Raw genomic sequence first — 127,862 nt, 5'->3', positions numbered from 1 at the left:
AAATATATTTAAAAAATCTCTACTTGTGATGTTTCCATTTTTCACCATTTTTCTTTTTCTGGGAATTTTGTTGATGCAAGGGTATTTTTGTCTTTTTACTTTTCGCGTATCGGATACTGTGGGGTGTGCCGGGTGTGTCGGTGAGTTGTTTGGAGCATTCCATTGAGTTCAAGACTCGTGGAAATGCAAGGTTGGTCATTTTTGCATTTTTCTATTTTTTAGATCGGACAAACCCATGTGGAACCCGCTACCGGTATTGTTGTGTACAGGGATTTTATTTGGGTTCATTTGCATCTCATATATTTATTTTATGTGTTTCATGTCGTATTTTATATGGTTGTGTACATATTTATTTGTGTGGTGCATAAGAAAAGTCAAAATTTAACAATGTTGGTGGTGGGACCCACCACTCACATGTTTAGTGATTAAAGAGGCCACATTTGGTCTCTTATTCTCTCTCTCCTCGCTGGTTTCCTCTCTCCCTCACATTTCTTCATTTTTTTCTTTTTCTTCTCAACAAAAACTTCAAGTCTTGATTCCTCCTTCATTACTTGGAATTTTTGGAAGTCGTTTGCGGCAATTCGAAGAGCACGGCGAGATCTTCACTTCCATATAAGCAATTTCAGTTTTAGTGCACTCTAGGGATTCCGGTTTTGAGACCCATTTTGAGGGTTTTTCATCCTCCTTGAGATAGGGGTTTCAAATCCATGCATTTTTGTGCTTATGTGAGTTATATTCTTGTTATTTGTTATTTGATATGCTAGATTATGTCGATTTTGTTTTAAAATGGCTTAAATGTGTATATGAAGCATGTAATTATGTGTATTACTTTATTTGGATGGAAAACATGTTTAAGTGTTAATTTTCTATGCTCATTATGTTGTTAATTTGCTAGAAATGTTATGTGAGAGCATGTGAAATTTTCTTGTGTTGTTTAAGTTGAAATTGTTGAAGAATGATGAATACATATGTATGGCATGACACGTCCACGCATGAGCAATGGGAGGAAAATAGGAATGATTTGTTTGAAATAAAAAAAGGGGAATTTTGGGAAGAAGTTTTGATTAAAGTGTTTTTACGATAACCCGGTCACCGCAGAGTCACCAAAGGGTCGTGGTGTTAATATAACCTAGAAGAAACTAAGGAAATCACCCTAGCATGGTTGAGCTAACTAGGCCCTAAAAGACGCCGCCGGGGTACCAAGGGTCAAAGACAGTAGCCAATCCTTCTCTCGTGTCGCTGTGGAATCACTAAAGGACGTGTTATAATAACAGTTTGAAAAGTGATGGATTTGGATTTTGAAAATGGGGAGCGACATACATGGTATTGCATTTCATGGCACGGCAATGTTTACTTTGAATTTGGAATTGATGTTGTATTCCTTCCCGACATAGCATGACCCCTATCTTCTATTCCTATTCATTATTTGAATTCACGGGGTTACAAAAAGTGTGTCTTAGGCACCACCTACTGAGAAATTTGTTCACCCCTTTATATTTAACACTTTTCAAGTCATGGGAAGGAAGTGGTCGATGACAATCCACTGCAAGCTTGAGGGTTGCTTGAAGATCATTTTTGTTATCGTTTGTATCTTAGAGCCATTCTTTTGTAAAAGCATATTTTGGGATGTAAATAAACTTACTATCATGGTCTTGTAATTCAACTATGTGCCTTAGCACCATTTTGATGTAAATTGAACTACAACTGAAGAATAAGAATGAATTCTCATCTGAAAACATTTTAACGATGTTATACCTTGTTAGAATGTTGTTGATCATGACTATAATGGGTGGTTCTATCCTTAGACATGTTCTTATAGTAGTTTTAGAACAAATTCCAAGGTCCCTTTCCTCATTTTCTCATTTCAACATTTTTCAGTAGCTGGTGTGGCACGCAGAGCCATTTTAGTCAACCGAAATGCCTGTTTCGGTCGACCGTTTTGTCTAGAGGCCCCAGGAACTGTTCGAGCTACAATTGGCCGACCGAAATGCTTGTTTCGGTCAACCGGTACAGGGGGTTGTTTCGGTCAATCGAAATGCTCCAGTCCTGCCTACTTTGTTCCTTCTTTGAGTATGAACCATACTACGCCTTGGGGAGTTGTTTGAAAACCTCGTGAATTGTATTTATGACTTAAAAAGGTTGTTTTGACACTAGAAATGACAGCTTTGACATAGATGACTACGGGTTCGAGTAAGGACCCAGCTAACGGTTCGGACCTCCGGGTTCGGGTCGTTACACTACTTGAATGATATGGTACTGAAGTAATTTTCTCTCCCAACTCAAATTCCATCAATATTGCCTCCGAAATCAGCCATTGTTGGCAATCAACAATTATCAGCAACCATCGAAAACAACCAAGAACTTTCTAAAATCAGCCATTGAAGTCGATCAATCAACGACCAAGCACTGTCCCAAACCAGCCGTTAAAGGCGATTTGCACCCAAACACGTACTTTTCAAAAAATCAGTCATTGGCAGCGATTGGCGACGAAGCACTATTTTGAAGCTTTCTCTTCGACATTTAAAGGGCGATTGACAACCATTGAAGGCAAACAAGAATTATCCGAAATTAGCCATTAAAGTCGATCAACGACCAAGTATTATCCCAAATCAGCCATTGAATGCGATCTGCACCCAAGCACTTTCTGAAATCAGTCATTGAGGGCAATCGGCGATGAAGCTCTACTCTTCGACATTCAGGCTTGACTCTCTCTCTCTCTCTCTTTCCTCTGTCTTTCTCTCTCTAAATTGTTCGTTGCGGCTCTAATTGGAAGATTAATAGAACCCTTGACTTGGTAGTAAATTTTCAAGTTAAAGAGAGAGAGGTCCAAATCCAAATTTACATAGTATTTGGAAGATTGGGAAGAGAGAATGACCGGTCCTTTACAAGGGTCGCGATACCAAGTCAAGCTTGAAAAGTTGTGAATTTAGGAGGTGGCCAAATTTTACATTTATAGAAAGCCACTACTACCTTTCTCTATATAAAATATAGATAGGGCGAGTAGGGATCGTCCCAAGGGATTAGATGGTGTATCGAATTGTGAAACTATGGTAATTAGGGTTAGTAGGTCGAGTGATCACACAATTGATTAGTTGGTTGATTAAGCTAAATTGAATTCAACTAAATAAAATAATATGAAGTAAACAAGAGAGAGAGAGGTCTTGGGGTGTAGAGATCACCACCAAGCAATACTTTTCTATACTACTAACAAGTGATCAATTGAGGGTAATGGATGTGTTGCAATATGATAAGGGTGTGTGTGCATTAGGTTGATTCAATTGGCAAGGATGACAAATCAAGAAAGTATTGTCTAAACATCATGTGAAGAGCACAATATATCTAAACAATAGAGCATATATTGTCTAGACAACATGGAGATAGCACAATAGATCAAAACAAGTCATTAATCCTTCCTTAAGCTCACAATCCACATACAACACAATATTAGAGGAATATGCCATTTGGACTCACAAGCATGGAACATCAAACATCAAGAGTAGATTGTCCTCCCATCTAACATTACACTACCACTACACTAAATCTACACTACTAGCATGAAAATAAAGCTATCTAGATTAGGGGAGAATCACAAACCATCAAATGAACCAAAATAGCATTCATTAAGCATATCATCTTGATAATCTCTAGATCTATAACATCAATATACATAGACATGCATCAAAAACACTAAATCTAGGGATAAGCACATGAATATCCTATTCTAGCATACATAGATATATGGATAGAATAGAATAGTCAATTGGAAGCATTAAACCATACAAACCATGAAATAATCAAGATTTATATATACATGAATATCAAGATGTATCATACAACACTAATCCCTCAATAATATACAAGATTAGAGTATAGAAAGTATGCTTGGGGCTAACTCTAGCCCCAAGAGGATGTCTAGCCACTCATGGTAGTGATGATCCAACCTTCAAGGGCTAACTCCATGGCTGCTCCTTGTTGGTGAAGATCTCCTCCAATGGTGCTTTAGCTTCCCTCCTTCCTTCTCTCCAAGAATAGCCTCTAAGATCAATTTTCAATGTGTGACAAGAGACCCCCTCAAAAAGTGTATCATATTCCTTATATAGGTAGGTCAAATACACCCCATGATGAGATGTGGTCATGCAAGGCATATTCTCCAATCATTGGATGAAGGACGGAATAAATGAGCTGGAGTTTAACTTTTTCTCGCTGGAGGAAGTTCGATCGATCGAACCTTAACTTGGATCGATCGAAAATGGGTTCGATCGATCGAACTGCATCTTGGATCGATCAAAGTGGTCTGACTACTCCGGATAATGACAAGGCTGGGATATTTTCAAGATATTTATGGGGAAAAAGACAAAAGTGGTTGGTAGGCGTACAGCTGTGGATAAGATCAATCATTTGAATAGGACAAAATAGGGTTCGATCGATCGAAGGTGATGTTCGATCGATCGAACTTGGAATTTCAGCAAAGGCCAAGGTTGGATCTATTGAGAAGTACTGTGATCGATCATAGATGTTCGATCGATCGAACTCTAAGTTGGATCGATCGAACTTTTCAGCTGCACAACTTGATTCCTTTTTGCTCCTTTCTTTCTCCACTTTGCTCCTTCCTTTGGTTTATCTCAGGATTGCTTCAATTAAGCTCTTATTTGGCTGAGTTAGCTCAATTTTGGGATTAGTGCCTGAAAATATAAATAACACGTAATAAGTCTAAAATGGCAAAGTAAGATAGATAAAGGTACTAGAATGCTTAAGCTTAACGGGTTTAAATGCGCACTTTTTAGTGCTCATCAGAGAATAAGAGAAAGAAAATATAAGTATATATGTACTCTGTATTTGGTTGAATATTTTTTCCTTTTTAGCCCATTTAAACCAAACAAATGAATGGGAATGATCATTCTATTCTCATTCCATTCCCCCTCCATTCTCTAGTTTATTCCATTCACACCTTATTTCACTCTTCCGTAGCAAACTAGTCATAATAGTATACTGGTTTCTTGGACTAAAAGGCATTTACTCAAGGAAAAAATTATGTTTGATATCAAAATTACAAATAGTTGTCCATGGTTTTGGAGAACACTTCTTCAGTGCAAAGATATATATCTAGTCTAATGCTCTATCAAATGATCAAAATGGCATCAACACATCCATCATCTTTAACTCTTGTATATCGTGTGGCCTTCTTAATCGAATCATCGCAGTGGATTCTAGGCATGATTAGGGCATTAACATAAATGCTAAGGTATCTACTTTAATTACAAATGAACACTAGTCATATATGGTCAAGACAACTCATTTGTATGGTTTCTTGTGGTTTTTTTTTTATCTATTCCACCCTCTCACCTCGCGTATTGATCGACCAAGAAGACATCATTTCCTGAACTCCATCTTCCATGGAAAATTTTCTCGATCTGCACCACATATATAGTGATTAAATAGTCACCTCAACCCCAAATTGTTCACTATCAGTTTCTTGTCATGTTCTCTTAAGCCATCGATCCCCAAACACTCCTACATGTGGCTTGTAATCCAAAGCTAACTCCCTATAAAGTATAACCAATCCCTTAACTTTCTTATGCAGTCAAATGTTTGCATACTTTACCTCAACAATGCAAAAATTCATGAATACCTTTCCTACAAATGGCATACTCCATCTCTGTTTGGAGCTCAATTCAATTTGTGTCGTTTTTATATTAACCCTCCAAATTTGCTCTCCAACATAGTTTTTATTTAAAAACTTGCTCTTTAAAACTCTAGTTAATATATGTGTTGCACATTACCTTTTTAACAGCATAATTCCAATGTCCGATTGTCAAATAGGATAATTTGCAACTTTTGATAAATAGAGGGTGTTTGTTTCCAAAGTAAAAAATTGTAGAGAGGTATTTCGAACTTTTAAATAGTACAAGGGGATCGACTAGTGCAATTTGGCTTTTACCATTTGTTAATCTTTTTGTTGTCGGCTTTAATTATTGTGATGTTGCAAATTGCCTCCTTCCAAGGACATTGCTAGTGTTGATGCTAAAATCGGCTCCTAAGATCCAATTCGGAGTTAATGTGATACGGGCGTGCCAGAACCAATTATATGGTTCGAGTGTGAGTTGTCAACGTAAATCTCTTTGGGAAGGATGACTTTCAGACGATGTGAAACTGAAGAGAACAATAAAACTCCTCTTTTTAGTTCAGTATTGATTTAGTTAAAAGGACTTTGCAGTGAATAATTTATAGTAACAGTTAAGAGAATAGAAATGGGAAGAAATATATATAGAAAGAAATATAGGGAGAGAAAGATTTAGAGAGAGGGAGAGAGATAGAGCGAGATAGAGATAGAGATAGAGATAGAGAAAAGAAATAGCAAGAATGCTATTCTAGGAAAGGCTTAAGAAAGCAAACAAATAAATTAAATGATTCTAAGGGTGCTAGACCTCTAGTAAAGTATGCCTCTTTGTTTATTTATAGAATAAATCATAACCAAAATTCTATACATAAGCATTTTAATTACATCAAAACTCTATCAAACAACTATCGATAAGTTCAAAATAAACTAATCCTAGAGATAATCATCAACATTTAACTAAAATAAACTTATCGATATATACTAAAATATAAAACTAAACTTATCTAAAAGATAAATACTAGCTTTTGATCCTTATCCACTAGTCAATTCAAAGGCTTCCCAACCTTTGCATGCATTTTAATCCACGTAAACAACATAAACCCATTTTAGCCCAAATTATAGCCATGTCGTTGCCCAATAATTATGCCGAATGTTCCATTTCAAACCAATGCTTACTGCCATGTTAATGCCCATGTAATTACCAAAATGGGTGTCAACAATGCTCCCCAATTTTGGTAGCCATTTCAATTAGGCTTCCAAAATTCAAATTACACCCATTGTATCGAGTTGATATACACACCATAGAACCACCCACTATCATCCTTATTTCAGTTTTATAAATGACTTCTCACCCTCTATATTTGACCTATTAAAGGCTTTTTTTTCATCCATAAGTTCAAAAATAGTGGGTTGATACTTCTTCAAATACCTTCCATTTATTGGTCGTCCACGCACCTCACCAGCCAAATCCTTTAACTTGTATGCACCTCCATGTAACACTTGGTGAACCAAATATGGTCCATTCGATGTAGGGGACCATTTGCTATAAGTTTTATCTACCTTTCCAGGTGGAAGAATTGTTTGCCAAACCATATCACCCTCTGCAAATGATTTGAATTTCACCCTTTTGTTGTAAGCCTTCATTACCTTTGCTTTATGGACCATAAGGTGGTCTAAAATAAGTTTCTGAACTTCATCTAAGTCTTCCAACTTGGCAAGCATAGCTTCATTGTAATCAGCAGGTATCAGATTGTGTTGTAGAGCTACCCTTGCCGATTTTACATTTAACTCCATCGGCAACACAGCATAATGACCAAATGTTAGCCGATAAGGAGTTGTTCATGTACTTGTCCTTTTCGAATTTCTATAAGCCCATAAGGCTTCTGAAAGAGTTTCATGCCAACGTTTTGGCTTGTCCTTTATCATTTTCTCAATAATTTTAATTACAACTTTATTTGAAGCCTCGGCTTAACCATTCCCTTGAGCATAGTATGGTGTTGAAGTTAACATTTTTACCAGATATCACGGCTAAGTTGTAACACTTCTCCTGCTCGAAACACAAATCCATTATCGGCAACAATTGTTTCTGGTAAACCAAATCGGTGAAAAATGTGTCGCTCCAAAAATTGTATCATAGTATTTTGAGTTACTGAGACATATTCCTCGGCTTCTACCCATTTAGTAAAATAATCGGTAGCCAAAATAATCCAATGATGACCCTTTGATGAAGGAGGATTGATCTTGCCGATTGGGTCCATGGCCCAACCTCTAAAGGCCATGGTTTGATTAATAACTGCATCTCTATTGCTGGAACCCATTGCATTAGGCCATATTTTTGACAATCTTTGCATAGGTTATACAATCTTTTCTTATTCCAGGCCAATAATATCCATATCGACGTATCAAGCAGCTTATTTTTATGCCAGCTTGGTGAGCTCCACATATTCTGCCATAATCTTTAAACCTTCAAACTTCAAACTTACTAATACATTGAAATAGTAAACCATCATCAGCCGATCTTCTGTAAAGATCTCCATCTATAAGTACATAATCGATTACATTTCTTCTTCTTTTTTTGATTGGCTTCTGAAGTTAGATGTTGTAAGAACAAGATGTAAGGAATTTGTCAATCATCATCATCTAACCCAGCAACATCAGTGGCAAAAACTTCTTCCATAACTTGATTTCTTGTTTCAGTCGATGGAAGAGATCGGCGTGTGATTTTCATTATCCTTTCCTTCATACCACTTGGCACCCTGATTCCTGAGGCAGTCTATGCTAAGTCATTAGCTATTTTATTCATGACCCTTGGTCTATATTCCAAAGTCACATTGTGAAATTGGTTGACCAATTGGGTTGCCAATGAACGAAATGGCCTTAATTGCTAATGTAAACATCTAAAGTCTTCTGAGATTTGAGTAATCACCAAACTTAAATCTCTCACAATGTGGATATCCTTGACTGCCATCTCCAGTAGAATTTCTAAGCCGATAATTAATGCTTCATACTTAGCTTGATTATTTGAGCACCTGAAATCCAAAAAGAAGGAAAACGAAATTTGGTTCCCTGATAAGGATATTATGGCTATACCAGCTCCTGAGCCTTCACTGGTACTCAACCCATCGAACATTAAAGTCCAAGGAGTCATGAATATGGCTACCGAGTCAAGTTCATCAAACATTTGTGATTCCATTTCGGGTGAAGGATGATCGGCAAGAAAATCTGTCAATGCCCTCCCTTAATTACTTTTTACGGAACATATGCAAAGTTGAACTCCATTAGTGCTAGAGCCCATTTGCCAATCCGGCCTGTGATTAATGACCTTGATAGCATATATTTTATAAGATCTGTTTGACAAACAATATAAACCACAACATAACATATATACTCTTAATTTCATTGCTGCGAAATACAGAGCCAAACATAATTTCTCAATTGGCGTATATTTACACTCGACTGGGGTTAAAACTTTGCTGAGATAGTATATTATTTGTTCACTTCCTACTTCATTCTCTTGTGCCAGCATACTTCCAATGAATTCTTCAGCAACTAATAAATATAACTTCATCGACCATTTTTTTCTTAGCTGAAGCATGACAGGAGGACTCGACAAGTACTTCTTGATCTGCTCAAACGCTCTCTAGTGTGTGTCATCCCATTTTAATTCTTCCATCGACTTCAGCTTAAGTAAAGGGGAAAACACATGTAACTTACCAGCTGTATTGGTAATAAATCTTCTGAGATAATTCACTTGTCCAAGTAACCTCTGCAATTGTTTCTTGCTTCTTAGCACACTAGCATCAATAATTGCCTTAGCTTTATTTTTTTCAATCTCTATACCCCTTTGGTGTACCAGAAAATCCAAAAAAATTTCTGCCGATACTCCAAAGGCATACTTTATTGGATTCATCTTTAACTTATGAGCCCTCATTCTCTCAAAAGTTGCTTTGAGATGAACTAAGTGTTCTTTTTTTGTTGTTGATTTCACTACTACATCATCAATATATACTTCCATAAACTTGCCGAGCATATCATGAAAAATAGAATTCATAACTCGCTGATATGTAGTACCAGCATTCTTTAACCCAAAAGGCATTACTACCCACTCAAAAGTTCTCATCGATTCTGGACATCTGAAAACTGTCTTTGGGATATCCTCCTCGGCTATATAAATATGATTATAGCCTGAGTGTCCATGCATAAAAGATATGATTTCATGTTTGGTAGTCGCATCAATCAATTGATCGGCTATTGGCATTGGATACTCATCTTTTGGGGTTACCGAGTTTATTTTTCGAAAATCAACATATATTCGTAGTTTGCCATTCTTCTTAATAACAGGAACTATATTTGATAGCCATTCAACATACCTTGTAGTTCGAATGAAGCCAACATCCAACAATCGTTCGATTTCCACCTTGACTTTATCTACCACCTCTTAAGACATTCGGCGAGGTGGCTATTTATATGGCTTGTAGCCATTTTTGATGGGTAACCGATGTTCCAACAGATCTCTGGATAAACCCGACATTTCTTCATAATTCCAAGCAAAACAATCACTATATTCCGTTTAACATACCAATCACCTCGACTTGTAATTCTGGTTTTAACAGTGCACTAATGTAGGTTAGTCTAGGCTCTGCATCAGTACCTAAATTCACCTCCTTCAATGGATCTTAAGTTTCTGCTTTAAGATCATCAAGATTAGCTATTGCCAATTCCAAGTCTCTAGTTGAATAGCATCTAACTTTTCATTAATTTAATCAACTTCGGCAACATTAACCGATAGTCCTCACTCTATTTTTGCTTCATTTTCTAGCCGTTTTTCAGCTACGTATGCTTGTAACCTAATGCAAGCGGCCCTGTAGGCCTGCTGCTGAGCTGCATCTCTTTCAAATTTTGTCTCCATTAACAACCTTTTCTTCAATTATAGTAAGCTGAGGGAGTTCTACCTTCAGCCTAGGATTTTCCTGCTGTAATTCGCCGATTTCTTGATCGACAAGACTTCTTCGCATTGTTACCGATATAGGTCTTCTATCGGCTCCTGTTCCCACAAATCGAATAGGAACACACTTTTCGTGATACAAAATAGCATCTGCGGAGTACATTTTTGCCACAAATGGCTTATCATCGGCATTCACTATCTTTACCTTATCTCCATCCCAAAAGATCAGCATCTGGTGTAATGACGATAGGATGCACATATTTAGATGAATCCAGTCATGACCTAACAATAAATTAAATGAGGTCGTGGACTCAATAATAAAAAACGCCATGAATGATGTTCTTCCTCCAACTTCGACCTCCAAGGGAAGAATTCCTTTAGTACTAGAAAAACCTCCGTTAAACCCACAAATTGCTACATCGGTGGGAATAACATCTTCCATACTCTTACCGAGTTTCTTCAGAGTCTTAGCTGGAATAACATTCAAGACTAAGCCATTGTCAACTAAGACTCGGTTAATAGGTTGGCCTTCTACCCATACCTTGACATACAAAGGCCTTAGTTATTGAATCATCACTAACAAAGGTTTCTCAAAGACTACCTTTTCAGCCAATTCTGAAGAATGAATTGATAGATTTTGAATCGGCTGAGTTTCCTTCTCTTTATTTTCAATACTTGCATTCGATGCCGATGGGGCCTGAAACATTGCTGGTAATACAAATGCCATATTACATGACATTTCATCTGGGCAACTGCCAAACTGAATTCTGAACTCATTTTTGGGTCTGGGCCATGTCAGCTGATGCTCCTCTACCTTATCTGGTTGATCTTTATCTAGAATACCAACTTCCTCAGCCAACCCTTCTTTGCTTACCTCTTCAGCTTTCCTTTTTTCCTCGGCCTTTCTCCTTTATTCCCTGCGTTTCTGAGATTGAGTAAGGTCTCCACTCAGATATTATTGAACTTTAGGGAATTTTGGGTGATTGATTCAAGTCATCTATCCTCGGCTGAGTCTGTTCTTGGTTTTACAGTTCGTACTTTATGTGAATCGGCTCCTTTTTGCACCCAAATTTCTGATTGAATTGGTGAACGCCTTTTAAAACTGGGATGCCAATTTTGGGAATGGAATCGGCTGGATATATATTTTTGTCGATTCTATTTTTCTATCTTCACATGATTGCTGCTGGAATCATCTTACTGAGGCTTTTCACCAGGCTTAATTGGGAAGGTAAGCCTCTCAAGAATTCCTTTCTTTTCGGTTAAACCTCCACTGGCTCTTCTTCCTTAGGTTTCTGTTTTCCCTTGTAATTTGGGCAACAGCCATAGTCGATCAGGGCCAATTGAGCCTCTCTTAATTGTTTCTGCAATTCTGCCATCTTTTCTAGTGTCGTATTTGATGATAGAAACTCTCCTGATATCTTCTCAGCCTCCTGCCGATTTTCTCGATTGGCTAAGCTTATCACATTAGTAGATGTGATTGTAGGGAACGGATTGGTACCCACCTTCATAGTGTTTGAAGTTTTCTCTAAGAATTTTAAAGTATCTTCATCAATAGTTTTCTACAATACACCTCGCAGAACAGTACAATCGTTAGTAGTATGGTTTCAAGAATTATGACACTTACAAAACTCATTTCCTTTCAGGTCATTTGTCGATGGAATCTTATGCCCCTTTGGCAAAGATATCATTTTATCGGCTATTAAGTGATCAAAGATTTGATCTGTTTTTGATAAGTCAAAAGAGTAAATTTTTTCGGTATCAGCAACTCCTTTCCTTGCTGCCGATGTTGATATTGCATTGCCTCCTGTGGTCGACTTAGGTTTGACCAATGCCTCACAAGTATATGGCTTCTTGATATTGACCTCAGCAACATCAACTTCTAATTCATCTCCAACTTCTGCAGAGAACAGCCGATAATTAGGGTCTTTGTAATAAGTACCCTTAGAAGAATTCTTCCTTTCTCTCTCTTCTTTAAGTATTTCCTCATACCGAGTGGCTTTGTCTGCTAAATCGAAAAGATCTTGAAATTCAACCCCATCGAACCTTTTGCAATGTTCAATGTCTAAACCATTTAATGCCAATTTGATATATTCTGGTTCTGGCAGATTTACTCGACATTTGAGTTTAGCTTTTCTGAACCTGGCCACAAAAGTTTCAACCGATTCACTCGGCAACTAAGATAAACCAGATATGTCCGCTAACGTAGCTTCTGTCTCTGTTCAATAGAATTAAGTATGGAAGGCTTCTTCCATTTCATCCCACGTTCGAATAGAGTTGGCCGGTAGATTGCTTGTACCACTTAAATGCTGTCCCAGCGAGGGAACTAGAAAATAACCTCATCCTCAGCTAAGGATTAGGACCTGCTTCTCCACATTGTGCCGTGAACCTTGCAATATGTTGCACTGTAGAAAAGATTTCCTCACCACTGTACTTAGAAAAATCGAGATACCGATAATTTCTGGGTAACTCATGAGCATCGACATGATCAGGATAAGGCTTCCTTTATACTGGTCTAGGACGTTTGCGTCCCTGTGCCACCTCGGCTTGAATTAAGGCTAAAATCTGAGCTTTATCAATCCACGCATTTTGGCCTGGAAAGTCATTCGGATGAAGTGGAACAAATGGATTAACCCATTCTCGTTGTGGATGTGTATTGACCTGCACCCCGGCAGCCGCCGATGGTATTATTGGATTAAACCGGCCTTGGTTTTGGTTGCCCACTTCTTGCTGATCTCTTAAATCGGTTGCATCGGTGGACGTTGCACATTTTGATTCTATTGGTGATTTATTGGCGGTTGATACATCGGCATAGTAGTTATTACTGGCGGATCTGATAATATCGGTAGATTACCAATCGGCATGCCGAGGGTTTGGTTTGGCATATTGCAGATTGTGATGTCGAGTGTTGGATTTAGCATCATGCTGATTAGCATGCCGAGTGTTGGATTTAGTAGTATAACCCCTGTCATCGTTGTTCTTGGTTCTTCAGGATAATCAATTTTGATGATGAAATATGTTGAACAAATGACTCATGAACATTTGAAGCTTCGGCCTGATCAGATCGGCTTTGAACAACCGATAGTTGATTTGATACTGCATCCACCTTTAGACCGATCCCGTCTATGCGAGCTCCCAACCGGGCCTCCTGGCTTTCCATTCCCTACCAAATGGATTCAAGCATTTGCATGATTGGAACATCCGATGGGAAGGAAGCTCCTGCTTTATGAGATCCGGCTTGGCCAGTTGGCTGGACTTCCTAGTCCTCTTCCTCATTTGTATTCGTATTCTTTGAATTCCTCTTGGAATGGATCTTTGTTATAAATAAATTATTCACCTAGTGGAGTCCCACCAGGCGTGCCAAGAATGTTGACACGAAAATCGGCTCCTAAGATCCGATTCGGAGTTGATGTGATACGGGCATGCCAGAACCAATTATATGGTTCGAGTTTGAGTTGTCAACGTAAGTCTCTTTGGGAAGGTTGACTTTCAGATGATGCAAGGATGAAGAGAACAGTAAAACTCCTCTTTTGAGTTCAGTATTGCCTTAGTTAAAAGGACTTTGCAGTGAATAATTTATAGTAACAGTTAAGAGAATAGAAAGGGAAAGAAATAGATATAAAAAGAAATATAGGGAGAGAAAGATTGAGAGAGAGGGAGAGAGATAGAGCGAGATATTGAAAGAGATAGATAGAGATGGAGAAAAGAAATAGCAAGGATGTTATTCTAGGAAAGGCTTGAGAAAGCAAACAAATAAATTAAATGATTCTGAGGGTGCTGGACCTCTAGTACAGCATGCTTCTTTGTTTATTTATAGAATAAATCGTAACAAAAATCATATACATAAGCATTCTAATTATATCAAAACTCTATCAAACAACTATCGATAAATTCAAAATAAACTAATCCTAGAGATAATCATCAACATTTAACTAAAATAAACTAATCAATATATACTAAAATTATATAACTAAACTTATCTAAAAGATAAATACTAACTTTTGATCCTTATCCACTAATCAATTCAAAGGCTTCCCAACCTTTGCATGCATTTTAATCCACGTAAACAACATAAACCCATTTCAGCCCAAATTATAGCCACGTCATTGCCCAATAACTATGTCGAATGTTCCATTTCAAACCAATACTTATTGCCATGTTAATACCCATGTAATTACCAAAATGGGTGTCAACAGCTAGAGACTCCAATACACCCTACTCTTTCTATTTTATGTACCTTAAAGGGCAAACTCGTGATCTTTTTATGACCAATCCTCCCAAAACAAGTTGTTTTACCCTTCTCATGTCTGACCAATTCCCTAATTGAAAAATAACTTGTGTTTAAAATGATTATTCCAATGATCTTTGGTAGGTTTGGTGTTTCCCGCGCTTTGGGTGGTTTAAGTTCAATTTTCAATTATTGGATTACTTATCCTTTTTGTGAACTTTATTTATTTTATTTTTTTTGGCATTGTGCTTCTATCTATGTTTTTTGGCTTTTAGCATGTGGCTTTGGGGCCATTGGCCATTTTTGGTTGTTGGCCCCCTAGGGTATGCCCCATGTAAGTTTTTTAATTCTTTTATACATATTTATTTACTGTAGAAAAAAATAATAAAATAAAAAAACAACTATAACTTTTTATGGTGTTACTCCTATTTGAAGTACCTCGTGTAATGGTCACTATAAAACTTTAGCTTTCTTGTCTCTTCATTAGAAGTGCCCCTTTTGTGCCCTACATGGATGAAATTCAGGTTGCACTTCCAAATATTATAATAGTTAATACATGAGACGTTGTACTAAAAATTATTGCTTCGGTCGCCTGTAAAATATTTATAATTTTAAGGACAAGATTTTTGTCGCATCTAAAATAATATAGATCTCGTCTAATTGAATGAAAAGTGAAGAATCCGAGTCCTAAAAGAATCGAACAAATACACGTGAGATTTAACCAGAAAAACGAGACACCCTAAAATTAGTAAGGGTTCCTATTAAAGTTATTAGGAGCTGACTGGTCATGAGTGGGTTGAAGGCCATTGGATTAGCCTAACACAATTTATAAACTTGAAATGTCTTTTCACATTTTGAAATAAAAATTATGTCAAAAGATTCTGCTGATGCTTGAAAACGTGGGAGATTGTTTTCTACCAGAACAAGCATCCTAGATCACGGACATCTTGATGTGGATTTCCAAAGATGGAGATAACTTATATTTTATTTTATTTTTCGATTAAGGTAAATTAATTTCATTTATTTTGAACAATACAAAAGGAGAGAAACCCTTTCACCAAGCTACTGAAGCAGCTCGCATCTCGATGTTTGGGTTGATTAGCCACTCTTGGCCTGGCCCACCTCTCTAAATTTCTCTAAAGAAAAATTATTTATAGTCCGACTTGTCCCATTGTTACTTGTATCATAATTGAAGTAGTATATAATAAGTCCAATTGTCGAATTACTTATTATGAATGCTAAAATGCTCATAATTGAAGTAGTATAATAAGTCCAATTGTCGAATTACTTATAATGAATGCTAAAATGTTCAAAGAAAATAAAATAAAAACTCTGATTCAAGTAGCAAAACCAAAATAATGAAAATTATTAATACACAATCACATGCATACATGCTATTTAAGAGATTGAATAGATATTTCGTTATATATATCCCTCCCATATGAGGACGGCTAACCACAATCGAGCGACTATGACTGTGGTTAGCAGTCCTCAAAATACATACATAAACACTTATGTCGAAATATATGATTTCTTTTTATCCGGAGAAGAAAATGTCCAATGATATGAACAAATTTATATCTCAATCGATGTTTATTTGATAAAACGGAAATAATTTTCATAAATGTAAACAAATACATATATGTATATTCAATATGTCTCAAAAAAAAAAAAAAATAAATAAATAAATAAATTAGGAAAAGAAAAATGACAGAATTTTGAAAGAAATGAATTAAAATATGATTGAATAAGGAAAATTTGACTTTTTTAAAAAAGGAAATTAAAGAAATTTAAAGAGTAAATGAAGAAAAAAATGAAAAAAGTTAAGAGAATTTGTTTACGAACATACACAAACTATCCTATGTTTAAGAACATAAACGAGCAACAAGTCTGAGCCGAACCGGAGTTGTTCATTAACATTTTGGTTCATTTATAGCCCTGCCTCTCACTATATGTGCAATAAGAAATATTATTCGGTTCAAAAATTGAACTCAGCCGACTCAGGTCCGTCGTACCAATCTCCCTTAAGTAAGAATAAGATAAGAAACAAATCGCAACTCTGACATTCATGCATTGAATGAGATGAATTTCAGCTTAAAAATCACAAAATGTCACGATTACCGATCTAATAAGTATTCATGAACCAACAAATTGCATGATTGATCAAGACTGACACATGGCACACTTGTTGTAGAGACAGCTGGCTGATTCTATACATAATATGCTAGGTTGTTGAGAATGCGTATGCCTAAAGGTTGAGGCCACCCACAATTAAGTCCAAGTGACTCACACTACATGGACATGCACACGTACGTGCATAGAGACAAATTGTCGTGCATGCATGACTATTGTCACAAGAGCCACTGAGAATATACATATTATTATTATTATTATTATTATTATTATTATTATTTGCATTACATATTATTAATCATTATTATTCATGACCCACATTTTATCATGACATAAAACTATACCATACAGCTTGGACATTACGTGGATAGGGTTCCTCCATCCATTATTGCTTGCTAATCCGGACAACAAATCCCATTCAAAACCCTAACTTTTGCGGACCTGATTGATAGCTTAAGTACTTGCAATGAAAGCTCTGTCTGACCAAACCGTCTCTCTCTCTCTCTCTCTCTCTCTCCTTCTCCTTCAAACCCATCGTCTCTGATATTTTTTTCATTATTGGTTTTGAGTCAGTGAAACCTTCTCTATCATTTAGGAATTAATGAGAAATAAACTAACCAACTAAATCAAAAGAAAATGACCAGTACAAATGGATAAGAAGACATCACGTGGGGTTGTGGTCATTCCAACGAATGGATAAGAAGGGATCACGTGGTTGCGATGGTATCAACACAACTACACCAGATTCTATCAAAATTTTACAGTTTAATGTAGGGGTGCTCTGCGATCGTATCCACATAAATTCTAATTCAATCCGCTTTCAAATAATAGAAAAAATCTTAATTCATAGAATGACGGATTGGATCCACAGATTGGGATTTTTTCTTAAAGTATCATTTGTCCAATTTTATTTATTTTTTAACCATAGTGCAATACATAAAATTTCAATTTATCAACATTAATTCATATATTTAAATGATCTTTAACTAATACATTCTTAGATTTTTTTAAATGATTAATAACTAATTAAATTAACTAAAACATTCTTTGAATATATATATATATATATATATATATATATAAATCTCGCGGATCAGACCGGATCAGATTGGATTTTAACAGTCCAATTCGTGAGTTACAGATTCAATTTTTTTTAATTCGCCATCGATCCGTGGGTATAGCAATCTGATCCGATTCGATCCACACAATTTGGATCAAATTCAAGGATTATTTGTCCATCCCTAATTTAAGGTGCTTTGGCCGAGTGAAAGTAGGATGGGTGACCCTTTAGAAGTCCTCTTGCACTCCTTTTTTCTAATTTTTTATTTTTTAAATTATATAACAAGATGATACTCTGTGAGACTCATTCGTTAATATTTTTATTAGTAGTTAATCTTTTAATCAATTGTGATCCGAAAGTGACAAGTTCGAAATCGAAAATATAACTCTCCTCAAATCTTGTAATAGTGAGTGTCTCGTGCACTGTGCTAGCTCTATCTTTTGCATCTAGTAGCAATTGTGAGTTGCCAGGTGAAAAAGTAGATAGTTAATATAGTTAAATTTTATAAGACCTTGAAGATTCATCTTAATTACTTGAATATAACAAATTTTTTAATGTGAAAAACCTTAACGAGTAAAAATAATTAACTACGGAGATTAGTCGTCTCGGACAAAACAATCCACTGTCTTGAAGCAAGGTTACACAACTCTGTCTTAGTCTTCTCTTGGTACACTCTACCAAATCTAGTTGTTGAACATTCCAATTTGACTCTTGTGACTCCGTGTTCAGTTGTTGCTCAGTCTTACCCCTCAAACCTTAAAGATGTGTTTTATTTTTTCTGATAATTAACCTTAAAGATGTGTTGCTGGAAGAACGTACATGAATGCTTCCACTCGAGAACGCAAAGATGTAAGGAAGAAAATTAGCTATTACTTATCATTAATACAAGGTGAACTCTAAAGAAGAACATCACCCTTGTTTGAAATAAAAGAATGGAAAAATATTACAACGTATATTGTAATGAATTAATAAAAATTACATAAAAGTCTTATATATAGGAGAAAGTTTTGGAGTAGGTGAGTAACGAACAAATAACCTATATATAGTAAAATGATAAGTGTAATCATATATGCTAATTTGTAATATGCAAGAAACCTAGGTAATAGGTAAAAAGTTAAACTTGTAATATAACAGTTCCCCTCATGAAACTTAAGGTGAGTATGAACCCAACTTGAGATTGAAGACAAGATCATGAAAGCAGCCTAATGGAAATTTGGTAAAGGTGGGTTTTCACCTATAATGTAAATGGAGGCACGATTAACACTTGACAGTTGTCGTGCCACAACTGCTGGCACTGTTAGTGGCTGTGTCTGACATGACAGTTATCGTGGCTGGTGACGTGACAGTACTATTAGTACCGTTGCTGGTTGTGTCTGACATGGCAACTGTTGTGGCAGGTGACGCACTACTATTGAACCGTTGTTTGCTGTGTCTGAGGATGGAGCACTGATGAGGCGAAATTATGGCACTATTGCCGTGAAACTGTGATGATGTGTCATGGAGGCTGATTGGATAACCAAATAAGGCTTTTGTAAGTTGATTCTGAACTTGAGATTGAATGTTAGAATACGGAAATATAAGTTTGAAGGTTAATCGCCGTCGAGAATTGGGGCTGATGGTGCCACTCCTAGCATTGACTACGATAAACTGGTAAATTATTTACCATAGATCGAAAGATTCTGATACCATATTAGAAATAAAATAATAAAAAATATATTATATTGTATTGAATTAATAAAGTTTACATAAAGGTTCTAATCGTTCTTAATAATTCCATAAAAATTAGAGTCGAACCGTGAAACCAATAAAACAGAACCAAACTAAAAAAAAAAAAAAAACAGTTTAGTTCAATTCATTTCACATTTCTAAAGTTTTTTATAATTTAATCTAATATATATCTATATAATTAAACATTAAAAAATAAAAAATAAAAAAAATGAGGTTACCATCTACTGAGTGGTCTCTTCTGTGAAAACAAAACCCGTGATCAGCAGCCGCAATTTTGCAATAACAAATGTTAGATAAATGAATTTTGAGACATTGAGAATCTTTCTTTAGCTACACAAAAATAGATGACGTTCTGAAGAGGACAACCATACCTTTAATCATACATGTCGGGACACATACATATAATAACGTATGTATATATATATATACACACACTAACATATAGAATTGTTCCTACGAAATACGTTCTGTTAATGTTTGTTTAGTCGTAGACACATCATAACGTCAATCAAGTCTCTCTTTCTGTTGACGTGTGATTTTATGTCTTTTGTCAATGATTAATAATTTCACACAAATACCTTTCAAACAAAAATAATAATTTCACGGAATACAACATATTCAACAGAGGATTGCGAGACCGACACTCAAAAATAACTTTATGTGATTAAAATTGTTTATGTAATTAAAGATGTATGTCATGATAATGTCATTAAATATTTTTAATATAATGATAATGTATTATATCAAACGTTATTTACATAAAATAATTCTCCATTATTAATCTAATTAATAAGGGTTGTTATTAGATTAATTATTTAAATAATAATTTGATAATTTTTATTAATATAGGTTGTCAATTTGACTTGATTGTAATGCTCTCATTGGATTGTTTAATTTATTTTTTACATGGATTTATTATATATAAAGATTATTCGATCCAGAAACAGCCTCCCATGCAGAGGTAATGTTACATACTTAAAAATATCCGAAATCTAGCTAATAGTAATTGAATATAATGCTAATCTTGCGAGTTTTAGAACCCGGATCTATGTAAATATTAAGATTATGAATTTTAATAGAAGGTCAACACACACACATATATACAGGGGGAGGAAGGACTTGAACATGGGCAGGGTCGTGAAGGAATGTCTAATTACCAAAAAAAGAAAAAATAGTAATCCTAAGAAACTATGAGCAACCCAGACACACTTTCATCCGAACTTGAGACATCATAAACACATTTTTTTTTTTTTCCTAAATGAAGGAGTTTTGAAACATATAAACAATACTGTACAAAGAGATAAAGTAAGGGTATACCCTCACTTACAAACACAGAATTCGCTCAAACATGGGAATAAAAAACAAAAAAGAAAACACATAGAGAAAGTTACAAGATATCATGAAGACTAACCCCCATAACATCAAGAACTTCCCAAACAATACACTAAGCAATTTCCTTTGGCTCTCTACACTTGTCATTATGAAGTCTCTCATTTCTTTCCAACCAAACATCATAAACACATTCAAACAATTGTTTAGTCAAACAAATCTATGTAATATCTAACCTAAATAAAGTGGAAAATGAGAAGTTGAAAAAAAAGTGGAAAATGAGAAGGAAATAAAAAAAAAATGAAAAATCAAAGTCCGAAATTTAGCAAATAGCAATTGAATAAAATGCTAACCTAGTGAGTTTTAGAGTGTGGATCTATGTAAACATTAAGATTATGGATTTTAACATAAGTTTGTTTTTTTTTTTTTTTTTTTTTTTTTGGGAGAGGGAACATGAGCACATTCGCTCGGGAAACACTCTACTAACTAAGCTATCGAGTCTTTGGCTTCGTTAAAACAATATATAACATAATTCATAACAATATTGTCATCAATCATATCGTTACATAACACATGTTACAGGCTACCAACAAGGCCACTGAATCTCCGACTTTACATAACACGTCATAACATTTACATAATTCATAACAATATTGTCTATCAATCATAACGTTACATGACACATGTTACAGACACTGCAATGGCTATTACTTAAAAAGCTAGGTTTAATACTAGAAGCAACATCTGCACCTAAAGGGAAAGGAATTAGCAAAATCCAATCCAAACACAATTTTTAAAGTATTCTCATATTCCATCCATATGCCCAACCAATTTAAAAGTCTCCGTCTTTTGTTGATTTTAACAAATTCCAAGATCTACAGAATTTCCAAGCAATTAAAAAAAGTGGAATATCATTATTACAATCGTTGTCATACACAAAAAGACAAGATCTAATAAAACATCAAGTCACTGATATGGCAAATCCAATTCTCAAATAAACTAAGAATCTCTATTCTGAAATAACATCAAGCTTTCTTGTATGACAGTCTTTGCTATATTATTAAATCATGCCAAGATCCAGATTATAGCTAACTCCCAAAAAAAGATGGAGATTATAGCTAGGTTTACACGTGAGGACAGACACAAACACTAGCTATGGGTTCCCCCATTGAATGTGACATATCTCGAATCCTTTCTAGCATGTTCTATTCATAAGAATATACATATATGCATACGTGTGTGTATATGTATGTATATATATACACACACATTCACTTGTATTTATTCAAAAATGTAAAGAATAAGCCTATGCCTCTATTGCTAGGAATATAACATGAATCATAATGCTAATGATAGAACCCGATGACAAATTTAACAGATTGGTATCAGATCTGTATTAGATCTAAGGTCCGACTCCACTTGGGTGGAAACAATTCCTTGAAGGGAGGGAGAAAAAAAAAAATGACATGTGAACTACAAGGTTGTCAAGCCCTTAATAGGGCAAATTCCAAGTTCACTTTCTGGCTTAAATAAAAATAAGTAACCCTCCAATTCTAGAGAATATTTTCTTTATATTTTTTGACATTTGACCGTTATTCTCCTCATGCTTCTACTCTTGTAGGGTTGGCCCAGAAAATGTAGGTCATTTTCTTTATAGTCCTACATGTACATCTTAAATTCTTCAAATTTCTTAGAAGAGTAGAAATGGATGGGTAAGCAATATATTTTCAAGAGTTCTAATAAACAACATTTGAAATCCCAGTTGGTGCACACAACAGTCTAGTGGCAAAGCAAGTTTAGGAGAAAATCATTCAAACATTATGGAAGATACTCAAATTTCTCTACATGCAGAGGGGCAAAAACAAGTTCACGGGCTTAATTAGTCCAGCTCATTTATGGTCCAATTTCAGTAATCCAACATTAATTAGTTGTCTACAGTCATGCACCACTATATGTATTGATTTGAAAAGCCATAGATCAAACACTTCAAACACATTCTTCAGGCATGAGAGAAGGAAAACTCCACATACAAGGAACACTACTTCTGAGCAAGAACCTTGTCGAGTGCTCAATACTTTGGAGGTGGCTTTTGGGTTGGCAACAACCCAAACCGCTTCTTTAGAAGAACTCTCTGTCTTGAGTATTTGTCATCGGGGGAGAAGCGAGCTGCAGTCAGGGGTGGGGGTTAGAAAAATATGAGAACAGAAAAAATCAATTAAAGAGCTGCATAGAAATTTTGTTGCTCTATCGTGCTATAAAAAATAACAATAAACAAAAGGAGCAGAGCATCACTAAATAGTAGCATGGAAACATTTTTTGATGGAAAAGCTGTGCATTTGCCCCTACTTTTACCAAACGAATCATTCGGACAGTGGCCGACTTGGTCAAAATTTAGATGGAGAGGCTTCTGTCCTAACCAACTGACAATGTCAGGTGCCAAATCCAAAATAATGAAACAGACAACCCGACCCAAAACCATAGAACACCTCCTCTACCACTATAGCCGACCGCACACAACCATCTGAGAGGCAAATGTCATCCTTAGAAAAGGTAGAAGTCTTGGGGCTCATTTGGCATAGTTTTTGCTTCCGCTTTTACAAGGAAGAAAAAGAGAAATAAAAGTTATCACTTTCATTTGACTTATTTGTTAGTTTTTGAAAATTTGTATTTTAGAAGAGCTTTTAATGACAGAAGAGTTTTTTTGTCTACTTGGCAAAACATTTGCTGAAACTCTTCAACTATTAAAATAAGTATTTTGCCCTTAAATAGAGTGTTATTTTCAGCTATTTCTCAACATAAGAAAGTAAACCTGTTTTTTATACAATTATTTCTTAAATAACATACCACTAAACCATTTAATATAATCAAATTTAGTTCAAAATGTGTTTGGCTCGAATTTTTGAGCAAGTCATGGCAAACTATTCCTATAAAAACGTGACTAATCAAACGGTGATTAGGCAATGTAAAGAGAAGTAGGAATGACCCTACTCTATGGTTCAGATTGCCTCTAGAACAAGAACTTTAGCAAATTAATTCAGGAACAAAGTGAAGAAAGTGACAGAATGTAGAAAACACCCTGTGGTATTCACGTTTATTCCATACACAGTGATTCTTGTACAAGAAATACAAGAAGTAGAGTTTGATTACAACTAATCTATACTAAGGCTAGATTACTACAAAGGATAAAGGAGTGCATGAGAATTGAAATACATTGTGTGGTCATGGACCCTTCCAAAATCATCCTTCTATTTATACTTGGTCATGGCAGTTGCTTTAACTGTCCCATTCAAATTCAAAAACATGTATTCTTTGTGCTGATCCTTTCCTTTTATTCTCTCCCGTTGCCACGTGTCTTCAGAAATTTAACCTTCATTGAAACTTGCACGTGAAGGCCATCTTGCTTATTTTGAATCAACTTGAATACTTTCTTCAATCCCATGCCACGTGGCCAAATCAAGAGAGTCATGTTTTTGGTACAAACACTTAAACTTATCCACCCCTCCTTATTCTCATTACCTGTTACGTCTTCGTAAGCAAACCTGCACGTGCAAGCCAACAACTACTTTTGTAACCAATTTCTATTCTATTCAAATGAAGATTCGATGTTTTGATTGGTCACCACTCTTGCAATTGGTTTCTTTCACACTTTTTCAGCCCTTGCCATGTGGCAAAAATTAGAAAATTTAGATTATGGTGTAAATGTATATGTCCGTAAAGTGACAGATCATATCATGAAAAATGGCATTCATAGCCCTTTGATAAGTGGCCTCTGCATTCTTTAACCCAAAGAGCATTACAACCCACTCAAAGGTGTCAACTGACCCTGGACATCTAAAAGCGGTCTTGGCTACAACTTCTTCAGCAATGTAAATTTGGTTATAGCCATAATGACCGTCCATGAATGATATCATGTCATGCTTAGCTGCCGAATCAACCAATTCATCAATCGGCATTAGATACTCAATTTAGGAGTGGCTAAATTCAGATTACTATGAGAATCACATCCGAAGCCATTCTTCTTGGCGGTTGCTTGAATGGCTGAAATCCTTCTTTTATTGGGAGCCTATGTTCCACCAATTGTCGAGACAAACCAGGCATTTCATCATTACTCCATGATAAAGCTTGGCCGAATCTTGTCCTCGGTTCCAAGGTTGATTTCAACAAGCGGATCCTATACATCAACCTTTAAATCTTCTAACTTTGAGTCTTTTAACTAAATTGCACCTTTGGCCACTGCATCATTAACCTCCTGCTCTTCAGCAGTTAGGTCGTTCATATTAACCAATTTTTCTACCAGCAACATAACACATTTTCTGATGAAATAGGCTCGAAGACTGGCAAAACTCTTCAATAGGGCCAGCTCGCTTTCTTCTTGTTTAGTAAGTTGTTTTCTCATCACAGACTTCTGTCGAAACAGCCTTAGCATCTGACCATTGCACAAACACAATGGTAGGTTGCTCAAATTCTTTGCAAAGTTCTTCTATATCCCTAGGGGTAATTTTCTTCTTCCAAGTTGGCCCCCATGCGTTCCATGTATATCTCCAGCAATCAGCCTTATGGGGCCGACATCGTCCTCATAAAGTGGAGCATCAGCCATGTTTACACTTGCCACAAACAACTGATTATCTGCCATTCTGCCCATATAATTTCTACCTCATCTCCATTCCAAAAGATTGAGAATTGTTGAAGTGAAGATGGAATTCCACAATTTGGGTGAAGCCAATCATGGCCAAGTAGAGCACTATAAGCCACATCAGTCTCTATTACAAAGAATGCTACCATTGAGGTCTTATTTCCAACGGTCAAATCAAGAGAAAGAACCCCTTTTTGCTGGAGTTGGGGCTACGGTAAAACCATAACAATCAGTTGGCATAAATTTTTCGGTCTTGTTCGACAACTTGGCCACTTTCATTGACAAAACATTGACCATGGATCGATTATCAACTAACACTCTAGAAATGGGCATACCTTCTAACCAAATCTTGCTAAGTGTGGACATGTTATGTAAGTGGGTTTTACCAAATGACCCTCCTAGGACCCTCTCCTGGAAGGTCCATTTCTAATTGGTATTGGACCTTATTCCATAACTACTCGACTTCTTTTCTGGCTCGATAGGAATTACTTTTGAGTTAGAACTCAAAATCTCAGGGATGTCCATTATCAAATTCTTTCACATCTCCAACCAAAGTGGTTGGGGGATCAACCTTAGCCTCAAAAATTAATGAATGACAAAAGTCATGTTACAACTACAGTTCCCGAAATTGACCCAAATTGTATTTCATGTGATTTTTGCATTTCTTCATCATTATTTTCATCTAAATCATCTATTTCATCATCATCAATTTCAGGCAGAGACTTAGAGGAAGATGGCATACCTGGAGTTGTGGTTCTGGTCCGACTCTTTAGTCACCTATTTGTCAGTTAGTCTTTTGTTTTGGTCAATGCTTGTTGTTTGTGCTGTTTCAACCACCACTTTCCATGGAATTCATTATGCTGCTAGCCGCTTCATTCAACTCCATCTTCCGACGCCAAGCACGAATTCTTTGCCATCATTTTTTTTTTTGGATCTTAGTCATGGTTGGTTGAACTCATTCATCTATGTCCAAAAACTTGGAATGTTTCACCGTTGTCCATTTCTGATCTTCGGTGACTCGAGGCTTAAGCATCCTTGGTTTACACTCATGTCCAAGTATTTGACATATACCTTCTTACCCCTTGGTATCCCAAACAGTTAAAAACCCATGTAGGTCCTCTAGGGCCAAAACTGAATCCCCCCCCCCCCCCCCACCCCCCAACACCCCATGCCAAGTCAACATGTCAGATACAGGGTGTCCATATGGTTGTTCCTTACTTGATGGAGAAAGGGATCGAACCATACAAACGCTTTTCAACTTAGGAGTACGATTTGACCCCTCCTCCTGACCATACTTCTTATCTTCAGCCGCTGCTATCTTTTGATCCCGCTTATAACTGGGACAATAGCCTTGATTGATCAAGGCAATTTGTGCCTCACTTAATGGCTTCTCCATTTCTACAAGGCTCCAATTCTGTTCAGCTTCTACAATTGGTGGTTTGCCTTCTGACCATTCAACCCATTTCCCTTCATCGACAACAGTTTTTCTGACTTGTTGGATGCTGAAATGGTTATCATATTACTTATAACTGCCACTGGGAAATGGGTCATTCTTTCTTTTCGGAAAACTTGAGTTGGTCCTTCTCAATCAACCTCTATATTATATTACAGAAGAAAGTAGTATAGTGGTGCTAATAATTGTGGCACTTCCAATAATTCTTTCCTTTTAATTCATCTTGTGAAGGGATCTTCTGCCCTTTTGAAAGACCAATAACCATATCGGCCAACATGTGGTCAAGTATTTCATTTGCCTTAGTTATGTCAAAGGCATATGTTTACCAGCCTCTGCCAATATTCTTTTGGCCACTGAGGTCAAAGCCTGAACATTACCAACCGTTTTGGCCGGTTTAATTAAAAGCTTGACAAACATATGACTTTTTACTTATTATCGCAAATATTTCCAAGTTCCAGCCCAATGTCTGCTTCTATAGTTCTATAGTTTGGGTCCTTACAATAAGCATCTTTTGATGCCTCTATCATATGAATTTCATAGTTGGGGTCCCTATAATAATAGGTAAAACCCTTGAAGTGTTTCTTTTGTCTTGCTCCTCTTAAAGGACCTTTTCATATCTAGCCGCAGTTGAGGCCAATTGGAAAAGATCCCTAAACTCCATGCCTTCAAATTTCTTTCAAAGTTCAAAGTCCAGATCGTTTAATGACAAACTAATATACTCAGTCACAAGAATGGCCACTTGACATCTATGTTTGACCATTTTAAATCGTGCAATATACGTTTCAGCCGATTCACCATGCAATTGGGAAAGCCTAAAGAGAGGTCAGCCATTGACACCTCTGGTTTTGTCCTATAAAATTGGGCATGGAACATCTCTTCAAGTTGCCACCAAGTCATAACCGAATTCGGTGGCAAATTTATATACCAAGAAAAGGCTATTCCTGTAAGAGAATTTGCAAATAACTGCAATTTTAAAAAGTCACTGGTTCCAGCCTCACCACATTGGAGAGTAAAACGACCAATTTGTTTAACGATCGAAGTAGAGTCTTTACCCAAAAAGGTGTCAAACTCAAGGACTCGAAAGCCCCTAGGAAACTCAAAATGGTCAAAATAATCAGGATACAGTTTCCTATATACTGGCCTACTGTAATGGGTCAAGTGCTTCGCGATCCGACCCAAAAGCTTAAACTATTAGGCTATGTTACCTGGACTCGTCGGCGAAGGCCAAAGTGCCCGTGTCGACACGACATGACACGGACACGGGATATGCGTCCAACCCTCCATTCTTCAATCGGACACGGCTGACAACGAAAATACATAAAATGATGTGTAGTTTGATGCTTGAGAAGGATTAGGAATTTTTTTCATGTTTTTTTGTTAAATCTGTAGCCATACGAAGCTTTCTGTTTCAACAATGGCGTTCTGGTTCAAATCGGTGGTCTGAAGGTTGAAGACCACTTGCTGTTTGTTAATAACTTAACACCCAGCTTTTTAATGGTCAAGATCATAACACCTGTTTATTTGGATCTGAAAAGATAAGGGACATTAGGACACAGCTGTAAAGCATTACCTACTGTGGTGGGGTTACAGTTGTAACTTTGCTTTTATATTACTGTTATAAATACCGTGTATATTGAATGGGCTTCCTTTTTAATTGTGCTTTGGACTTGTACGGGCCCAAAACCCAAGCATCAATCCATGACTAAAATGCAGATACAGAGACATATTAGCCCATATTGAATTAGTCATTCTTTTTAATTGTGCTTTGACTTGTACAGGCCCAAATGCCAAGATGCACATACAGAGGCATATTAGCCCAAGCCCAAACCCGCCTTTGGGTATACAAAAGAAGCCCTACAACTCAGAATTTCTTATTTACAGGTTCCATAAAACAGCAGTAACAGGGGAATGCATAACCACGACATGCCACCAATCAAATGAGGCAAACAAATGCAGTAATAATTATAAAATTCCTATAAAAAAAATTACAATTGATATATATTTTTTTAGTTTTATGATTAATGTCTCAAACATTAAAAAAAAAAAACTTACAAATTTTTCTCTCTTTTCAAAGTGTCCAAGTACCCCTGTCCAATATTTGGACACTTTTAATCCGTGTCCCCGTATCTTGAAAATTGAAAGATTGACGAATCCGACCCCTAGACACGCCCCATTGTCCGACACCTATACCCGAGTCCGGGTAACATAGCTATTAGGTGGGGCAAACATCCAACCCATATATAACGATTTTACTTTCCATCCGGATCCGATGTGGGACACCGGTAACATTCTCCCCCACCCGAACTCACAACGCCTTCATTGAGGTTAGGCCACCCTGCCTACCTGGGGGGCACACCCGGACTCCTTCGAGCCGGATGCTTGGTGTGACACCAGATCAAGGGCTAAGTATGACTCTGATACCAACTGTAACGGATCAGGTGCTTCGTGATCCAACCCAAAAGCTTAAACAATTAGGTGGAGCTAACATCCAACCCATTTTACTTCCCATCCGGATCCGATGTGGGACACCGACAACCCCTACCACCCCTTCTTAGAGCAGGTCCATAGGTTTCTTGTATTAAATCAGAACGGACTCAATTATTACTTGAAACAATGGTAAGAAATCAGTAACAATAAAACCGAATGATGTGATCTTAAGAAGGCTGTTATAACAAGTGTAGATGACAAATCCAATGTAACAATTGCATCTCGACATTATAGTTTCACATAGCCTATTGCAGACCTTTAGTAATCAAATAAACTTAAATGAAATTACACAGTGAGATGGTGATGCGATATAAATGAACATGTCATAGAAACGTGGGCAACACTTCAACAGAATCTAGAATATTGGAAATGATCATAAGGATTGTAGGGACTTTCCAAAAATGGAGCATGTCAGGTCAACTGAAAGGCAGCTCTCTTTCCCCCTCAACGAGACCAACTTAACTAACTTAGAAATTACACAACCCCTGAAATTTTGGCATGACTTTTGATTGTCTTACTTTCAAGTGAACAAATCACACTACAAACCATGAAAGCTGGGTGCAGGTAGTCTGTTTTCTTAGCTTTTCAAAAAAAAAAGTTTAATTCAAGAAGGAAAAAAAAAAAAAAACCAAAGAAACCCTCCTCCCTAACCAATATTCCATTTGAATATTCAACGTCAAAACATTACCTGGATGAGCAGATTCTGTAGCCAATCCAAGCGGTGATTCTTTCTGCAAATAAAAGACAACTGAATGTAAATAATGAAAGCTGTATAAAGATGAAATAAAGCGAAATATTAAAAAGGTTAGAAACTGTAAGATGAATAAGTTCAATTACAAAACTTTTGGCAGAAATGTTTTACATAACAATAAGAGAAAAGTTAGAAAAAATAAACATAAGAGAAGATAGTGTAATCAAAGCATAAACCTCTAACCAAGATTTTTGTGGCACCATAAACTTGAAATTCAAATTTTGAATTATCTTATCTACATAAATTATTGAACAAATTAATCCATGTCCGTTATAAAAGCAGCTATGGTTGGTGGGCATGGATCTGGAATTTGTTTCTGCTTATGACCCTTTGGGCTGGTGGTTTTGCCCCTATTAATTGCATAAATTTCATTGCTGCTGTGTCACAAAGGGAAAAAGTAGAAAAGCTAGAATACCACATTGGGCCACTCTATGGGATTCAATCCAGTGAAGTAAAGGGCTCTAAAAATTATCAATTTAATAAAAATAAATGCCCCGTTAATCAGTATCATGACTCGAGTTACTGATTCTGCACAGCTTACTTCACAGCTCCTTAATGCAGAGTGGTTCTCAACTTACATTTTATTAACACTTCCTCTTCCTTTTCATCATCTTCCCCTCATTTTCATCAGTACTTGCTTTCCATCTCCAAAAGAACACCACAACGAGATCCACAGACCTCCACCACCGTAATCAATCTTAGAATACCACTGCCAAATCCCATCTTCAGACCTACACAATGCTGCCTTTTTCTCCACCTATGTCTTCTATTTCCTCTTTTCAGAGCACCATCGCCTACTGATGGCACCAAAACTGTCACACCCCCAAAATTTTAATACAAGAAACCCTTGTCACGTACTTAAAATCTGGCGCATGACTTACATTAAACGTCCTCAACCATCCACAATAACATTAAATAGAAATAAATCCCCATCTACCATTTTCATTAGTTCAACATAAGTCCATGACATCAAGACCAACTAAAGACGATCCACTAATTACCATACTACTTATTACGAATAATTATTGAACTAACAAAAAAATAAGCAATAAACAAGCTGGTCTACATCTCTATCACAAGCCTCCACCACATGTCTAATCGATAAAGGGGTGAGAGCTCAGTCACAAGCTAAGCAAGAAATGTCAAACACAATCATCTTTCGTCAAGTCAACCTTACCTTGCATTCCCAAATATAAACGCAACTCAGATAAAGTACATCAATCATGTATACTTATCTCAAGTTAATTAAATATCACCGTGATCCCAATTACGTGCCATAAATTAGTTAACTCTCAATTAACATTTACTAAAATCACTTATATCACATGAGCTCAAGGCTCCCCTCGAGCAGGTGGCTCACTCTCAAGCCACGAGTATAGGATCAACCACTCCCATACGCCAAAGGTGGTGCGAATCGCATAGTCTCGGACTATCAAAAACATACATGCGGCTGGGTTTGTACGGTTTTTTTTTTTTTTTTTTTTTGATAAGTAATAATAAAATAAAAAGGCATTCAAAAGGGGAACACGACCCTTAAACAATAGTGGAACCGGGGGTCTAAGGCCCCAAAGAATCCAAGAAAGTAATTAAATCATTAGAAGAGGAGCAAGAACTCCTCTTCACATAATTGAAGAGAAAATGAATAATAAAAAGTTTCAGCGTCACCATAGACGACTCCTTCCCTTTGAACATTTTGTTATTTCTCTCCTTCCATAAGCACCACCATAGGCAATGTGGAACAACTCTCCAGTAATTGCGTACATCTCTTCTCACACGACATCCTCTCCAAGCATGAATCAACTCCTTAGAAGAACGTGGCATTACCCAACACATGCCAAACAACCCAAGAATAAGATTCCAACAGTCGTGCGCCACAGAGCAATGCATGAGGATATGATCAATTGACTCACCATCTTGCTTGCATAGGCAGCATCAATTGACAAAACAATTCCCCCTTTTCCTCAAATTATCAATCGTCAGTATCTTACCCCAAAGTCCATACAAAAAATGCTACCCTAGTTGGAGCCATAGAACGCCAAATGGTCCTCCACGAAAAGTCAAGGCGATCAAAATTAGATAGACATAGGAATAAAGATCGCACTTCAAAGCGACCATGGGAAGAGGGAATCCATGTCAGATCGTCACTTCCTCTGCCAGCTCCTTCCTGCTGATACAACTGATCCAAGAAGACACAAACCTCATTCAATTCCCAATCCTGAAAGGGACGTCGAAAGTGCACATTGCACGTAATCCCACTGCTATCAAGTCGATAACAGTCAGTTACGTAGGCGTCCCTATCAACTGCAATACTATATAGTCTGGGAAATGTACGAGCTAATGGGTGATCACCACACCAAAGGTCTTCCCAAAAACCAACACATCTGTCATCACGAACTTTGAATCTAACATGAGAAGAGAAGACGTCCCATCCCTTTCGAATGGATTTTCACATGCCAGCTCCTCCCGCAGCACAGTTTGTTGGGCCCACACCCGGTCCAACCAAAATAAAATAGTATTTTTAATTAATTTTAAATTTTCCGCGATTTAAAACTCTAACTGTTCATTATGAATCTATTAGGATATAATACAAATTAAAAAATAATAAAATGTTGTATAGAAAAATTCACCAAATTAATATATATATATATATATATATATATTAGCTTATTTCTACAATATCTATGAAGACATAGTTTGAAAGGTAGAGAGAGTACGAGAGGAATAAAAGAGAAGAATTGAAATAAGGATGACTGGTCCAATGTCACCATTGTTATATCTCGATGGTGCATTTGATGCGCTTGGAGCACAATCCTGAGATTCATCAATGGTGGCCTTGTGGAAAAATGATCTGTATGGACCAATCTAATGTAAGGCCGGCATGATAGTGATGGTTGTTTAGCAAATAATGCCAGTAACAAAAGAGTTCCAATAAAGTTGAAAGAAGTGCAATAGAAATTTTTTCATTACTACCACCATTTGGACGGATGAAAGTTTTTGAACTGGTTTCTTGATGGGTGTTTGGAGGAGATTTTTGGTAAATGGTTATAGTATTTTAGGTGGGGCTTCAATTGTGGTGATTCTGGACGTTCAAATGTTTTGCAAATCACCTGTCAAAAATAAAAACTTCATGGAAGCACCAAACTTTTCATTATACAATCATTATTCACGTGTCTTTTTCTAATATTGAAAATCTTTTCAACGATCCAGACAAACATGAAGTAAAGAAGCCTTTCGAGCGTAAAGAAGTCTTGTGAGTTAATTGAGAAATATTAAGTTGTTACAAGCATTACTCTTGGGAAAGAGGATGCAGAAGAATGGATGAGATTGATATTGATATAAGAAACTAAAGACTGAACTTTGTGAGCTTTGGGGACTTGGAACCAGTCGTTCATATCCTTGTCAGAAAATTGTCATTAGAGAAACATAGTTAAGATCAGAGAAGCTTGTCGTCTATGTGGTTCATACTTATGGCTACAGGGTGCATAACCATCCAGAGAAACGAGAACGATATAAATTTAGCTAAATAAAGTACAATATTTGGTTCTGTTATACGAATGCAGAACAATGGGTTCATTCTCAAAGAACACATAGATCACCTTCTCTTTATCCAGTGGGTGGAAGAATAGTACATTAGTCAACATATGGTAAAGTTCTGTGACAGAACTGTGTAAATTTTTTTCATTTTGACACAAAGACAAGGAACTGCATAAACTATTTGTTAGCTAAGGTAAACCTCAGCAGAGGCACAATGCATAATTCAAATGTATTACATATTCTGGAGCAAGTTCAATTCCAAAGAATTACATTAGAGCAGCAGTCATCAATGCCTCATAATTTATATGAGCTTCAATTGCAGATAAAACCAACATGTCTAATCAAGAATGGTTTCACCAACGGACATAGTCTTCGCAAATTTGTGGTCGTTAACCATAACCATGAATATGTTGTCGCAGACTGTGGCCTACACAAAATTGTTGCTATACCATGTTGTAACGAAGACTTGCTAATATCCTGAAAAGTTTGGTGATTTGTTTAATGCTATCAGTTCACAGTGCAAGAAACTGGGACTATGTGAATATAGTGCTGATAAATTCAGTTTCAGCCAACAATTCGAATATCCTTATGGTGCGTGCCTCGCAAACAAGCCACCACCAAGGCGCAAATGTCAAGGTATTAGGGTGCAACTATATTCACCAAAAAGGCTACTTTTGGGCTTCGCTTCAAGAAGCTTCAAAGGCCTTTTCAACACTAGTTGGGATTACCAACACCAGTACACATCATCCCACATGAACTCTAAGAAAATCTCTGACAAGTGTTAAATCAACACACATCAAACCATAATTATGGTTTAAATAGAACTAAAATAAAATAAAATACTACATAAAGTTCCATCCCTTAAAAACCCATCAGGTAGTGTAAGTTCACAGATATATTACTTAATTCATCCATCAAACAATTTAATTTCACAATGCATCACTCTAAAAGCATTTATACTAAGTAACAGGCATAACATCGGATTAAATCCGTCTACCATGCTAAACCAACAAATATACAAGAAATTAATAGACTAAAGCATAGCCTGAAAATCCACATAGAGCGACCTTTGTTCAAAAAAACTCCAACATTAATTGGTACATCATCTGATAAAATGAAAAGGAGTGAATCAGCATGACGATGACATACCTTGGTGGTGTACACTTTGTCCCCATTCTCATTTATGTAAAACTGGAGATACATCTTATCAAGTTGTTCAGCTGCTGAAAGAAAATTTCCATGAAATGTACCGAACAGAATATTCATGAATTAAAAATCCAGAGACTTATCTTCTGAAACCAACACAATACATAGACCAATTTGTTCATCCAAAATAAAACAAAAGCATATATATACATGTGTGTGTGTGTGTGTGTGTGTGTGTGTGTGTGTGTGTGTAACTGCGAGCAAGCAGAATCGTTAGATAGACAAATTATATAGGAAACTACACCTAATAAATGAACCTTGGTTTATTCGAAATAACGAGAACGAAAAATTAAAATTTTTACCCTTTAATGGCCATATTGTTTGCTGGAAAAATAAGAAAATGATAAATTTTGAGTCTGGATAACTAAAAAAATTGGAACTTGATATAAGAATAGACTATATATATATATATATATATATATTTTGACTGCACTCAACTAAACTTGTATGCTGTTTTAAATTTTTGCCTTCCGTTTTCCTGTGTTTTCTCGGCAACCAAACAGATGGTGAAGAAGAGCAAACGCTATAATCGAATTGAAACATATGAAAAAGATTACCAGGACTAACCTTATTGTTGTCGTCTTACACTTCTCAGCCCTAAAACCCCAAACCAGTAAAACCTGGAAGATGGGGGAAACCCTGATTTTATAATCAGATACTGTAATTACAATATTGCCCTACTAGATTATTGGCATTTCCTGAGGCTTTAAGTTGCAAATTTAGACAATTTGAAGATTCAATCTTGATAAACCAAGTTGATGCAATGGTGTGTGAACTATTTTGAACTTAAAGTTATGTTCATTTAAATAATTACTTTTTGGGTAAAGTATAGTCACACCTCCTGAGGTTTGGTAAAAGGAAAACCTATTTTTTTAACAAAGATACCCCTTGATGATTCAAAAATGGACAAAGACACTCCTTTACATGAAAATTTGACCAAATTACCCTTTGACCATTTAGAAGACTTTTTTTAACTTTACAATTTAATAAATTTGACCAATCTACCCTCATGAACAATTTATGCATAAAAAAAAAAAAAAAAAAAACTTTATACTGTTCACTTTTTTTTCTTTTTTTTTTTGTGTTATTTACTTTATAAATATCCCAACTTCTAAAAAAATGTAGACGTCTAAAGTGATTTTTTGATCCAATACATATATTTCAAATAAATTATATTTTGTTATTACTTCTTTTCTTTTTCTTTTTTATTTTTAAATTAAGATACTTAATTCTTTTATCTAAAAAAATTAAACCAATTTCTTTTCCTTAAAAATAAAAAATATGGTACCAGTATAACTTTATGCATCTTAAATTATATATCAAATATTATGCATTTCCCAACATAAAATAAAATATTACATCTCTTCTTATCTCAAATGCATTCTCATGATTAAAATTATAAATTTTTCCTCATGCTTATGATTTTGATGCTTTGATCCACATACAAAAAGTTACAAAGAATTAACTTTCACGTATCAATTTTTTTCTATCCCAATGAGAAAGGGGGGAAAAAAAAAACACAAGTTATAGTTTTTAACATATTTGTCAACCCTTTTTCCACGTACATGTCAATATATTGTTCAATGAAGGGATAAAGGAATATACAAAATCCAATGAGTTTGAGGGTGGTTTTGAGGTTTTGAATTAGTATGAAGTTAGTGGTGGTGTGTGCATTTGTTCAGCTTCAAGGAGGTACCAAGCAACGGAAAACAAGTTTTAACTTTTTTTTTTTTATGCATAAATTGTTCATGAGGGTAGATTGGTCCAATTTATTATATTGTAAAGTTAAAAGGTCTCATAAACGGTCAAAGGGTAATTTGGTCAATTTTTCATGTAAAAGGGTGTCTTTGTCCATTTTTGAAACTTCAAGGGGTGTCTTTATTCAAAAAATAGGTAAGTTTCCTCCGGGTGTCCTTTTGCCAAACCTCAGGAGGTGTGGCTGTACTTTACCCTTACTTTTTAAAAATAATAATAGGCTGCTTATATTCACCCTCCACAAAAGTGTTAAATAAGCCAAAATATTATTTTTAAAAAAATAATTGACTGTTTATATTCACTATTTATAAAAATCTAAACAAGCTCTATTTTGTCTAGGAAAATGATATTCCAACCGAAATATCTTACCGATTACTTTGGTAGAATCTACTTGGCCTATCTACTTGGCCTATCCAGCTAAGCCACTTTCATCTCTTCTATATCCTTTCTTTCTTTTTCTCATTCTATTTCTCTCTCTAATATATATATATATATATATTAGAGAGAGAAATAGATATATATATATGATATGAAGTTGCAATCATATCTTAAAAATCAAAAGTTGTTTCTTTCTTCAAGTTAAGATAGTAAGAAATATTACTTGAAGGGACGAAACGAAGAGGGAGAGATTTGATAACTATCAGAAGAGAAGAACTTAGCTTAGAACTTGACACTCTAAAAAAGTTAACTTTTCCGCCAACGCGTATATTGTTTCTCCTTTTATTTTATTTATTTATTTTCCTTTTTCTAATTGTTAAAATTATTTACCTGAACTATCATGTGTGTTCTACCAAACTAATCTACCAAAATCATCTGCCTATCTATCACAATCCTTTTTTCTATTCTCCTAAAATGAAATTACAAAAAAAATAAAAAGAGAAATGATAGAGCCACCGACTTAAGCTTCCAAATTATCCTCCGCATCCAATGTGGCTTACCCACTTCAGACCACTAAAAAATACACCAGCATTTTTCTTTAGGTTGTTTTTGGCTGGACATCTTTGGGTGCTTTTTTTGAAAGAGCTTTTTTCTCTTTCTCAATACTGAGTTAATTCCAATTATGAATGTGTTTAATTAGTTCGTATCAGTTTTCTGTGACATTACATATATTATAGTGGAAAGTGGCCAAAAAAAGTAAAGAAGGAAAATATATACAACACTACCCTTGTTGGTGTTTAAAGTATAATAGTCCATTGTTGTTGTTTAGTGTCTTAATAAATGTTGTCTATTTGACTAATGTGCAAGTCACAAGTGCCAAAAAGAAGAAAGGCTGTAAATATATAAATTTACAAATGTGCTCATGCAAACTTTGTATGTTCATTTTTGTTATGTACTTTTTTGGTTGAACAGATTAATCCATGTCGTCGTCATGGGACTAACATTCATGCTCAAGTGGTTACTAATTTTTCCAACCTTATAGAGAAGTCACATGAGGTAATTTAAAAGTAATTATAATAATTTTTAGTTGATGCTTCAACATTTTGCAATTTCAGCGTTGATGTTATATATATATATATATATATATTATCAATAATACTAGGTTTATCAACTTCTCTTAGGAAGAGGTTTATGCTTCAACATGTGATTAATATTGATCATATTAATGGTGCAATTTTGTACATCATGCGGTGTGATTTCCAGCATCATGGAAGAGTCAGGTCCACCACTTCAACTAATGGGCTGAATTTGGTTTTCTTTTATCTGCTCTGTTCTGTTTCTGGTGTTGTGCACATTTTGGTATCATTTGTATTGTAGTTGTCTACAGGGGCGGAGGCAGGATTTTAATTTAGAGGGGCATGGTGCAAAAAAAAAAAAAAATTCACAAATAAAAGAAAAAGAATTTTAGGTATTAGAAAAAGAAATAGAAAAATTTTAGGTAGTAGAAGAAGAAGAAAAAGAAAAGAAAAATGACATAACTTTGGAAAGAAAAAGAATTAGAGCCTGAAGAAGAATTTTTTTTAGTTTTTTTAAAGGAATTTAAAGAGAGGAAGAGGAAAATAAGAAAAAAAATTAAAGAGAACTTTAGAAACTAAAATAATTTTAGGGGGGGCATTATAAGTAAATTTCCACATATATGTAAAAAAATTAAGAATATGGCTATAATAATATAATGAGCGAGGCCAAATCAGAGGGGTCATGTGTCCGCCTTGGGCATGAACCGGCTCCGCCCATGGTTGTCTATCTTTGCTGCATTTTTCTTTTGTTGGCCTGCACTTTAGGTGTAGGCTTTGTCATTTGGATGGTTGTTCTTTTGGCATTTGGCCTTGTTGGTTGATAATTATTGCTGATTTTTCACAAGGGTATGTCCTTATCCTCTATTGTACTTTTATTGTTTATATATATTAATATCTGTGTTCATTCAGTTTTTATTCCCCATCATATTATGGATTGTGATATACCCATATTTTTTCATTTCAAAATGCACAATCAAAAGAAAAAGAAAAGAAGAAAAGAAAAAAAAAAGAAGATAACATTTATAAGTTTTATCACTTTTGTAGTACAGAAATAAATATGTACTTCCTCATTGAGAAATCGATCCCAAAAAAAACAAAAAACAGAACCATACCCATGGAAATTGTTCATAAAGTACCCACAAAATTTTTAAAAATATACCCACCATAATTTAGAAACATACCCATGAAAATTTAGAACAAGCCTGAAAAGAATATAGTTTATAAGTTTAGATTCAGAAGTATATTAAGATAGAAATCGAAGAGAGAAATATAAAAGAAACAAATAGAGAGAGACGGGAATTGATTGGGAAAGATATAAACAATATGGAAAGAGTATCCTAGAGAGGGAGAGAGTATAATTGGCGGGAAAGTCGTTTTTATTGAGAATGGGAAAAGGGTTTAGCTTCCCAAAAAAGCTCCCAAATATTGTCCAGCCAATAAAAAAGAAAAAAAAATGCCAGCGTATATTTTAGTGGTCTAACGTGGCTAAGTCATGTTAGATGCAAAGGCTAATTTGAAAGTTTATATCGGTGAGTCTATCATTTCTCAAATAAAAATGGTAGACAACACAATGTTTAATTCCTAAAGTATATTTTTTAACTTCATAATTTTCTTTTGTACTATCAATCTCAACCCTTTTTTTTTATCCCCCAGAAATAGTAGAAGAGGTGAGAGAAATAAGGAATGATAGTTGCATAACATTTTTATCTTTAATTATTTATCAAATTACATTGTTAATGTCATTGAGGGGTGAATTAGTAAAATATGTTCAAAGATTGAGTTTAACCGAATTTATTTTGAACAGGATTTGGGTCAAGGTTTTCATAACTGTTGGTTGATTTTTTTCACACCCTTGGATGATTTAGGTAGGTGAACAAAAAAATTTAATTTTCTTTTAATGTTTATTTGATGGTATGTCATTAAAATTTTGTATGACTCAGAAAACACCCATGAAACCCGTACGATATGCGCTAACTGAGACGCGATAAGTTTTTCGGGACTTGAACTTGGCGTGGACTAAGATCTTAGAACCTTAGATTTGGCATAAGTTAACCACTTAGCCCACCCAAACCGCCCAAGTCCCATCCCTATTATATAAATCATTTTAGTGTTTTACTCAAGATGTATTTTATATTTTACCAAATGGGCAATAACCCAGATACAAGCCCTCCTCTTCAAAGAGGAGGTTGGGTGTTTGAGCCTAGTGAAGGTATGGGGTCACGGGTTTGCTTAACATTTCAAAAATAAATTATAAAAAACATAAATCTATTTTAAGGTCATCAATTAAACCAACGGAATTACTTTTGCACTGTTTATAATAACTAATTAATTAGTTACTGTATTTTGAAGTATGTGTTTCAACCAAACACTTTCTATAGCAATATTAATAAATATTTCAACCTAACTTTTTCAATCACCAAAAAAATTAGACAATACATTACTTCATGAGTCAAATGGGTATAGATCATTACAATTTACATGAAAGACAAATTTGTAAGCTTAATTAAAGAGACTAGTATGTTTCACAAATTTTTTTTGTATGAAGTGTATTTATATACAATTAATGAATTATTTAATTCCTTTCACTGTTTTATTTTATTTTATTATTGTTTTAGAAATAAGCTATTTCAAGTATTAAAGATAAGAGCAATTTAGTGATGTATAGAGTCTAACTTCAAAATTTACCGAAGTCACTAATCTATTGGGCCATATAGGCATCTGCCATAAATATGTACTCACACTTATGACCTTTTATCACTAGGATAACTCGGACAACACCTAAGGTGGGTGTTGTCCGAGTTGTATATATATATATATACTAAAATAGAATTTAGTTGTTCTAACAAAATTTTATAGATCTTATCTTGCAGTAAACTATTTTAATGAATAATGATAGGGCAACCGAATGCTAGTCACGAAATTTTCACCGAATCTGATGTGGATTAGATTCTTTAACCATCCTAATAATGGGAAATAAGTTGCTTGAAAATAAATTACTAAGAAGGTGTTTTTTGTTCTTATAGTAGCCATCTATATATATACTCACACAAAATTATATTTATGAAAGTTTTCCATCTCCAAATGGGACAATCTTGAAACTCTAATTTGATTCACTTTCTTTCTGTTTAAGTTTTCTATTATAATTTGTGCAATCTTAATTTTGAATTAGCAGTTTACAATTTGACTCCTAAAATCTTATTGTGAATAATATTTTCAGAGAGAAATATGGATAAATTTTAAGAAAGATAAAAAGTAATTTCAGATAGATAGAGAACAAAAAATTTAGGCCAAATCTTAGAGAGAGAAAAAGTGAAGAGAAATCAAAGATAGAAATGTTAATTTTTATAGAGAGAAAAGATAAAAAGAATTTCATAGAGAGATGGAGAAGAGAGAATTTTATGCTGCGTTTGGTTAGAGGGATGGAAAAATAGATGGAAGGGATAGGGGAAGGGATGGATGAGGTATCCTTAGGGAATGGAAGGTGTCTCTCCCACTTTTTGTTTGGTTGAATAGAATGAATAGTATAAATGATGGATGGGGTAACATATTTTTTTTATTTGGTTGGAAGGAAGGGAAATAGGATTTTTATATTCTTTTTACTAATATGCCCTCAGTATTTAAAAATTCTATATCTATCCTAAATTTTTAGAAAGATTAGAAATGAAAAATTGATATTTGTGTTAGTTATTATTTCTTTCCCTCTCCTCTTCCTCCCAATTTTGGGCGGATAGAGAAATACAGAGGAAGGAGGGATGAAGCATCCCTCCTTGCTTCCTCCCGCTTTTCCCTTCCCTCCAACCAAATATGAAAAAGTTAGTTTATCCCCCTTCTCATCCATCCCTCCTCAATCCTTCCTTCAAATCAAACATAGCATTAGAGAATTTCAGACAATAGAGAGAGAAAGTGAAGAGAATTTACAATAATAGAGAAAGACAATAGTTTCACACCTAAATTTTAGAAAGAAAATGAAGAGAATGACACATAGAGAGATATCGGTAAACTTTTAGTGAGAAAAAATTAATGAGATTTTTAGAAAGAGAAATATGGATTTCAAAGGGAGAGACGAGTGAATCTCAGGGAGAGAAGACGTGAGGGGTATAAAATAAAAATAAGATTTAATATTGAGATTATATTTGTCTTTATATTTGTTGAACAATTATTAATATATTTTTATCAAATTCAATACTTATTCGGGAAATAAATCTTCAATTTATTTATCACTGCTCTTTATTTTATCTTTCTAAATGCTTCCATCTCTCTTTTCAGTTTTCGTTACAAAATTTTATACCAAACACAACAATCCATTTCCTTTCCTTTTTTATTTTTTATTTTTATTATTATTATTTTTTAATATTTCCTTATTTTGTATATTACTCCGTAGTATATACTCAATTTATAAACAATACAAGTACTAGATGTATACGTTGTCCATCAGTTGACATTACAACTCGTCGACACCTCAAACCCAATCGAACCTATTCCCTCCAAATCTAGCTAGCTCTCAATCCAATAAACTCGCAATCTTTCTCCAAGATCCCATATACAGCCCACATTAGTTGGTAAATTCGAGCCAAATCAATGTCGATTGAAGACGACGAATCGTTCGAGCACACCCTATTGGTGGTTCGCGAAGTCACCGTGTACAAAATCCCACCTCGCTCCACAAGCGGTGGCTACAAATGCGCCGAGTGGCTCCAATCGGACAAGATCTGGTCCGGTCGCCTCCGGGTGGTGTCGTGCAGTGACCGGTGCGAGATCCGGCTGGAGGATCCCAACTCCGGCGACCTCTTCGCCGCGTGCTTCGTGAACCCGGGCCAGCGAGAGAGTTCGGTCGAGTCCGTGCTCGATTCGTCGAGGTACTTCGTGCTGAAGATCGAGGACGGGACGGGCAAGCACGCGTTCGTCGGGTTGGGTTTCGCGGAGCGGAACGAGGCGTTCGATTTCAATGTGGCGTTGTCGGATCACGAGAAGTATGTGAAGAGAGAGAGCGAGAAGGAGTCCGGCGAATCGGGCGACGAAGGTCACATCGATATTCATCCAGTACTGAATCAGAGATTGAAGGTAACCAAGCTTTACACTTTGTGTCATTGCCATTGATTAATTTTGGATTTAGTGCTTTGTTGGTGTTGATTTGGGACTTCATTTATGTTTATTAACTTGCTATTGTATGTAGTATATGTGTACGTGGACTGAGTTTGTTGATTTGATGTTAGTCATCAAGTATTGTATCTGTATTGAATCATAATATCCGTTGGTATAGTTTTCTATTTCTGAAATAGTATTCATTCTGTTTCTGGATCATACTAATTGGGACAAGTTGCTGTTTTTATTCTTATTTGGGATGGGATTGACTTTTTAGTATGAGGGTGGGCCTAAGGTTGCTCCATTGTGTTCTGGAGGTCACGGTTTCAAACCTAAAACATTCTCTCCATGCGGAGGCAAGGCTGGGTGCATTTGACCCTCCTCGGGCCCTGCAATGATGAGAGTTTTGTGCACTGGGTAGCACTTATATTGACTTTGCACTGGGGTAGCACTTATATTGACTTTTTAATTGTTTGGATTATAAGGTGAAACTATGCGGATAAATGTGAAGAAGAAATTGCTTTCTGTTTTTTGTTCTCATTTGGGATGGAACTGACTTTTTGATTATTTGGATGATAGGAAGGTGAAACTATCCGGATAAATGTGAAGAACAAAACATCTAGTGGAACTGGCATGCTTTCAGCTGCTGGGTTATCAGGGGGGCATTCTGGAACTGTAAAGTCTAAAACTCTGGGCCTCGCCCCACCACCTACTGGGGCTGGTAAAATCAGGACTCCCCTCCCTCCCCCACCCAATGATCCTGTTGCTAATCGGATGACTTCTGCCAGTCATGGTGTTGGTCTCAAGGAAAATGTGAGGCATTCTACTGGTCCTTTTTCAGATATATCTCAACTTGAGGTACCTACTGTCTCTCCTTTTTTGCAATTCTTGTTTAGGCAATTTACTTTACATGTTTTGATTTTAGTCTTGGTAAGTACTTAACATTAGAGAACGCCAAAGAGGGCCAATTGATGTACAAAAACCTTTATACCTTTATAAATCACAAAAGATTCTAAATTCTCTATACTCCAAAAAAGTGTCTAGGGAAGGATTCATCCTCCCAGTTAGGAATGGCAACGACAATGGAGCAGGTTTAGGATGGGATACCCGCCCCGTTTAACAATGCTTTGTCCCGTACTTGGCCTTAACTCGGGACAAGTTTGAACTTCTGATCCCATCCCCATTCATAAATAAGACTTACACCCTGTTCCCGCCTTTCTAGAAAGATAGAGAGATTTACATATATAGATGTATACATACACATAAAGACAAACCCCATATATTTATATACATATAGATATACAAAATAAATAAATAAATAAATGGCTAAAGTTAGAAGAGAGGAAATCATCGATCATAAAGAAATGAGATCACCGTTCATTTGCCAAACTTAGAAGAGAGGAGTTAAGGAATGCGAAGAAAGGGAGGTGGATGAGTTCAAGGAGTGGAAGTGAGAAAGGTAGAAGCCAGAGAGGAGAAAAGGCTTGTACAGCCAAAAAAATTAAATAAAGATGAAAAGTAAAAGAAGGATTGTACAGGCACTGGTGGTTTCACTATATAATCGAAATGCGGCGGGAAGGGATAGAATGCTCACATATATGGCGTACTCAACCCTGAACCTGTATAAAGTTCAAATTATTTAATTCAAATGCACCTGTCCCGTTGAATAGTTCGTCATACCCTTCCCATTGGGGCAAAGTGGGGTGAAAGCACATCAGTCGGACTAAATTGCCGCCCCTACTCCCAGTAACCCAACTAAACTGGATTTTTAAAGAAACACTCTTCGACTCATAAATAGGCTTGTACACTCCCTCAAAGACTGCTGATTTGTCTTCCAAGTGCTGCATCAAACAAAGAGGGACGATATTCCATGACTTCCTTTTCCTCCTTCCCACTCTTGTACATCCAAGAAGCAAATCACTGGCTTGAAAAATTCAATGAACTTCGAACAATGTCAATAATAAATACCAAGTAGTATTAACCACCCTATATCAAATGGTTTGAGTAACAGACTCGGCCTTCATTCATAAACAACACCAATTGTAATTGGTCAAGTGTCAACAGTCAAGTAGTCATTGTTTTGAACCTTCGCCCTCTCTGTGCTTTCTGCTAATTTACCCAAGCTGGAATTTTAATTTCTTCAACCATTCACTCTTGTAGCATCTCCTTTTAGTGAACTATATTTTTAGGTTGGTTTGAATTTGATTTGGATTATTGTTTTGAACCATGTAGTCTCCCTTAAGACCATTCAAGGAATCGATACATATGGACATGTTAGCTATCAGGATCCATATTATATGCTCCTGTCCTGTTTATTGAACCCCTACGCAGCATTCAAGATCTACATATTCTTCCTTGTTTAGAATTAATTATGAAGCCCATACGATTAATATTACTGGGGGAGCGTCCGTGCATGCTTGCATGTGGGTGAGTATGAACAAGTCTTTGCCTGAGTGAATTTGTGAACCTAATTTCCAAATACATGAAAGGTCCTGTTGTGATTGTATACAATTTTTCTTTATTTCAAGTGAATATATATATATATATAAAACGTCCATGTGCTTGTCAATGCAAGTTATGCAACCTTCTCTCTGTGAGTATCATACCAACAATATGTTAACTGCAATTTTGCTTGTTGGCATCTATAGAAAAACCTTCCGTCCACAGCTGGATCAGGATCAGGATCAGGATCAACCAAGACAAATGCAGCTGGATGGGCGGCATTTTGATTGTTCATTTGTGTGTTAATTATGATTGGGGTCTTCCTGTTATGTTAAGGGAAAAAAAATGAGAGACAGATTAGGGGAGAAAAGGAAGAAGAAGAAGAAGAAGATTATCAAGGCACCAGTATTCCATTTGTGGAAAATAATGTTCGCTAAAAATATGTTTGTTATACTCATTTTTACCCAATTGAATTTCAAATTTTCATTTCATTAATATAACACAGAAAATATTCGTTTTTCTTTTTTGGTTGGATATGCACCTCATTTTCATACTGATGATTTTAGGTTGGCTGACAGCTGATGCATGCATATTCGCATATTTTGTCATCACACGCAATTTTGTGTACTGTATGTGCGGTACTGCAGAAATTACGGAGTACTTGGAGTAAGCAAATGTACAATATTCCTATAATTATTGATCACGACAACTCATCTGTTTCTCCAATTTAATTATGGCACAAACTATCTGGAAATACTCATATAAATATGACAGACCATAGTGTTAGAGCCAGTTTTATGAAAAAAAAAAATTTGGTTTAATATTCTGAAAATTTAGTTATAAAAATATCTGTTTTCAGATAACTGTTTTTTTTATAGTTTTTTGAAAATAATTTTTTTGTTTAATAAATTAAAAATATATATTTTTAGAGTTACAAACCAAACAGTCCAATTTGTTGTATTATAGTTTTTATTTTATTTTTTTATCATGGAAAGGAGCTAACTCACCTACTTTTGTAGCTGTAAGGATTTCTCCACCTTTTATTTTGAAAGGGAGAAAAGTAACCATTAGATTTACACAACTTGGTAGTATTTTAGCTGGTTTTGTTATTGTGTCTAGCGTTTTTTTTGGTAACATGTCAAATAAATTAAAATTTTGAAATATGAAAAGTGGTTATGTTTAGAAATCCAAAATAGAGTTTTTGGTTTTTTATGAACATTTTTGTGTTTTAAACTCCTGTAATTACTTGTTTGATTGGTGGTTTGTTTAGAAAGTGTAAAATTGTTTATTTGTTGTATATTTAATATCAAGTTTTTCTGTTTTAGTCTAAGGTCTATAAGGAATACCTTATTAGTTAGTAATTTTTTTTTTTTTTTGGGTGGACCTTGGATGTTGTTCGGTTGATGTGCCGATTATGATATACACGTGGCTTGATTTGAATGGAGTGCGGAGACTAGTTGCGAAAGTTTGTGTACGCAGGGTTCTAAAATTATTGTGGAGTGTTTGAGAGAGTTGTAGAATTTCTTCAACATTGATATTTTTAGGGTTTGGTAGTATATAAGATGTTTATGTTGGAGAATTCTATAAGAGATACTTGTATTTCATTTTCCAAATATCATTTTTCACCAGGCAATGTAAAATAAAGTTGAAATTTAAGGAGACTGTATAGAGATATACCTCATGAAATAGTTATGAAAAATGCAAATATTTATATATATTTTTGTCAAAATAATATGTAAATATTCTAAAAGTAACCATTTACAACTTTGAAAAGCCAAAAATGATTGAGCTAATACAATTAAGTTATGAAATTATAAATCAATTCAATTTAAGTTTTTGTTTAGTCTTGATATGGGCTTTTGAAGAGGTGATTGTAATTGTTATTGTCCCGTTTTAACATTGCATTTTATCAACTAAATGATTTAACATTGCATTTTATATGTCTTGCCATTTTCTGGACTTTGACAAGAACGAGATGAGTATTAAGAACTTATCCAAAAAAGAAAGAAAGAGGTCAAGTAATAAGAAAATAAAAAATAAAAAATAATTTTTAATTTATTAAAATGGCTATGTACAAATGTTAAACAATAGTGTTCAAGTGCAAATTTGACGTTGCAAAAATATTGGGTGTGTCCGTTACATCATGCACGTTACAACCATCCATGTTATGTAGGGCTATAGCACTACGTGCAAGTATGGACGACTTCGATGTATTTAGTGTAAAATGCACTAGCCACATTGTATATTTTCTCCTATTTTTTTTTTTTTAGGTAAAGTATATTCTCTCCTATTGATTAACCTGATTAATGAAATTAGTGGTCCAAAATCAATTATTAATGTTGAGGGCGAAATTGCAACGGTTCGAATTTTGAAGTTAATGAAATTTGAAAATATAGCAGAAAGATGCCAGTGACGAAGAGATTGAAACAAAAGACTTGTCAGCAAATGTAAAAAGACTGTACCAAACTCAAGAGAATTAAAGACCAACATAACTGGCACAAGAATTCACGTGAGAGTATTATGAATAAATATTTGAAAAAAATAAAAAAATAAAAAAAAATGAAGATTTTTTTTTTGTCAAGATTTTTTTTTATGCATTTTGGGTGGACAGCAATGGAGCACATAGCTCATCAGAGTCTTGGACTTTAGTGACTTATTTAAACGGTGCCGTTTAATGCACCATAGGCCTTTCGCGCATTCAATTAGTTGGTACTGATAAAGGGTCCCCCAAAAAAGAAAAAACAAATCTTTTGGTAACTACGTGGCTGCACTCTTTTATTGACACGTGTCATAACGGCAGTGGTCAAAGTAGCTAACCAGCAAACTGAGAGACGACTATAAAATGACCGTCGAAAGAAGTAGTTGCAGTGTACTACCACCTTTGGTTCCAGAGTGGAGGAGAAGAAGAAGAAGAATGGAAGAGGAATCGCGGAACAGTGTTCGAGTGTGTGGTATGCAATTCGCATACGACGCCCAGTCACCGCTCTTCCTAGATTTCAACCTCCAGATCTCGCCTGGATCTCGATGCCTTCTCGTCGGTGCCAATGGATCTGGTAACAATATATCACGTTACATATATGTGTGTGTGTGACTGTGTGTATATATGTGTGCATTTATGACTGGTTTTGATTATATGATACTTTATTTTGTTTTTCTTTTCAATTGCTTGCCGATGAGCTCCACTTACATTGTGATTGTGGTGAAAAATCAATTTTGAGGGTTTGTTGTTGACATTACTTGTTGCTTTAAAATTTCAGTTATTAGCTTCGTCCAATTCTAAAAAAGCTATGTATATACGGTATTAACTAATTTATACCAAATGAAGGTAACTTATAAATCATTTAACGTGAATGATCTTTTCTCTTTTTAGCAAAAACATTATCAAATACAAAAAAGAAAAGCATGATCAATCATATATAGAATTAAAAGTTTTTATTTTGCTAGGGAATTTTAAAATTCCAAGATAATCATTTCTAAAATTAATTAGCTGACAAGAAGAAGAGCAGCAGCAAAATGATAAAAAGGAATAAGAAGTGGAGAGGGCAATTGTTATTCAATTCTCTTCTCCACATTTGATTGGATAATGATGGAATAAAAAGAAATTCGTATAGAAAAGATCCTGAAATGTGGATTATGGTGCAATAAGATAAATTGTTGGAGGCAAAATGGTGGTTCGGGGTCAATGCATAATAATGAAAGAAGTTGTAAGTTATGAAAGAATTTTGTAATTTGTAATTTGTAATTTGTTGTGGGTATTAAGAATTTTGCAGAAATGATTTATGTGTGTGTCTATATATATATATATTATAATAAGATGTGAACCAGTTGAGAGGGAGGTTAGTGAGGATACAATAAGACTTTTGGGAGGGATATATTCCGCTCTAGTAATTTAGGAAAACATTTGTGAGGATAAATGGATTACATTCTAGGGCTTTTCATAAATATTCATGAATATCAACAGACTGTTTCAACTCTTTTTCTCTTTTTCAAAATTTTTCTTTACTTGGTTTGTGGATTGGGGTTGCAGTTGTTGCTTCCACTTGCTTGCCTACAACAGCCAGTGTATGTATGCATGCCAATTGGTATATATCTTTATTCAATTTTTTTTTTTTTTTTCCCTCAAAAATTGATTCTTTTTCTTTTCTACCCCCTTTTTTAGTTCTAATGGAATAATTGATATTTTTGTAGAGACCAGAGAGAGGTGTATATTTCCAAGCCAAGTAACCTAGATTGTAAAGTTTCCTGGTAGTTGCACCAATTGAATGGATGGTGGGGTTGATGGGTTTTGTAGAAGGCCGCAACTATTCGTCTAGCCCATTGTCACCTTTGGACGTTTTCATTACCCAATGTACATCTTACCAACATAGTGTGCTATGAGGGAAGAATGGAGATATATTTAACCTTTGTTATTATTTTGCACAAGGTGGCTGTTTTCAAATTCTAACATGAGATCTCAGGCTTGTCAGTTCAAGTGTCTAGCATTCTCACAATAATAATAAGTAGAACGAAGAGATGTTTTCAATTTTTAGAATAAACTATGGGATATTGGAGAATTATATAGCGTTTATTGAATCATGTGGGTCAAAAACTACATGTGAAATTCTATGATGAACAATGAAGTAGAAATGTGAAACAACTAAGGCTATGGAACTTAAGATTTTTGTTTTTGGATGCAAAAAAAATATATTCGCTTGACTTTCAACTTCTTTGCGGGTTTGGAGGAATCTATTTTGGCCCGCGATGGTTATTATTCCCATTAAACTAGCATGATATAACATGGGCTTTAAAATTCAAACAACAAACTTGAGTAATGTTGGTTCTACTCAAGCTGGACAAATTTGCTGCACAGAACCAAACTTTATCTCCCAGTTTCTTGAAAACAGGAGACCATCTTTCTTACCACAGAACATGACATAACTTGGAAATTGGAACACAACATTCGAAAAAATTTGTTAGGAAACAAGTTTTACTTGGAAAGAGGAAAGATATTGGCTCTCACACTCATTAAAAGACTCGAATTTAGCTTTTTTAAAGAGTAAGTCACTGGTAATATTATTTTTTATTAGAAAACCTGTGAGAAGAGAATCCTCTGGTGGTTGCCTGGTCATATTTTGTGTTAAGTTTTTGTTTTCATATTTTCTCTTCATATGGTGTTACAATAATTTCTGTTTTGAAAATTCGGAAAAAAAGAAAGAAAAAGTAGGTTTTCTGGTAAATACATCCAAGTCTGTGATCAATCAGTTGTTCCTTCCAAGTTCTAGCTTTAAGGTCCATTCTGCTCTTCATATTGTTGCTAATAAGTTGCTTTAGCATGTTAACAAACTAAAAATGTGCATACTGCAAACCTACTGGAAAGTAGTCAAGTGAAGACCATCTGCTTGATATTAATTTTGTTAAATAAAAATACTGCTTCATGTTGTTATTTAACATTTTTGTCTGTACTGGGGTTTTAACAGCTGAGGGACAGAAGTCTCGTTTCTTTTCATCACTTTCATATTTCTCTTTACTCATATTCTATAGGGAAGACAACTTTGCTCAAGATTTTGGCGGGGAAGCACATGGTCGGTGGTAGAGATGTGGTGCGTGTGCTGAATTGTTCTGCTTTTCATGACACACACCTGGTTTGTAGTGGTGACTTATCTTATTTGGGAGGATCTTGGAGTAAAACTGTTGGCTCTGCGGTGAGTTCTTTACTTTGCTCATACTATAACTTATCAGAAGTTCTTCCTGGCAATATATAATATATTTGCTTAAATAGTACATGAAGGCTGGGAGTTGATGTGACTCTGAATAATCTACCATTTATAATCATTTCTTTGGGTGGTCAAATTTATGGAGCTCGACCCAAGATGTTTATGTAATGGAGTAGTTGTTCCAAAGCATGGATTGCTGTAGCAATTTGCAGATATGCATTGCATGGCATTTCGATACTTGCATAGTAATTTAATGGAAGCAAATAATACCAGAATAAAGATTTTTTTCCCCACTAGACCATTGTTTAATGTTAGCTAAACTCATGTTGTTCACCCCTTATATTTCTGACACTACTACCAAATCTAATTGATATAGATGCTTTGAGACAAATCTTAAGATCTATGCTACGGTTTTGGAGGTTAATGCCTACTTTTCTGAGGCTTAAACTCTGTTTTGAACCAATTTGCATATGAGGTGCAGGCCTCACTGCCACACATTAAACCGTGTCCTCTAACTGCTTTTGTGTTTTCTCTTCATCTCCCAAAAATGTAGATCATGATGGCCTACTGCATCATCTGACTGCCTTACATGAACTACTACTTGCAACTATTTTCCTAGTTTTGATGATTTCTTTGTGCATGCTATGTTTTTGTTTGATGGAGATGCTGTGTCATTCTCTCTATCTATGTCTGCGGCTTAGTTGAGCATTATATAAGTTGGAATATACAAGCTCAAACGATGCCGAGTATTACATTATTTATCATCCCTGCTATAAGTTCTTATGCCCTTAATCAAATAAAGTAGTTCTTACAAATGATGCCACTTTTATTTTTTCTTTTTCTTTTTCTTTTTCTTTTTCGTGAGTTACTTATAACAATCTAATTAGAGGTTTCTGGATGAATTCCGAGTTAATGTTTTTATGTTTTTCCAGGTTGCATGCATTACACATGTTTGTACAAACCAATTCTAAATTTCTCTGTATTTGTAAACATTCAGGGAGAAATTCCACTCCAAGGAGACTTCTCTGCCGAACACATGATATTTGGAGGTGGGCAAAACCTTATCAATATAGTCATTTATTAATTTATTTCTTTCCATTACAATTTTGTTGTTCTTTAAATTTTCCAAATTAAGAAGAGGAAATCAGGAATAAGCCCTCTACTCCCTTTGACCGGTACCCTCCGGCTCAGCAGCCGGTAGCCTGCCTGAATTTTCGAGTTTGTATGCCTTGTTGGACTTGGGTCATGCCCCTTATCTTTGATGATAATAATAATTCTATTCATTAAAGAACAAGTTAAGATTACTAGATATGGAACAACTGCCTTTCGTATTATTTGAGCTTCAAGACAATTCATTATCATGTCTCTTACTGTTTCTTCAGAATATATATACCTTCACTTGTTTAATCAAACTGAAACTTAAGGTTGACCACCGAACCTGGTTTCATTCCTTCTTGTGATCCAGTTGAAGGGACTGATCCTATTAGACGAGAGAAGTTGATTGAACTGCTCGATATTGATCTACAGTGGCGAATGCACAAGGTCTCTGATGGTCAGCGACGTCGAGTCCAAATCTGCATGGGTCTCCTTCATCCCTTTCAGGTCTATTTCCTTTTCTCTGTATTATAAATCTGTAAATGACAAATATGTGTTATTGCATGCTTGTTTTGGGATGCATGAATCTCAACCTAGGATATATATTAGATTTGGTGCAAATACAGCAAGTTATGCTTGATAAAGAAATCCAAATACCTAGGGTCCCAGAAATTCGATGACCTAAGTCTACCCTTTTCTTTTGCTCTATTTGTGAATTTTATTGTAGTACTAGTAATATGGTTCACAATTTTGGGGACAATAATTATCTGGTATTGGAATAATTCTCAATGCGGGTCGCTAATAACTTGGATAAATTAAAGATGAATTATGTGAGTAAGAAAAGCTACGAATGTTAAAAAAAATTAGAACACAAAATACATTCAACAAATATTTGGATAATTTGGGAATTTTAAAAAAATACAGGAATTATTTTTACATTCTTCACGTTTTTTTGAGAATTATTGAATTATATTGGACAAACTTAGGATTTCTTTCATTAAAATTTTGGAATTTTTTTGTGCATTCTTCATGCTTGGAAACAATTTGAGAAATATTGAATTATTTAGGACAAAGTTGGGATTTTCCTTCATTATTATTTTTGGATAAATTCAGCAGATTTTAGGATAGTCAGAGAAACTTGCTACTATGAGTCTATGATGCTGCACAGGAGGGGTTAATAAATTCACATAGAAATTTCAACTTGTAGCTTCCTTTTTGCAAGAAGTGACACAATCTGGAGTGCGATAAAATTCTCTGTGAATATGCACATGTTATGCTATTTTTCCATGCATGTGTGAGCATCCATGATGACGCACAAGCATATATGCGCACAAACACACACCATATACATATTGGGGTAAGCAAACACACCATGCAAGTTATGTCATTCATTTGTTTTTATTTGGTTATAGCTTCTTTTTTCTTTTTCTGTTTTTTCATTTGTGATCTTCCTTAAATACTTTAGCATTTAGATATTACACTGACCAAAACCAATTTTGTGTAGGTCCTTCTGCTAGATGAGGTTACAGTTGATCTAGATGTTGTTGCTAGGGTGGATTTGCTCGACTTCTTTAAGGAAGAATGTGAGCAGGTATGATTTGTTTCGTCTATTGTTACACATGCACATGAGGAAACCAGATCCCAAGCATGTCTTTGAGTCCCTGAAATGGGCTAAAATTGAACATGCATATTGGTGGTGGCCACACACATAAAATATCCCCACTTAGAGGCTTGCCTAGGGAATGAGCATCTTGGTCATGTTTTGACCTTCAACATCATGCACATGAAGAAACCAGATCCCAAGCATGTCTTTGAGTCCCTGAAATGCTAAAATTGGACATGCATATTGGTGGTGTCCACACTCGTAAAACATCCCCACTTAAAGGCTTGCCTAGGCCGTAGGGAATGAGCATCTTGGCCATGGGATGTTTTGACCTTCTTTGTAATTCAAAATCTCACCAATTTAAGTTGGAGAGTAATTCTATATATTAGGACATCCAAGTATCTTAGTTCGCTTCCATGTAGTCATCACAGGTGGGACGATCAAATTGGCTTGACCTTATTATAAAGAACATATTAGGCCTTTATCGACTCCAGATAGTCGGACTTTCAATTTGCATAGAAATGACCTTGATTTTTTTATTAGTTTTTTGTTTTAAACACTTGCAGAGAGGAGCTACAATTGTTTATGCAACCCATATTTTTGATGGGCTGGAGACATGGGCAACAGATCTGGCATACATTCAAGATGGTGAATTAAGAAAGGTTGAGAAGCTGTCCGAGATCAATGAGTTGAAGAACTCTGCCAACTTGCTTTCAGTGGTCGAGTCCTGGCTCCGTTCTGAAACAAAGCTTGAGAAAAAGAAACCCGCAAATCCTTCAACCCAAATGCGGAACCCTTCGCCCTTTGATTCTTCTCCATTTAGGTCATCCAGGCACATGGCATACTATCGTTGATCTGTCTCGATTCATTTATAAAGCTGAAATATCTGATTCATATCCTACCATACAATAAAAGAAATAAAGGGTGGCGGTGTTCGACTGGTCAGCCATTATTGCTTTGCCCTTATGGTACTCTTTATCAGAACGTTGGAGTTCTAAATTCTCTTTCCAACACACTGTAGAATTTAGGGTAGCAACTATTATTTACTTCTGACATTACTTCGTTTCATTTTGAGACCTTACAAACATGCCTGAAGTGTGTTTTGTTGTGATATGACAACATCAGAAAGTGTATTGTAATAGCTTCATTTTCATATCTTATTTTGACAATGTATTGAACTTGGAATGCTTCATTTTCCCTCTTGAGTTTGGTGAAGTAATTTGCATAATATGAGGGAGTATATTGTGCCGGTAGCATTATGACGGAGTGTCTGATCATTAACTGCTTTATTGATAGTCGATACTATACAAGAGCACTCTCCTTTGTTTGAAGGATGGTTGTTTCTATCCTCAGGGCTGCAAATGAATCTAGATGACTCGATCTCGAGACTCTTTCAAGCCAGGAGTTCATTTCAAGAGTCGAAATGAGGGCTGCAAATGAATCTAGTTGACTCGAGCTCGAGTCTCTTCAAGCTAGGGGTTCACTTCAAGACTCGGAACTTGGAACAGATCTGCACGGTGGGGGATTGAAGGTTTGATGCAATCTTATTTCCCACCTAGCTATGGAACAATATTAGTTTCTAATAATTTACTGATCGGAAAAAACAAGGTTTCATATGACAAGCGAAAGTTGTTCATTCTTAAGACAAAAACACAAAGGTGTCATGTAACCCTAATGAGGTATGAGTGGGAAGTCATGACTCATGAGGACAGACGAAAAAACATGAAGGACTGATTGAACTTTTTGGAAAATTTTAAGGTATTATAAAGCCCACCAACTCAAAAATATGGATAAGTATTATTTGGTCTTAGACTCTTCACTACGGCAAAATTACTTTACAATAAGTTCCATTATTAATTTTTTTTTCCCTTTGACCCTTAAAAAAAAAAAGAAAAAAAAAAGGGGCTACTTCTGGTTTCAAATTGGACTTTATAGTCCCATTCCTTGAAACATTGATCAATTGTCGTTACACAGTTATCATCCATTCGGGTGTGCTAATCTTGGTAGGGGCAATTTGGACTGTATAAATTTATTTTTAATTATTATTATTATTATTTTTTTTGGTAAGTGTAAAAAATAAAAAGTGCACAGTGCACAAGTTAGATTATCCGTATTAAAATGAAACCACTAAGAAAATCATATGAAAAGGGTATCCCTTTGAAATTTAGATCAAAATATTTTAAAATAAAATTATACATTGACGGACAATTTAATTTGGTCGAATAAAATAAAGATATATATATATATATATATATATATATATATATATTTATATAAAATTTTGGCTGGTTAGTGTATTTTTTTTTTTATAAATTAAATATAAAATTTTGGCATGTAACAGCTGTTGCTTAAGGATATAACTTTTCCATTCTCAAAGAGAGGGTTGCAGCCGAGGCAAGCAAAAAGTGTGTGAGTAGGGGTGTGGCCAAAAAGTGTATAATCGGAAGTGTGAGTATTTTTTTGCCAATATAAAAAAATAAAAAATAAAAAATATATATTTTAAATACTCCATATGCAACTGACCCCAAAAAACTTATGCTATTATACTCCTTCCGTTCCAAAATAGGTGTGAGTTATCATATACCCTTCCATCCCAAAATAAGTGTCCATGTTGAAAATTTGGGACAATATATGATAATTCATTTACATTATGAATTGATTCATGGATCAATAAAGAAGGGTATTATAGAGATTTTAGGTTCAATATTAAAGAAGGGTATTATAGAGATTTTAGGTTCAATATTAAAGAAGGGTATTATAGAGATTTTAGGTTCAAAATGTCAATTTTTAGTTGTGATAAATGGCAGAAGGTATTTGCATATTTTTGGAATAGTATTAGTGGGTTTTGAACAAAAATTAAATTTCAAGAGAATTTAATACAAAAATGAAAAAATACAGGAATTTTTTTTTTGCATTTTACCGTAGATTATAATATGAAATTGAGTGAATAAATTATAACCCTATTATAAATTTCAGAGGGAAAAAAAATTATAACCCTCCTATATATAATATATATTTTCCAAACAATTAGAAGCCTTTGATCAACGTAAAAAAAAATGAAGAAATGAAAAAATAAAAAATACATCAGGTCTCCGGAGAAAGACTTTTGATGTAGAGGGATACTTTCATTTAACTTTCGCGGAAGCTCCCTCTCCTATCTCTCTCTCTCTCTCTCTCTCTCTCTATATATATATATATATATATAACTCATATACATACATATACACGTATATAATTGTCAAGCTCTCAATATATTCACGAAATATACATCGTCTGCATAGCGCTATCCGATCAAACAAGATGAACATATTCGCTAAAAAGCCGACTGCCAAAGGTTCGTGCCCTAGATTTCTTCTTCAACATGGGTTTTTTGATCAACTCTTGGTGTATAATTCACATCGAAATTCCGATCTGTATTGTTCATATAATTCTGATTGCTCAATTCCGATTCCTGCTCTATCGATCAATTAAAATTTCTTATTAATTTTGGGTATGCGTTGACTTGTTTGTAAACGGAATCACAAACTCTGCTTAATTTTTAACTGAATTGTAATCTTCTTCTGTCTGATTACAGAAGCTCTTCGACAGAGTAAGAAAGAAATGGCTAATGCCACCAGAGGTACTCTAATTGTTGTTGTTGTTATTATTATTCTCACTATTTTACTGATTAAAATTTGAAGGTTTTAATTAACTAACTACATTGCTTAATGTTGATTGTGAATTTGTGAATGTTATTGTCTTTGAGAAACTTGAAGGTTTTATTAAATTTATGTTAAGGACGCTATATTATATTTATTTATTGATGTGCATTTATAAGTTGATGTAAGAGTAGTCATTGTCTTTTCCGTAGCTGAATTGCGGAGCTTTTAGATTTATTGAGTGCCATGGACAGGATTTTATAATTTTGTATATGAAATTATGTTGAACTTTCGTGCATTTGTGTGGGGGATTTTCAAGTGAGGAACTTATTGAAATAGACGGGCGAAATGTAACTGTATCGTGTAACTTATTGCAAAATTCGCACACAACAAAGCAATTATACGATCAGAAATAAGTTCAATAAACATTAAATTTCTTGAAAAAAATTCAATAAATTAAAGAAAGAGTATCTAACAATTCAATTTGAGAACGAATTGAATCCAAGAAAAAAATATATTTTATCGTCATTAAAAAAAGTCCTTATTTTGTTACTGGTGGGAAGAGGGATGGAGGGGGATTTCACGTTAATGGTGCGTCAGAATATATTCCAATGCAACCCCGATATTTGCTTCCAATAGTAAACCAAGGTTACTAAGATGCTTTTTATACAACAAGTTATCAGAAATCAGCAAGTCATCATGCATGGTAAAACAAGAGTGCAAGACTAATTTGATGGAATTATGTGGCTGTTGTTTTACATTCCTTATAAATTTTGTTTATTTCATTAGTATCTCATGGGTTGAAGAAATAAGAGATCAATACAAGTAATGACGTATAACCCGTGCTCACATTCTGTGATAATCTATCTTGTTTCATATTAGTATGCTAGCACTTTTATGCTGGGACAGTTCTAATTCTCATATAAATTATATTTTCTGGACTCTTACCTTGATTCAGGTGTCGAGAGGGAAATCACTGCATTGCAAGTAGAAGTATGTGAAGAGCTTCAAGATTTTGCTCCTGTTTTTAGTTTTTGGCGTTGGATCTAATATGTTTTATTATTGAGACAGGAAAAGAAGCTTGTTGCTGAGATAAAGAGAACTGCCAAAACAGGAAATGAGGTAATTTATTTTTTTCCTAGATTCGTAAATTGTTTGCATTGCATGGTTCTCTGAGGTAATTGTTTTGCTTTCTTATCTTTGTTTCTTTTCATATCTGAAGGCAGCAACTAAAATTTTAGCGCGTCAGCTAATCAGACTTAGACAACAAATAGCAAAATTACAAGGTAGTCGAGCTCAAATGAGAGGTATAGCAACTCACACACAGGTGAATTGTTAAAAACCCTCTCTTTCTTTTTTCAAATTTATTCTAGTTTACTTGCTCTAGTTCATTTTTGCATGGTTCTCTGAGCGAGGTTTATTCACTTTTGCAGGCAATGTCTGCCCAATCTTCAGTTGCTGTTGGCCTGACAGGTGCCAGTAAGGTGATGGGTTCTATGAATAAGGTAAGATAGTAAGATCTGAATAATTCCTTTTCCATTTATTTTGAACGTATAGAATTATATAATAAAATTTTCTATTACCAGATTGAACTTTATGCACAAGTGTTACCTTGAAAGGAGGATTGGCATGATGTTTCAATCTTTCTTATCTTGTGATTTAGTCGATCACCGTATAAAATGAAACATGAAATTGTAGTTCATTTATATTTTTTGTCCTAGTTTTTATGGTAATTGCCCTTCCATTTGCAGCAAATGGACCCTGCAAAGCAGGCAATGGTGATAAGAGAATTCCAAAAGCAATCAGCACAAATGGATATGAGCGTAAGCTTCTGCATTTTCCTTCGTATATATAAAATCATGCTTGCTTCTTGGATTCTATGGTTGTGGAACTCAGTTTGCTAGCACTGAAAAATGCAGACCGAGATGATGTCAGACGCCATAGATGATTCTTTGGATAATGATGAGGCTGAGGAGGAAACTGAAGAATTGACAAATCAGGTATATTGTTCGAACTATAATTTTTTTCAGTGAAAATTCTCTGAGGAGGTAGATGTTTTGTGTAGTTGAGATAGATGTTTGGTAAGATAAGAAAGGATAATATTAGGAACGAGTGCATCGGTGAGACGATTGAAGTTGCACCAAAAAGAGAAAATAGGTTAAGATGCTTTGGCCATGCGCAGTGACGTGCAATAACTATACCAGTAAGGAAGAGTGAGGTCGTTTATATTGAAGATAATGCTAAGGCAAGGGGAAGACCAAAACTAATATAGATTGAGATAGTAAGTGAATGGGTAAGGACGGGAACCTTAAGATGGGGGATGTAAAATTTTCTGGGTGGTAGTTTTAATTAATTTTTATTTCTCAAATATTCGAATTTAAATTAAAACTAAACATTAAATACCAATCAACTCATCATGCTAAACATGACAACCATTCAATCAAACGTAAATTAAAGGTATAAAACATGAACAATGGACACCAAAATTTTTACGTGGTAAACCCAAACAGGAAAAACCACATGACCTAGTCCAATCAATTAAAAAATCCACTATCAGAAAGAGATATTACACTAACTTAAAGTTCACATACCCCAGAATCCCTCGTTACCTCGTGAGACGGACTAATTCACCAAACTCACACATAGTCCCCAGGCACAGCACATAGTCCGCTCTGTTAATAGACTTCGTTTCTTATGAATCTGCTCCTTCAATAGCAATTACAGTATAATAGCTAGACTATAGACTAGTTGTCCACTCCAATCTCAGTTGACTGATTGTTTGTTAGTGTTGAATTCTTAAAATCGGCCCCACAACAGTTTTGATGTCAACACACTAATAGAACACTCATCAATCTAATAAAATTAATGAATGCTAAAAGAAGAAAAATGTATACGAATGTTCTCTAAATATGCTGCTAATTTCTCTGACTTGTGTATCTCTATGTATATTCTGTTTCCATTAGAATTTGTACAATGATGGTGTATCTCTATGCCCATGTTTTTGGAAAGTTTTTTTTTCCTGTCCAAAATGTGGTGGAAGATGGGAGGGAAAGAAAGAAAATTTACCCTACAAATATGTAATACCAATTTTAACCTTTATTTACTTACAAAACCACTTGTTAAACCCTACTGAAATTCTCTCACATGTGTAATAAGGGTATATTGGTAAAAAAAATACGTATAAAAACTCTCATTCCCTTTCTTCCAAACAAAAAAAAATGTGTCACCTCATCCATCCTTTCTACTATCCAGTCTGTCCCTTCCATTTAACCAAACAAAAAGTGAGGAAGACGTCTTCCCTACCCCCTCTCCTTTCCATCTATTTTTCCATCCCTCCAATCAAACGGAGCATAAGCTAAACGGAGCTAGAATTCCATCTTTGATGATGACCAAGAAGTAAATAACTCGATACTAACTAAGTTAAAAAATTCTAACTAAACTAATAATAAAACAAAAATATCAGACCCTAGTTATGATCCATGAAATATGTTAACCTAAGTCCTATTGATTTACAGTAAGTTAGGAAATATATGATAGCATCTATGTAACTATGTTACATGGATTTGGATACGTGTGTTGGGTATGGATATGTATCCATACGTCGAACGTGTCAAATCTCCAAACAGGACACTGCTAAATACTCATTTTATTTAATGATTTTATTTTATTTTCTAGAGTAAAGTAATTTTTTTTATGTAACGTAGCGTTCATTGTAGGCATTTAACTCATTTTAAAGTAATAATATAATGAAATTACTTATCAAAAATATATATATAATATAATGAAATTGAATGATTGGATATGCTTTTTAAGTACGTGTCCAACCAAAAGTGTCCGACACATATCCCATACCCTTGTCTGAGCAATACGTGTCTAACACGGGTACTTCAGTACTTTTGAAGAGTCCATGCAACACAAGATAGCATGTGTTTCATTGAGGCTATGACTCTAGATAAAACAAAATGACAAAACATCATTAATGTAGCTGAAAAGGCGTGGAGTTGAGAATGCATATAGCCATTTGAAAATTTGAGAAGTATGGTGTTAAAACTAGAAGGATTATGGAAGGGTATCTGTGTTTCCCAAACGTTCATACATTTCTAGATGAGGAAGTTTAAAGGTATAACCCATTACAGAAGTTATCTGACTGTTGGGTTTAAAAGCAAGGAACCAAAAATCTTTGTCTTCCCTGTTGGAATGGAATCGGCCTGTCACCAGGCATACTTGATCGTGTTATTGTATGTGGTATTTTTTATCCAATAAATCTACTTGTTTATTTTTCTTCTTTTTCTTTCCTTGGCAGGTGCTGGATGAAATTGGTGTTGATGTAGCTTCACAGGTCAGCATTTGCTGCAATACTTTTGTAGTCTGTTTTATCAGCTAACGTTATCTTTCTAGTTTTTAATAAGATCTTGAACTCTTGGCAGTTGTCAGCGGCTCCCAAAGGAAAAATTGCTGGGAAGAAGACCGAGGATGTTAGCAGGTATCTCAAGTTGCCTGCATTATTTCATCTCTCCTCCCCAACCCTCCAACTGATCTGACTTTTCAGTAGTTTTAATGAAAATACCACAGGAAGATTTTAAATAATTTTAGAAGACAAGTTAGTGGCAAGAACATTTACAACTACGGTTACTGAATCATATTGCAAATTTGCAATACATGAATTAAAATGCTTATTCAGAAGTAAGGTACATTATTGGGTAAAAATCAAAGCCCTGGACTGTGAGGGTGTTTGTTTACTAGTATGAGCGTGTATGAAACATGGTGATGGAATTGCTGCTATCTTAGATTTTATATAATCGAAGAAGTTAAAAGCTAAAAGCTGATTAATGATGCTGAATTATCATCATTTGCTGGGTCACTGTTAGATTGAATAGTCCAAGAATTAAAGCTGATTGAAAATTGCATGGGTTGGCCATTTTTTATTGAAATGGCGTGTTGAAGTTATTTTATGTGTCATTAGATTTACAATGCTGTGGTAGGGGTCATTCTCGATGCAAACGTAAAAGCTTAGGCTGACTAGTGTTAAAAACATAACTCGAGTTTTGGTACTAACCTGCAACCTGACATCTTGTCTAGGCCACTGCAAAAACCATTAATGCTTATAGTATCTCAAAATGCTATGATTCAAAGTTAAAGCCCAGTAGGTCTGAGCTTCAGAATCATTGAATGTTACTTGGTGTCTAAATTCTATTTCTGAAAAGGAAATGAATTGAAACTAAGAAAATCAATCTTTAACAGCATTCATTTTTATTCGTATTTCATGATTAAAGGAATTTTTTCATGATTAGGAAGCTTTGATATTTCTCTAATAAGTTCACTGTATGAACACACAAATAATGAGAAAATCTTGAAGCTTTGATATTTCCCCAATATACATAATTGGGCTTGTGGGAAGTTTGTACAATGTACATGTTTTTAGGAGTATAATATTTCGATCATTCATGCTGTTATTATAAGTGTTACATTTTTTATTATTTAATTTCATCAACAATCTAATATGCATTTTTCCATTTTTATTGTTTTCCTTTTGTTTCCTGTTCGACCATATAATTTTACTGTGCCTGCAGTTCGGGCATTGATGAGCTGGAGAAGAGGCTGGCAGCGCTCAGGAATCCATGAATTGGAGATTGGGAAACTGAGCTTGCTTCCCAAGTTGTTTATTAAAGTTCCTATTTACATTTAATATCTGTGTTCGAGGGTGTACATTGTACATATTTTCTTCATCTCTGTCATGCAGTTGCCCATTTAAGGGTGTCTGGTTTTTCATATCTCCAGACCATTACATTCAACGCGCTTAATCTATGTATTGTTCTCTAATACATCTATATTGTTCATCTTTGTGCTACTTACTAGTTTATAGTTTTCGAGTCAGTGGAGCATGATATGAACATCTTGGAAGACTTGTTTTTCGTCTCTCTCTCTCTGTGTGTATATATATATATATATATATATATATATATATGCACTACATCTTCTTGTTCGTTATGTGCTGTAGCTGTATCATCTCCCAAGGGGCATTACAAGGCAGTGCCTGCCCTTTGCGTAGCCGCGGACAGCCTTTTCTCATCAAAGTGAGGCCTTGCCTTCAAAAATGAGAGGTCAGGATAACGGTTGATGATTGAGGTGAGGGGCTTATCCCTCAATCGAGGGCTCGAGTCTCATACGGCCAGAGTTCTCCGATATAGTAACAGCTAATAATCGGAAGAAATGGGATGCGTGACAGCAGGAAACAACCTGTGGCTTGAAATAACTATTGTTAGGCTCTAGGGTCTCAAGTGGTAAGACACCTGACATTGATGTCTCATGTAGCATTAGATTTTGGGTTCGACTCCTTTTGGGCTCAACCAAATTCTAAGAAAAAAAAGGGGCTCTAGGGTAGGTAATTGCTGATGGTGAATTGATTCACAAAGCTAGCACTAAATGTGGGGAATGCATATCTTAAACGAAAAACTGTCGGTGGCCATATGGGCATTAGTGTGGAAAATATGCTCTAGGGTCTCAAGTGGTAAGACACCTGGCATTGATGTCTCATAAAGCATTAGATTTAGGGTGCGATTCTTATTGGGATAAACCAAATTCTGAGAAAAAAAAAAAAAGAAAAAAGAAAAAAAAAAAGGGTGGGGGGGTGGGGGTGGGCTCTAGGGTAGATAATTGCTGATGGTGAATTGATTAACAAAGGTAACACTAAATGTGGGGAATACATATCTTAAACGAAAAACTGTCGGTGAAAATAGTGGCACGGATTCAAATAGTAAAACTGAGAGGTTGCCTTTTCATAGCATTCCTTCACCAAAATGCAACTATTTCAGAAATTCACCACCACGGATGCTAAGAAAAGTCATGGTTTGCTTGATTTGTTAACTCTAAAATAGTTTTCAAGAACTCATTTTAAAAACAGGTCTTTTTATAACGAGTTTTCAGAAAACTGAACCAAACAGAATTTTTTGTACAATTTTCTATTTTCTGTTTTTTGAGAACAAAAAATTGTTCTCACAGTTGCAAACCATGCAAACCAAACAAGGCCTTGACTATAGAATGCAGCGTCTAAAGCAGAAGAGATCTGTCTTACTCCAAATATCTAGAAAATTGAAGTATCTAAATAAGCTCCAAATGTAATGCTTGTTACGTTGAAGAAATGGGAGTGTACTGTAGTACCCCAAATCAGAACAGAAAACATTGGTCACCCTTTATAGTATATAATACATAGTCCAACAGCATTCATTACAAGTACCTAGATCTCATACACACATGAAAATTCCGAACATAAGACTTATCTTCTTTGGCTGAGTCTAAAATACATTACAATTGCCACAACCTCTGAACAAGGAGACGAGAAATATACTTGTCAAAAGGTCATTGGACCCTTTAGCTGTGGTGCAAGAGAAGTGGTTTCGATAACACTTTCTTCACAAAACAGACTATTTTTCCACGTGACGAGTAATATATTTTTACCAGGCAGATCCAGGCCCCTTTACTTCCTCAGAGTGAGGAGATCGAAGCTGCGAAGAGGATCATCTCTTGTGCCCTTTGTGAGTGCAGTACGAGTAAAAGATGATTTGGCCTCAACTCCAGGTTGGGTTCTTTGTGCAGTAGACAAGCGGCCACTGCTTGAGAGTAATCGGCTTGAGCGCCCCTCAATGGGTTCACCAGATCCCGGTCTGCTGCCTGAGACGACAAGTCTTGAACGCCCCTCAATGGGCTCACCAGATCCTGGTCTGCTGCCTGAGATGACAAATCTTTTTGAGGAGCTTCCATTTCGAGAAATTCGGCTCTTTTCTGAATTAGGTTGCTGTTGATATGAGCAAGAGTCATTATACAATACGTTACAGTACAAATTCAATAAAACCAATGCATAATTTATCTTCAAAAATATATAATACCACGTCCTTGGATGAAGGTACATCCTCTGAAGTCCTTTGTCTGGAGTGATTTCTTCTTGAAAATACTTCAACAGCACCCGAGAATTTCTCTCGAATCTCTTGCCCCACTGGATTAAACAATTAAAATACAGGATCATTCAATGCTGAATTCACCAGAAGTAGAGACAATTTGTAAAAAAAGAAAAATCACCAAAAATTCATTCACCAAATAAGTAGAGACAAATTGTAAAAAATTTCCACCAGAAATCAAGTGCCCTAAAAAGCTGTCATAATAAACGATCTGTCAATGTTGGTTTGAGTTAGAGGAAAGATCGCTGCCTCCTAACCCATAACCAAAGCCCAGAACACGAATTCTTTTAATTTCAGCAAGTAGACTATACCAAGCAATTGAAAGGACAAAGCAATTACTATCTTCTAAACTTCTGCACTTACAAATCAGTAACCAGTACTCAGATATGGCACCTCTAACATATCTAGGTATGTAAATAGCAAATACCTGAGGTCCTTTCTGGTCTCTCTGCAGATGGTCCTGCCTCTAAACCTGCGTTCCCACTGGGATTCTACAAAAAAGGTGAACAGAGATAAATAACATTGTCAGCAGAACAGAAATACACGAGAAAAAAAGTAGTTACAAGCACTGACCCGTCCCTTAGAACTGGCACCAATCTGAGGATACTTCAATATAGTCCAATCAAATATATAGTCAAACTGATAACCTGCAGTAGTAACAATGCCAAATGTAGAAAATATAATCGTGTTCACTCTGAGTTACTCAAGAAAGTAAAAAAAAACAAAACTTTGGAGCATAACAAATTAGAACATAAAACTTATATGCCAAATAAAGAACAATTGTGTTCTTCAGTTACCTTCACGAATAAACAAATCTCGGAAAAGCCGTTTCAGATATGAATAATCTGGTTTGTCTTCAAATCGTAATGATCGACAATAGTGGAAGTATGATACGAACTCTGACGGATACGATTTGCAAAGCACCTGTTTAAAGTAATTGCATTTCAAGCAAACCCACATTTTGCTATATTACAACTATAGCAATGTAATCAATAAATTGAGTTTAGCCAGCCATTGAATCCGGGAGTTGTCCAAGCCCAAGCTGGAATAAGCCCAAACTCAGGCCAATATGTAGCAGTCCAGGATCAGGCCTAAAGAATAATTAGTTGAACTTGGATCCCGCCACATAAGGAAATCTTTAAATAAGTAGTAGTAAATGTCAGATTTAAGCATATTTATTATGTATTACTCAATATTTTGAGAAGGTAAGCCAAAATCTTATCATTAATCAAGAATCATTAGACCGGACTGCAACAAGCTTGAATTTCAACGAGTCCAAAACCAGTCCAAATGCTAAATAGCTCTAAAGCCCAAAAGCCGCCCTATGGGTCAACATGGCAAGTTCAGGCAAACCTATAAATTGGGATAAATGACTACCACAACCAGGTCAGAGCATCAACCTTAGATCTACCATTTCAACCTAGATTCCTATATGATATATACTCATGGAAAGGCATAAAATGTTATGCCTTATCATGAAAGGCAGTGATGCAGCCATGGAAGCGGCTGGAAGAATACCTCTATTGGAGTCAGCATCTTCTTTTCGCTGATCTTATCGTATTTCTGCTTTTTGGTGCCAGCTTTCAACCCCTGCCAGGGAAGACTAGCACAAAGAAACCATGTGCAGTTAATTAGGACATGCAAAAGTAATGTTGCATTTAAGATCTATCATAATGTAGAAAATGCCTAAATCAACTGAGGAATATTCAACCTTCCTCTTAGGAAATACACAAGCACGTAACCAAGTGATTCCAGATCATCCCTTCTGCTTTGTTCTGCCAGCAAAATAAGACACCATTAGACAGAACATAACATGTCATGGATCTGAATCGAGGCTATTTTCCATTATGCTGGTCACATACAATGACATGGCACTCACCAACTCCGGCATGTGTGTTAACACTAGCATAGCGAGCTGTGCCTGTGAGATTCTTGTTTTCTCTACCAAGAAAAAAATTGATAAGTTCCACAGAAAAAATATCAAAGGCTAACACTGTCAAGAAAAATAAAAATAAAAAATAAAAAATAAATAAAAAATGAAGTATTGGGTTAAAGGACTCTTGTAGGCAGTCCCAGCTACCTATGGGTACGATAAACATCAGGCTGATATCAAATTCAGAATTTAAATAACATTTCCCAGTTCCCCTTGGCACCAAAAAGAATAAAAATAAAAATAATTTAAAGTGAAAAAGAGGTTGAGTATGATATGATGTTATGATGCCTAATATATCTCTAACTTCACAACTTAGAGCCCCTTTGAAGATAGGGTTAAGACGACAACAAAATAGGTGAAGCCTCCATCAGAAATCCAATATTCTACTCCCAGATTTAGCACTCTTGCAGCTATATTTTAATTAATCATAATAACTTAGGATATGAGTTTTTTAGAATATTTAATATGGGTTGTTAGGCTCTGCATTCCACGAGAATATTTAATTTAGAAGCAATAAATAAGTAAGGTATTGGAGAGCAGCCTGTCAATATACAATGCCAATTTGGTAAATAATGACAAAATGACCTGTGCTAGAGGAAAATGCCAAACTAGCTACATTTACCATTTTGACAAGTATTTCCACAAGATAAAAATGAGCTTTAAGATATACTGAACAGATTAAATTGCAACTGTAGCTTGCAAGGTAATACAGTGTAGTTACCTGTAAGGTATGTGCTTATGGGTTTGAAGATCCCTATATTTCTTTGCAAGACCAAAGTCGATGGCGTATACCTGTAATAAAGAATTAGAAGCGTTGAAAATCACATTTCAACAATCTCTTATCCATAAAATCATGCAACTATGTTTTATATATGTCTATATATACAGGAACATTAACCAGTTTAGATCCCACCACAACATGATCTTGGGGAGGGAGAACTCTGCAACTATGTTACATGGACTCAGGTACGTGTGTTGGACACGAGTATGTATCCATGTGTCGGAAGGGTCAAATCTCCAAACAGAAGGACACATGGACACGGCTAAATATTCATTTTATTAATTATTTTATTTTATTTTCTAGAGTAAAGTAATGTATTTACCTAATATAATGTTCAATATAGGCATTTAACTCATTTTAAAGTAATAATATAACATAATTGAATGATTGAATATGCTTTTTAAGTACATGTCCAACCAAAAGTGTCGGACACATATCCATACCCATGTCCGAGCAATATGTGTCTGACACGGGTACTTCACTACTTTTGAGGAGTCCAAGTAACATAGCTCTGCAAAGACCCAAATATTTTACAAAGTCGCTGCAGTGAGGCTAGAACTCACACCAATGAAAATGATGTTCATTCGTTTAACTGTTGAACTAGACAAAGGAAACAGCTTTTATGTCCATACATATATATACACGCATGAATGTAAAAGAGTTCTCATCCCGTAACCAATTTAAAGGCTTTACTTCAAATTATTCACTGTAAATCATGTCACACAGCAAACTTCCAAATGCTACCACACATAGCGACAATGTGATGCAGCAAACTTCCAAATGCTACCACACATGAGGCAATGTGACCTAGCAAAACCACACACATGCACACACACCAATAAATTTGTCCGCCATGTGAAGTGCATGTGACCCAATTTTGATTCTTTTTTAACAGAACGGTGACGGCAAGCAGTTATTTACAATTTTTTGATGAACTTCAAGGGGTTTTGTGCCCAAAATAATAGTGTAAAGGAGTTATTTGCAAAAAGGTAAAAGTTCAGGGTTCTTTATTTTCCTCATTTTGCCTAATATAAAAATCAATACTTGATAATCATCAAGCAAGTACATGTAATACAAATTGCTACATTCAGTACAGCACAACATGGAACAATTACCTGATTAGCTTTGCGTCCTAGGCCCATCAAAAAGTTGTCAGGCTTTATATCACGGTGAAGAAAACCTCTCGAGTGCATGTATTCAACCCTGTTAATCTGAAAAGATAACAATAGGATCATTACTCGGATGGATGCTCAAGGTACATTCATTGATTGAGAGTAGTCCAAAATACTTACTAATTGATCTGCAAGCATTAATACTGTTTTTAATGTGAGCTTCCTATTGCAATAGTTGAATAAGTCTTCCAGGCTTGGTCCAAGAAGATCAATAACCATGACATTGTACTCGCCCTCAGCTCCAAACCATTTGAGATTGGGAATTCCCGCTTCATCAAAGAAAATCAAATTGATTTAAGCCCAGATCTACTAGGAGATTCGTAATGCAAAAGAAGTGGTTTGTTGTAATTAATGGAAGAACCATCCACTTTCTCTTGTTCCTGTTCATAACTCCTCCTTGGACTCGTTCATTTAGTCACTTGACCATTCATACTTAATGACGAATTCATTTGTTGGTCCTAAACTGTTCTCGAGCCTACTAAGCCCAAGCCTTCTTTCTGACTTCTAAAACGGGGAATGAAGATCACACACAAGTCTATTGATGTGCTCCTATCTGCATTCCTAACAGCCACAACCCCTCCTAATACAGCCCTTGTGCATGTATCATTTTGTATTCCCCGTTGACCTGGCCGGCCAAATCACTGATTTGTTCAGAATGAGCAAAGCATCAGCTCCAACTTAGCACGAAATGAAGTGCACTACAGCCACAACATATTGGTCAAAAAATACAAGTGACTTGACTTTTTGATGACATCAGTATTTTTTTCTTGGACTTTCTTTTAGTTGAAAATATAATTGAAAGAGATCGAAGAAACAAGAAAGGGAAGGACAGGTTCCCCACCTACGGGAAATTAAATATATTAAATTTTGAGTAGATTTAAGATATACAATCAAGTATTATGAACACATAAAATTAAAGTTGAAGACAGATTGTTTGAGAAGTTTAGTCCGACAAAGCAAACACTTTGAGAAAGTGTTCCCACATCATAGTCTCTCCCAGTAGCAACTTTATTGCTGACTGTGATAAGACCACCCTATTATCAGTCAAAATTGCCCTACTACAACTTGTGCACCACCTTATCCTAAATCTAAAGTATAATATGAATGAGAGAGAGAGAGAGAGAGAGACTTACTTCCCCCTTGGAGAAGCATATAAATTTTCGACTCATAGTAAAGTTGAGGATGCTTGGTCTTAACAGATTCCTGGAGGTTGCAGTTACAAGAAAAATAAGGTCAAACGGTAATATGAAGTACTGCAATATATAAATGCCTAAACAAACAAAACCTAGTTCTGCATCCATCATTTCTTATTTTTCCATTAAGACATAGCTAGGAAAGAATGATATAACATTTTCAAGAAAATGCAAGTGGCATAGGCTTCAACGGTATTGGTATAACATATGAAGCCCTGTCAAAACCTTAAGTGCCATTTATTATGTCACTAAGGGTCCCCATTGAGGAACAATGCTACTAACATAATGAAAAGAAAGGTTTAAGTCAATCAAACATCATGGAGGCAAATATGGTTACATACTCGAATATTGATATATAGCATCAATTTCCTGAAAGGTCATAAAGCAAATGCCATGAGTAGACATAGCTGGATTTGTATTACATGATCGGAATAGAATCATTTTCTTGAAGAGATTTCCAAATCAAAGTAAACACACATGCAATAGTAACAAAAGGAAGCAAGTATAAAAGCAAGCATTGAAAATCCTATCAATTTTGTCTTTCCTTTTTTTTTTTGGAAACAATCAAGGACAATCATCGTGCATAATAACTTAACACAGCCATATAAAGTATAGAATGTTCAGGTCACATAAAAAATCAACATCACCCAAATATATATAAACACTCAACAAAGTTGAACAACATTCAATTCAAAAACCAGTAAACCACATCAATATCTCAAATCATTTATTCAACAATGAGGGAGAGCACTATACCATCTTGATAGCCACTTCCTCTCCACTTTGTACATTAACACCTGAATCAATAAAAAAATTTACATAAATATATATATATATATATATATATATATATATCAAATTTATTTTATAAGTATCTTATAAACCAAGAAATGCGACTAAAGAATCGTGGTCAAACCTAAATAGAGCTCTCCAAAAGACCCACTCCCTATTTTCCTCCCCTGCTTAAACTTCCCACCAATAACATGATCCATGATAAAAATACTTCTTCAATAAAGTTTCCACCAGAAAATCTACTGCGACGAGCTACTTCAACTCATTTCAGCATTTATTAGTGTCCAAAAACCAAATCCAGCAAATAATTAACCCAAAAAATCAAAATCCATCAAATATGACAAACTAACACGCCAATCGATTAAAAAATTTTCTTGGGGCTTCAATTATATTTCCAAAGATACCCGTCAACTATCACAGTATATGCACTACACAGTGTATGTAATATCATAACCCCAAGAAACAAAAATTAGGATTCAATCAACCTAACTCTTCCCAAACGCCGCCCCAAAACAAGCATAAATATTTTATTCACAATCATAAACCACCTTTTATAGCTACGTCTTTTTACAACACAATCAAAACCCTAAATTCAAAGCATCGTCGAACCTCATTGATCAGGAAAACACTGATATCTGCCCTATACATATAAATATAAATATATATGGACTGATTGCAATAAAAGTATCAAACAATGATGATTGGGGGACAAACGAGCGAAGATTGAGAAAGATAAAGACGAAAGTGTTGTGAAAAAACAATCTGTTGTGTTTGTGGAAAGTTACGTGATGAGAGAGAGAATTGGTTAAATAAGTATGGAAAAGAAGAAGATGCTATGCATATGCTAGAGAGAGAGACAGATGGTAAAAGGAAAATAGGTGGTGGCGATTTGCTTTTGCGTTTTGTTTGTTTCTGTTTTAACGCTTTTTTATAATTATATCATATGTGCGTGTGATTTGTTGGTGTTTTTTATTTTTATTTTTTAGAAAAAAATAAATAAAAAACTTTTTGAGAAGACCAAAAAAAAAAAAGTTTGCCAATATAATCGATGAGTGGATTGTTATTTTAACCCCTTTGATTGTTTTTCAACTTAAAAGAGTTTTTATTTAAAAAAATTACACTTTTATTTTAAAAAAGAAAAATATCTTAGTATGCAATAGAGATCCGGAATCTATCACGTGCCTTAAAATTAAGGTATAATGGCAATTTCTTAAAACTATAAAATTAAGGTATAATGGCAATTACTTAAAACTAATTAAGGTGGTATTTGTCCATTTCTTTAAAAAGCCTATTTTTATTTTTGGAATATTAATTAGTATTCAAAATAAATCAACTTTATAAAAACTAATTGAAAAAAATTAAAAGATTTTCAATAAAGAAGAACAATGTGTGAAAAAATTAATCCACACTTTTTATATAGATCGTTAAATTAAATCTAATGGTCATTTTTCAAACTCACCTTCATCCTTTCCTTTTTACACAAAATCATTCTCATCCTATTTTTTGTTTCTATATTTAATTTTACCATTACTACTTACGGTAACAATAAAAGGTAATTACCAAAATAAAAATAGAAACATTTGAAAAAAAAAAATAATACCAGTATATATTACTAAAATTTTGTTTTTCTTTCAATTTTTGCAACAACAGTATGATATTAGAGTCTTTTCTTGAGAAATAATAGTAATTACCGAAAAATATACTATAATGTTGTTTTCTCTAGTATAATAGTATGTGGTTTTTTTTGCATTTGCACATTCTAAAATTCAAATAAATATATTTCTTAGCTTAAGTAAATTTACCAACAAATATATTATAATGTTGCATTTTGGAATATCGAATTGATACATTGGAATTGAAATTGGAGAAATTTTTATTTAAAGTTTAAACAAAATTTCTTTCTATTTCAATTTTAAGACGTCTCAATTTTCCCAAATTGGCTTAACTAGATTTTGAGGAGTGGCGTTTGATACAAATTCTCTTGTTGAATTTTTTGACACTTATTTTCAAAGATATAAAACAAATTATGTCTCTTTATCCTTCCCAAGTGAATCATCTAAGACTTGTGTTATTCTTTTTTGTTTGACAGAAACGTAAAAAATAGAGGTGAAATGAGCCACAAAGATATTTCTTTCAAATAAACAACTAAAAAAACAAAATTTTAGTAATATATACTGGTATTATATAGATATATATATATATATATATATATATATATATATATTTAGGATAAAGTACGGCCACACCCCCTGAGGTTTAGCAAAAGGACACACAGATGAAAGTTACTCATTTTTTTGGACAATAACACCCCTTCAAGTTTGAAAAATGGACAAAGAGACCCTAATAATGATGAATTGACTTTATTACCCTTTAATATAAAATTGATATTTTAATTAACTTAAATACCCTTCAATCAATCCCAAACCCAAACCCAAACCCTCTCTCTTTGTATGTATGTATGTATGTATGTCTGTATGTATACACACACTACATAATCCCCGCCAGACGAATCCTTCAGCCGCCGCCGCCATCATCATCCCCAATTCACCGCTTCTTCACAACCGAGCTCACCGCCACAGTTCCTCATCACAACCGAGTCCGCCGTCGCTATTGCTGCCATCACGCGGTGAATAACCGAGAAGCTCATAGCCGAGCTTCTTCTTTCTCGTCGGTGCCGCGCCGGTGTTCTCTTCGTTTAACCGGACAAATTTAACGGTGACCTGTTGTTCTCTCTTCCGAATCACCTTCGCCGTTGTTCTCTCCGTTTCTTCCGTCCTTGTCCACTGGCACCGACCGTCGCATCATACGACGATCACCCAACCCTCTCAGATTCGCCTCCCAACACCCGATCTCTTCGATTCACCTCCCAACCCTCTCTGACTGGATCTCTTCGTTGTCCAAATTACAACACCAAAACATGAAAAATCTCAAATTATAACTCTTCCACAAGCATTACTCTGCCCAGAAAATGAATGTTTAACTTGTATGGAACCACCCATCTCTCATCATCTCTCTCGTCAATTCTGGATTCTTATAGTACCTAACAAAGGCAGTTTTCCCTCTGATTCATATCTCACCTCGCGGAGGATCTCCAAGTGGATTGTAACCCATACCTGGAACCTTTTCTAGATGCAACTTGCTATAAACAAATACAGAACCAACAGTTCCAATCATGGACATTTCATCCGGAAAGCCAAGAGTGGTCAGACCACAAGTTTCTGTCACCCTTGAATAAGGAATTGCACAATCAGTTTCTGTATAAAAGAAGTTCAATTGACATCAAATTTTGCCTTAGGAATGCATTAATCCCTTAAACCTTAACAGAAAGTCTTAAATTTCTAAGCAAAAACAAGTGGATGTACCTACTAGAAGGGGTATATTTAAATTTTTAACCGGTGACCTACTCTTCTCTCTTCCGAATCACCTTCGCCAGTGTTTTTTCCGTTTCTTCCGTCCTTGTCCACCGGCACCGACCGTCGCATCATACTTCGATTCACCTCCCAACCCTCTCTGACTAGATCTCTTCGTTGTGTGGGAGGTGTGCGGCGTCGTCGTCTCTCCAAGAACAACAACCCACCTCCAAGAAACTAAACCTCCAACCACCCTCCTCTACCTCAGCCGCCACTAACAACGGCTGCGGCAACCAATTTCACGGCTTTACCAGGCACCAACGTTTTCTCCGTGTGTGTATATATATGTACGTATGTATATATAAGGGGCTAGAGCGTCATTTTGTAAGGTCTGATATTTTGTAATATATTTGAATTTAATATTGAGGGGTAATTTTGTCTTTTCATATGACTAAGGCCTTGTTTGGACGGAATTTCAGAAGAGGGGGTGTCATTGTCCAAAATGAGTAACTTTCATCTATCTGTTCTTTTGCCATACCTCAGGGATGTGACTGTACTTTACCCATATATATATATATATGTTTTGATTCACGAATCTATTTGCGTAGATATATTAGTTATTGTTCAAATTAGATTTATATATGTTGAGGGTGAAATTCACGCGATCCGATACGACACCGTTTTCCTGCAAGGAAGAGAGGAGAAGATCGATGAACTTTGACGGCACCGGTGTGGTGCCTACTAAAAGCTCTCGGACGATCAAGTTAGTCACCAGAGGTCTAAAAAGAAGGCAGAAATTTAATAATAGTTTTTTCGTTGTACCTTATTCCCGAGTCGTCGTCCTATTTATCATCGTTTCCCTTATTCTAGATAAGGGAATTTCATCATCCTCATCCCATGGGACTTATCCCATGGACATCTTATCCTTGATAAGATTTGTCATCATTCCCATGGAAATCTGATCCTGCATAAGATTTGTCATCATTCTTATCCATGGATATCGTTACCTCTAATAATAAAATATTATCGTTGATTGTGATACCCTCGAATTTCCGAATGCGGGTTGGCTAGGCCCACGCCCGATTACCCGAGGATATCAAACAAATTAGTAATAAATGAATACAAAATACAGATAAGATAAACAAGAATAAATAAAACTGCTGAAAAAAAACTAGAATGATAATCCAAAACTGAAAACCTCAAAATAAAATTTTATAAATAAAGTAATAATCTGATACATCAAACTTTTCCAATTCCAATACAACTTGGAAATCCATCTGGTGGACCCCTAATCAAAACCAACACTGGAAAGCGAACAATTAAAAAGAAGTCCACTGCTAAACCATGAAGAAACCTCCTACGTTGTTGGTAGAATGAGTAGTCGTCTCTACTCAGCACGAACAAGCTCTAAGACCTGGAACCGTCCGTTACCTGAAAATAATAGTGGGTCAGGCCAAACAAAGACCCGATACACAGATACATCCTAGATGTCCCAACCATATTTATATAGTCCGTAATAGATAAATATATATCCACACTACAGGACTCTCACTAAACTATGATGAGGGTCTCAACCTGAATAGACGGTAACATGCAATACCCACCTGAGTGGGCATGACTACCTAAGCCTAACAGGGTATACCTCAACCAACATAGCTAGTTACGTATCCTACTGCATATACGCACCCTAACCGTCGATTATGAGACTCAAGCTCAGATCGCGGTACCATAATAATATATATAAAATTCGTTCACATTCATCCATAAGAAATTCAGTAAGTCGTTCGGCGTATTCAACCGCACCGACTCATATATATAAAGAGGATTTTTTTTTAACAACCCGTACCCTTATTCCAAAATAGGTAGGACTGAGTATTTCGAATCAGTCTGTCCCTAGTATGCCACCGTCTCATACCGGTGCATACAATCCACAAAATTCATATAATTGATTGAACGGGTAAAACTGTTCACCAATTAAAATCCATAAGGTAGGAATTAGCGTTTTGAGCTAAACCATACCTAGTATGTCACCATCCCATACCGGTGCATACAATCTTCCATATCCATGTAAATTACAACATATAAATAATAAGCATGTAGTTTACAGTCCAAAACCAAATATCCAAATAATTGCAGAAACATATTTAAAGTTTCAGCAATTTAAATCCAAGAGTTAAACTATATAGTTGCAGGAAACAATTAATAATTCAGCAACTACCATCCAGAGCATGCATAGATCAAATCTAATACATCAATGACTCTATTATGCATTTAAAATAAATTCTATAATCACATTCTAGTCCAATAAATCGGTATATTAATTTAAGCAATTTAATTCCTTCCATTCGGTAACAGCGTACTAAGTTGTATACTTGTATTATGTCTTATCTTTTAGCACAGAGCCATGCACTATGCCCCAAGTCCAATTTATTAATTTAAAAAACTTCACTGTGCTTTTAATCTTAATTTAGAATCATTATATAGCACCCTAAATTGTCAAATTAAAACTAGACAATAAACTTCCTTCCAGCCGTTAACCGCATGCAAAGTTGTTAATTAGCGCACTGTTAATTTCATTCACTTAGAGGTCAACCTTACTTAATTTAAAGAATTAATAACACCCTAAACCAACCTTATAATCCCTCTGTAAAACCCCAGAGTCAACAAAATAGTTTCCATGCTCCAAAAGTAACAATACAGTTCGTAAAAAATAAAATTCTGAAAACACTATTGAAAAGAGCCTTCTCCAAAAAACTGGAGAAGGCTTTAAACCACCTAAAGCAGGCTCCACATTTTAGAGCCTTCTTTTTCTTCCTTTGAGCCTTCTCCTTTGCTTCTTATTCCACTTGCATAATTGTATCTTTTATGCACTGAGAGCTTATAACAATACCTAGGTTGCATGTTAATCATTTTAGTTTACTTCCCACACAGTTCCAGATTCAAGAATCGTCCACACAGTTCCAAACAGAGCCTAAAAACTACTCCAGAACCCATCCAAACAACCCTGTACATGAAAACCATCATAGAGCCTGCTCTAAAAAAAAGTGGAGCAGGCTCCAAGCATCCTAGAGCTGGCTCCCTAGCCCTTGGAGCCGGCTCTGCAAAGGGGGAGCTGGCTCCCCACTTCTGGAGCCGTCTCTCTCTTCCCCTCTCTGAGAGCTGTTCCTTCCTGCTTCATTTTGCATCATCTGTTCATCTCCGGCCTCTTCCTACCCTTCTGTTCTTCCTTAAGACTAACTTTAACAGTCTAATATTTATACATTGCCATCCCAGTATTTGGTTTACAACAGTAAGTACAACAACAATAATTAAAACCATAATAGTTTCATGCTTTAAAACTAACCACGAAGAACAAAGATGCGAGGAAAATTTTAGACATATTGTAAACATATACAGATGATTATATTGGCATATGATAGGCATGCAAAAACTCAATTAATATTTAATTAAAACCCTAGAGACCATCTAAGAGTGCACAGAACACAGGCCAAGGGGAGAGAGACAGAATAGAACTTGTCTTTACAGTTTTGGATTCAAAACCATGTCACTGTCTTCCTAAGCTTTCCGACAATGTCCGAGTACTGTCAACTCCACCTTCTACTGCTCAGCCTTCCCTTCTCCTAAGTCCGAACCCTAATCCGCAGCCGAAACCCTCACCTAGGTTACTCTGTTTTCCTCAAACCCTCTCTCTGTTTTCACTCTAAAAGCTCTCTGTAAAATAAACCCTTATATACGTGAATAGGGTTTGTGTTTATTTTCCAACCCTAAAATGACCTATTGTTGTATTTATATAGGCTTAAAGAAAACCTAATTCCTATTCTGAGAGGAGACAGGAAAAAATAAAATTATACTAAGTCGGCTAACTCGTGAGATTAAACGAAACCCTAAAATTATAATATTCATTTAATAATAATTTTCTAATTTAATTATTAATAATTCTTTATAATTAAATTAACCCAAACATACATATATCCCCATAAATACATGAATATAAAATCATGAGTATTAACCGTACCCATGTAATCCAACCCATCCAATCGGCTAAAAATAAAAATAAAGCAACTAACCACAATTAAATCAAATAGACTAATTAATCAGATACGGAAAATTCAAATACACTATGAACAATTAAATCAAGTAAAAATAAAACAATTAAACATATAACCAATTTGACACATAAGTACCTAGCCACAAAATCAAATTAAAATTACACATAGAACATAATTTAAATTCCAATCTTATCCTTTTGAAAACTAGGGGTATTACATTGATCACCGAAAAGATTTGGCGGCTGGTCAACACTTGGTTGCCTCTATCGTTAGGTCAAGATATGTTTATTTTTCTCTATCAGTTGCCCCCCATTCCCAGACTTGCTCGTCTAACTTTGGGAATGTAAGATTTTTTTTTTTTTTTTTGCCCCCGGCACTATTCGGGAACAGTGCCCGCGGGTACTGTTCATTGAACAGTAGAATATATATATATATATATATATATATATATATATATATATATATTCATTTTTCCCTGCCCTGGGTTCCCGCGGGCACTGTTCATATGAACAGTTGAACAATAATTTTTTTTTTTTTTTTTCCCTGCCCTGGGAACAGTACCCGCGGGTACTATTCATATGAACAGTAACTTTTTTTTTGGTACGCTTCCCTTGGGTACTTTTCCTTGGTTTCTATTTTTGGTACCCTTGGGTACTCTACCCTGGGTACTATTCTTAATACCCTTGGGTACTCTGCCCCTGGGTATTTTTAGTTCTCTTGGGTAATCTTCTCCTGGGGTGCTCTGCCCCTGGGTACTATTTTTACTATTTTTAGTACCCTTGGGTACTAGTTTTACTCAGATCGTCACTCCTTTAATAAGGGAATTGAACTTTACGAGCTTTACTCAGCTCACCCCTTTAGTAAGGGATTTTTATTTACTATCCCTTATTGTAAAGGGATATTAATTACGGGATTCATTCAGCCCGGGTCCTTGTAGTACAGGACACTCATTTATTATCACTTTTATTACGGGAATATGGATTACGAGATTCATTCAGCCCGGGTCCTTCGGGTCCTTGTAATACAGGACACTCATTTACTATACCTTATAGTACGGGGATACGGATTAAGGGATTCACTCAGCCCGGGTCCTTATAATACAGGACATTCATTTACTATCCCTTATAGTACATGGATACGGATTATGAGATTCACTCAGCCCGGGTCCTTGTAATACAGGACACTCATTTACTATCCCTTATAGTACGGGGATACTGCACGTATAAAGATAATTGACCAAGAGTCAAGGCAACTGAAAAGAATTTTATTAAAGACCATCATTGCCTCAAGGCTTATTAAAAACAAGATAACACGTGAGGGAGCTACCCTCCATTTAAAATGATTAACTAAGATACCCCCAGTCTTTATATTGTGAATGACTTGATAAGGCTAATTCCAGCCGTGAGACAATTTCTAGTCGGTATACTCATCTGAGTCCTTCTCATGATATGTGTTATTGCTCTGGCTGAAGAATGATCTCTTATATTTAGTGTTATTTTCATCCCTGGCAAGAGGGGCTGGCCTCTTCTTGTCCTCTCCTTCCTTCCGTGCACTCATGGTGTCTTCAGCGTTAATGTGTTTTTGCGCTTTGATCAATAACTCTATCATGCTGGTAGGAGGTTCTTTTGATAAGGAGAACAAGAATCTGGAGGTTTGGAGTCCTCATATGAAAGCAGTCAAAGCTACCTTATCGTCCACCTCTTCTACCTGTAACATCTCTGCATTGAATCGGGTGATGTATTCCCGAATCGACTCTTCCTTTTGTTACTCCACGGTAAACAGGTAGGTAGCCGGCCTCCTATGCCTCTGACCTGCAATGAAGTGGCTCACAAACTGCTTACTCAGTTCTTCGAAGGTGTTGATGGTTCCTGGCTTCAGCTTGTTGAACCAAACTCTTGTTGATCCCTTAAGTGTAGTGGGAAAAGCTCGGCATATGATTTCGTCTAGCACAGCGTGTAAATGCATAAGAGCTTGAAAAGTTTCCAGGTGATCGAGGGGATCTTTGGTCCCATCGAACCTTTCGCACGAGGGCATCCTGAACTTGCTAGGTAGTGGACATTTCATAACGGCGGGGCTAAACGGCAAGTTGGTCCTTTGTACCAGGTCATCTACAGCGGCAAGACCTTTCCCTTTCAGAGCCTGCATTACATTTTCCATTTTCCCCTTAAGATCCTCAATCTGCAGGTCGAGATAGGTAACTTTCTTTGTCTTTTCCTTAAGACAGAAGGCTGTGCTTTCAAGAGGTCGGGAACTCCGTGGGAGAGATGGGTGGACCACCTCTTTATGTTGGGTTCCCATCTGACTTTGTTCCACTTCAGTTTCATTTTGGGGGGGATGATTATCTTACTCTTCAAGATTCCCATTCCTTCCGTTTGGATTTGAGAGATCTTATCGTGGCAAGTTTTGTTGAACCGGTGGAACAAGATGTTGCAGGAGTGCATTTTGCTGGATCAACTGGTCCATACCTTGACTCAGAGTTTGGACCTGCAGTTCCAACGCTGCAAGCCAGTCTGGTCGTTTGGGACGTCCAGGTTTTCACCCAACTCTACCCTTTAACCAGATCCCTGCAACGGTATACCTTCGGTAACCATACCAGACTGCAAACGTATAAACCCAACAGAGTAATTAATCGATTCAAGGGAATCATCGTTCTCACAGACGGCGCCAACTGTTGAGGGTGAAATTCACGCGGTCCGATACGACACCGTTTTCCTGCAAGGAAAAGAAGAGAAGATCGATGAACCTTGAAGGCACCGGTGTGGTGCCTGCCAAGAGCTCTCCGACGATCAAATTAATCACTGGAGGTCTAAAAAGAAGGCAGGAATTTAATAATAGTTTTTTCGCCGTACCTTATTCCCGAGTCGTCGTCCTATTTATCGTCACTTCCCTTATTCTCGATAAGGGAATTTCATCATCCTCATCCCATGGAAATCTTATCCTTGATAAGATTTGTCATCATCCCTATCCAAGGAAATCGTTACCTCTAATAATAAAATATTATCGTTGATCACCAAAAAGATCTGGCGGCTGGTCAACACTTGGTTGCCTCTATCGTTAGGTCAAGATATGTTTATTTTTCCCTATCAATATATATGGGTTTAGATGCATAATCTTACCAAGGTATATGCATCTAAAAATATTGTGGTTGGTGGAGAGGGGCGTGGTTGTTCAAATTATATATATATATATATGGGTTTAGATGTATAGCCCTACCAAGGTATATGCGTCTAAAAATGTGGTGGTTGGTCTAAAAATATGGTGGTTGGTGGAAAGGGGGGTGGTAATGGCCATTGTTGGAGGGTGAAAGTGTAAGAGGTGGAGATGGCCAAGTGTGGAGATGTAAGAGGTGGAGAAAATAGAGTGATAGATATAGAAGAATAGAGAGGAGAAAGAATATAAATATAATAATGGTAAGTTTAGTATTTTTTCGAAGGTTATAATAAGGGTGAATTGTTATGCCTCAAATGTTGTAGTTTTGAGGCACAACACAAGACCTCTTCAACAGGAGCTGAAAAATTCATTACATTCAATTTTTGAGCAAGGATCTGAATGCTGAAAAGTCTAAAGTGTCCCTCTCTATACCTGAATAAAAAAGGATAAAAAAATAATTAAATGTGAAATGACTAAAGTGTACCTCTTTTTTTTTTTCTTTCTCTTTTTATATATAATGGCATTATTTGAAGAGAAAAAGGGTATTTTCGAAATTTTGTATTTTTGATCATTTTTTCAAACTTAAATCACTTATATACCCAAAAATTAAAAAAAATGTTAGGCGTAATATTTGCCCAAAATTTAAACATTAGGGTGTTTTTCTCACTTTGCCCTTTTAAAAATTGTGTTTAAATGTATTTGGTAATCATTAAAAGCTCTTACCAACAGGCAGTGGTTCAATGTATCAGGCCCTTAAGTTAGGGTTCAGGCAGCAGTGGAGGCAGGATAACTTTAAATAATAATAATAATAAAATAATAAAAAAAATATCACTTAAAACATTTTTAATAGTTACTAATTTTAGCTTAGAACTTTTGAATGAAGTTATAATTTGGAGCTTTTAATGTTCCATTTGTTACCACGGAAAATATTATCCTTTTTTAGGTAAAAATATATTTTTTTTATTTTAATTTTTGGGTGTTTGACAAAAGTTTATGTCAAGGTTGAGCTCGAGTCCATCAGTGGACGTGTAAAATAACTTGTCTAAAATTGATGGGTAAGTTATTTTGGTTATATTTTAATATTTTTTCCTTGTAAATATTTTATTTTCTGAAAAATATTTTACATCCAAACAAACGAAAAATTGTGTTGGGTTTTGAGTAAAGATTAAATATTTTAGGTAACTCTTTTTCCTTACACAATTTTGTTCTTTTTTTATTTTAAAGTCAAATTTGGTAACATCCTATGAAAGGATACAATTATAAAATTAGCAATAGAAGTATTTAAAAAAATATTATTACCAAATAAATTTTAAAATAATTTAATTATGAAAAACACTTAATATAATGTGTTACCAAACATCTTTAATATGTAAGTTATGACAAAAGCGTTTTGTTTTGTTTTGTTTTGTTTATTTATTTTTATTATTCTATCAGCAATCCTGACCGAACTAAAGTTGCTTTGGGTATTTGTTATGGAAACTCGAATCATCTTCCCTGCAATTTAACTTGCCCCACCAAGATCCCGCCCTGTCCTGCCTATTAAGATGGGTTTATAATCACACCCTAATAGAGTTAGAGAATTGTTTAAAAACAGTGTTTAAAATTCACTAAGCCCCATGCACCACCGATTAATAATAAATATATAAATATATATTGTTTTATTAGTTATAATTTTTAGGAAAAATTACACTTACATATAATTAGGATCCTTAAATAACAAAATGGTCTAGTTTAGATGTTTAATTTTCACTTTGGTTGAATTAAGTAAAATAATTACATATGCATCAATAACTATTGTTTAGATCCAAAATGCCTTCTAAATACTTATTCCAAAATACTACTAAAAAATATTGCCCATAAATCAAGTACTTTCTTAAAATAATTTATTTACTTGAAAAATTTAGGAAAACAAGATTTTTCCTTTAACTTTGAATCATATTGTTGCAACTTTCATATATATACACACATGATAACTTATACAAATATTAAAAAATATTCAATATAACAAAAAATCGGGCAATCAAAGATTAGTCCCCAAAACGAAAAATATAATTAAACTCAAGAATATATAAATCGTCTTTCCTGTGGTGCATGTCTTGAGATGATCATCAATATGGTGGCTCAATTTCCTGTGGTGCATGTCTTGAGATGATCATCAATATGTTGGCTCAATTAATTACTTGTCTTATCAATAAAAATAATAATTGTTGATATACCATTTACTTAAGCAACCATTTAGTTTTTTCATGATTTCCCTTTCCCGTGCATGTGTACTGTATCTGTATATATGTGTATAATTAATGTGTGTGTGTATATTTTTTCATATGAAAGTTTTCACATTTGTAGATTTATATTAGTATGAATTAGGAGATATGATTAAAGTTACGTGCATATAAAATTACGTATATGTATACACACACACACACGATGAATTTCCACTTACCCAAAAAAAAAATTCTATATACAATGAATTTTCATTAAATTATTTGCATATTTATAAATTGACATTTGCAGGTTTGAACGAATATAGATAAGGAGATATGGTTAAAGTTTTTTGCACAAAATTAATAATATATATATATATATATATATATATATATATGTTGTTTTTTTATTTTATTTTGGCAATATATACACCATATGCAAAAATGCCAAGTTGAAAGTCAATTCAAATATCTTGTTTTTCTAAATTAAATAATTATTTGATTTAGGAAGGATTTTTTGGTATTTTAAAATAAGAGTTTGGGGGTATGTTGGACCTAAACAATGGTTTTTAATACATATGTAATTATTTTACCTAACTCAACCAAATTGAAAATTTTACGTTAAATATAGACTGATTTGTTATTAAAGACTCTTAAATCTACTTAAGTGTAGCAACTGTAGTTTTCCCAACTCGTGCATAAGTGTAGTTTTTAAATTATTTTAAGTGTCGTTTTAATGCATATACAATATTTTTGTTATTATATTCGTTAAATATTTTATTATACTTAATTTTTGTTTTTTTAGAATTTATCATAAATTTGTTCTTAAAAAAAGAGGTAAAGTACATTGACACCCCTTGAGGTTTGTCAAAAGGACACTCAGTTGAAAGTTGGCCTATTTTGAGACAATGACACCCCCTCAAGTTTGATATAGCTACCAAAGACACCCCAATGGTAATGAATTAATATTTTTACCCTTTGACTTTTATATTGACCAATTTAAATGTTAAAATGACAATTATAACCTCATACACTTAACCATTTGTTTCCTTCTCCTCTCTGTTATCTCTTCCTCCCAACACCAACACACACATACTGTTACACAGATACACATATACAGATACATATATATATACACACAAAGCTGATCTTGCTTTTTACAGAACAACGAATCCATCATTGCCGGATTTTTCTCTCTGGCTGTACTTGCTCGCCGGCCACCATCATCTAAAGCTAATTTCGCCGTCGCCACCATCCACGGCCGAGCCATGACAGCACCGTCTTCAGCCTTGCACATCACTGAGCTCGCCGCCGCTTTCATCACAGCCGACATCATCAAAGCTGAAGCTCTTCGCCGTCACCCTCATCTACGCCGCCACCGATTCATCTCTGCCATCACCCATTAAAGGAGGCAAAGTCGGCTTTGGAGTCGAGGATAATAACGACGAACTCGCATCCACCAGATCCGTCCGGACCCACCTGTTGAAGAAACTGGCGGCGCCTGTCCCCACCGGCACAGCTCCGGTTCTGCCTATATTTGACGCGATGGCTCCTAGACCGTCCCTAACTCCAGCGCTTGCCCCTGGACCGGGAGGACCTCACAACACTTCACCGCCGATCTACTTGTCTTCTTCATCGACGACGTCCTCGATCCGTCACCGATCTGGTTGTCTTTGATCCGCCGGAGATGGTGGCCTTCTTTCAGTTTCCGGCTGTGAAGAAAAAGTTGAGGAAACTCACAATCATGCCGCCTTGTGTGTGTATATATATACACATATATATATATATATGTGTGTGTGTGTGTGTGTGGTTGTGTGTATATGTGTGTGTGTATATATATGTATCTATATATGTGTATCTGTGTAATAGTATGTGTGTGTTGGGAGGAAGAGATAACAGAGAGGAGAAGGAAACAAATGGTTAAGGGTATGAGATTATAATTGTCATTTCAACATTTAAATTGGTCAATATAAAAGTCAAAGGGCAAAAATGTCAATTCATTAATATTGGGGTGTCTTTGGTAGCTATATCAAACTTGAGGGGGTATCATTGTCCTAAAATAGGCTAACTTTCATCTTAGTGTCCTTTTGACAAACTTTAAGGAGTGTCAATGTACTTTACCCTAAAAAAAGGTATATACATTGGGTTGGGCTTGGAAAAAGATTTGTATTTGTGAGGCGGGTGCCCGGTCCCTAACTCTTGCCATTGAAATCTCTGGTCATCTCATGTGTCTTTAAATTGCTTAATTAATAACTTTACATCACGCCCAATAATTACATTACATTATTATTTTATTTCATGGTGTTGCATTTTGACCGAATTATTATTACTGACGTAAATAGCAATCATTGAAATAAACACTTCAAGAAGAGATAAATTATATTGTTGTCTAATACAGACAAACTGTCTCGACAGCCCAATGAATTATTATCTCCGATGAACCTTGAAGTGTCAACATCTCCCATCTACTAATCTAATATCTACCTAACACTTCTGATCTGGGAAAATAAATAAATAAATAAAGACGAGTTCTTGTTGAATATTGTCAATTGAAATTGCAAATAAAATCAATTGAGCAGTGTAGCATTCCTCTATAATGTTAATTTTAGCCAGGACTAAAGCAATAACTATACATATAAATATATGTTCTACCATCGGTTAAAGCCTTTATTTTTTTTTTCGTTGTTCATAATAAATTATTGGAGTAAATGAGTGTGACTTTCTTGCCAAAAATAAGAAAATTTTGCTCTTGTGAGTAATACGGCCTCCACTTTATTCTACAACGATGTTTATGAGCAATAATGATACAGCCTCTAAAATGAGAATCAAATTAGAAATCTTGTAGTTCAATAGTACTTTCTCACTTTTCAAAATAGAAGTTTAAGAGTTCAACTCCCCATAAACATGTATAAATTTCTTGTCAAGATAAATAAATAAATTAATAAATAAGTATTAATATCAGAAGCCGAATTTGATGCATTGAATTTGGATTGTGTTTTTGGGATGACGGATCATTATTATTTTTAGGACAAACTCCATCCAACCCCAGCCCTAATCTTTGTACCAAGATGGCAAGATCCACAGCAGAAAGCCCTCAAATATAATAAATTGTCTCATTATCAGTACTAATTAATGGAAAAATACAACATTTCGTTGCAGTATTGGTGGGGTATGTTATTTTGTGTTCATCTAACATTTTTCACTTAGAAATTTTAAGGGGGAAAAAATAGATTACAAATCACATAAATTAGGATTTGCCTCTCATCTCTTTTGAAAAAAAATACTGAGACTATGACCTAAGTAGGCTCATTTCAGATTGGCAGATTCAAAACCTTTGATATCAAGCCCTTTGATGAAGCCTCGAGGTCCTACCAAATAAACCAATTGTACAAGGGGAACAAAGAACATTTTCCATTCACACAAAAGTCAAATTGCACTTCATTTCAAGGGCTGGAGCTTTGCCTTCGGATGGTACAGACAGGTCAGCAGGGTTACGGGGTATCATTCTGTTTCTCGGAAACTTCTAGTTGGGGAGGCAAGAGATTCAAAAAGCTCCCTTGCGTGGGTTGATTAGAATCTGCATCTGAGTTATCTGGTTCGTCCTCTGCAAGTAATAAGCCAAAAGACATGAGAGACAAATGCTCGATTTCGTTCATGTACAAGAACACGTGTGCCTAATACTCTCTCATTTGGTTAGTTGAGGAAAGAGAGGAAATATAGAAAATCTGGAAACTTGGTTTGGGACTGTTGCTCCAAGATTCCATATTTTCTTTCATTTTCCTGCTTCACGCGCATTCAAAAATTGCATAGCTGGAGGAGATTGGTAGTAGGTAGTTTTAAGTCAAAAGTTCAAAGGAAAAAAGAAACGAACGAGTAATATATTAAAAGACTTCCTCGGCAGAGGAAGCAAGTTAAATGCAAACAGTCCCCAGATGAGAAGGAAAAATGGCAGAAGAACACTTGTAAGATCTGATAATATGTTATACACAGCTACCAAAAATCTCTACCTAGTGGACAAAACTCCCCATTACTCTTAAGGAAGCACACAAGAATGAACCTTAAATATCATATCAGAATCGAAGAATTTAACAAGGAAACACATGCATCTCAGGACAGACTGCAGAATAAAATATATTTCCGAGGGTATATAAGCAACACCAAATGAATGAAGCTTACCAAAGAGTGACTTAATGGATGGCCGTTTTGGTCTGGTATTTTTTTTCTTCAATTCAGCTGCAAAGAGAAATAAAATTTAAATCAGTCACCTATAGAATATAAATACCCAACTTAAAAAGGTATATCATAAAGCAACAGGCAACAACTTAAAACCAATGAATAGATGATAAGGTTTGTAGGAATTACGGTGTGTAAACTAAGGAGAAAAAAAAAAAACAGAAAATCAGCACTGTCATTTCCAAATAGGGTCATATTGATAGTCCAGACTGTTTGTACAACCAAACCCAATTGCATGTTCCTAATAAAATTCCAGATTGTTTCCTAACATTCATGGTTTGAAGACACGCCGGCCGCGGCACCGATACAGATGTAGACATGAATAGCTGTATTGGCATAACAAAATCGATTATCGCAGTCATGAATTGTCTCGATCTTGCACACCATCAGAGTGACTTGAAAGAGGCTCGACCAATTTCGTAAGAGCTCGGCTGTTCCCAAGGACACGGCCAAGTCTTGTGTGATTCCAATTCTCACCAATATAGTATCGAACTTGGACTTAGCTGACTCTATTATGACTCGATCAATGCACATTACAGAGAACTGTGCTACTACTGTTATTTGGAAGCTGGAAAGTCCTAAAAGTAACTGTGCTAATACTGTTATTTGGAACCTAGAAAATGAAAACCAGATATTAAATGCAAATGTAGTTTGCCATTTGTTAAGTAGAGGAAAATAAAAAAATATTCTCACAAATCCCTAACACTCCGTCCATTTTTAAAAGCCTAAAAGTTTGGATAATCCACTTATCCAAATTTCTTACTTACCAAAAAATTCTGATATCCATGTTAATAACTTTTTTTCTTCATTAGTAATCCATGTCCAAAATATTCCAACATATGTTCTATTCTTGATGGTCTAGTGCGGCCATTACACTTTCCTTGTCACCCCAAAATGCTACATTACTCGTTTTTCAAAACCTAAAAATTCTACTAAACGTTTTAGACTGTGCAACTCAATTTGCTGAGCTAGGAAGCATGGACACGCCTAAAAGGTCAAAGAACCCATATCAGACATGTGTCGAACACCGACACGCATTGGACATGGCCTGACATGTCAGATATGCCTAAAGACATGTCCAGATTTTTTTTTTTTAGACATGCAGCGAACATGGCACAAACATGCCATGGATATTGTTAGGGAGTTTTAAGGAAGTTTTAAAAAGAAAGATGGTTTGAAGTGTAAATATAATGACTTATTTGAACATTTTTAATAATATGGTGGTCATAACATTAAATATTTAAATTTTTGGTTTAAAAAAATTATTATTACGGTTGTGGAGTAGATTCAATTGTGTAGTTCTTTAAACAATAAAGTAGTTTATCTTTATAGCTCATTTATTATTATGATTTTTCATTGTTAGGTTGATAAAAAAATAATATTACTCTTACAATACAAAATCATATATATAAAAAGATATATTGATTAGTCATCAAGTCCCCAACGTGTCCATATCTTAATTTTTTACTATTTGTCATGTCACCGTGTCTGTTGTTTCCATGTCCGTGCTTCTTAGTTGCCGAGTAATAGTGAATTATGGTAATATTGCTTAGTCATAGAAGAGAGTTTGAGAAAATAATATGTATAAATTACATTTTTCATGGAACATATGGGGGGAAAGAAAAAAGATATTACATGTCAATATCTGTCCTTTAGTGTTTTAATTTAAACATAGAATTTGTAACCTCAGTTTCCCTTTAAATATGTAGTTTTTTTTTACTTCCTCATACCGTACCCCCTCCCTTTTTGTTAAAAAGAAAATTTATTTGTGTCCACGTGGTCATGGACAGGCAGAGCCAGAGCCCCCATTATTCTAAGCATGGTGATGGTCAGACATGCCCAACAACTGCAGACATACCACAAACTTTAACTATATAAAGTCTTTAATATTTGGCCATATAGACATAAGGCACGCCAGTTCGTGAGAGAGAGAAAGAGAGAGATAGAGATACCCATCCCAGGCAGCTGATAGTCATTGACGATTTCGAAGTTCTTATATGTGTACCCTACAAAGTTAATGTCTTTGGATGAGATCATCTGCACACACACACACACACACAAAACAAAAAACAAAAAAAAAACAAATGAGAAAGAAGCAAGAATTATATAAGAAACAAGAGAAGAAAACAATGTCTATTCATAGAATACTTGAAATATAACGAGGCAGTCCAGCAACAAAATGAAAAATTAATAATATTGACATTTCATAGATTGAGAGTGGAAAAAGGAAGAAGTCTCACTTGTGAAAGCACTTGACACTTACAATTTTACAGACAAATTCGTTAAGTGGCATCACTTTTTAAGTATTCCATAGTCCAAGTCAGTGGACCGCGAAAACTACCTTGTTAAAACTAAACATGGAACTCACATTTAAAAAACTTCCTGTAAATGAATCTAAAATTCTAAATAAAAAAATTTGATTTCAACTTTTGGTGGCTAACACATAGCTTAAATCTGAAATCCAAAAGCATGACTGCGACATAAGCAGATTCATCATCTAAACGTCCACAAACTTCAAATTTGATTTTTCAAGGGCCTGTAATTTGAGTATTTTGTATGAGCCATATTAGATGTTTTTCCTGAGCTTTCATTAAGAAACTGCACCATAGACTAAACTTCAATGCTAAAAACTTTGAGTGAAAGTCACATACTTTCAGCAACAATTTTGGTAGTGCAGTAGCAGTTCTATATTTTCAATAATCTATTGGAATAAGCTCCACTTTTGCTAATTTGGCAGAATAACAGTCAATCCAACGGGGATCTTGTTTTAAAATGAGAACTAAAATCCATAAGAAAAAATCCAAAGGGGGCACAACCCAAGTGCACACAAGTTATACAAGAGTAAAGCCAGAGAGGAATAAGAACCATCAAGAAAAAAAGAAGCTAGAAACACCCTTCTTAAAATTCACACACACAAATAGAGAAGTATCACATGCTTCAGTTCATGTAACTGAAGACAACTATAAATTGTAATGCAACAAAAACTACTAACATTGCACAAATACATTCATAAAAGTTAAAAGTACAACTAAGATTTCAGCTATTCATAGTAAAAGTTTCATACTGTTCCATCTTACCTTTCTCCATGGACCTGCCTTTGATGAACTTTGAGTTTGGTTGTCAGACTGCAGATCCGAAAAGAGGCAGAACATAAAACAGATATAGTGAAAAATAAGAAATGCAAACACGTGACTCCAACAGACTAACAAAAAAGAAAAGAAAAGAAAATTTCAATACCTCCTCAAACTTTTCGAAGTTTTGAGTATCCAACTCATCCTTGACCTCAGGAATGAATGCAGCTTCCATTAGATATAATCTATCCCAGTCGATACCTTTAAACCATGGATGAACCTAGAATGAAAAAAAAACAACCAGGTAACTCCCTTTATTTGCAACTCATTCTTGGAATAAATCCAAGAACATAGAATAAGACACACTATACAACACCTTTATTTCATCTGCGCCTTTTGAACCCAGCCTCTGATTGACATTACAAAGTAGTTTACTAATAAGATCTTTTGCTGCTGGAAATAAATTTGCTTCTTCCGGAAACTTTAGATGGGTTCTCCAGTTTACTATCTGCATGGGTAAGGAACAGAAACATTCTTATTAAAATAAAGTTAAGTTTTTCTTATTCAATTTTTTGTTGGGTGAAGAGTCCCACATTCAGATGTTGATTTATGAGCCCAGTTTATACAATGATTCATTCTGAATTGTCAAAAAGAAAAAGAAAAAAGACGATTGCAGAATCAATTGATAAGAAGATGCGAACAAGTTACTGTATCATAGCATCAGCAGATATGCTATCACCCATCAAGTACTTGTAGAAAAGAGAGAGGTTAAAAGAAAGAAGGATAAACATATCTCGCTGGTTTAACTGCCCAGTGCCACTAAAAGGAGTTGCTTTTAACTTGAGCCCATTTAATCAAACCTAAGTCCTTACCGGGCTACATATGTCTTTAGTATTGAAAACTTTTAAGTAAAAAATGACCCCTTCACAGAAGGGTACTTTTAGGTCTGATTATGAGACAATTATGTCCAATACCAATTTTTTCACTTGGCCATCCAGAACCAAAGGTCCACACACCATAGATTTTTATTTTAGTTTTTTTATCAAGTACAACAAAATCCAACCCCAAAACTGAAAATTATCAAGTGACTGAAATCATGGAATATCCCCTTATATACTACTATAGATAGATGTATGAGCAATAAAAAGAACGTCGCAATATATTAGGATATAACTAACAAATACCACCATAATTAAGGCTTCATTTCATCACGTTAAACAAGCTGGCCCTTGAGAAGAAGGATTCAACTAGAAACTATCCCAATCTCAGGTTCAGATTACTGACGAGGGCTGTGGAGCTGGGTTTTTTGAGAGGTTTTCAAGTGGGCAGGGATGTTGCTAGTCAATTGGCGGTCTCCCATTTGATGTTTGCAGATGATACTATTGTGTTTTGTGATGCGGACGCGTCCCAGTTGAGGCACTTGAGATGTGTTTTGATTTGGTTTCAAGTGGTCTCTGGCCTTAAGGTTAATGTTGGAAAGAGTCTGCTTGTGCCTGTTGGGGATGTTCCTGAGATTGAGATGCTTGCGCAGATCCTTGGATGTTGTATTGGCTCTTTTCCCATTTCTTACTTAGGATTGCCTTTGGGTGCTCCTTCGAGATGTGTGGGGAGCTGGGATCCGGTTGTCGATAGGTTCGAAAGGAGGTTGGCGGGTTGGAAAAAGCAGTACCTGTCCAAGGGGGGTCGGGTTACCTTGATTAAGAGCACCCTCTCTAGCCTTCCTACTTACTTCATCTCTCTGTTTCAGATTCCTTCTTCAGTGGCCGAGAGAATTGAAAGATTGCAATGGCAACTTCCTTTGGGGGGGGGGGGGGGGGGGGGGGAGTTCGAGTTTCACTTGGTTCAGTGGGATCAAGTGTGCAGACCAATTCAGTTTGGAGGCTTAGGGTTAAGGAGGTTGTTGCCTTATAATAAGGCTCTCCTTGGTAAATGGCTATGGAGGTTTGGGATAGATAGGCATTGGCTTTGGAGGAGAGTTATTGAGAGCAAACTTGGGGAAAGTAGCGGTGGGTGGTGCTCTCTGGCGAGGCGTGGCCCAAGGGGGGTGGGAGTTTGGAATTTCATTCGGAGGGGTTGGGATGATTTTTGCAAGCATGTTCGCTTTCGAATTAAAGATGGAAGGAGGATCAGTTTTTGGAAGGATATCTGGTGTGGGGAACGCCCTCTTGCTCTCGCTTTCCCACGGCTTTATAGAATTGCTTCTCACCGACAGGCCATGGTTGTTGACTGTTATCATCTTGATAACGGGAGACTGACTTGGGATGTTCAGTTCAGGAGGCATTTTCAGGATTGGGAGATCGAGGATGTTTCTCGCTTTTTGGAGCTTTTGTATAGCCAGGTGATCTCTTTTGGGGAGTCGGATTGTTGGTTCTGGGTTCCTAACTCGCAAGGCCGTTTTGAGGTTAGATCTTTATTTAGATGCCTTTCGTTTCATCACGGAGAACCCTTCCCATGGAAGTCTATTTGGCGTTCCAAGGCTCCCCGCAAGGTCGCCTTTTTTGCTTGGACCTCAGTCCTAGGCAAGATTTTAACCCAGGACAATTTGAGGAGGAGGAATCAGGTGGTGGTCAATCGGTGTTATATGTGCTTGTGCAATGAGGAGTCAGTTGATCACCTCCTGTTACACTATAGTATGCCCAGAGATTGTTGGGATTTGATGCTTGGTTTATTTGGGGTTCAATGGGTTATGCCTTGTTCTTATAGAGGGTTGATTGAAGCTTGGAGAGGCGTATCCGTTGGGGCTTCCATTTAAGATGCTTGGAAGGCTACGCCGCTTTGTATTTGGTGGTGTATTTGGCTCGAGAGAAATAGGAGATATTTTGATGAAAAAGAGAAGCCTGTTTCTATGCTTAAGTTCTCTATTATTTGTACTCTTTTTTGCTGGGTTTTAGGGAGAGATTATAGATCTACGGAGGAAATGATTGTTTTTTTAGCCTCTCTGAAGGTCTAAGGCGCCCTTTAGCCTTTTGTTTTGTATCTTTGGGTTCCGCTCCCCTTTTTGAGCGTTTTTAATAAATTCTTACTTATCAAAAAAAATAATAATTAATCGAACTAGCACAGTTCATAGATGGCCTATATGGATAACGATTAAGTGAAAATGTCATTGAAGGACACCCACAAAACTTGGTTAAAAAATCACCAATGAAGCAGAATCCATATAAAGATAATAATAACAACTTACGGATGCAATAGATAGGAGAGGTTTGCTTCAACAGTAGTCTTGTATATTCTAACTTTTTACATTCTCTTCAAAAGTATAACTATCCAGAATAATAAAGCATAATACTTTATAGATTTGAAACAGTTATGAGGAACCAATTCAATAAACTGTAATGAAAGCAAGAAATGTGCAAAAAGAATCCCCTCTAATTTCTTAAAGAAGATAAGGAGTTGCTATTGAAGTGACCAGAAACTGATTGTTGCATGGTTAAAGAGATAAATTGAAGACCACCAAAGGCTGTAGCCTAGTGGTACTTCCTCGCCTTCCAAAGTAGAAGGTCGAGGGTTCAAGTCCCCATAGGAGAATGGGTTTGTAAGCGTGTTTCTTGCCAAAGAAAACAGAGAGAAATTGAAGGGAATGTTCGTCCCATGAACTTCATATAAAAGAACTACTGAACCTAACATGTTGCTAATTCCATTAAGAATAAATATCAAAAGCGCTACTAAGTTTACCTTCCTGCATGTTGACATAGGATCATCAGAATAAAAAGGTGGATAGCCCACGAGCATTTCATACATGATAGCACCAAGTGACCACCTGCAAAACAAAAACAACCATAATTTTGCATTAATGAATGAGTCCATCCTATTAAGCTTTTCATAACAATGGGAAGGAACAAAGGTGTCCTCGAAATACACAACCACAATAAAATACTGTGTTAAAAAAGTAGCCTTGTGATCTCATAAACCTAAATATACCAAATATTTTCAAGGTAAATAGACTCATTTGAAATGCCAGAAAGAAAAAAGTTAAGTTCTATGAAAAATGACATAATTTATATTATTATTTTTTGCAAAGGATAGCCGAAGTCCCCATTATGAACATGCGTAAATTACTAACCAATCACATTCCATCCCATAACCTTTCTTCAGAAGAACCTCTGGAGCAATATAGTCAGGAGTTCCAACAGTGGAATAAGCCTGCAATGTCCCAATTTCAAAAGTTATAAATAAAGTAAAATTCCTAGGCAGTCACCATCACATTCTGCCAAAAGCTTGTGAACATACAACACACAGTGCAAACAAAAGGTTCTTACTTCAGAATTTGCTATGACAGGGGCAAAGCAGGGTTCATTGTTCATTCAATGCATGACATGATATCCATACAAGATAAATACAATTTCCTTAAAATTAAAAAACAAGGGAATACAAACATAATAGAAAATTTTCAATTTATCTTTATAAATATACCATCATTGAGCAACAAATAGGAAGAAATGCAGTCATGCTGATGAAAACTTACAAGCGTCCTCCTGTTTTTCTGCCAATGCAGTAATTGCTCTTGTTGTGTGCGTATTTCAGCTGCAGGGCGTTCACCACTTTGTGAATTTCCATTGAAGCTGTCCGGAGAAAAATCCTTCTCTTGGAGAGTACTACAGTCTAAAGGTTTACATAGTCCAAAATCTGATAGTCTCAAGTGACCAAATTTATCAAGTAGTAAGTTATCAGGCTTGATGTCTCTGAATCAAGAAAAAAATTCCAGAGTCAAGAGTATCTGAAGTAGCACTAATATTGATACAACTATTGAAGCATATCAAACAATATCATGCATCAAAGACAGTCATCTATAAACCTGTGAATGTAATTATGCTTATGGATAGATTCAATAGCTAAAACTGTTTCTGCGATATAAAATCTGGCTTCATCGTCAGTCAAGGTATCCTTTCTCATGAGTAGAGTCATCATATCTCCACCGGGTAGATATTCCATGATAAGATACAAAAACTCTTCATCTTGGAAAGAACAATAAAGTTTGACAATGCAATTGCTGTCCACCTCCGCAAGGAGATTCCTCTCAGCTTTCACATGCTCAACCTGAAGGAATTAGTAAGGTAATTACCAGTAGATATAGTAGAAAAAACCACAGTAATATTTCCTAAGAGGCCAAACAATTCCAAACCTGGCCTCTACGAAGCATCTCTGATTTCTTAAGCTTTTTCATTGCATAAACATGACCTGTTGTCTTTTCTCTACAGACTCTCACCTATAACCACAAAGTAACCAAAATATTTTAGTCATTAATTAATAATATTACATTATGTTAATACAAACGCAGCGAACCAAGAACAAATTAAGAATCACAACACAAAAACAAACATGCGACACAAAGAACACAAAGATTACATGGTTCACCAAAATATGGGCTACATCCGCGGTAAAGATCCGGTGAAATATTTCACTATACGGAAATCAGGAGATTACAAGTTTTAGCCCCAAACCCTAGCTCTCGCTCTCACTCTCTTTCTTGCGATTTTTAGTGTTCGCTCATTCTCCCACTCCAAACCCTAAACGCCTTATATACCGGACTACAAGAGAGTTCTAAAATGGGTCAAATTTTTTTCCTCAAAAACGCTGCCCCCAAACCCCCGTGGTTTTGGTGGGCTTGGGCCCACACAAAGCCTAAAACAAAATTCGGGCCACAACATCACACATTAACTTCACACATAAAAAGAAGTAATAAATAGATAAATCTCAGAAACAAAGGACTTGAATTTATATATGATCAATAGCATTACCATTAACTTGACTTTATATAAGCCATCGCATGGGTCTTGGAGTTGAATTTATATATGATCAATAGCATTACCATTAACTTGACTTTATTTATGCCAAGGCATGGGCCTTGAAGTGATACCTACTTAAGGGAATCATTATCATGTCTACCAAACTTCTTTTCTACTTTGATCACATAGACAGTCTGCAGCTGAAGGATCCATCACATACACATAACATGCAGGAAGTGTACTTAATGTATTATATGGTCCTAACTTCAAGGCATAGGGATGGAAGTCCCCTCTCCCTCCTCCTTCCTTCCCTCCTATCAAACGTAGGCTAAAATTAGAGACAAATCGACTCAGATGATGACAAAGCAGGCTAAAATTAATTCCTATTCAGGATTGAGATGGCTTAATTTTGTACCTTGGGTGGTGAAGTGCAAATGGTCACTTTGAGAAAAGAATGGATAGAGGACTTAACAAATCATGTATGCACTGTGAGAAAGAATGGCGGTGAGAGAATGCCCATCTTTTTCCTTAATTCTTTATTTGATTGCAAAAAAGTAAATATAAGGAACAAACTCTTGGCAATCATCCTTCTTAGTTTAACCAAGTTAATCTCTCACTATTCATTTTAAAAAAGAATAAACTACAGTTTCGCTAAGAAGAACGGACACGGGACGCGGATACAATACAACACGGATACATTGACACATCAAATTCTAAAAAAGGACAAGGACACGGTGTGGACGCGACTAATATATATATATGAATTTTCATTTGTATATCTATTGAGAAAGACAATTATGAAATTTTAATTAATTCATAATCTTGTCATTATAGTTATGTTTTGTTCATTACATTCTGTGATATGTGTTTAATGTCAATTTTTTTAATAAATAGAGGTTCATAATATTGTCTCCAGGCTATCATATGTTTGTTTTATACAAGACACAGTGTATGACGTGTTGGTCAAGTGTCTGGAATGTATTGATCAATTCTGAGATGTGTCGGCGAAGTGTCCAAATTGTGTTGGCCAAGTGTCTGAAATAATAAAAATAAAATAAAATAAAATTTGAACACGGCCATGAAGGGTCAGACACGTGTTTAGGAGTGTCCATGAAGTGCTGATGTACAACATGGTGCTGGATATAGACACAGCACCTTCATAGAAGTGTCCGCACTTCTTAGCAGTTTCGTCATCTTTTGTAACAAGAGGAAAGAATACCACCTAACTTTATGCAATTTTGTTAGTGTACACTTTATGGAATAAAGTGCATGCTAGTTACGTGCATTTGAATTGGAAGCACTAAATTCGAATTTGGATGTATTACACCCATAGCATAAGTTGAATAAAGGTGAACCACCATGAAAGGTCATAATAGTTCTTAGCATTTTGTTCTAAATTTCTACTAAGTATAAGAACATATTAAATATCTTCAACAAAATGTGGATAATGTCTGATATAGTATGTACTTACTTCTATTAGGCACCCTATTTTCAATTGACTTTATGTATTCAAAATAATTTAAAAAGTAGAATAGTGTATATCAGTGTTTTCACAATGTATAGGAACAAATATTACAAAGGCTAAATAGGTGCCCTACATGTCATAAATATCCATATACCCTCACACGAGTAGCAGATTGTGCATACCGTGAAAGAGCTGATATCAGAGCATGGATGAACAACTTAATAGAAAACTATATTTGTTCTCAGGTGAAAATAGCTGCAATAAGGTATAATCCAAACAAGGTCAGGAATTAGTCAGCTGCAATCATTTTCAGATCCAATTTTCAATCATCTATAACAACTAGGAAGACCAAGTGACAAGTAAAAAGACAAAGGATAAATACGCACACCTACAATATAAAAATAATACACTTAGGGCAAATCATCGGCATATGTTTCACTGAAATGTTTACCTCCCCAAATGCACCCTTTCCAATCATTGTCAGTAACTCAAAATCATCAACACCCATTTTATGCCTCTGAAGGCGCATGTATTCTGTCTCCTTCTTTTCCAAAAATTTTAATAGGTTATTTTGATCTTCCTCAGACACGTCAGCATCAGCTAATTTCTTCTCCAGTAAATTTCGCCTGCATAAACAAAATGAGGGTACCATGAAATGCTGTGCTTGTAGGTTCTACAAATTCAGTGCCCTACCAGTGAAAGAACTCTAATCAATAAGTAGGTCTTTTTTTTTTTTTTTTGGGTTGATTGTCAGCAATAATGATCAAATTCTTAATCCCATACATCCTTTTTTTGGGTCATACTCCAGCACATTCAACTGCTACAAAACTACACCATAATCAATAAGTAGCTTTGCTAAATAATTAAACAAATAAGAGCATCTCCAATGGTAAAATGTTAAATTGGATGCCAAATCTATATTTTGACAGGTGCTACAGTGCCAAAATGCTACAATTTAGCAATTCTGCTCCAAGGGTGCAAAATGCTATTTTTTGACACAACCACCATTCTTTTTCAACTACCATTTCTACCATTCATATTTGCATCAATAATATTAATATTAGGCACATTCCAAGTCAAGTTGAAGATATTAGAAGGAAACTAAAATTATATCTAATTAAAAAGGAGCAAAAATCTAAAATATCGGGTCAAAAAAGGAACAAAAATAAAAAAACAAATTTTTTATAATTTTTTTTTACCACTATTTGTGAATTAATTTTTTTATATAATTTTTTTTCTTTATATATATATTATATATATGTGTGTGTATATTATATCTATTTGATTATATAATTATTAAAAATATATATATTTTTAGGGTAAATCATATCAGCCTCCCCAATCGCCTCCATCTCATTCTCAACTGTGAGAACTTGCCCTTTCTCTCTCTCTCTCTCTGTGCAACTGCAAACTACAAAATCGACAAGAATCAGAAGCTCAAAACCTATATATTTCAATTCATCTTACCACCCCATCCCACCAATAGGCTAAGAAGACCTGAGGAATCTACCACTACAGGTGTCTTCATGGGATCTGAACCCTTAGTGCCGGTATTTGGATTATTTTCATTTCCTCTTTAAAGGTTGACAATTGGAGCTGCTGAGCAAATGGAATCTATCTGTCTGCAAGAATGGGGACCCAAAACCGGAGCTCCGGTCGCTGCCGCCCTCTTCACCGGAGCTCATGCCACAACCCAGAACCACGGCGACGGCAAAGGGAGCCACGATTGGACCACCCAGAACCACGGCTGAGCAACATCTTGGGTTGTTGCAGATGAGAGAGAAAGGGGACGCTGCAGATGAGAGGGAAAGGGTTGTTGCAGATGAGAGAGAAAGGGTCGGCTGAGATGTGAAGAAACGGCGTCGTAGGCCATTAAACAGACTTGCCAAAAAAATTTGGCAGCTCTTACATTTGAGAGAAAAAATGAGATTTTCAAATTTTGAGAGGCCAAATGAAGGGCCATTGGAGAACCTGTTTTTTACTCATCTCTCAAATTATGAGTTTGAGAGCCCAATATAGAAGACCATTGGAGTTGCTCTCCTAACAAAATTTGAAAAGTGCAACCCTTGTCTTCCCAACTTACACCCTTCAATCAATCATCTGGTTCATAGATTGATAAAGGAGAAAATTAATCAGTTAACAACTCAAGCAGTTGCAAAATTCTTTGCTATACCATAAAGGTCGAATAAAAATAGAAAATCCAAAAAATTAAACCTATCATAACAAAATATGAAAAAAAAAAAAAGAAAAAAAAACAAGATAAACAATTCTCGTATATAAATCATAGTTGTGTCTTTCTTCTTTCAAGTTGGATAATTGATCGAGAAAGTCTGTTTATGAATTCAATTCAATTCCTTGCCCTAGCAATTCTAATTATATACTCCAGTTAGTTAAAATGAATTCACTTCGAAATCCTCTTTTCGCATATGCGGATATAACAATAACACAGGATTTGACACCTGCACCAGAAATGACAGGGGTAATCAGGTCCTCTTTTTCTTTGTTTGAACGAACTCTCTTTCTTATTTATTTCATTAATTAATTAGAACTCTAAAATGGAATTCTCTTATAGAAAGAAGAGTGCACAAAATCCATATAATGTATACAAAAAATGGGAACCAGTTGGCCAAATTCCTCACATATACCACAATGTCAGAATAAAAAAATACAAAAAATAAACCTACCTTAAATAAATGATTGTAGTGTCACTTAATGGTGCCATACAGCCTACACTCTTGCATATACTGCCCTCAATTTGTTGCCCAAGTAACCAGTTGAAACCATATTAGTTGAGAAATTGGCAATGTACACTACATTGGCGCCCGGATGCTATGTAAAATAAGCAAGGACTCCAATCTTTTTCTGGACTAGGGTGGGTAAGAATTTAGACCTAGATAGTAGACTCCGCTAATTAAAATTTTCAACAAGCTATAAATATAAGAAAATATCAAACGAGTGGCACGTAAGTATTTAGTACCCATATTTGAACGTAAATGGGATATTTAAAGTTATAAAAATTATAGTGGTAACAAATTAAAGCTTGTACCATGGAACTTTGACAGAGAGTGCATGAACAAAGATTCAGCATGAACTCAATGTCAAGAAATCAATTTGGATTTATTCCGAGTATGCCAAAATAGAAACTAGTACTTACCGAGAGACTAATGGAAACATATAGAGGTATGAAGAGATATCTTCATATGGTTTTCTTGTACTTACAAAAAACTACTATAAAGTCCCTATATATATGGGACGATGGATTGTATAGAAGAAAAGCTCAAAAATAGATACAAGCACAAATTTTCTAGCTTCAAGCTCAAAAGGAATTTTGCACTTTCCAATAACTTGAAGAAACATATATATTTGGGAAGATGTATACATGGTTTTCTTCTTTCAAGTAGTTTGAAACATCAATAACCACCTGTTGTTAGCTTGATGGTATCTCCAGCCACTTCTAGAGGGGAAGGTGGTGCAGGATTCAAGTTTCAATTTCGTGTATTTAAAAAATCAGAAAGAAAAAAGAAAAAAATTTGTTAACTTGTAAGAAGATTTTGTTTTTAATGTTGAAATAGAAAACTTAACACTTAATTACTGTATTAATTAGTAAACTTTAGTCTCTTACAATTGCAATTGTTTATTAAATGGTCAACTTACATACTTTTGACCATCAAAAAGATGAGGTGAATTGGTTTATAGTAAAATCTGAATTGCATCCCAATATTTGGAGGGCCAAATGAGTGTTGTATCCAACATTTAACATACAATGAAGGAAATTTGAATAAAAATGACGCAACCAATTATTCATTAATTGTAAAAGGGTCATATGCCATACCGCTCCTTCCTCTCCTGTAGGTTCTTCATCTGCTCCTTGTAATGGTTCTCTATGTACTGCTTTGCTGCAGCGGCCTTCTGCTTTGTGATAGTGGATGCTTCTTCGGCCGATAGAGGATTCGACTCATCACTTCCAAATGGTGGAGGGGAATCCCTCTTCTTAGTCGAAGACCTCAACCGATCTCGCTGCTGAAACTTCTGAAACCAACTCTTTGCCGAATCCATATCTTTTCCCTCAACAGCTATCAATCATTGCCACAGCCCATAAGCAAGAATCTTATTTAAAACCAATCCAATTCATTCCCAAAAGTGAAAAAAGTCCAGCTCTATGCATTCTGCAATTACAGGGAAAGATAGAATACACATTTGAAACAGTTTAGACAAACAATCATATGTCAATACACACACAAAATCACCAAAAACCCAGCATTAGAAACGATTTTTTTTTCTTCTTTTCATTTTCAATAATCTACTGCTAAATCCAAGTTAATTTTCTTACTTTTAAGATTTCACATTATGAGTGCAGAGAAAAACATATACATATAAATACAAAAGAACGTGCTATCCTACTAATATCTTTGACTGCATATATATTATATTTTCAGAAAGATCAAGAAGCAATAGAACTCAACTAGCACAAAAATGGAAAAGCTTCAGAATTCGATCAACATTTCAAAAACAAGTCAAATGGATCCAAAAAAAAATTCATACCTCACTTACCGGGAAAAGAAATTCAAACCTCCAAAACAAGTATTACCCATTACATAAGTATTAATAGATTCAAGTAAATGAAGATTTATTCATGAAAATCTCTGTACAATTCAAAAATGAAAAATGAAATTAAGAACACAAATATCTTCTTGACACTAAAATCCAGGAAAAAGCAGGACAATGTGAAGAATCGAATTGGGAGGTGAATAGTTGGTTGAGTGTAAAGAGAGAAGATAGGCAGAGAAGTCGGATTACCGCGTAATTGCTGTGTCAGAGGAGATAGAGAAAAACAGAGAATCGGATCCACCAAGCCCTATGAGACATAAATGTATACACATATACACATTACACACACAATAGATATATATACATATATATATATATATTTGTATATAACAGTTAGTCCGCCATTTTCGGTTGCTAGCAGCGCTTGGAACCCACGACGACTTTCTCCTTCTCCCTTCTCTTCTTCGCTGTCCGCATGATTTCCTCCTTTGTACTGTACGCCCACTCTCACCCATTTTATAATAGACATTGTTTTGCAGGCCAACATTTATTGTATTATTATTTTTTTATCATTCCTTTTGTTTATTTTTTTATTTATGCACTTTTTTTTTTCCTTCATAATTTATGAAAGTAATTTTTACAATAGATTGTGATGTCATTCCTTAGTTTATAAAAATTTCTAAGCTTTGTCATGTCATAAAAATTGAATTAAATTAACTAATTATAGAGTACCTGTTATTTTTTTTTTCTAAACTTTGTCTTGTCATTAATGTGGAATTAAAGTGCACCAACCATTGAAGTCAATTTTGCTAAAGAGTAGTGATGATACTCACACACGAAGGTCTAACCAAATAATTTTTTATTAATTGTGCATACTAATATAAGCAAGTGGAGGATCTGACTCTTTTATTTGTTACATAAATGACAAATTAAAGATGTCTAACAATTTATTGTAATTACTCGAGACAAAAATCATTTTTCATTTGTTAAATAGATGTTTATTTGATCTTTTTATAAATTTTCTAGCATAAAGATAAATACCATTGGAGTGCCACCATTTTTTCACTAAAATTTGCCGATGATTGCTAAAAATTAGCCGCGCCATCTATTGACATTTTATTAATTTTTCAACATAATAATAAGGGTTAAATGTTCTGACACACCCATCAAATTTGTTTTTATTACTCACGGATTAAACTAGTGCAAAAAAAATTTTAAAACTACCTCTCAGGTTTGGTTGATTTTGTTATGACCCCCAGTTGGCCGTCAGCCGGTCTGAAGTCAACTAATTTTAAAAAAATAAAATATTAAAATTGATCTTCTTATATGCAATATGTCAAAATAAGTCTTTTATCTTTTTAAAAGTACCATGTTAGCCTTGATGCAGGTGCAAAATTTTTTTCTATTAAAATAAATAAAAAGAAAAATACGACTCACCTAGAACAAGTAAAAATAAAACTCAGAATAAGTATATAATGCTCGATGATTTTATTAGAGATCTAAGCCTCTATTTATAAGAAACAATGTGGTGGAATTATGGTAGAATTCGCATGGCTTGTCCTCCAATCCATTCCATATATGACATTCTTTACAATTACAATCCTTTCCTTTTTACAATTCTTTCTATTGCCCAGATATAGACTCTAGAAGGGGGTGAATAGAGTCTAAGCAAACTAAGGTCAATTTTGGGTTTTAATTAATCAACTAGAACAAAGCTTAACTTCCTTGAGAAATATTGAAGAAAATAATCTGAATTTTAAACTTCAAAGGATAATATTCATCAAACAAAATATATAGCAACAAATGTAAGAGATAGAGATAGAGATTGAAAACATATACTCAGCGATTTTAGCGAGGTTCGGAAACTCCTACTCCTCGGCTCAAGACCCCTCTTAAGACTTCCCAATTTACTATGGCTTCTCCTTGCAGGTGGAGGGCAAACCTTTTACAAGAAGCTCTTCCTTGCTTCTAAGTGCTAAAAGAAACACCTTCTCTTAGTCTTTCTTGGACCACAACAGCCCTTACAATATTTGAACAAGATTGATGAAGTACAAAGTGATCTCTCTTAGATCTAAAATACAAGATTCAGCTCACTCTAGAGTATGAATGAATAAATTGAAGCTCGATACTCTTTTGATGATGAGAAGTGTGTATGATAAATAAAGGCTTTATGATTGCAAGAAAATCTTTCTCAGTGAATGCGACAACCTTTTATGAAGGCTACCAGTCATTGTATAGACTTTCAGAACTATCTGATATGAATTCTAACTGTTGGACACACACTTCGAGGAAAAAAGGAAGTTTAAAATTTGAATTTTCGCAGGTTCGATCGTCCGAAATAGAACTCTCTTGAGGTTCGATCGACTGATTTGGTTCGAAGTTGATTACTAGCCATGTTTCAGTAGATCGATGAAAACTTACATTTGTTTCGGTCGATCGAAACTCCTTCCTCAAAAGCTTTAAAACATTCTGTGAGAATAGGCGCTGCTGATTCACTTACCTCTTTAGTTTCGATCGTCTGAAACTCAAGTGTGTATTTTTAATTTGCTAGGTTCGGTAGACCGAACCAGAATGGCCCTGAGTTTCGGTAGACCGATATTTCTTAGAAATTTTGACCCAAGCTTTTTGATAAAATCGGTCGACCAGTTTAAGGTATCCTTCCATTTCGGTCGACCGAAATGGAACATATAACTTAGAAACATGTTTTGATGAGTTGAGTTTGGTCCAATGATCCTTAACTTTGATGAATGATTTTCTATGCATAATTTTGAGAGAGATTGAGCTTCAAGATGTTCATATATACTTTAACAAGGTTTCCTAAAGAGCTCACCATCCTAACTAACCCCATTTTGATGAGATGTTGAAGACTTGACTTTGACTCTTGATTCCTTAGTCCTTTTTCTCATGCCTTGGTGTTGCTTTTTCAGTTTTGCTTTTCTATTATAGTGTCTTGTCTTGATGAAGGCTTTGATCTGTAATTTCACTCAAGTAGACATTAGTGTACATAAAACATCATTAATGAATTATGATCATCAAAAGCCTTAGATTCAAAGTCAACAATCTCCCCCTTTTTTATGATGACAATTCATTGACATGTTAATCAAATGAGAATAAAAATGTGAGCAGTTCTCCCCCTATCAATGTGCATAATTTTGAAAGCAAGATCTTACATATAAGAGATTTACAAATCTCCCCCTTTCCTTGTGCATTCATCTGAACATTAATAGCAATACATTGAAATCATATATAAGAGAATCAAGAACATGCAATTCATAGATACCAAAAACATGTATTTTCATTTGATTTATGAATTCAGAGTACAGTCAAGTCAAAGATCACATCTACTTGATTTCAGTACAGTCAATGATCACCTCTACACCATTATCCTATTCTCAGCATTTCAACTATATTTTTAATCACAACAACCTACATGTATTTTCATTTAATTTATGAATTCATTTTCATCAACAACCTTCATTACACATCATTTTCCCCCTTTGTCATGCATCAAAAAGGTAGGGGGGAAATAAGGGCATAAAAAATGAGGAAGTCCCGTGACTCGGAGGTCAGCAAGGTCTTTCGTCACAAGATCGACTTCATTGGCTAGTTCCTCTAGTCGTTTGCGTAATTCGAGAATGTGTTCTTTATTCTCTTTGCCAAGGGCAATTTGCTCTTTAGAAAGAGCAAGACTTTCAAGTAGAAGCTCTCAGAGAGACCTTTCGTCGGAAGAAGGGATATTCATAGATTCCTGTTGATCTTCATCTCCTTCCTCTTCTCCTTCTTCTTCCTCTTCTTGTTCTTCTTCGCTGTCTGCATTTCCACCTACTTTAGCACCTTCAGCTTGGTGCTCTGTCATGACAATATCTTGGCCCTCATTTATCGGATTTCCAAACTTAGGGTCATACCAAATGTGGTCTTCAGATTTTTTTAAGCCCCATCTGATTCAGCAAGTCACTGTCTATTCTGTAAAGATTGGTAAGCTCCTTTTTATCCTCCCCTTCTATTCGCACCTTGTATTTTCTGAAGAGTAGGGTAAGAGGTATGGCATAGAATAGGTGTGTTTTTTCCTTTTTAACGCAATCTTGCATGCTGTGATAGATTATGAAGGCAAGATCAAATTTCTTTCCGTTTAGGACACACCATATGAGAAAAGCTTTCATGAATGACACATCCAAGTGTCCGCTTGATTTTGGAAGGATGGTATGGATGATGATATGATAAATGAGGTGTGCTTGAATGGTTAACTGACTTGCTATGATTTTGTTAGTGTTTTCAGTGGGGAAATGGCTCATTTGTTGAACTACTTAGAGAGGATTAAATTCTTCCCCACAGTACCAGTTATAGGATGTGAAGTAGGTAATATCGCCGAGAGGAATTTTGAGAATGCGCCGAATGCTGGCCATGGTAAGGTGATTATGAGTGCCTACGATGAAGGAATCATAAGTGTTTTGCCCTAGACTTCTCCAGATGAGTGTAAAACAACCTTACAAGCTTAGGGTAGTAAGGAACTTTGAGTGATACAAATTCACCTAAGCCTATAGCATTAAATAGTAAGAAAGTATGTTGAATCAATGGTTCATTTTCAGTATTATCAAAAAAAATTCCTTTTTCAACAATCTTGTAGAGTAATCGAGTTTCATAGACTTCCTTGAACTCGGGTTCGCGGAAGAGACGCATATTTGGAGCGGGATAAGGATCGGAATGCTCAGGGTTTGGTGGATTAGACCCCCCGGCATCCATGTCATGAGAATCCCTAAAGCGTTTTTCTAGGTTTCTATTAGTTCTAGAGGGATTTTTACCGGAAGCCATGGATTCCTTTTGACAGATGAAAGATTTTGTGAATGAATGACCAAGTTAAGTGCGAACACAATCTAGTTTAAAATGATGTAACAGAGATAGATAGATAATAACCAGAAGTGAACCTGACGAAAAGATGATGGATTCGAATGGTGAAGTGCAACTTACCTTGAATCGAAGAGAAGAGAGAGCGAGAGATATGCAAGATTTGCAAGATTCGCAATCGCCTTTAGAGAGCGAGAGAGAAAAAGGGTTTTGAGATTAAAGACAAAATAAGATTCGCGGGCTACTTAAACACAGATATGGGCCTTACGTGTTGGAGCCCCGAAGAATCGGTCGACCGAAATGGCTTTTAAAGAGAAATGATTTTCCTTCAGTTCGGTAAACCGAAGCTATGGTTCGATCAACCGAAATGCTTGAAGTATTGATCCTGAAGTTTGTTCAGCAGTGGTTATGGATATCTTTTTCTATTGCCATTCCGATTTCTCGACAAAGTGTGCAAAATCTATCTTCTTGAAGCGGCTTCGTGAGAATGTCTGCCAATTGATTCTCAGTATTGATGAACATCAATTCAATATCACCTTTAGACACATGATCCCTTAAGAAATGATATCGAATTTCTATATGTTTTGTTTTAGACTGTTGAATGGGATTATTTGATATGCAAATGGCGCTGGTATTATCACATTCCATAGGAATTTTGTCGAAGAATAAACCAAAGTCTTCAAGCTGTTGTTTGATATATAGGATTTGTGCACAGCAGTTACCAGCAGCAACATATTCAGCTTCAGCGGTGGATAAAGCAACTGAATTTTGTTTCTTGCATGACCAAGATACAAGTGATTGACCTATGAAGTGACATGCACCGCTTGTACTTTTTCTGTCAACTTTACAACCAGCAAAATCAGCATCCGTAAATCCTACAAGTTTAAAGGATGTATGCCTAGGATACCACAAACCTAAGTTAATAGTACCATTCAAGTATTTAAAGATGCATTTGACAGCATTCAAGTAAGATTCTTTGGGGCAAGATTGAAACCTAGTGTAATACCCCTAATTTTAAAAATGATATTTTTGGTATTTTTTTTATTTCATGGTCTTTTATTGGATTAATTGTTTTATTATTGTGTTGATTAACTTGCATGTATTTTGATTAATTGTTAATTATTTGGTTAATTGTTAATTATTTAATTGTTGTAATTATTTAATTGGTTGTTAATTAATGGGTTATCTAATGTTGTTTTTTTTTTTTTTTTTTTCTTTATTTAAGTCATTGTTATTATATTTTTGTGCGTATAAGGATTAGGGTTTAGAATTTAAAAGTCTATATATATGCATATTCTACGTTGGTTTAGGGTTACAAAACAAAACCCTAATTACTAATACTTATACCGTGAGATAGAGAGATACAGAGAGTGGAAACTAGGACGTTATCAGAGAGGTTCAAGGATACACTGGACGGAGTGCTTTTGGGTTGAACCAAGAGCACCTGAGGTGTAGAACAGGAGTCTCAGACGTGGACAAAAGTTTCAAAGACGGCAGTTTAGAGTTTCAAATCAGAAACTCAAAGGCAAGTCACTATTCTTCTCATTCCCTTTAATTCGTGTTCTGTGCATGTCTATTTAGACTCCAGGGATTAATTAAGCATTAAAACAGATTAAATTGGAGTTAATATCAATATTGGAAGCATGGTTGAATCGACTGTTAAATCGTTGTATGAATCTGTTTTGTGTGTAGGAAGTTACTCTGTTAAGATTTTGTTTGCGTGGGTTTTTAAACTTGTTAGCCTTATGTGTTTTGGAATGAAGCATGATTTTAATTAATTTTAGGACATCAATTGAACTCTAGAATAAGTTATAAAAATTGTACAGAGCCTCTGAACCCCACCGAAGGCGAAGAAGATGATCAAACTACGCGCAAACGGGTCACAGGGGGTCACAGAGGAGTAGAGCCGGCTCACCACAAAGGTGGAGCCGCCTCTACAAGGGGTAGAGCCGGCTCCACTTATGGTGGAGGCGGCTCCACGAAGGGGGGAGGCGGCTCCACTTTTGGTGGAGGCGGCTCCTCTTTTATTTTTTTTTTTATTTTTCACGTTTCTGACTTCCGGTTGGCCTATAGGAGGGTTTCTGGGTTGCTGTAGGGGCTGTGGATGGGTTATTAAACTGTTCTAGAGTTTTAAAAGGATTGGGAAGCATGTTTGTATTAATTTTAAGGCATAAAATAACCTACAGTTAATTAATACACTACATGTGAAAGGTTGATTTTTACATTGACATTGCTGGCTGTTCCTATAAAGCACTTTGGTTTCTAGCATAATTTTAAACTGTTGTTCATGGTTCAACTGTTGTATAAGCATATATTACATACTCTTGGAAAATATATAGGTATGCTTAAATGGAAATTAATTGGTGTTTAACTATACTAGTTATTGCATCAAGTTATTGTATTGTTTTAGAGGAGTTAGTTGCTGCGTTTTACTCTAACATTTTAAAGGAATAGAATGTGACTTCTAGATCATATACTGGATATATAATTTGATCATACACTTATTAGATTTGTATGTGTGCTTATTCTGGAGTATAATTGATATGCATTTATCATTGTTTGGTCAACCGTGTAAACTGGAGGATTGTATGTACCGTTATGGGACGGTGACATACTACGTATGGACTGGATCAAACCCTAGGTCCTACTTAATTTGGATTAAGGTACGGATTAATCATATAGGTTAAGTCCATTACCTACTTGTGTCAGGTCAACAAAACAGTTGGATGACTTAATATGGTTTCAGGATGGATGATTATACATATACTAGACCACTACACAGATGGGTGGTATTTTGTATTATGAGGAGTACGGATTTTATATACTTATTATATGGTACCATGGTATGAGCTTGAGTCTCAGGACCATGATTAGGGCGCATATATCGCCTAGGATGGATAACTGGACATAGGTGTTGTTCCCTGGTAGGTCTAGGTACACATGACCACATTATTGTGCGATTTGCATGGTATCTCTACTCAGGCTGAGACAGACCTACTGGACTAGTGAGCATCCTATAGTGTGTACTATATATATACATATGGACTACTCTAGATATTGTTGAGTCTTCCTAGGATGTATCTGCGTATCGGATTACTGTTTGGATCGTAGTAGAATAGGACTTGCATGTGGGCCTGACCCACTCTTTTATTTTTCAGGTGTTCGTCAGTTCCAGAGTTAGAGCTTGGACGTGCAGAGCAGATACAGACACTCATTCCTCCGATTATGTAGGAATCTTTACTATGTTTACCTTTAGTTTCTTTTTCGAATGTTTTAGTTTCTTTTGGGATTTTTAATAAGAGGTCTACAGGATGGATTCCCGAGTTGTTACTTATGGAGTTTGGAGTTTGGATTTATCGGATTACAATAATTATATTTATCAGATTTTAATAATTTTATTTTGAGGATTTCAGTTAGTTTTCTTCCAGCTTATTGTTATTATTTATTTCATCTTGTATTCTGTGTTCGGTTATTTATTAATTGTTTGATATTTCCCTCGGGTTTGGGCCTGGGCCTGATCAACCCGTGTCTCGGATCCGAGGGGTATCACACCTAGCACATAAGCACACACTAAACATGATATCCGGTCTACTAGCCGTTAAGTAAAGAAGACTTCCGATCATCCCTCTATATTTCTTGATGTCAACTTCCTTGCCTTTCTCATCCTTATCAAGCTTTAACGAAGGACTCATGGGAGTTTTAGCATGTTTGGCGTCTTCTGAGCCAAATTTCTTTAGCAAATCTTTAGTAAACTTTAATTGGGATATAAAGATTCCATTAAAAGTTTGTTTGATTTGCAATTCTAAGAAGAAGTTGAGTTCGCCCATCATGCTCATTTCAAACTCATTTTGTATTGAGATGGCAAACTCTTTACTTAGAGAATCATTTGTTAATCCAAAAATAATGTCATTAACGTAAATTTGAATGATCAACAAATTACCATTAATGATTTTAGTAAAGAGTGTGTTATCAATCTTACCTCTACTAAACCCATTTGAAAGTAGGAACCCACTAAGTCTTTCATACCAAGCTCTAGGAGCTTGCTTCAAACCATATAAAGCTTTAGTTAATTTAAAAACATGGTTTGGATTATCATAACTTTCAAAGCCCGATGGTTGCTCTACATATACTTCTTCATCAATAGAAGCATTTAAGAAAGCACTCTTTACATCCATTTGAAATAATTTGAAAATTTTGTGAGATGCAAATGCAAGTAACATTCTTGTGGCCTCAAGCCTAGCAACGGAAGCAAAAGTCTTTTTATAATCTATACCTTCTTCTTGGTTATATCATTTTGCAACAAGTCTAGCCTTGTTCCTAGTAATAGTTCCCGACTCATCCTTTTTGTTTCTAAAAACTCATTTTGTGCCGATAATTGTTTTATTTTGAGGTCTAGGGATAAGATTCCAAACTTTGTTCCTTTTGAATTGAATGAGTTCTTTTTGCATTGCCAAAAGCCAAGATTCATTATTTTCAACCTCATGTATATTTTTAGGTTCGAATTGAAAAACAAATGCCACAAAATTGCATATATTTCTTAATTGTGACCGTGTACTAACACCTTTGGATGGATCACCAATAACTTAGTCAATGGGATGATTATGAACTAACTTCTATTCATTTGGAGTAGTTTTATTTTGAGAGGTATCATCACTTGAATTGGAACTTTGATAGATATCAATAGGAGACTCATTTATGTTGAGATCATTGATACTCTTCTCAAGCTCTATAGGGGACCTATTTGTATTAAGTTCATTAGTACCCTTTTCAAGTTCAACTTCTTCATCATTGCCCATCACACCTTTTATGGGAGAGGTTGGGGATTCATCAAACACATGTATGGATTCAACCACAACTAAGGTCCTCTTGTTATAAACTCTATATGCTTTACTTCTAGAGGAATATCCAAGAAAAATGCCTTCATCGGATTTAGTATCAAATTTTCCTAGATTATTTTTGTCATTAAGGACAAAACATTTGCATCCAAAGACTTTGAAATAACCTATATTAGGTTTTCTTTTGTTCCATAACTCATAAGGTGTTTTGTTAAGAATTTTTCTAAAAATAACTCTATTTATAACATAGCATGAAGTGTTTACGGCTTCGGCCCATAGAGATCTAGGTGAATTGTGCTCATTTAGCATGGTTCTAGCCATTTCTTGAAGAGATCTATTTTTCCTTTTAACAACACCGTTTTGTTGGGGAGTCCTAGGTGCCGAAAGATTGTGATTGTAGCCATTTTCGTCGCAAAATCTTTCAACGTCTTGATTGTCAAACTCTCTGCCCTTATCACTTCTAATGGTTTTAATTTTATATTCCTTTTCGTTTTTGACTCTTTTGCAAAATTTTGAAAGAATTGAATGAGCCTCATTTTTGCGTGCAAGGAAGAATACCCAAGTGAATCTAGAGTAGTCATCTATGATCACAAAGGCATAGAGTTTACCACCAAGACTAGCAATTTTCTCCGATCCAAAAAGATCCATGTGAATCAATTCAAGTGGTTTTGAAATGGTTATATCCTTTTTCCTTTTGAAGGAGGACTTAATTTGCTTATCAATTTGGCAAGCACTACACGGTTTGTCTTTTGAAAAATTTATCTTGGGGAGACCTTTGACAAGTTCATTTTTAGACAATCTTGAGATTAAATCCATGCTAGCATGACCTAACCTCCTATGCCATAACCAACTATGTTCATTTGATGACATGAAACAATTAATATCTTGTTCTTGAAGTTCACCTAAGAGCAAGGTGTATACATTACCATTTCTAGGAGTACAAAATATTTGAGATTCATTTATTTTAACAATGCATTTATCCGATTTAAAAATCACATCAAATCCATTATCACAAAGTTGACTAACACTAAATAGATTATGCTTTAAACCTTCAACAAGTAAGACATGTTCAATTGATAAAGAATGAGAAATACCTATGATCCCAATGCCAATTACCTTGCCTTTTGAGTTGTCTCCAAATGTTACGTTCCTCCTTTGTATTCTTCTAAAGAGGAGAATTTTGTGCGGTCACCCGTCATATGTCTTGAACATCCGCTATCTAGAAACCATTTATCCTTGGAAGATGTGGAGTGTAACGACCCAGTCATTTGCCTTCCTTTCCTTTTTCTTGAAATTTTACGAATTAATTTTTTTCGTTTAATTTTATTTCTGAGCTCTGTTTCGTGTCGCTTTGTGTCATCTCGAGTGCTCAGAATTGGTTCCTGAGACTCTTTTCCGTGGATTGACAACTTCCTTTGAGGACCGAGTCATTTTCACATTTTTCATTTTTCGACACTATGCGCTATTTTGTCCTTTTCCCTATTCTGTCTTATCGCCGTTTTTCAGTTTTTGGCACAACCTCACTTCTCATGCTCGGAGTTGGTTTTTGACTTCACGTGCCTTTATCTTGAGTGGTTTCCTCGAAATACGTCTATTTACTTTTGTAAGAAAGTACTCTGGTTGCTCCCGGTGTCCATAGGGGCATGGATGCAAAGTTCTTTGAAATTATTTTCTTTTCTTGGGCTGTTTTTCATAAATATCTTTTGAAGATATTTTATTTCAGGGGTTTTAAGAAAATATTTTAGGAAGATATTTTCATTCTGGGCCATAAGTGTAGTTTTCACTTTTTGGAGGGGCCATTGTGCAATTAATGAAAGTTATTGCAAAATGTCTTATTTTGAGCCTGGATCCTCGTACAAGATTTATTTTCACATTTCGTCGAGTTGTGTACTCTTGGAATTTCCTCTTGATCGATGTTTTCCAGTTTCAGGGTTTCTGGCCCAAGTTTGCACCAAACTTGTTTTATGCATAACTTTCTGCTCGGGACTCAGTTTTCGACGCCGTTTCTTCCGTTGTTCATATTTTATCATTTTGAATCTTTTTTGTTCACAAAGTTTTGCCATTTGAGCGCGTCTACTCAAATTTTACTTTTTCAAACCCGGCGGGGCCCGTTCGGGGCACTTTTTGAGATTTCTATAAAAGGGGGGTGAGATATTTCACTTTTCATCTTCTCCCCTCTTCATGCACGACCTGGAGCTCCCATGGCAGCCCAAGGGGTGCTGCCATCTTCTCTCTCCTCTTTTGGTTCACTTTTCCTTGATGGGAAGTCTTCGGCCTTAATGTTTGTTGTTCCCCTCGCCGTGCTCTACCTTTCCCCCTTATTAGAATTCAGTTTTGACCATTTCTTGTGTTTGGTTTTGAAGTCAAGTTATGATTTTGATGGGGCTCTGATGGGGGTTATGTTCACGGCGTTGTCCCTGATAAAACCTAGTAGTTTCGTCGGATTCGGAGCCATTCCATTTTGATGGCTTTTGAGATTTTCATCTCAAATTGAGGTAGGAGATGTTCTAAGGTTAAATTCTTGTTATATAGCATGCTTGTGATGGTTATATTACTTGTTTGCATGATTAAATGAAAATTTAGAGATTTTATTATTTATTTTTCTTGTACAGGATCTAATTTTCCCGGTTGTTCATGACTTGGTTTAAACATGTAGTATGATTTTATATTGCCCCTCGATATGCTCATTGTCGTGTATTAAAATTGGAACATTTAAATAAGTATTAAAGATTTTATTTAATATTTATATTAGGTGAAAGATTAATTCACATGGCCTTAACTAGCTTGAAATTAATATGTGTTAGCATATTATATTAGGCCTTAGCATGCTCTTCAACATAGTTGAATTTGAAAGTAATTGGAGGTGTTTTGAAAATTAGTAATTATTAATTAATTTGATTAATTAATTTGCCCCGAGTGCACTATTCACTCTATTTGAATTCCGACTTGATATTCTTGATTTACATGCCATATAACTTCACATATATTTGATTTAGAATATTCGGTTAGGTTTTGAAACCTTTTATTTAATTAAATTCCATGTTTAAGATTTAATCCTCATAGTGATATACAACTTGGAATTGTATTGTGGCATGCTAGAAAATTAAGCTTAGGTATAGTTAATCACATATATTAAATTGGGATTAATTGCATGAGAATTGCAACTTTTAATTTATATTTAACTTTAGTGAAAGTTTAATTCACATGGTCTTAAATTGAATGAAATAAACTTGTAATGTGATATTACACTAGTTCTTGGCATGCTTTCCAACATAGGTTAATTTGAGAGCATTTGGTTAAGTTTGAAAATCAAGAGATTTTAATTAAAAGAATTAATTAAAATCTATTTTGTGGTCCCATTAGCTTAATTAAGGTTTTAACTTGACATTTGTATTGGCCATGACTTGTTTACTAGTATATATTAATTTGGGACTATTTGAAGTTGTTTTAGAACCTTGGGATTTAAATTAGCATGATTTAATTAAAGTTCTACTTTGTTATTCCAACAACCTAATTGAGTTTTAGAATGGATATAGGTGATGACCATGCCATGTCCTTTAACATGTATTAAATTGAGGTTATTTGGAATTGAATCAGAATCTAGAGAATTTAATTATGTTTATCTATTTAAATTCTATCAATTTGCTCCATGATCTAGTTATGTTTTAGAAGTGGTTTTTATATTCAAATCATGGACTTAGACTTGTTGTATATTCATTTGGTTATGTTTTGAACATTGGATAACATAATTGCTATGTTTGTATTCATGAGAATATGTTTTCCTTATTGAATATATTATTGCCTTGTGTAATGATTTGCACACTTCGTGTTTAACATCTTTCATGCATAGCGTGTAACGAATCGCACACTGAAGATTCGACATTCATCATATCATATTAGTTGTGGATTTAGAGCATGTATTGTATAAGTTTCCAAATTTGGTTGTGCTTAGTAGATAGTTGATTATTTTGCATATTCCTGTTAATATATGCGTTGTTGCACAACTTGTTGATTTTGGAAACTTGGGGATGTCGTTGTTTGACTATGGCTAGGACGTGGTTCTAGTACGGGGGATAGTCCCTCTATATATAGTCTAGTGCGCACATAGGGAGGTTACCCATAAGCTAGTAACCCTAAAGTAACTATGTTGTCGGTCTGATCCGGCGTGACGTCCGAGTATCCACTTTGTTTGATTTCGCATTTCATTTTCAAGTTGATAACTAGATGATGTTGTAACTTGTTGTTTCTTAATTGTCGTTCCATTTTAAGTTACAGGATGTTAACTTTGTGAAATTGTGCTTTATGCGTTGTATTGGAAGTTCCAATGTTGGTTAAATTGCATCGATATTGAAAATCGTGTTTTGACGTTCTAATAAAGCTTAGGATTGATCCTATTGATTCATTTATAACATAGACGTTAGGTGGCATGAACCACTACTGTTATTTTGTGCTTTAGATTCTAAGTTGATGGCTTTAAGAACTTAAACCTTGTTGCATTGTATAACATGCTCTTTTGTTGTTGAATTGCATGGATAATGTGATTCTTGTTAACTTGTATTCAAATATGCTTTTGTCATGTTGTGTGGATTACTCTAGACCTAGGTCAATTGTATTGAAAATGCAATTCATGTTAATCTATGCTCAAGCATTCTTCTTGTCGTGTTCTTTGGATTATCCCAACCATGATTCGTTTCATACACGTATGTATATCATGATTCTTGTTGCTTAGACTCTAAGGTAGCTTCGGATGCTCCCCGAGTCTCACTTGGACATAGACGTTAGGTGCCATGAGCCCCTTTAACATGTTTCACCTTAAGGTGATAAATTTGTAAAATGCTAGGTCGATGCATGCTCATCTCCTACGAGTAGCTTTATGTTACTCACCCCTACGATACTGGGGCATATTTCAGGTACGAAGACTTAGTTCGTGACGCTTAGCATTCCTTGGATGTCGTGTAACTTTCAAGTTTTCATTTCATGCAAATGTTAGCATGAAATGTCATTTTGTAGACTTATATATAAAATTTGTATTCTTTGATTCCATGTATGTAATGTGTACATAAATGCACTCCTTTCAATGTATTTGACATGTATGAGATGGGGCCGGAGGCCAATGACATATGTATTATATTCTATATAACTTTTTAACTTCATGAAATATTGTGAAAATCTTGAAAAATCGCAAGTCATTGCTTCACCATGGTTGCATCGGGTGTGGGAATTCCATTCTCATTCTTTTATAGGGTCTTATAAATCATGTTTGAAGTGTGGCCAAGGGCCAAACGGTCATTTGGACCCCGTTTTGTATTTTTGGATTCCGAGTTTTCATTCTAAGTTCCATTTTTGCCTTTTTGCCCGTTGGGGGGTCGGATTTTGTATCGGTGGTATTTTTAAGTCGTGGACCATTGTAGCACGTCCTAATAGGTAAGTTACGCTTGCGTGCATGGTTGTTTTCGGGCAAAACCTTATCGTTTGTGTTTTGAGCCTCTTGTGAATTCATTTCGCACTTTTTTTGCATATTCTGATCTAGGGGCATTGTAGACATTTCACGGTAGTTTTATTTTCTTCTTTCAATATGGTTGAATAGAAAACATGATTTTAGGGGGGGTTTCTTTTCCGTATTTTTCCAGAAAATGTCGTCTTGATATCGGAAATCGCTTACGAAGTTCAGTTCTCAGTTTTTCAAAATAGCAACTTTTTGGACCTTCATGACCAGATTTCATGGAGGGGAATTTCGGGTATTCTACATTGCTTTTTTTTTTTTTTTTAATTCTCTCGTGAGTCACATAAAAAACTCAACTTTAAGGGGGGTTTCTTCTCTGTGTTTTTGCAAAAAAATTCATCTAGGCCTCCAAATTCAGGCTCTGTTCTGGATTTTTCTAGAAAATAAGCCCACAGTAGCTTTATGGGCTGCTGCTGCCAGCCATGGTGCACCCAGCGCACGCGCGGTGTGCATGGGTGTGCACATGGGCGTGCGCATGGGGCTATCATGGCCCTTTCGTCAAGCCGCCGCGACGTCAATTCTTCTTTTGGGCTTTTCTCCTTCGTCCGGACTCCGATTCAAGTGAATTTTTTTTTTTAACTTGACTAATTTTTCGTTGTTTTTCCAACGGTGTGCTCGGTTGCACCCGGTTCTTCCTGGATAATTACCAATTTACCCTTTTTGCCTTAAGTGCTCGTTTTTCTTCGTCATGCCGTTTCTCCTTCGTCCGGACTCCGAATCATGCGATTCTTAAGTCCAACTTGATTAGTTTTTCGTTGTCCTTCCAGCGGTGTGCTCGGTGGCACCCAAATCTACAGTTTTCAGAAATGATTATTTTGCCCCTAGGGGGCTTATTTGTCATATTTTCGATCTTTTGCTTCCGCATCAGTTCTTGTTGAGTTCCACGACCTTATGGAAGGTCACTTTGACTTCTTAGAGTCTTGTTTTCTGTTTTCGCTTTTGCATTTGGATCCGTTATCGGATCATCCTTACAGTTCATTACAGGACACGCTGGCCTAAAAACCAGGGTCACCACATGGAGATTTTGAAACCATCCTACAAAAGAGATTTCAAGTATTTTCACTTGGTACCCAAATCTTGTTGGGTCCATGGGAGTTAGCTAAGAGCACATATGTTCCTTTAAGAACCCACTTCTTTATGAACTTAAACTTTCTCTTTGAGCACTCTTGAATAAGATAACCCATCCTTTTACAATAATTGCATCTCAAATTTTTATTCTTGCTTTTAACAAAGTAGTTAGCCAAAGGCTTTCTCTTTTTCAATAGACATGTTTTCTTGTCAAAAGGGTCATATCCTAATCCATTTTTATAAAAGACACTTCTTTGAGCACCTAGCATAAGTTCTAGATTTTTGGTATCTTGAGTAAACTTTGCTAGACCATTAATTTGGTCTTCAATGATTAACTTCAAGGATGCATTTTTAGAGATGAGTTCAGGTGATCCTGTTTCTTTAAGCAAAGTGCATTCCTTTTTCAAGCACTCATTTTCATTTAGAAGAATTTGAAATTTGCTTTCAATGATAAGTTTTTCTCTTCTTTGAGAGGCACATTTTTTGACCATTTTACCTAGTTCATCATGTAATTCTTTAAAACCATCAAGTAATCCATTATATGCATCAACTAAATCATCATAGGACATTTCACATTCAGAGGTAGAGTCATAATTAGAGTTTACCTCATCCCTATTTGCCATGAGACAGAGGATTGCCTTTTCATTATCGCTTTCGGAGCCATTTGAGTCGTCATCTTCCCAAGTGGCTTGCATTGCTCTTCTCTTTTTCTTTTCCTTTTTGTAAACATGACAATCAGCTTTAAAGTGTCCCGGCTTTCCACAATGAAAACAGGTAGAGGTGTCTCGTTTGCTCTGTTCATTGGATGATTCACCTTTCTTGAACCTTCCCATTGTTGAATTTCTTCCTATGAAGAAATCTTTTGAAGGATTGAGTGATAAGAGCCAAATCATCATCTTCATTTTCATTGCCAGCAACTTCCTTTTCTATTTGAGAGACTTTGAGAGCAATTTCTTTCTTTCGATGATGATCTACTTCTCTATCTTTTAGATTTCCCAATTTGAGAAGAGAGCCGAGAAGTTCATCTAACTCAAGTGTGTTGAGATTGTGAGCTTCATTAATTGCCGCTGCTTTTGCATCCCATTTTTCGGGTAAGCTTCTTAGAATTTTCCTTACAAGATAAGAGTTAGTCATAGTTCTGCCAAGATGTTTCAACCCATTAATAATGTCAGTAAATCTCACAAACATTGCACTAATAGACTCATTTTCATTCATACGAAACAATTCATATTGATGTATAAGGATGTCAATTTTGGATTCTTTGACCTGTGAAGTTCCTTCATAAGTAACCTGAAGTTTATCCCAGATTTCTTTAGCTGTGGTGCAAGTAGAGACTCTATTGTATTCACTAGGACTTATAGCACAATTTAGATTGACTTTAGCTTTAGCATTTAAAGAAATAAGTTTGTAATCCTCGGTGTCCCATTCAGCTTTAGTTTTAGGGATTCTTCTTGTGTCAACAATTTTCATTGGAACAAAAGGTCCATTAACTATAACAAGCCAAATTTGATAGTCTATGGATTGAAGAAAGTCTATCATTCTATTTTTCTAATAGCCGTAGTTTGTTCTATCGAACCAAGGAGGTCTAGTATTAGATTGGCCTTCTTGAAGAAGATGACCATTTAAGCTTGCCATGATCATTCTCTAATACACTTAAGCTTTTTCAATAGAGTTCTAGCTCTGATACCAATTGTTGCCCAGATATAGACTCTAAAGGGGGGGTGAATAGAGTCTAAGCAAACTAAGGTCAATTTTGGGTTTTAATTAATCAACTAGAAAAAAACTTAACTTCCTTGAGAAATATTGAAGAAAATAATCTGAATTTTAAACTTCAAAGGATAATATTCATCAAACAAAATATATAGCAATAAATGTAAGAGATAGAGATAGAGATTGCAAACATATACTCAGCGATTTTAGCGAGGTTCGGAAACTCCTACTCCTCGGCTCAAGACCCCTCTTGAGATTTCCCAATTCCCTATAGCTTCTCCTTGCGGGTGGAGAGCAAACATTTTACAAGAAGCTCTTCCTTACTTCTAAATGTTAAGAGAAACACCTTCTCTTAGTCTTTCTTGGGCCACACCAGCCGTTACAATATTTGAACAAGATTGATGAAGTACAAAGTGATCTCTCTTAGATCTAAAGTACAAGATTCAGCTCACTCTAGAGTATGTATGAATAAATTGAAGCTCAATACTCTTTTGATGATGAGAAGTGTGTATCTGATAATGAAAGGCTTTATGATTGCAAGAAAATCTTTCTCAATGAATGCAACAACCTTTTATGAAGGCTACCAGTCATTATATAGACTTTCAGAACTATCTGATATGAATTTTAGCTGTTGGACACACACTTCGATGAAAAAAGGAAGTTTGAAATTTGAATTTTCGTAGGTTCGGTCGTCCAAACTAGGACTCTCTTGAGGTTCGGTTGACCGATTTGGTTCGAGGTTGATTACTAGTCATGTTTCGGTAGACCGATGAAAACTTACATCTGTTTCGGTCGACCGAAACTCCTTCCTCAAAAGCTCTAAACATTCTGTGAGAATCGGCTCTACTGATTCATTTACCTCTTTAGTTTCGGTCGTCTGAAACTCAAGTGTGTATTTTTAATTTGCTAGGTTCGGTAGACCGAACTAGAATGGCCCTGAGTTTCGGTAGACTAATATTTCTTAGAAATTTTGACCCAAGCTTTTTGATAGAATCGGTCGACCGGTTTAAGGTATCCTTCCATTTCGGTCGACCGAAATGGAACATATAACTTAGGAACATGTTTTGATGAGTTGAGTTTGGTCCAATGATCCTTAACTTTGATGAATGATTTTCTGGGCATGATTTTGGGAGAGATTGAGCTTCAAGATGTTCATATATACTTTAAAAAGGTTTCCTAAAGAGCTCACCATCCTAACTAACCCCATTTTGATGAGATGTTGAAGACTTGACTTTGACTCTTGATTCCTTAGTCCTTTTCTCATGTCTTGGTGTTGCTTTTTCAGTTTTGTTTTTCTATTGTAGTGTCTTGTCTTGATGAAGGCTTTGATCTGTAATTTTACTCAAGTAGACATTAGTGTACATAGAACATCATTAATGAATTATGATCATCGAAAGCCTTAGATTCAAGGTCAACACTTTCCATGCAGGATTTTCCTTGCACAGAACTTGCTTTCTTTGTTGATTCCTTGGCCTAGCAAGACTGGTCTACCTTTAACTATGATTAGGCTAAATATGGGCTGAGCCAGACGAATTAGCTAATGGGCTTGGAGTTTACCCTTGGTGCTTTGGGCTGTTGACGTCCGAGCTTGGAAGGTGGGCTGGATGGCCTGGGTCTGTGATCTTTATAGGAGCTAAGACTTTGTGTGGGCTTGCTCTGGACTGGGTTCCCCTAATTTGAGCTTGACACCGATTGGGCCTTATTGTACCTAGAATAATTTTGTAGTGTGATGACGTAGGCAATTCTTACTGGAAAGGGGATTTTTTCCCTCCACACTTTGCCCCCAATTCCCTCTTTAATTGGCCTATGGCTCCTAATTAAAAGGGAATTGAAGTTACACGGTTGCCAACTCTTCAAAAGACGGTTCGAGGTGTGTCTATTGCCATTCTGATAAAAAGGTCTCTTCATAGTTCGTTCCCGACTCTACGACGTTCACTTCGCTCATTACTTTAGCCTGATCTCAGGTTAGTTCCTCATTTATTTGTCTAATTTTTTTCTCATCACGAGTTCCTCATCCACTCACGACTGTATAGACCTGATAAATTCGGATTCCACACCTTCTTCTTCTCCCAATCTCATTAGGATCCCTCCCCCTAGGGTTTCTGACCTCATTGAATTCACGAACGATTCAGTTGTTCAAATGGATGTCTGCCCTTCACAAGTTAAAGTATCCACTTCAAGGTTAGATTGTGTGTTTACTAAGGAGGAGAGAGAGTTGATTTTGTCTATTCGGTACGTCAAGTTCTCTATTGAGTTTGTAATAGAGGATTATGAGATTCCTGATGGGGTTGACATTGTCCAATACCCAGAAAGGGCTAATTTCAGCTCTGGTGAAGGCGTAGGAGACAATGAATTGCTTCTATCAGTCGGGTACCTTAACGCTCTTTGTTTCCCTCTTCACCCCTTCTACCATCTAGTCTTTAATATGTTAGGGATTGCCCCTCTCCAAGTGAACCCTAACTTCCTTCGAGTGGTTTCGGCACTTCTAGTTCACCGAAGGCTGGAGAGTCTTGACTTGACTCTTGCTGATTTACTCATTACCTATACTATCGCCAGGCATGGGACTGAGCCTGGTCGCTTTTATCTCACTTTTCCTCTTTAGCAGAGGATATGCACGGACCCCCCTTCCTCCTAGAAGAAATAGAAGAAGAGGATAATAGTTGTGAAGGGGACCTGGTTTGTGGATGAATCAAATACCCTTCCCATTCCTCGCAAATTTGGGAGGCTAGGTATAGAGTACCTTCCCTCATTTCATAAAAAGTGCTCTGGTTGTTTCTCATGTCAAGTTTTATTATTTCGCCATACTTATGAATTTCTTAGTCTTCTTTCAGCAACATTCCCCTCCTCCGTAGCTAAGAAGAGGCTTGCCTTTCTCGAAGCACAAGTTTGGAGCGAGCCCCCTTGGGTTGAGGAGCTACTCACTTCATCCAACCTTCAAGAAATTGCTTTTAGTGCTACAGCTGCAAACCTTATGGACTCGGCACTTCCATCTTTTAACAACTTTCCCCTGATTGAGGAGGAAAAACGGAGAGCTGAAGCTTTGAAGAAGAAAGCTGCTGAGGAGCAACCCTTGTTGGTCATCAGATCGACTGAGCACGAGAAGGAGGTGGATGAACCTCCTCTTAAGAAGACAAGGTCAAACCCTCCCTCCAGCAATAAGGGTAAGACCATCCCCAAAAGCAAGAGAAAGAAAGCTGGGGAGACTGACCCGGAGGAGGAAGTCCGGGCTTACGTTTAAGCTGAGTCCAGAGAACCTTAGCGACCTGTCTTCTCAAGGGCTGACAAGTCAGTTCTTCACTCCGGGGATTCCATAGTCTTTGACCCCTCTGCTGCCTTAGCAATTGCTCGAGGGATGTGGCTACCCAAGGATGAGGAGATCATTGGGAATCTGGGGTTGGACCAATTGTGTCACACCCCAAATTTTAATACAAGAACTACTTGTCCTGCATAAAAAAAATCTAAGGTATAACTTCCATCAATTCTCAACATACATCCTCCATAATAGAACTACAATGAATCCCGTCATTCAACTTAACAAACATGAGAGTCTGACAAATTTTATACAAATCCATAAATAGAGGTGCAATTCCCTCTAGTAAAACGAAACATCTATGACCACTGAACCAACTCAATAAAGTTTCATAAAACATTAACTTTATTACAATAATCAGAATAAAGGAAAAACCGAGCTAAAATAAATCAATGCGCAACGAGCTAAAATCCGTTCCCATCATGTAATCCCATCACGTTCCTACTCAACGTGTACCTGAAATGTGATAATGGGGTGAGCTCACAAGCTCAGCAATAAATGCTAAACACAATCATCGTTCAGCAAATTAACCTTACCTTATATTCCTGTATATATAAGCAACTCAATTAAGTTCATTATTCAAATGTGTATAACCCAGTTAGTTATAAACTTAATAAATAACCATCTTTTATTTTTTTTTTATAAATCGGCATATCTCACATGAGCCCCGGGCTCCCGTCCAATAAAATGGTGTGAATCGTATAGTCCCTGACTATCAAAAACACACGTGTGGCTGGATTGTACGTCTACTCCCCAGATGATCCCTGATCACGTCCACACAATAAGGGCTCATTAGACCCATGGCCATAACAAAAGGATAGTTCACTCTCGTAGGCGGTCCCTGACCGTGCTCAACAAACTCATCATTGGGTTACACCTTGACTATAGCTCCGTTAAGTTCAATTATCCCAATTAAAAACCAAAGCATTGCTTAATTTAATTAATGCTCTTTCAACTTTAAAATAATCATAACTTATAAATTCATGAGTTCAACAAACACTGTAAATAAATAAATAATTAATTATCGTATACATCACATACCTAAAATCTTAGTTTCCTATCCTACCAGTCAACTCTAAAAAAAAACTACAATAACCTCCCATTGATTTACTATTTAACAGCACTCTCATTCATTTAACCCAATGATTACTAATTCTATTCACTAATAATGATTCAAGTGCTATAATTGAGTCTTTTGATTCCTTAGTTAAAAAACTGGTCACTATGGCATATATGTATCTATAAGTAAACATCACTGGCTTATTTAATTATACTGAACACCTTCCAACTGCTCCAACACATACCCATCACATTTATGAAATCAACACATAATCCAGACTACTAATTAATCTACAACTACACCTTTTGATCCATTACGCTCAAATACGAATCATTGAGATCAATACCTACTAATTTATTTATATATAAGTACATAATGGTAATAACAATCTATCATGTCTAGATCATAACAGTGCATATGTAAGACAAGTACGTAAACCCAAAATAATTACTAAGAATTGTTCACCCCTAAAAACATGCTTAAACAATCATTAATTATCCCACATACATATTACTTAAGTTGATCAATCAATCTAAATCCTCCCTAGTCAAAATCTCCACATATATAATACTTCATCCATATGTGATTAAAACTTACTGGATAATAAAAGAAAAACACAACTAAAATTTCTCATCCCTTTATTTATTTAATATAAAATCATATGCATTACTCCACATATAAAAATATATGTAAGTATAAGTACTAATCCCAGTAATCTAATAACATGTAGAATATGTTTCATACATTCGAACTCATACACGATCAATTCACATTGACTAGTCTTTTCCTTTTAATCCCTTTCTTAACACAATCCACCATTTAACTCCCAAGATAATTGTCTGGATTAAAAAGAAATAACAGAAGTACACTTATACTACTATATTCATTATCTTAATGACGGATCATAATATTATAATAATCCTAAGAATATGAAACAAATCAAGTTATAAATAATATATGGGTAAACATTAAGCAAGGTTAACTTGCCTGTTAAATATCGTTAAACCTTTCTCTCTAGCCGATCCTTTGGTCACCGTCTCTTTTTTCGGCTACTGCAGATTGCCAACGAAAAATCAGTAACCCGCTTCCTCTCTTTCTCTCTCGGTAATTTCTTTCTTCTTTTTTTTTTTATGAAAAATAATATCCTCGTACTGATACGATGTAAAATATAAAGGATAAATATAACTGTATTCGAGATAACCTAGGACTCTTATTTAAAGTTTTAAATTTTAAAAAAAAAACTCTATTATCTCAACTATCATGTTAAAATACTAAATACTAAATAATAAAAAAAATAATGTACGAAATTTTAGGGTTTTACATTCTACCCACCTAAAAAGAAATTTCGTCCTCGAAATTTGCATACCTTATTCGAAGAGTTGTGGGTACTTTTCCTTCATTTCTGACTCTATCTCCCAAGTAGCCTCTCTCTCGTCCTGATGATTCCACTGCACCTTCACCAAAGGTATCTCTGCCCGCCTCAAATGTTTCACCATACTGTCAACAATGCGAACAGGCATCTCAACATAGGTTGCATTAGGACGAATCTGGACCTCTGTGCAGTCAATGGCCTGAGTTTCATCCCTCAAGCACCTCCTCAACATGGAGACATGGAAAACATCATGAACAGTAGATAGTCTGGGTGGTAAAGCTAATCTATAAGCTACCTCCCCAATCCTTTCTGTGATCTCAAAAGGTCCAATGAATCGAGGAGCTAACTTCCCTTTCTTCTTGCCAAATCTCGTAACCCCCTTCATTGGTGATACTTTCAAGAACACCAAGTCACCCACACTAAACTCCAAAGCACGACGGCGTCGATCTGCATAATTCTTCTGTCGACTCTGAGCTGTGCGAAGTCGATCTCGAATGATGGCAACCTTCTCCGTAGTCTCTTGCACCAACTCTGGCCCCAAAAGACTACCATCACCAACCTCAGCCCAACATACAGGTGAACGACAAGGTCTACCATAAAGTGCCTCATATGGTGCCATGCCGATACTAGCCTGATAGCTATTATTATAAGCGAACTCAACCAATGGAATGTGATCCTCCCAA

General features: G+C 35.6%; 6 protein-coding genes and 1 long non-coding RNA gene across 14 annotated transcripts; 4 read left to right on the top strand and 3 right to left on the bottom strand.

Annotated features, from left to right (window-relative positions):
• Positions 1-21,449: 21,449 nt before the first annotated feature.
• LOC132306789 (H/ACA ribonucleoprotein complex subunit 3-like protein) lies at positions 21,450-35,775 on the bottom strand. Of its 7 annotated transcripts, none has more exons than XM_059804355.1 (6): positions 35,540-35,658; positions 35,404-35,425; positions 35,045-35,118; positions 30,299-30,341; positions 23,068-23,203; positions 21,450-21,787 (listed from the first exon to the last, which is right to left on the bottom strand). In XM_059804355.1, the coding sequence occupies exons 1-5, from the start codon at positions 35,642-35,644 to the stop codon at positions 23,106-23,108; spliced, it is 342 nt and encodes a 113-aa protein (XP_059660338.1). In that variant the 5' UTR covers positions 35,645-35,658; the 3' UTR covers positions 21,450-21,787; positions 23,068-23,105. The 7 variants fall into 7 exon arrangements, with proteins under 7 accessions (XP_059660338.1, XP_059660337.1, XP_059660336.1 ...); XM_059804354.1 differs by having other exon boundaries at positions 21,775-21,912; XM_059804353.1 differs by lacking the exon at positions 21,450-21,787 and having other exon boundaries at positions 22,833-23,203.
• A 6,946-nt stretch (positions 35,776-42,721) lies between these two features.
• LOC132306788 (uncharacterized protein At1g03900-like) lies at positions 42,722-46,357 on the top strand. The gene is made up of 3 exons (XM_059804351.1): positions 42,722-43,371; positions 43,972-44,250; positions 46,041-46,357. The coding sequence occupies exons 1-3, from the start codon at positions 42,889-42,891 to the stop codon at positions 46,119-46,121; spliced, it is 843 nt and encodes a 280-aa protein (XP_059660334.1). The 5' UTR covers positions 42,722-42,888; the 3' UTR covers positions 46,122-46,357.
• A 2,340-nt stretch (positions 46,358-48,697) lies between these two features.
• LOC132306786 (ABC transporter I family member 19) lies at positions 48,698-55,481 on the top strand. Its single transcript, XM_059804350.1, has 6 exons — positions 48,698-48,887; positions 51,355-51,515; positions 52,525-52,576; positions 52,993-53,129; positions 54,127-54,213; positions 54,792-55,481. The coding sequence occupies exons 1-6, from the start codon at positions 48,749-48,751 to the stop codon at positions 55,077-55,079; spliced, it is 864 nt and encodes a 287-aa protein (XP_059660333.1). The 5' UTR covers positions 48,698-48,748; the 3' UTR covers positions 55,080-55,481.
• LOC132306787 (uncharacterized) lies at positions 48,894-50,305 on the top strand. The gene is made up of 2 exons (XR_009482101.1): positions 48,894-49,916; positions 50,023-50,305. It is a non-coding gene; the product is annotated as an uncharacterized LOC132306787 (long non-coding RNA).
• Positions 55,482-57,339: 1,858 nt separating the features above from the next.
• LOC132306785 (vacuolar protein sorting-associated protein 2 homolog 3) lies at positions 57,340-63,780 on the top strand. The gene is made up of 11 exons (XM_059804349.1): positions 57,340-57,559; positions 57,800-57,844; positions 58,822-58,856; positions 58,935-58,985; positions 59,086-59,190; positions 59,297-59,368; positions 59,615-59,686; positions 59,783-59,863; positions 62,167-62,202; positions 62,291-62,346; positions 63,434-63,780. The coding sequence occupies exons 1-11, from the start codon at positions 57,526-57,528 to the stop codon at positions 63,483-63,485; spliced, it is 639 nt and encodes a 212-aa protein (XP_059660332.1). The 5' UTR covers positions 57,340-57,525; the 3' UTR covers positions 63,486-63,780.
• A 1,250-nt stretch (positions 63,781-65,030) lies between these two features.
• LOC132306783 (casein kinase 1-like protein 10) lies at positions 65,031-72,580 on the bottom strand. Its single transcript, XM_059804348.1, has 14 exons — positions 71,811-72,580; positions 71,651-71,691; positions 70,835-70,904; positions 69,822-69,970; positions 69,645-69,740; positions 68,470-68,540; positions 67,695-67,756; positions 67,527-67,590; positions 67,334-67,418; positions 66,613-66,739; positions 66,389-66,462; positions 66,243-66,306; positions 65,747-65,853; positions 65,031-65,655 (listed from the first exon to the last, which is right to left on the bottom strand). Exons 1-14 carry the CDS (start codon positions 71,884-71,886, stop codon positions 65,338-65,340), a joined length of 1,404 nt encoding a protein of 467 aa, XP_059660331.1. The 5' UTR covers positions 71,887-72,580; the 3' UTR covers positions 65,031-65,337.
• A 14,958-nt stretch (positions 72,581-87,538) lies between these two features.
• LOC132306782 (uncharacterized) lies at positions 87,539-103,984 on the bottom strand. Of its 2 annotated transcripts, XM_059804346.1 has the most exons (14): positions 103,729-103,983; positions 102,764-103,097; positions 99,383-99,557; positions 96,863-96,946; positions 96,536-96,777; positions 96,206-96,422; positions 95,804-95,883; positions 95,416-95,500; positions 92,120-92,251; positions 91,910-92,023; positions 91,750-91,797; positions 90,625-90,709; positions 88,616-88,672; positions 87,539-88,043 (listed from the first exon to the last, which is right to left on the bottom strand). In XM_059804346.1, the coding sequence occupies exons 2-14, from the start codon at positions 102,985-102,987 to the stop codon at positions 87,931-87,933; spliced, it is 1,656 nt and encodes a 551-aa protein (XP_059660329.1). In that variant the 5' UTR covers positions 102,988-103,097; positions 103,729-103,983; the 3' UTR covers positions 87,539-87,930. The 2 variants fall into 2 exon arrangements, with proteins under 2 accessions (XP_059660329.1, XP_059660330.1); XM_059804347.1 differs by lacking the exon at positions 90,625-90,709 and having other exon boundaries at positions 87,951-88,043; positions 103,729-103,984.
• Positions 103,985-127,862: the final 23,878 nt, after the last annotated feature.

The sequence above is a fragment of the Cornus florida genome, unplaced genomic scaffold (genome assembly GCF_030987335.1).
Source record: "Cornus florida cultivar Cherokee Brave unplaced genomic scaffold, ASM3098733v1 CherokeeBrave_3.0.0_Hap2_Chr05, whole genome shotgun sequence".
In the NCBI taxonomy this organism is placed as follows: Eukaryota; Viridiplantae; Streptophyta; class Magnoliopsida; order Cornales; family Cornaceae; genus Cornus; species Cornus florida.
The sequence above is the reverse complement of the archived record's forward strand: the minus strand, read 5'-3'. Positions and strand labels throughout refer to the sequence as shown.

Bases quoted from the DNA above. Each gene is read 5' to 3' on its own strand.
- LOC132306789 (XM_059804355.1), bottom strand. From the start codon at position 35,644: ATGTTTCAATTCGATTATAGCGTTTGCTCTTCTTCACCATCTGTTTGG. The intron at 35,119-35,403 runs GTAAAAATTTTA...ATTTTCTTTCAG, and splicing joins AACAATATGGCCATTAAAGG to CAGCTGAACAACTTGATAAG. The intron at 30,342-35,044 runs GTATGTCATCGT...TTTTATTTGCAG, and splicing joins ACAAAGTGTACACCACCAAG to AAAGAATCACCGCTTGGATT.
- LOC132306788 (XM_059804351.1), top strand. From the start codon at position 42,889: ATGTCGATTGAAGACGACGAATCGTTCGAGCACACCCTATTGGTGGTT. The intron at 43,372-43,971 runs GTAACCAAGCTT...TTTGGATGATAG, and splicing joins TACTGAATCAGAGATTGAAG to GAAGGTGAAACTATCCGGAT. The intron at 44,251-46,040 runs GTACCTACTGTC...TGGCATCTATAG, and splicing joins CAGATATATCTCAACTTGAG to AAAAACCTTCCGTCCACAGC.
- LOC132306786 (XM_059804350.1), top strand. From the start codon at position 48,749: ATGGAAGAGGAATCGCGGAACAGTGTTCGAGTGTGTGGTATGCAATTC. The intron at 48,888-51,354 runs GTAACAATATAT...CATATTCTATAG, and splicing joins CGTCGGTGCCAATGGATCTG to GGAAGACAACTTTGCTCAAG. The intron at 51,516-52,524 runs GTGAGTTCTTTA...GTAAACATTCAG, and splicing joins GTAAAACTGTTGGCTCTGCG to GGAGAAATTCCACTCCAAGG.
- LOC132306785 (XM_059804349.1), top strand. From the start codon at position 57,526: ATGAACATATTCGCTAAAAAGCCGACTGCCAAAG. The intron at 59,687-59,782 runs GTAAGCTTCTGC...TGAAAAATGCAG, and splicing joins CAGCACAAATGGATATGAGC to ACCGAGATGATGTCAGACGC. The intron at 59,864-62,166 runs GTATATTGTTCG...TTTCCTTGGCAG, and splicing joins CTGAAGAATTGACAAATCAG to GTGCTGGATGAAATTGGTGT.
- LOC132306783 (XM_059804348.1), bottom strand. From the start codon at position 71,886: ATGGATCATGTTATTGGTGGGAAGTTTAAGCAGGGGAGGAAAATAGGG. The intron at 71,692-71,810 runs GTTTGACCACGA...TTATTGATTCAG, and splicing joins TTTTGGAGAGCTCTATTTAG to GTGTTAATGTACAAAGTGGA. The intron at 68,541-69,644 runs GTAATTGTTCCA...TCTTTATTACAG, and splicing joins TAGGACGCAAAGCTAATCAG to GTATACGCCATCGACTTTGG.
- LOC132306782 (XM_059804346.1), bottom strand. From the start codon at position 102,987: ATGGATTCGGCAAAGAGTTGGTTTCAGAAGTTTCAGCAGCGAGATCGG. The intron at 96,423-96,535 runs GTTTATAGATGA...TTCTTGATTCAG, and splicing joins AAGCATAATTACATTCACAG to AGACATCAAGCCTGATAACT. The intron at 90,710-91,749 runs GTAAGATGGAAC...GTGTGTGTGCAG, and splicing joins AGGCAGGTCCATGGAGAAAG to ATGATCTCATCCAAAGACAT.